At 46.9% G+C, this 144179-nt stretch overlaps 3 protein-coding genes across 4 annotated transcripts; 1 reads left to right on the top strand and 2 right to left on the bottom strand.

Annotated features, from left to right (window-relative positions):
* Nucleotides 1-29385: 29385 nt before the first annotated feature.
* On the bottom strand, nucleotides 29386-86887 carry LOC144932846 (integrin beta-1-like). 2 transcript variants are annotated; one of them, XM_078857267.1, is made up of 17 exons: nucleotides 86682-86887; nucleotides 65326-65400; nucleotides 53523-53611; nucleotides 52204-52414; nucleotides 50641-50811; nucleotides 47617-47858; nucleotides 46086-46244; nucleotides 45196-45291; nucleotides 44521-44610; nucleotides 43447-43587; nucleotides 40897-41099; nucleotides 38782-39023; nucleotides 37554-37776; nucleotides 36098-36167; nucleotides 35584-35728; nucleotides 34930-35096; nucleotides 31807-32015 (listed from the first exon to the last, which is right to left on the bottom strand). In XM_078857267.1, exons 2-17 carry the CDS (start codon nucleotides 65396-65398, stop codon nucleotides 31947-31949), a joined length of 2391 nt encoding a protein of 796 aa, XP_078713393.1. In that variant the 5' UTR covers nucleotides 65399-65400; nucleotides 86682-86887; the 3' UTR covers nucleotides 31807-31946. The 2 variants fall into 2 exon arrangements, with proteins under 2 accessions (XP_078713392.1, XP_078713393.1); XM_078857266.1 differs by lacking the exon at nucleotides 34930-35096 and having other exon boundaries at nucleotides 29386-32015.
* A 5857-nt stretch (nucleotides 86888-92744) lies between these two features.
* LOC144932830 (eIF5-mimic protein 1-like) lies at nucleotides 92745-110582 on the top strand. The gene is made up of 12 exons (XM_078857265.1): nucleotides 92745-92811; nucleotides 95785-95857; nucleotides 97288-97464; nucleotides 98642-98751; nucleotides 99798-99863; nucleotides 100627-100762; nucleotides 101335-101444; nucleotides 102997-103167; nucleotides 107582-107728; nucleotides 108362-108500; nucleotides 108990-109112; nucleotides 110296-110582. The coding sequence occupies exons 2-12, from the start codon at nucleotides 95794-95796 to the stop codon at nucleotides 110322-110324; spliced, it is 1272 nt and encodes a 423-aa protein (XP_078713391.1). The 5' UTR covers nucleotides 92745-92811; nucleotides 95785-95793; the 3' UTR covers nucleotides 110325-110582.
* A 2923-nt stretch (nucleotides 110583-113505) lies between these two features.
* On the bottom strand, nucleotides 113506-119199 carry LOC144935232 (anterior gradient protein 2 homolog). Its single transcript, XM_078861814.1, has 7 exons — nucleotides 118944-119199; nucleotides 117031-117094; nucleotides 116422-116474; nucleotides 115585-115661; nucleotides 115003-115066; nucleotides 114486-114569; nucleotides 113506-114047 (listed from the first exon to the last, which is right to left on the bottom strand). The coding sequence occupies exons 1-7, from the start codon at nucleotides 119059-119061 to the stop codon at nucleotides 113998-114000; spliced, it is 510 nt and encodes a 169-aa protein (XP_078717940.1). The 5' UTR covers nucleotides 119062-119199; the 3' UTR covers nucleotides 113506-113997.
* Nucleotides 119200-144179: the final 24980 nt, after the last annotated feature.

Genomic DNA, 144179 nt, shown 5'->3' with positions numbered 1-144179 from the left:
GTGGGCACAGGAGGAACATACAAGCTGGCAAAGCCGGGCGTCGAGAGGAGCCCCCCCCCCCGCCCGCTGTTACACGACTGCTTGTGTAGCCATCTCGAGGATTTATCCCACATCAGTCTGCGCCTTTGGTCGTGCTGGCGCGGCGTTTCATTGTCTTTACCCTCGCAGTACCTATAAGAGGTGGTCTGTCGGATTACGGAGGGGGGGGGGGTAATTAATGCTGTGTTCGGAGACACCGAGCCGGCAATTCTGTGAATCCTGGGTTCGACTCGGGGTTCTGTCAACCTGTGATTAAACCGGGTTCTCAACTATAGTGCGTTGATTATCTCAAGCAGGTCACTAATAACTACTATACGAGAGTATCACTCTGAACATTGAGGGGATTGTTTCCACTTGATTCGTTCTATGTTACCAACTCTGAGAATGAAAAATGTTCCATTTGGTTGATATGCGACGACTAAAATGTACGCTGAGTGTGGATGAAGAGGCCTGTTGAATTCTAGATTTGAAGCTTTCGTGACTGCAAGGAATCATCTTCTTAGGTTTTTTCGGTAAAGTCACGTAGAAAGTAAAATAAAATAAAAACAAAAATCACGACGTTTCGGAGGCAACACAAGTCTCCGTCATCAGGTGGGACCGTCACAGCCAGATTAGCTGTATCAAGATACAGCTAATCTGGCTGTGACGGTCCCACTTTCTACGTGACTTTACCGAAAAAACCTAAGAAGAGGCCTGTTGAAGTTGCTTCATAAGTTATTGTGAATCGTCATCTTCCGATACTCTTCTCTGGCAAGCATCGTGGTGCACTGCTAGATGGAAGATTTTCCAAATGTAAATATCATCTTCCTATTCAATAACACCGGGAGGGCAATGGTAACGTAATGGTGGGGGGTAAGTCAGAAAAAGAAAATAAAAGTAAAACATTGACAGGAATAGAAGTTTAAGTTTCCACACGCGTCGCAGGGCTGCACATACAGCCAGCATCATGTGAATGCGCGCACGTGCCCATAGCCATCGTCTTGGTGGAGGGCCACATCCACCAGGGCTCACAAATAACTGCTGTTGTAAAGAATGCCAGCTGGGGCGCGGGTTGAGAGGCTCTCAGTGCAATAGGCTATTCATTGCAAAGCGCACCCGCCCACTCCCTGTGACGATTGACGTGGCCACGTTCTCGGCGGCGACCGCCACACACCACCTGCCGTGGAGAACCGTCACAGCAGACCGGCTGACAACATCAGTGCCGCAGCACTCTGTGCCGTGCACGCGCTTCCTTCCGAGAGAGAGAGCTACCTCCCGCCCCCATTGTCACTGCGCGGAGACAAGAATGATCAATGCGGTCACTGATGCCACCCCCGTGGCTCGCGCTTCGCCCAGGGGTCACCCAGACCCTGCAGGAGGTGGCCCGTCGCCTGCAGACCCAGGCGACGTGAGCTCCATTTAGAGCAAGGGTTTCCAACCTTTTGGACCCCGAAAAACAAAGGCAGCTGGTGCTGGATTATTGTCAGTAAATAAAAAAAAACATAACACTTATTTTAAAACAACATTTGCATTACCCCTCACCCCAACCATATAAACATTACGTAATTAGGGTAAACGTTTAAATTAATGCTTGCTCTACGTATCTCCTACGGCATGCAGACTCGTCTAAAGCAGTGGTTCTTTACCTGGGGTACACGCACCCCCTGGGGGTGTGAGATGCCCTTTCTGGGGGTACGAGACATGCCAGATTTTTTTAGAAGGCAAATCATCGAAATACAAATTAAGCACGGGCACGTAAGTATAACTACTTTGTTTCATAAAAGGTATGTATTTAACAGTATACATTATATTACTATTGAGAACCAAACGTTTGCAAGGCATGCATTAAAGGTTAAGAACTACTGCTGTATAGTACTGTAAGTGTTCACAAGTCCCTTGATTGAAAAGCGTTGGTTTGGACGAGCTCCACGATGTTAATTTCTAGTTGATGAAAGGCATTGAGCTAACAACTGTGGCAATTGGACGAGAGAATGCGAGAGTTTGAGAAGCATGCATTGCTGCCTGCAAAACAGCCCTGCCAATTGTGACATGTGGACGGCCCTCGCATCTCTCATAAGCAGTTATATAATTTACACGGTAGGGGGTCGCCCCTTCACCAACACATGCAGTACTCTGTTGTGAATGTTATTAATGTATTGTCAGATATGGAATTTGGCCAAATCGCGTGCAAACCCATATTGAATGTGATGGGACTGTGTGTACGTGCGCAGTCAGTGATCAAGCTGAGACCATTCGCCCTCTGATAAATATTGTATAAAAAAAGCAACAATGCGTTGTTGTGCAGCATCGCGACCAAACGAAGTTTCCTGAATGCGTAATCCAGTCTGGAGCGATCGCTCACAACTTTCTTGGTGTAAAGGACACTTGGAAACAGCTGTCGTCTCTGGCAGTCTGGATCGCAGACGTGGTTGTGAGAGTGATACATCAGCTGCGATGATGATCACACTCGCGACGACGTCACCAGTAAGGGTTCCCGTGCTGGTCATTTTCAATGCTTCCTCTTATCCGGTCAGCAGCAGTAGAACACGACTATAAATATGAGTTATGAACCATTCGTCGTTAAATGTTACCTGCGTATATTTGTACACTTACAGCGCTTTTGTCAACCCACTGCTGGGTGAATCGTGGGAGTTATTTGACGATAAGCTCACTGCGCTGATCAATGCGGGTTATTGAAGGCAGGGAGCATATCAATGAGAGGTACAGTACAACACTATCCTCTGCTGTTGGCTCTAGCTGGATCAACATAACGAGAAACAAGCCAATATATGCGCAGGACGAAGTGAATGCTTTTGAATCACTGAATTTTATAACGAAAAACAACGTGACTATGAACCCAAAGAAGGTTTTAAAATAGTGCATATTTCCAGCAGTGGAATACGGATAACAACCCAGGGACACTGACAAAAAAACCCTGAAAAACGTAACTTTTAAAATAAATTACAAACAAGCCTGGAAATATGCACAATTGGAATTACACTATAAGTAATAGAAAGAGGAACAACCCAGTTCAGGGGAAAAATTGTAACTGGGATGGCCATGTTTGCTAACCATTGCACTACCGATTCCCCAACGTTCTCTCTCTGAATATAAATAATTTCGAAATATTACTGCCAAGACTCTAAATCGTGGATGGAGGAAGCGTGTGATTCATGTCTAAGATGCACTGAATTTCATTCAACCTATGAAGAATAATAATACTAATCATGTCAAAAGGCAAACCACTCCGCAGATGTAGGATATCGCACGCAGCTTTGGTTACTGATTTATGTGCTCGCTAAAATATGTATTGAGCTTTTCCTGAAAAATGTGGCATAAAGGAAACGAGATGTAATGCAGCGCAATTCGATACTGACAATAAAAAGCCCTCCCACGCAGGTGTGATTTGAATTCTCAGCAGGCTTGGGCGTTTTTTAAATGAAATAAGTCGTTCTATTTCAGGCAAGCAAAGTCCACTGGACTCGTGTATGAGCCGTGCCATATAAAATATTAAGTGCTGTTCCCGAGCAGCATAAATGAGGGCCGGCATGGCACAGGAGGAGGTGTGTGGGTAGCACCAGACCCATCCGCCTTTGTCTCCCGAAGTCACAGGGAGCAGCACCCAGAGCCATGCGGACCGCCGTGGTCGTGGTGGTGAGGAGTGACGCGTCGCTCATGCTCGTGTGAAGTGCACGGAGAATCTGTGGCGGAGTGCTTGAGCAGACCGAGAGAGCCACGGCAGAAGGACTACGACGCCATGGCAGAGGTGATGGTGGTGAAGGAGGGCTGGCTCTACAAGCCTGCTGCAAGCATATGACTCGGGCGATGAGAAATCAGGCGCAGAGGCCGACAAGACGGAACTGCAGACCACGCTCTGCTCTCTGTCCTCCAAGCTCGAGGATATGAGCACATGCAACAACCTGATCGGCAAGCACGGAACCACCCTCCAGCGCTCGCTCAAGGACCTGGAAACCCTTAAGCTACCGCTCGAGTGCAGCGAGAAGCTAAAGGTCGTCAATGAGCGCACCACCCTCTTCCGCTTCACCTCCAATGCTATGATCAATAGTGATCTCTTGCTCTGATGTCACATTGAGGGCGGTGCTCATCTCTAAAAACTCAAGCACACGGGCGAGAAGCCGTGCATGTGTGACAAGTGCGGCAAGACGTTTCTCGTGCTCGGCCTACAACTATTTGTTTTCGCTTGTGTGTTAAACGTGTGTGTATCCTTGATATTTTAAAGATGGCAATTCTCCTGCTGTGTATCCTACTGCTGACCCTCCCGGCCATATCTAGTGCCACACTTAACTCTACTACCAGGATCCCTCGTTACTTCTCGTCCATACTTGTTGCTCAATTTGCCACTAGACCTGCAAATGAAACAGCTTATAGACACTTCTACACTCCATCATTGTATCCTTTTAAACCTTATCTCTGTCCCATTACTCACCAGTACTCCTTCCAAACTTAATTCTGCTCTTAAAAATATCGCCATCTGCGATAATAACCTTAGTGATCACTCCATCATATTTGGGGTGAGATCATCAGCCAGACCCAAAGCCCCCCCTAAATTGGTTGAGAAGCACTCCATGAGACACTTCAGCATACAGGCATTTACTACTAATGTGCTTCACTCAGATATTGACAAGGTCTGTGATATCCCCAACCTGACTACGGCTTGGGAGACCTTCAGGTACACGTTTCTCCAAATTCTTAACAAACATGCTCCGTTGGTTAGATTTAAAATTAAAGGCAGTTCCTATGATCACTGTTACATTGTTTTTATAGCTTTATTTTCATGATTTTGAAAACTTTTGGTTTAGCCATGTTTGTTTGTTTTAGTACAGAGTTAGCCTGATAACTTTAATCTACATTGTTTTATGGTTGTTATTGTTTGACTTGCATCCCACTGGGATTTTTGCACACAGCGTTGAAATACGGTGTTTTTATGGAAGACTTTGCTGATTTTCCCTGGACTTTTCTGTTGCGTGTAGTCACTTTAAGATGTTTCTTGTTAATGTTTTTGTTTTGTTGTTGTTGCACCCGAGTCAAGAGCCGCATGGCTCACAAGGTTATACCTAATAAATGAAACTGAAAGTTTTGTGGTGAGCGGTGGCGCTAGTGGTCCTTTTACGTAAACTATCTTGTTCTATATATATAAAAGGCAAAATTTGTCTGTGGGTTTGTGTGTTTGTGTGTGGGTTTGTGTGTGTTCGCGCTCTTGCGAAGGATTTGCCTCTCCAACGGTGGAGTATACGTAAAATAAACATAGCCAGGTACCATGCCGTAAGCCCCGCCGTGAGCAAGCGCTATTCCCTTTTCACATCCGTCAACTTTAAATTAGTTTAATTAGCGATTTTGTGCGATTTGTGCGCTTTCTTATTAGTTAGTTATTTATTTATTCATGACGCGTGCATGACCATACCAACTCACGCGCCTTTGGAGGGGAGGATGGCCCATTCTAGATTTGAAGCTTTCGTGACTGCAAGGATTCATATTCTTAGGTTTTTTTCGGTAAAGTCACGTAGATAAAAAATTAAAATTAATAAAAGTAAAATTAAAATAAAATTAAAATCACGACGTTTCGGAGGCAACACAAGCTTCCATCTTCAGGTGGAGCCTTAAGGCTCATTCCTAACAGCGTGCTTCAGCCGCACCGAACCTCACAAAATTAATATTCAGGGCCTACCTTGGCTCCTCCAACCCTCAACCAGTATATATACAAGGACTGTTTTCTTGGAATTTCTCTTACTTGATACAGCTATCGTGCTGTGACGGTTCCACCTGAAGACGGAAGCTTGTGTTGCCTCCGAAACGTCGTGATTTTTATTTTATTTTTATTTTACTTTTATTAATTTTAATTTATTATCTACGTGACTTTATCGAAAAAACCTAAGAATAAGGATGGCCCATGCCAAGTCGCACGCCTTCGGTGGAAGTGAGGAGGACATATTCTTTCGCGTTAAAAATGCTATTAAAAATACACTAAACGCTCAGGTAAATTCTTCACTGTGTGATGTGCCCCCACCCGATGCATGCAGTTACTAATATACAGTCGAATAGGCCGTAGATATTACTGCAGAGCGGCCGGGGAGATCGTGGCGGGCCGTGTATTTTACACCTAGTCCTTCTCAGTGCTCTCCTCCCGCAATTAAAACGCCTTCGAATAACCTCACCATGACACTAGGGCTATAGGCTATTTTCATTCGACGTAACCACCCAATATTCACAGTGACACTAACCTTTATCAGTGGAATAAAGTGATTTAACACGAGGCTCAACACCTATGAGATTTACAATACACTAATTGCAGAGACATGAATACATGGCGACTGAAGCCAGCAAGGATGTACCACTATTACGCAGTATGACAGGATGCTGCATCACAAATAGACATCGCATTACCAAAGAAACAATAACTCACAACAATCAGTCACATTTACTCATACCACCACCAAACAAGCAAAAATGCGGTGAAACACAAATAACACAATCAGGATTCAACAGGCTTCCCCACACCAAAAATCTAAAGGTCTACATCTAAAAATCTAAACGTCACAAAAGAAAGTTTAAATAAATCTTAGATGATGCTACGTTTAACTAGCTAGTTTAACTTCAGTTAGCTAACTGGCCCTTTGATTATGCCACGCAAAAATGCTAACGTAGGCACCTAGGCTAGCTAGAAGGCCCCGGCGTGTCAAAGAATACGCCCAACATGGCAAACTGTGAATCTGATTGGTTAAAGAATATGACAATCAACAACATCGTCCCCATTTGCTTCAACAGCAGAGGGGATTCACTCGACATTCTGAAGGCCTCAGGGTAGATTTTTCACCCGGAGAGGCGGAGACAGCACAGGTGGAAAATATGATTGGATAAAAGCTCTAATTTATGAGCTGTACTGGAATCAGCTCAACTGAGGGAGAGAGTAGCAATGAAATGACGTTAATAGACTGATGGGAATGAACTTTGTAAAATACATATTGCATTAATAAAAATGTATATTAAATTATAAAAAAATATAATTATCTGATTCTGACAATCTCTAGGCTAGCAGAGAAGGTCTTGCTGGCCCTGACGGCCCACTTCTGAGCAAACCACATGCACTGGTGAATTGCGTGTATACAGCCCGTGTATTCAACCCTCCAAGACCCCGGACACACTATCATGAGAGTTGTTTGACCATACTTCACCACGCTGGTCAGCGCGGGTTTGTGAAAGCGATGAGGGAACCTGTTCGGATATCGCTCGCCACCGACGATGCTCTGTCAGCAAAAAAATGCCACGCACTCTGGCATGTGCTACATTGCACACTCATTGTGCAAGTGGCATCAACATTCAATTCGTCACACAGGTCGAAGCGGGTGCAGAGCTATGAGTCTCACATGGGTGTAGAGAATGTCAAGGTGCAGCCCTGCAATTGCTTGTTCATACCAGACTTATACTATGTATACTGGAGGAAACCGATGAGAGGAAGCTCTGGACAATCCCAAAATATATTATTTTGGCCTACCCTACCACGCTAGCTAGATGTCTTGGAAGAGTTGCGGGGAAGGGGGAGCTACCCACACTTTACCCCACCACACGCGACCTGCCGATTGCATAACTGGTGCACTAGCTCTATGTATTATTGCCGCGGGAGATTTAATAAACTTGCCCATTGTTTTCACTGCCGTGCAGGGAGATCGAATCGAACCGGCGGCCCTTCGAATCGCAAGTCCAGCGTGCTAACCATTGCACCCCAACGGCTGCATTGTATTGAGAAGGGTGTTTCCGATTCACCAATGTGGGGGACTCATGTCGGAGCGTGACATCACTAAAAGCTGGGCCAGCAACAGCAGCCCAGCAAGCTCGGCATAGCTGACCACTGCAAAAATAAATTAGCCACTGTTGGCAGTTTCTGTTGTATTTCTTCTCCAACTTCGCCGGTGAACATTATACTCAAGTGCGGGAGTGGCTTCAGCCGTACCCAGGCTCATGTAAGGTCTGGCTGCAACCCTCCACCCGCCCCATTCACTCTTATCCATTCTCCAAGCATGTCTTTGTTCCATTTATGTGTCAAATACTATTATAGCTCAATTCATTCATAGACGAACGACTTTATATATAAAAAAACGGATTTGGAGCCCATTTGTCTGGGTGAAGCAGCAGCGGAGTGGTCAGCGTACCACGCTACGAATCCCGGAAAACCTGAGTTTGATTCCCGACCACTCCTACCCAACATAAACGTCGAGTGCCGAAATGTTAACTATCTCGCCTGGTATGGAGGAGGGCGTGGGTTCCATCCCGATCCTGACGCCTGCTGTATATTTGGAGTTTGCATGTTCTTCCCGTGGTCACATGGATTTTTCTCTGGTTCCACCGGTTTTCCCCTCCACATTTAGAAACATGCATTTAAAGTATTTGTCTGCTTAATACATTTCCACACGATAAGCCATTTCGTTGCGCTATAATTTGTTATCGCCAGGTCGCTTCTGAAAAAGAGCTATATAGCTTAGTGCGCCTTACCTGGGAACATAAAACAACATAATTTAGTTTAGAGTGATATCTGAACTGCTCCAGGGCCTTGGTCAACCTTCACCAACTTGCACTGGACCAGCGCGGTAAAGTGTGGTCAAAAACCCCCCGCAGTGGCGCGCTGCGTGGAGCAGTGGATTGACAAAGGGTATGTAGGGAACCGACTCTCTCCAATGTGTTCGTACAAATTTACCGGAATGTAAACACAGGCGCCTCTGCAGACAATGGATGCAAATTAGTTAATCAGAATGGAATGTCTGAGTCAGCTCTTCGCACGCTGGTGTAACTCGAGATAGGAATCTCTGGGTACATCACAAATGCTGCATGGATAAAGACTGAGCAGATTGGTAAACATTAGGAACCGGCTAGGAGACAATGGGCAATTTAAATGGATGAAACATGTGAAGGAGACGTTTATGTTGTCAATAAAATAGTTAAATAATTGATTATTCCCTGGCCTTTACGGAATTACACTCTCTCTTGAGTATGGCTCGATGAAAAGCAACCTCTCCGTCTATGTCCAAATTAGTTTGCCAGGACATGACTTCAGTTAATGTGTGGTTGATTGATTCAGTACATCCGTTGAATTTCTAGATTTCGCAGTGGATCACTGCTTTGTGGTTGATCGTCTGGTCTGTGTTTCCACAATTGCATGCTGGGCTTTCTATTAATTTCCATTTTTTTAAGGCAGTGGGCGGCTCCTCCTTGTAAAAGTGTGCGGATTCTTCACGTTCCGCGTCGTTTTCGAGGAAGAGTAAATCCAACACGATCTCCAGCAAATTACTGATAGACAAAGGGGCACGTGGATCCGAGAGTCGGAGGGGCACGTGGATCCGAGAGAGACAGAGGTACACGTGGATCCGAGAGAGAATACATATGCACATGGATCCGAGAGACAGACAGAGGGCACGTGGATCCGAGAGACAGAGGGGCACGTGGATCCGGGAGAGAGAGAGACAGAAGTGCACGTGGATCTGAGAGGAAATGCAGGTTAGAGACATCATGTTGACTGTTAAGAAAAGTAAACACTTCGTTTGCATTGTGTTCTGAAGTAGGGCCATTGCCCGAAACGTCCCTTATGTAATTTACTTTTAAGGCAGTGTTATTGACGAACGTGTTGAGTTATTCGTAAAGAAAAGTAAGCAGCCTTAGGTAGGATATATTGTTCGCAAGAATAATGGCCAATGGACGAGACTGGTGATGGAGTGGCACCCAAAGGAGGGAGCACGCCGAAGAGCTCATTCGAGGGCATAGAATGATGTGATCAGCTCGTTTGCAGGAGCTGTATAGATTGATGCATCGCGTGGCTACTACTACAATCCGCACCGTGCGTCCCAATATGCGTGTGTCTTTCGGCTAGTTGCCTGCACTTCCCACTCGAGCGGTAAATGCAACGTTAAATAATAACAATACAGAGGCATAACGAGCAGCACACGACTGCGTTCCGTAACATATCACGACGTCCACTGACGACCGGAATCTAACGGTGAGTGCCCGCCGTGCATTCCGTGGCCTAAGCGTAATCACGCAGTCTCGAATAATTGGGTTCGGTGTGAATGTGCGTCACGATACGGGCTGGGCTCCAGAAGCAGTCACGCTTGTTTTCATTCACTCGGAAGCATGGCTGAGTGTAGACACATTTTCACGAGGATCCTCCTTACATCGGGCCGTTAGGCCGATTTCATGAATACAACGTGTGCCATTGCAAGAGGCTCTCGCGGTGTCAGAAGTTACAAAATACACTAAAATACATATATACCGTCCTCTTTCCAAGCTGAAATATATGTATTATTCTCTCGACACTAGACGAGTGCCGGTGCACATGTTTACAGTGATTATTTAGATGTCGTTTTCATGCCGTTTTGAAGTGGAAGCCCTCGCCTGGCCGCGGCTGATTGATATGTATTCGCGGGCTGTGTTTGTCCTACGGGACCTGTGTAGGTTACCCCCTCCCCCCACTCCACGGTTTATACATTTTTTTACATTCGCCACCTACCCCCAGGAAATTCCGCTGCAGAACGCACAAACAGCGCGGGCAGGAACTGCCCACTGCAGCGGCGGCGGTAAATTGCCCCTTATTTATTTGCACAGTGTCGGGTCCTTATCGCACTAATTGTCGTGTTTTTGAGCAGCTCAAACGTGCTCGGTATTGTGGTCTGGAGGAACGGAAGCACGCGGCTTATGCCCGCTGCCCCTGTCTACGGGAAGGGAAATTCTATTTATTGTTGGAGTTTTTTTGTTCATTCTTTGTCAGCGAACGTTGAGTGGTTGGTGGCAGTGTTAGTGACTTTTTTTTTAAGTCATCACATGCGGCTCACGCACGCCACTTGTTTTGCACGATATTCTTTGCGCGCTACGTAGCGAGCGTGTGACGTTGGGTTACGGCAGTGGGCCGCTAAGAACCTGCCCAGCTCAGTTCAATCCCCTGGCTCTGTGCGACAACAGTGGTAACGAGGCGACTGGACCACGTCAGGGCCTTTTTCCCCATGCACAAATACTCTTCACTCTGTCAATCTACCACGCCCTCCACCCGCCAAAATGCATCCACACATTTCTCTATTCACTCTTATTGAGCCCTCTACAACCCAACAAAAAAAACATCTCCGCCTTCTCCCTTTCCCCAGTCTCCGCGGGACCCCACAATCCATACACGCACTCTCCCCCCTCTCCGAACTTTCCTCGCCCCCCCACAAATGCATACACGAGCCCTTTTCTCCCCCCCCCCTTCAAAACCCCACAACCCACCCACACGCCCTCCTCACTCCAATCCAAAAACCCCTTTCCGCGGACTATCCCAACAACACATTCATGCACCTTCCTCACCTCCCCCCCGATTACACTCCCCTCCTTGGGCCCCCCACAATACACCAACGCCCCCTCCCCCGGCTTTTACTCCCTCCACCCCCACTAACCCCGCAGTCGCAAGTCGCCGCACTTCCCTACCTGCACAATAGGCGGAGGGCTCGTATCTGCGTGCCTAGCACACGGCAGCAGCTACTACTGCATCAGTAATATGTCTTCTTTATTCAGCGACAGCCCGGCTGGCGAATCCGAGCCAGCGTGATGTTCCCCAGTCGTCCTCCTTTCACTGTGTTGGCACGCTCAGAGAATGTGTGTGTGTGCACAACACTTTGGTTATTATGTGAAATACTTTGTCGCAATGGTTGGTGCACTTTTTCAGGACACGGATATGGCAGAGAGTATTTCTCTGACCCAGAGTTGAATGTCGCACTTTACACTCTGGGATCCAATATTAAGTTACCAAATCAAGAGTGCATAGTTGACATGATAGCATTGTTGTATGGGAGACAAATGAGAGTGGGTTCGGTGAGTTTTTTTAGCTATGCCTGCTTCACACTGCTAAAACGATCCCTTTTATTTGTGTTTTGTTCATCTAAATTCCACACAGCGCGTGCAAACATCCTCAGGGGCTGTCCATAAATGACGTCACACACCTAGGGGTGGAGGGGGGTCAGACATTTGTGACGATGTGTGACGAGCGGGGGTTTGAGAAATGTGACGTCACATAAAAATGCGCAACTTTAAATAAATATAAACAATAGAATTGTTATAACAACACAAATTTGGATTAACTTTCATTATTAACTATTTGATTATTTACATTTACTCAGGTCACCTTTTATTTATTCCACTAGCTGTACTACCCGGCTTCGCCCGGTACTTGGATCCACCACGCCCGGCCGCCTTTGTCTCCCCAGTGGCGATGTTCACACACCACAGCAGTTACTCGTTTTGAGGCTGAGTCGACCTAGGGGAGGCCCAGGACCGGTTAAAATAATCGTCACCGGTGGCTGCCGTGAGTGGGAATCGAACTCGGGTCGCCGGGTTTGTAGCGCAGTGCGCGAATCGCTACGCAGTCCCCCCCCACATACACACAGGATAAAGACAAAATCCTCCGTGTAGCCTGTAGGGGGCAAGTGCTATTAGCGAGCACCTATGAAGGCCGGCACGGCACACGAGGGGATGGGGTGGCCAGCACCACGCCCGGCCGCCTTTGTCTCCCCAGTGGCGATGTTCACACACCACACCAGTTACTCGTTTGAGGCTGAGTCGACCTAGGGGAGGCCCAGGACCGGGAAAAATTATCGTCACCGGTTGTGGCCGTGAGCGGGAATCGAAATCGGGTCGCCAGGTTCGTAGCGCAGCGCGCTAACCGCTACACTATAATGCGTTACGCTTCCACATGCGTGGGTCACGTGACAGATTTGACGTCACAGCTCACTTGCCGTGCAAAAACTATATGCATTATTGAGCTCCCCCCACCCCCAAAAAAAACAAAAGTGTATTTTCATAATTTTTGCATGGTGTACAGTCTGGAAAGTACCCACATGGCAAGTTTCCAGTTTGTTGCATGTCGGGAAGTACGCTAAACAACCGAGAAGATGGGTACAAACTGAGCAATTACTGGAAGGACGTTATTAACCAGTTTAGGTCAGAACTGGCTGTGATATTCCTATCCTACCTACCTATGTTAGCAATTATTTTCAACTCTCCGAGTTATATTCACTAACACAACCAACCTTTAGTTGTCATTAGTAAATGGCGACTTGTCACTAAGTCGTCCGGGCCCTCGCCGAGCTTACATTTACAAGCAAATTTCTCTCTCCAAACTCGCTCCTCAAATTTCTCTCTCCTACTCACTCCTACATTGGCATTAGCTGCCCTGCCCATCTCCAAATCTTTATAAACAGCCTGCCTCAGCAGATTCCCCCCTCTCTTTTTCACATGAAGACGGTTGTGTTGCGATCGAAACGTCATGATTTTGATTGTATTATTTTTTATATCTACGTGGCTTTACCGAAAGACCCAAAGAATATGAATTCCTGCAGTCACGAAAGCTCTAAGTCAGGACACATTTCTGTTTAGTTAAAGTGAGCAGAGATGCCTCGTACTTGTATAAACAAAGCAGATAACTTCTGCTATGTTTGTGGTGAAGTGACTTTTGCATCACAAAAGCGCAGTATAACCACTATGGTTAAGAAAGCTTATCACCTTTATTTTGGCTGCAACATTGGAGTTCAGGACAAGATGTGGGCCCCACACATATGCTGCAACACTTGTGCAACAAATCTTCGCCAGTGGTTGAATAGGAAAAGGAAATCTATGCATTTTGCAGTGCCAATGATTTGTAGAGAGCCAACAGATCATATCAGCAATTGTTACTTCTGCATGGCGCCTCTAGTTTGGAAAGGTCTGTCAAAGAAGAAAAAGTGGACTGTGCATTATCCTAAATCCATCAGCTATACACCCAGTAACCCACAGAGAAGGACTGCCGGTTCCTGATGCACCAGAAATATTCTCACTTGAGTCAGACGAGGAAGAGGATGAACCTTCTGGTCCTGAACCATCACGGTCACATGACCCAGATTTTATCCCATCCTCCTCTTCGGAACCACACCTCATAACACAAGGTGAACTGAAAGACCTTGTCAGGGATTTGGAACTTCCCAAGAGTAAGACAGAGCTGTTGGGCTCCAGACTGCAGCAATGGAATCTCCTGGCAGGTAATGTTAGGGTTTCCATGTTCCGTGACCGTCAAAATGATCTTGTCCCATTCTTATTCATGGAAGGTGATCTTGTAATCTGTAACACCATCGATGGTGTGATGACAGCCCTCAACATCGTTCATGATCCAGATGAGTGGAGGCTGTTCATTGATTCATCGAAGATGAGTCTTAAAGCTGTTTTTCTGCATGATGGCAATGTTTTGCCATCAATTCCAGTTGGTCATGCAGTCCATATGAAGGAAACCTATAACAACATGAAACAACTTTTGAGGTGTATAAACCATGACCAACATCAGTGGCACCTTTGTGGCGATTTGAAGGTTGTTGCTCTCTTGCTTGGTCTGCAGACAAATACTGCTGTTTTCTCTGCGAATGGGATAGTCATGCGAGAGATTCCCACTACATCAAGATAGATTGGCCACTCCGACAGTCATTGGAGCCTGTGAGGAAAAGTGTTCAGTATCTACCACTTGTTGAATCAAGGAAGATTTTGTTACCTCCCTTACACATCAAGCTGGGTCTAATGAAGATCTTTGTCAAAGCCATGGACACAACACAAGCAGCTTTCAAGTACCTCCGTGGAAAACTTCGATGGTTAAAAGTAAGTTACGAAAAAAGTGTCTTTGTTGGTCCTCAGATTCATGAACTTTTTCAAGATGATGCATTTGACAGTGCACTGCGTGGCAAGGAAAATACGGCATGGAAAGCCTTCGAGTTAGTGGCAACAAATTTTTTCGGAAACAACAAGGCAGACAACTACAAGGAGTTGGTGGAAAACCTCAAGCACACAAAAGCCTTGGTTGGAACATGTCACTAAAGATAAAAAAAATTGCACTCTCATCCAGATTTTTTTCCCACCAAACTGTGGAGCAGTGAGCGACGAGCTTGGCAAGCGATTTCACCAGGAGATTGCAACAATGGAGAAACGCTATCAGGGCAAAAGGAGCCCATCAATGCTTGCAGACTATTGCTGGACAGTGACAAGGGATGCTCTATTTAATACATATGTAGTGACATCACAGATGTCACTGTGTGGTACTGGCTCTAGAGAGGCACGGCTTGCGATGTACTTACATCGCGGACATCACGTATGTAGCGACATCGTGGATGTCACTGGATAATGCCGGCTCTAGCGAGGCACGACGTGCGATGTATTTCTATCGCGGACACCCCGTACATATGGGTGTAGTACCAGCCCTAGAGGGGTTCAGTGAGCGCTGATCGAGAATGCTGAGTGGCACCACGCTCGACGTGCAGTGATGTCCCCTATAGGAGGGAGTGTGAGGGTGCCGGCCATGAATGGGGTTAATGTAGGCCATGGCACTCTGGTTCACCCTGGAAGGCACATGACAGGTAACATCTACACGGAGGCCCCAGGTGGGGGGCTAGGGATGGTCACGTGTCGGGCGAGATCCTGCGAGGGTCGCTGGCCCCCGAGATCTCTCCCTGCTGTGTTCTGACTGCAGGGGTCCCGCCGCTTCCCGACCGCTGGGCTCATCGCTCATGGGGCAGGGACTGTCGCCTAACGGTTCCCCTCCCTGGGTTCCCCCACCTCGGGTTCGCGAGAGAGGCATGGCTCGTCGCCGGCTCCCGTACGCCTGTTAACACTGCGTTGCCTCTCCTTCAATCAAACGCGATACCTCCCCTCACACAGCCCCGCGCAGCACTCACACGCTGTGAGCGTACGTACATACAGCCCCACGCGCGTTCACACTCTCGTCGAAACCACACGAGGCTACGATTAGTTATTAATGATTTATTGCCGGCTGACTGCGATTCGCTGTTAAGTCAGTAAGGATCGACAAGGCAGGCCTACACTATCGCCCAAGAGTCTGTACCCGATTTATCTAATTCGATAGGCTCTAAGCGGATTTGGTTTTTCTATCTCTAATCCCAATACTCCTTTACCTCTTACTCACGGTTAGATGCGTACGGCGTTCCGTTGGTCTCGTCCTCGCCGCTCACCTCGACGCGTCGCACGGACGTTCGAGTGGCCGAGCTGGAAGCCGTCCCGAGCGCTGACTTTTTGGAGCAAGAGAGCGTTTTACCTCTCTGTGCCCTCTTTTTATCCTCAACCTACATCAAAGAATGCCGACCCGAGCGCCTTCTCGGCCAATCAGGTCGCCACGCCCGTTCAGCCGCATTCCCGGTTTCTCTAACAATGGGTCCCCCGCCGATTGCGGCGCTGGCGGTGATCCACGGGCGCCTTTGTTATGCCAATCAGCCGCGGTTTCCGTAACAAAGGCTCGCCGCGGCTGAGGTAGCAGTGGACAAGAATGTATAGTATGAGGTAGCAGTGGACAAGATTGTATAGTATAAGGTAGCAGTGGACAAGAGTGTATAGTATAAGGTAGCAGTGGACAAGACTGTATAGTATAAGGTAGCAGTGGACCAAGAGAATACAGTATATGGTAGCAGTGGAGAGAGAGTACGGATGGAGTAGCAAGGACGGAGCGAGTACAGCGTAGGGAAGAAGCGGAGTAACAGACCTTGGTGGAGAGAGAGAGAGCGAGCGAAGCAGCGGAGCGGAGCGAGTGAACAAAGGGACATTGAGTGGGGTTGATGGGGAGTTCTGCATTGAAGAGTATGGAGGAACATTGAGTGATGCTGTCAGAGATGTGAACTATATGCGTTAATAAATGAACGAGAAAGACAAAGAAGTTGTCGCGTCAATACGAGTCCTACAACTGGTGTAAGAAGTGATCAAAAGAACTACGCCGATATGTCAAAGAAAGTTACGAAGAAGAAGAACTTGCCGGCGGCCTCGTCGGCCGACAGCAGCGACGCGGACGTGATACCTCCGTCGGGATTGGAGGCTCCCGCTCCCCCGGGGGACGCGGCTGTTGGGGCGCCGCCGTGGGACGAGGGCGACCCGAACGACGAGGATGAGCCGAGCCCACCTCATGTATGGAGAGCTGCGATGGCGGCATGGGAGGTCAGGATGGCGGCGCTCACGAAAGAATTTGAACAGTTTATGCAAACGATACGGACGGCGCTGACGGGATCGGATCAGTTGCCGCACGAGCTCATCACATCTGCGGAGGCCGGCGGCACGGCTGTATCTCCCGATGCGGCAGGTGCAGAGCTGGACGCCGTGGAGGAGCCGGAGTCGCTGACTTCGAGCATGCGACGCCGGTTGCACGTGGAACGCTTCGAGGTTAAAGTCGGCGACTGGACGGCATTTACACGACGGTTTCGGGCAGCGTACGAGTCGCTCGAGTGGACGGAAGCTGAAGCGCTACGGGCCCTAACAATGGCCTTGGACGACGATGCGCTGGCAACGTTCTACGGCCTCCATGGGGGGGTTCGCTTGTCGTTGTCAGAGACATTCATGGCGATGCAGGACATTTACGAACCTCAATCGGTCGCCAAGCGCAAATTTCAGTTGAGACGGCGGGAGGAGACGGCTTACCCGGCGATGGATCAGGCCGCCCTTGATTCCTTGGCCCAGGAGAACCTGTTGCAGATGGCAAAGGAGCTACGAGTCGTCCTCTCACTTCCCAGCAACAGCGACGACGACGGGTCATCTTTGCAGATTGCCAGGAACATCCAGGCAAACCTGGATCTTTGCGATGAGCCATCGGCGGTGCCACCACAGCCCCTGGTGGTGTGCGCCGGTGCAGATGGGGGCCTGCCGGAGTTGGAGCGACCGCACGACCGCTGGTGGGCCCACCTCGCCGCCCCGGGACGTTCGGACGTGGCGGTCCGCTGACGTAATTACGAGTGTGGGCGTCGAGGACACTTCGCACGAGACTGCTGGAGACGGAGAGGCGTCTTCCCGCGATCATCAGGAGGCTACAACCGCGGATTCTACCCATCGCAGGATTATCAGGCGAGTCGCAACACATGCAATACACGGCCATATCCTACACCTCACCCATCCGCGACACCACACGCTGTTGATCCCCCTTCGTATGACGCACATGGGAATGCTGTATGGGGTGCGTTGGCTCATCGTGTTTTGGGAGCTGCACCGGGTTCGTCGGATGTGATGGCGCTTGTTCAAGGGGTTCAGGTTCGAGTCATCGTCGATACGGGGGCTTCTGCGACCCTCATTTCCTTGCAAACTTTCCGATTATTACCAACCTCGCCCCATGTTTTGGAACCAGTGGATGGCCCGTGTATAGCGGCAAATGGGGGCAGTTTTGGAATTTTGGGTCGAGTACTTGCAACGATACAAGTCGGGGAGGTGTGCGTAATGGGATACATTTTGGTTTCGTCTGTTCTGACCGTGCCTTGTTTGTTGGGCACGGTTTTTTTGCAAAAAAGTGCCAATTAAGATTTCGATTGAGAAGGGACGATTGGAATTTCCATCGGGGAAGTGCCTTAAATTTTTGGGAACTCCATCTAAATTTGCTCGTGTCAACGCTGTGGTTCAGGCGGTGGTTAGCCGCACGGTGTGCGTTCCGCCTGCGATGCAGATCCTTGTGCCGTTACGGCTGAAAAAAGGGCTGTCAGTGGGTAACTTGGAGGAAGGCATTCTGTTGACACCGTCGAATGCCGTGGCACGAACGCCCTCCTTGGTGGGTGCTTTTACTATGGTGCCGGCGATGGCCGAACCGTTCATCCAGATTGTAAACACGGGGCACGAGCCGGTCGTTATTCAAGAGGGGACTACGTTGGCGCACGCGTCGGTTGCGCGGGACTCGGAAGGGGATGCGTGCTTGGCAGCTGGGGAAGGAGACACGCTGCCACGGGATGAGGAGGAACCGGGCTGGTTTCGCGATTTGTATGATTGCAATGATGATTTGACACCCGAGCAGTGGTCGCGTCTAAGGGGGTTGCTTTTGGAATTCAGGGACGTTTTTAGCTCAGGAAAATTTGATGTCGGTCGCACGACCCTATTGCGGCATCACATTGATACTAGGGATTAAATCCTCACCGAGTGAACCCCTTAGAGAAGGATTGCATTCGGAAAACGGTTGACGAGATGTTGCAACAGGATATCGTCTCTCCTTCTTCCAGCCCATGGGGGGCTTCTATCATATTGGTTAAAAAACGAGATGGTTCTCTACGATTTTGTGTGGATTACCGCAAATTGAATAAGATTTCGGTGGCGGATGCTCCCGCGCATTGACGACTCATTGGACGCATTGTTTCGGTGCGAAGTTTTTCTCCACTTTGGATCTTTTGTCGGGCTTTTGGCAATTGCCTTTGGACGAGGAATCTAAACCGAAGACGGCCTTCCGCATGCCGCAAGGGTTGTTCCAATTTAACGTACTACCGATGGGGCTGCACTCCACGCCAGCCACCTTTCAAAGATTGATGGAACTTGTATTGTCAGGATTGCAGTTGGAGTCATGTTTGATATACCTCGACGACGTCATTGTGTTCAATACAGATTTTGAGGGACACTTGCAGCGGCTACGGGCTGTGTTTGGCAGGGTACGGGACGCCAATTTGAAATTTTAACCCCAGAAATGCCAATTGTTGAGAACATCTGTTAAATACTTGGGGCATGTGGTTAGTGAAGCGGGGGTCGCCACAGACCCGGAGAAAACCAGTTGTGTGCGTGGCCAGTGCCTAAGACAGTATCGGAAGTGCGGAGCTTCGTGGGGTTTGCGTCATACTACCGTCGATTTGTTAAAGATTTTGCCACAATTGCAAGGCCGCTGCACACGTTGACTGCTAAGGGTAAGAAGTTTATATGGGGTGACGAGGAACAGAATTTGTTTGAGACGCTCCAGGACGCTTTGGCTGACGCACCGCCGCTCGGATATCCAAATTTTGCGGAAATGTTTATTTTGGACACCAATGCCAGTGACACGGGCATCGGCGCTGTATTTTCGCAAACGATTGACGGAGTTGAAAGGGTCGTCGCGTATGGCAGCGGTATTCTGTCCCCGGCAGAGCAAAGATATTGTGTAACACGCAGGGAATTGTTGGCGATTGTACACTTTGTGCAGCTGTATCGACCATACTTGTACGGGAGACAATTTTTGGTCCGCACTTACCACGCAGCGCTGCAGTACTCCTTGCGGATCGATCAACCCTCGGGTCAGATGGCCCGGTGGCTTGAGATCCTGCAGGGATACTCCTTCACGGTCCAGCACAGGAAAGGGATGCGTCATGTTAACGCGGATGCTTTGTCCCGATTGCCTCAGTCATCGGGCTTGTGTAGATGCTCCGAGGGATCGCTGCGCTGCGGGCCGCCGCTGCAGGGCATTCCGGCCATGGCCGCTGCAGCCGATTCAGACCGGGTTGACGAAGCACCGGCTAAGGAGCCTGGGTTGCTGGGATTGTCACGGGAGTGTTGGGTGCGCTTGCAAGCGGACGATCCTTCACTTACCAGAATGAGGCTTCAGGCCTCCCGTTCCAAACAGTCGGATGATCGGGCCTTTCTTTGACTCGTAGACGACTTCCTGGTCAGATGGGATGTCGTCTTACAGAAGTTTTGTATTGTGGTGCCACTATCTTTGAGTGGGGAACTTATTCGCGACACGCACGAGCGATTGATGCACTTGGGTGAAAAAAAAACCACCTTGACTTTGAGAAACGATTTCTATTGGCCGGGATTGCAAAATGATGTTCATTTGTATGTTAAGGCTTGTCACGAGTGCGTACAGCGGAAGGCGCCGGCACAGCCATATCGAGTACCATTGCAGTCGATACGGGTATTGCGCGTGAACGAGATTGTAGCCCTTGACATTCTGGGACCGTTCCCCGTTACCCCACGGGGTCACAAATACTTGCTTGTGGGGGTTGAGTACCTCACTCGGTGGCCTATGGCATGGCCGCTAGCGGACCAATCAGCAGGATCAATCGTGGAGGCCTTCCTGCAGGGTTACGTTTTTGACAAAGGTGCCCCGGAGCACCCGCTTACTGACCAGGGTAAAAAAAATTCGTCCCGCCTATTTAAGGAAGTGTGTGATGCATTGGGTACGAGGAAAATTCAGACATCCCCATACCACCCGCAAACCGACGGGATGGTTGAGCGTCTTCATCGAACGTTGACGTCTATGTTGTGCCAACAGGTTAATTCGGCTCAGACAGACTGGGACCTACATGTTCCGGCGGCCTTGGCCGCTTACAGATTGGCCCCACACGCCTCGACAGGGTATTCACCCTTCTATTTGATGTATAGTCATGAACCGGAAGCCCCGGCCTTGATCAAGCTGGGGGTGAAAACTAAAGAGAAGTCGTCAGCGGTGCCTGTCCCCATGCTTGAGGCATTGGATCGTCTGAAAGAGGCTAAGGAGGCCTCGCTGGGAAATACGGAACGGAGGCAGGCGGCTAATGAGCGCCTGCACGGTACACAGCCCCCACGGGAGCCATGGCAGGTGGGGGACAAGGCCTGGTTACATTGTCCGATGGTGCCGGTAGGCACATCACCGAAATTCCATCGGCCCTGGCAGGGGCCCGTTGAGATTGTGGAAGTTCGCCGGGATCAGAGTGTGAGGATTCAATACGGTCGCCGATTGTGGCATATTCACCCATCGCGCTTGAAGAAATATGTGATACCTTAAGATCTGATGCTTCATCTCCCATCCCGGAACAGCCTGTATTGGATGTGTCCGACGAGCGTACCGTGCAACGATGGGAGAACGCACCTCAGCAGTTTACCCCCCCTTTGTCTGCAGGATCGCCATTTGTGAGTCAGGAGCCACCCCGGGACGCACGCGACTGCGTTGGGGTCTCATCGGGGAATGGCCGGTGAAACGAAGATGGGCGCACGTTTCGGGCAGGACGCTGGCCCGCGCTTACGGACAGATATACCCTGCCCCCTGCTCAGTCGAGCCGGGGCGACGGACATGCTGTGGGAACCCGCTCAAGAATATTGACTTTTTCGTAAAACTTTGGGTGACATGGACGTTGGGGGTCGTGTCTGGGGGGGGGATCGTGTACATTTTGTTGGGATATTATGTTTTGCCCCGTGACGCGTTGTGTTTAGCCGGGACGGCTAACTCTTTAAACATGGGGGGGGGGGGGGGGTGATGTAGGACTTGAGATAACACGCGTCACGCGTTTGGTTGTGATACGGACGTGCGGCGGATAGTGAGGGCGAACGGGGACACAGGGAGCGGGGCGCGCAATACAGTTGTTATTGCGCCAATTAAGGGGGTGAGGTAATTAAGGGACACTGCAAGTGTTAGGGGTAACTGAGGACGCTGGCGGGTGATTGGTCGAGAGGGTGAGTCGTTTAGACTGGCACCGGGGTGTCTACAACAACAGCATCACGTGAGGCTGGGGGCCTGGGGGCGAGTAGCGAAGCGGGGGATAACATAATTAATTGGGGCTAATTGGTTCGGGGATAAAGGCAGAGAGCGTATGGAGATACGGGAGTTGTTGTTAGTGTTGAAGTCGCAATTGGAGTTAGCATTGGAGTTGGTGCCTGGGACAAGAGTGTATAGTATGAGGTAGCAGTGGACAAGAGTGTATAGTATGAGGTAGCAGTGGACAAGATTGTATAGTATAAGGTAGCAGTGGACAAGATTGTATAGTATAAGGTAGCAGTGGACAAGAGTGTATAGTATAAGGTAGCAGTGGACAAGAGTGTATAGTATGAGATCTCTTTTACCAGTGGCAAAATATAATAGTAGGTTTTTACCCTTTTAACTGGTACAAAACTGACACCTTTATTCAAGGCATCATGTTTGCAATGACCACAACACAAGTAGTCAAAAAAGCAAACAAAAAGAAGCAACTCTGATAAGGATGATAATATGCACTGTCCTTGAAGATGATTGGCCCACACCCGAGACGGCTTTCTTTAGAGCCTAGTCCCCATTGGTGTAGGGCCAGATGACACCAGAAGGCGTACAACTCAAACACAGTGCAATATCAGAGTATTGAGAGCTCGGGGTAAGCATTTACACTATGAGATCTCTTTTACCAGTGGCAAAATATAATAGTAGGTTTTTACCCTTTTAACTGGTACAAAACTGACACCTTTATGGATGATAATATGCACTGTCATGACAGTGCATATTATCATCCTTATCAGAGTTGCTTCTTTTTGTTTGCTTTTTTGACTACTTGTGTTGTGGTCATTGCAAACATGATGCCTTGAATAAAGGTGTCAGTTTTGTACCAGTTAAAAGGGTAAAAACCTACTATTATATTTTGCCACTGGTAAAAGAGATCTCATAGTGTAAATGCTTACCCCGAGCTCTCAATACTCTGATATTGCACTGTGTTTGAGTTGTACGCCTTCTGGTGTCATCTGGCCCTACACCAATGGGGACTAGGCTCTAAAGAAAGCCGTCTCGGGTGTGGGCCAATCATCTTCAAGGACAGTGCATATTATCATCCTTATCAGAGTTGCTTCTTTTTGTTTGCTTTTTTGACTACTTGTGTTGTGGTCATTGCAAACATGATGCCTTGAATAAAGGTGTCAGTTTTGTACCAGTTAAAAGGGTAAAAACCTACTATTATAAGAGTGTATAGCATAAGGTAGCAGTGGACCAAGAGAATACAATATACGGAGTAGCAAGGATGGAGCGAGTACAGCGTAGGGAAGAAGCGGAGTAACGGACCTTGGTGGAGAGAGAGACAGCGAGCGAAGCAGCGGAGCGGAGCGAGTGAACGGAGGGACATTGAGTGGGGTTGATGGGGAGTTCTGCATTGCAGAGTATGGAGGAACATTGAGTGATGCTGTCGGAGATGTGAACTATATGCGTTAATAAAGGAACGAGAAAGACAAAGAAGTTGTCGCATCAGTACGAGTCCTACACAACTAAGCGTTTCCTGAAGCCGCATTACCATCACTTATTGGAGTGACCTCTATCCAGCAGAGTATTGACAACATACATTTTTTTAATTAGGACCTTATTTAATTTAATTGATTTTGAACTTAGAAATGGCTTAATAATTAATGTTCGGCTTGAAGGGCCAATTTCCATTAATTGCTCAACTCCAGCGACGTTTTCTTGCAAAGTTTTTTGAGGAGCGTTAAATAGGCTGATAGTGCGCCTCACTATTTTCCCAAAAGCCGACAGTGTTGAGGAAAAGTTAGTGAGCCCTTTAGCATATTCACATTTTACATATTTGAAACCTAAATTGTTATTAGATCTCAATCTAAGTCATAATAATAGCAAAAGATAACCTGATTAACAAATTACACAAAAGCATGATACTATCTTAATTTACAGTGCCGAGAAAAAGTTTGTGAACCCCAATGACACGTATGGAAATTCCATAGTTTTACAATGATAGCCTTCTTGAATCAAAACAGGTATTTTCTTAAAAATCCCAGAATGTTTATAGTAAGCAATTCCATGTCTTTTGAAACAAAATGATGAATTAATTAAACAGACAAGAGTAATTGAGGTTCAGGGTATGTGGAAAAGTAATTGAACCCCTGGTTTCCTTAGCTCAATCAAGGCAATCATTAGAATTAGGTGTTTAAATCATTATTATGATCTTCAGGGGTGAGTTTGGGAGGCCGTACCCTATGTTAAGTTCGGAAATTTTGTGAGTTTGGTCTTTGCCATACAGGTGCCTGGAAACAAGTAATTCCACAATCAAAAGAGATCTCTGAGGGCCTCAGAAAACGAGTTATTGATGCTCATCAGTCCGGAAAGGGTTACAAAACCATTTCTAATGTTATTGTGAAGAAAGTGTTGCACTCTCGAAATGGGTGCTCCAAATCGAGGGCAAACAAATGTATTGTGGTTAATCTGTAGAATGCAACATCACGTGTATCACACACAGCAATCTTCACCGAGTCGCCATTAACCACGTGACTGGTGTACACGTCCGGTTAATCATTAACCCTGCCAGCCCCCCCACAGGCCCAACTCAGTCATCACATGCTGGTGTACACACGTGCATTGATGTCCTGCACAGCACATAAGGACGTATTAAAAGAGTGGTCCATTCCTAATGTGCCACAAAGGCTATTGCCCGAAACGTTGTTGTGAGTGGATTAGACTGCACAAAAACTCGTGGACGGTGGCACGCAGTCCAATGCACACTCTGCGCTAATCGCGCTGATATATATCAGCAGCAAAAGGGAACAATAATACAATGTATGGGGTTTCTTATTATTAAAGGGCTTTCTTGAAAATGTATTTGTGGTCAATCTCGGTCAAGAACTGCACCGACAAAATATTCACAGACGTTGCATTGCTATTGGTGAACTGTGCGGTGAGTTGCATTGATATTGGAGAGTAAATTTGTACCCACGTGTGCGGACTCATGAGCGTGATACTTGGCCCCTCGCATTCGTGGTGAGTTTTCTCCAGTTACTCCGGTTTCTTATGAATCAAATATTACTGACGACGTGTCGGACAATGGTCCTATGAATGCCATCGCCCGAAACTTCACCTATCATAGTTTTTTCTTCCTTTCAAGGAAGTGTTTTGTTTGTTGTTATTCGTTTGAATCTGTAACACAGTTGGGTAGGTGGTTTTGTTGCGTGGCATGGACGCACGTTTCCCACGCGCGAACGGGCCATGGCAATCCACGAATCTGGTGCACAACAAGCACCGACGATTAGAACACACATCGTCTCCTGCTATACTTTACTGTAGTGACCGTTTGCATCCTGTGTATGTGTTTCTTTCTGTAGTGGCATCTAAAGTAGACATGTGCTTCCGGACGCTTCATTTTTCCGTTACAAAATAAAAAAATCAGAACGGAAATGCCAGCAGTTTTGGCGAGGCTGCGTGGCACTGACTTTCCGTGTGTGTGTGTTCATTCGCGCGTGTGTGTGGCAGGGGCGAAGCGGTTTGTGTGTTGTTCCCCGAACCCGGCGACCTGAGTTCGATTCCCGAATATCTGAACCGTTCCTGGGCCTTCCCTGAGGTCGACTCAGTCTCAAATGACTACTTGGTGCGGTGTGTAAGCATCACCACTCGGGAGACAAAGGCGGCCGTGCGTGGTGTTGGCAAACCACGAACCTCGTGTACTGTTCTGGCCTTCATAGGTGCTCACTAACAGCAATTTCCCCAACAGTCTGTTAAGGATATACGGGGGATCTTTGTCTTTGAGGCGGACGGGCGTGGTGCTGGCCACACCATCCTCCCACGTGCGCCTTAATAGATGCTCGCAAAACAGCACTTTCCCTACAACAGTCTAAATGGCAATATGGGAGACACACGTTGATCTTTGCGTGGTTGTCTGCATGTATCTGCGTGCGTATATCTGTCTCTGTCGGGTGTGTTTGTATGTACTCTATGCGTTTGGGTTGAGTGTTGGCATGTATGTGAACCCACGTGTGCGTTCTGTCTCGTGATGTGTTTGTATGTGTAGTGACATAGCGCTAACTGTTGTACAGCAGCTGCAACTGCAGGTAGACAGTGCACACACCGCTGAGCATGTACACGGTGGGTGTGCCGGCAGGGCGGAGGAACTGGGGCAAGGATCACGGTAAACCTCGTGGGGAGACCCCTGGAACCCTCTGGTGGGTTCGAGAAGTGAGAGAAGCGCGGCTCGGGCAGAGCCAAGCCACGCCGATTGGAATAGAAGCAGTTGAGAGCTCCGGGCTGCCGGTTCTGGGAGTGGACTCGTCTCGTCGTCGCTGTCGTCGCTGCCGTCTTCGCTCGATCATTGCACGGCCGGACAGTAAGTTGGCTGTCCTGGTCGATGCCGTCGGTGCAACGCGGACGGGGTCGTGTCTAGGCCGGGTCGTACGGCAGCGTGGTCGTGAGAGAGAGGGGGCCGGAGTTGGTGGCGTGAACATAATAAAGGAAAGACGGTGCCTCCTGCGACTACCTAGTCTCCGACTGAGCGTGTGTGTGCGACACACGCCACCCGCACACACAAGACTCGAGAGGAAGGAACAAGAGACCTACGACACTACATATATATGCGAGTCAGGGACGTGTGGTCAGGGGAGGCAGGGGAGGCACAGCCTCACCTGTTATACTCCAATGAAAATAGCTGTTACGAAAAGTAAAAAATAATAAAAGAAATGAAGATTTTCCACTGAGGGGCCGTCCATAAATGACGTCACGTGATTTTGGCCGATTTTTTACCCCTCCCCTCTCGTCACACGGCGTCACAAACAGTCAGACCCCCCTCAAATATGACGTCACAAAGCTCCATATTTCCATTTTGAAAATAAAACAATGCATCAAATCACTTTAAACTATTGTCATTGTAGAGTGTATTTAATGTGGCGCTGCATTCTGATGTTGTAGGAGAAAACATGTTTTTAAAAGGAGGCGTTGGAAAGCTGAAATTTAGCATAAAATTCACTTGAAAATATTCAACGTCTAACTAAAACTGCAGATTTTCAGAATATTATATTGAAATTCTCTTATAATTATAAAATATTAAAAGTAATTATAACTATTAAAAAATACTTGAAACTTCTTAGTAGAAAGAAGCTAAATGGAGAGTACAATTATAACAATCACATATTTATTCCACAGAATGAAAAGCCCTGGTAGAATCATTATAATAAAAATGTTTAATAACAATAATTCAAAAAAATGTACAAAATGTATGCTTCTCCATTCTCCAATGGAGAAGCAAAATGCTCCTTCATGGAATAAATAAAATAATCAAATAGTTAATAATGAAAATTAACCTAAATTTGTGTTGTTATAACAATTATATTTAATTGATATGTATTTAAAGTTGCGCATTTTGATGTGACGTCACATTTCTCAAACCTCCCCCCCCTCGTCATACATCGTCACAAATGTCTGACCCCCCTCCCCCCCCCCCTCGGTGCGTGACGTCATTTATGGACGGCCCCTGATCTGTGTTATAAATGTAATGTCTGTACGATTACAATCATTTTTATTGTCAAAATCGCCAAATTTGCGGAGCTCCGCTGCAAATACAGGAAGAGATGAGAGGTGAGGCAGCGACGAGCTCAGCCTCCCCTCTGATTGTGCAACCCCTCAGTAACTGGATGGAGCGGGGGCAATAAGCACGTGCCTGTTACTATCTCAGTATGTTACCAATGTAATGTTTGTAGACCCCTTCATTTCATGTCCTCGCCTTCCATACTCCAGGTAACTTATTTCACGAATGTGTATAAAGATATTTAGGCTCGCTGGTCTCGTCATGAAACTGCAATGAAAAAGCACCAGGGGAGGCAGCTATCACATCTGCCTCACTGAGGGGGGCGTGTCAGACACGCACACGCCCCCCTCAGTGTGTAAATCTGGCTCTGATACCAGCCAGTGCCTCCCCAGCCATTGACCTCACCGCACGTCACTAGAACACATCCAGTACATGTGTGTACTATATGTGTTCTAGTTTGGGTCAGTGTAGTTGTATACACGCGTTCACATGTCGGTCATCTCAAGTCAACCCTGCCAGCGAGCCTTCCGACACTTCACGTGGTTTCGATGTGCACAAGCGCTATTGTGTTTTTGTATTTATATGTCTGTGCTTTGTATGCATGTCTGTACATTTGTATTTGTATCCGTGTATAGGAACCTCTCCTGTGCCTCCCCTAGGTCGACTCGGCCACAAATGAGCACCTGGTGCGGTGTGCAAACATCAGCATTGGGGAGACAAAGGCGACCGGGCGTGATGCTTGCCACCAATCGCACTCGTGTGCCGTTGGCCTCCGTCAGGTGCTCGTTAACAACACTTGCCCCAACAGTCCGTCACGGCTGTATGGGGGAATCTTTTTCTTTTCTCAACACCGAAGAGAGATACCGGCCGAACATCCAACACGAGAGTGATGAGAACTCGGCGAAGCTCTCCTGGGTGTATGAATGACCTTGCAGTTGTGTGCGGGGCGGCTGCGGGTTTACGTTCGGTCGGGAGACCCGCATGGGTGGCCAGCGCCCTCTGTTGGGTTCAAAGCGCGGAGCTGGTACAATGTGTGACGTCACACGCGAGTTTGGCAGCAAGTCAAGCGATTTAGCTTTTCAGCGTTTCTTGTACGTATGTTGATATGCGTATCTTGATACACAGAGGGCGAGTTGAGAGCTCCAGCAGAATTACTCAAAAAACAAAAGCAGATCACACCCTTCCTCATCCTGTTGAGCGTTTAAACTCTGATTAGACTTCAACATAGACTCCATCTTCCCCCTTTAAACAATGCCATGCTACAAGGCTGCATTGCAGCGCCTCTGTGCACTGTCACTTCGCAACGTGCACTTAATTCCCTTCCTGGAGGATGGTGGTAGATGTCTCACCGATGCATCGATTCATCGTTTAGCACCAATTATCTTACAACTCATGAAACATGCACCAAATCACGCACTTCGAAATCAATCCTATTATATTATTGCCCTGTATTTCATGGGTTTGTGACCCTTGCAGCCACTTGAGGCATATCAACCACTGATCAAAAATCTAAATTTTTTACATTAATTGTGACAATCCCATACGAATCGCGCAGTAGACAAATGACTACACATGCCTATCAAGACTGCTGCTTCATGAAAACACTTAGAGTCTAACAAATAAGCAGAGTAATTAAAAAAAACATTTATTTATGGTTTTGAATGTACAGAACAGTTTTGCAATACGTGAAAATAACTGAAGAGGGTGGATGCTTCAATGGCACTGGGTTTTGCGATTGACAACGCACGAGACCGATTAAGAATCTCGATTACATATCGGCTCATACATTTTTACTCAACATTTCATCAAGATATTTATATTCTTCATCAAGGGTCCTCACATGTTCCAGTTGTCACCTGTGCTTTTTCAGAGGCCTCTTACAAACCATTTTCTGACATTTTGGCTACACTGACGTGGTTACTTATGGCTGTCACCTTCCAATCATTTACAGCTTCACAAATGTTCGTTGTTCACATCAAGTATCGTGCTCAGCAGCTATCTTTATGTAGATATCACAATGACTCCCACTGCCTGGGCTTCATTTCTCACCCGACATTTCCCGGATCGCTGCCATAAACTGGCTTTGATATAGGGATTATTGGCGTAAGGCACTACCACGAGGGGTACAAGGTACACCTATCCATAATAATTCTATGTTACTGTTGTACCCTGTACTCCTATAAACAGGCTTATTACAACAAAAAAACGGAGGACAAAATAAGGCAAGATGGATGAGGCACGCCAAGATAATTCCTGGAACAGCGTTGGGGACTGTTCCAGCTGAAATTGAGCAGGGCCTTACCACCAGCACACTCATCGAATGCAATTGAACCAAAGACGACAATCGGTAGCGACTTATGGCTTATCTTCAGAGTTATTACTTTTATCCCCAATGTAAAGCCTAGGTTGCAAGTTCTCAATCTGCACGCCGATTACTACGGGATGGCTCAGCAAGACTTGTTTCAGGTTTGGGCACTCGCGACAATCGGAGCAAACGCGTTGTCACATGTCTTTCGCCGATACAATCCAAAGAGTGGTACGTGGATACAAATTTGTAGCGGCTGCCAACATGGGAATGTGTCTTGCTTTAAGCATACTTATATTTATACAGACTGTGTGCATGTGTGCATAGATATATACAGTACATATGTGTGCATAATTTGTATATACAGAATTTTTTTACACAAAGCGCGATTTAGGGGTGCGATACGTGTGATATAAAGGTACGTGCAGACCACGTACCCCACCAGTGCAAACTACAGAAACTATCGAACGAGGTGCAGGTTTTTTTCTAATGAATGGAATAGCATTTATATCGCGCTCTATAGTGTAAGGAGAGGTTTCAGCTAAACGCATTTTCAGTGATATATCGCTCTGTGATGATGACTGAAAGCTGCTAAGCACTGAAATTAAACGGCCTTACATATAAAATACAGATGAAAGGTATACTATGCTGCTGGAGCAAATAAAAGAGAACGATACGATTATGAAAATGGAATACAGTATCAAAGAAACAAACACAAAACGACATAACGTAGAACATTTACACAAAATCTTTGGATGGTGGAGATGGGCGCGTTGTGCCCTTCAACCTGCGAGCGGTAAGCGTGCTATACTACGTACACCTCTTGAATGTGCAGGAACCATGACTGCACCAGGCCCTGAGGCTGTACCTAGAAGCACCCTGGGTCTGAATGTATGAATGTATGTATGTGCACCTCCCACGTGTAACTCTTGTGCATGATCAGGAACTTGACATTAAATGTCATAGTAATTGTGATAATCACGATCATCATAAAATTAAGTCGTAATTGCGATGATCATAATCGTCAATCATCACATCATTGCTGTTTTATAATACTTTTAAAATCGCACCTCTTTAAGATGGTGGCATCAACACGCATTGTTTCAATTAATCACTCGAGCGTTCACAAATAATGCATGAACCAACAAGTAAGAGACAATGGCACTGGTGACTGCTGGCGGATGCAGTAAAAAGTGCTGAAAAAGCATGTCGTGAATGTGTGAATTTGTCAATAAATTGAGCATTTCTAGAATTTCTCTACATGAGTTGCGATTAAGTTTCACAATACGGAGAGCCCAGTGCGTTTGGACATAGACATCTGTGAAAATAACTTCATAGTTCATCGGATTCCTCCAGTCTAAAGATTCTGGTTCTGAATGTCAGCATGGCACAAGGCGTTGCTCGCACAAGCTGCTTTCATTACTCGAAATCATCTCACATTGCTTGGTCTCACCGGTGGGCCATTCCTCAGCCTTGATTAGGACCCAATTAAAGAACCGAGAATGCCAGATGCCTCCAAAAGGGACTCGTGATACTGGGGTGTAGCATATATTTTCAGGAAGATGAGATTTTATTTTTACATCTAACTTAACACTTGTGAAACAACGTACGTTCACTAATACTGCGTTGGTAGCCGTGAATTGAAATATCCTATACGGTGCAGGGCCAGAAACAATCGTCTCAACATGTGGGAGGCTTGTGTCAAGCAGTGAGCATAGGCAGAATTGCTGCTGCTGCAGGCATAGTGGCTGTGTATGACATGAGGTGTGGGTGCCCCTGCAAGGAGGGAGGGAGAGGAGATGAGAGAGAGAGAGGGAGCAAGGACGAGAGAAGGTCGTAGCAGAGTCCATCTCCTGCCTTCCCACCCATGCAGACTGCATTCACTGGATTCCGCCGTACTTGGGGTTCACCACTGTGGTGACCGCACTCTTGTAGATTGGGTTCTCTCCCTGCAGAGGGCACACGCGCGTGCACACACACACGCGCACAGGCATTTGTATCAGGCGTATGTGTGGGATCACAAGGCATGTAACAATTCATCGATTAAGATCGACTCTTTTACTCATACGCACATAAAATTGTGCATGTAACAATGCGTTGGTGATTTATGCAGATGTTGCTTTTAGGATAATGTAATGAATGAGACAAAGCATAAACAATCATCCCATTGAATCACTACCATGATTCGTAACCAATGAACAAGTCCCAATGCCATCAACATCTCTATCGAGATCACACTGGCACTTTTTCTTCCACATGATTTTTTTTTACTGTTTCACACAGCATCTTGAGACGTGGTCACATTTGGACGCTATGTAAACCCGAATCGTGATTTTAAGGCTATGAAACAGAATGAGAGCTGCTGCTGCTGCTTTAACAAGAACGGCATCGCGCATCATCATTCCAGACCAGAGGCGTAGCTAGGATATTTTGCGCCCGGGGACGAACTATAAAATTGGCGCCCCCCCCGTTTAATCACATTTTCCTATTACATCGAATAAGGAATAACAATTTAAATTTTAATGAAACATTGTATTTAAAGAAGCAAATTTATAGAAATTATATTACATGGCTCACTCAGTCACTGTCGTAGACTGGTTGATATAGTCTACAAAAGATTATTTTTTCTTGATTTCACTGTCGCAAACTGGTCAATCACGTAATCAAAATCTGTTTTTTCCAATGTTTCTCTTTCAACGCTAAGAAGAGCAAGATCGCTGAGACGATCTTGTCCCTTTGAAGCATGCAAATACGACAAAATAAGTTTCAATTTGCTGAACGACCGCTCACAGCTTGCAATTGAAACTGCTATTGTTATAAAATTTGCAGTGAAATTCGCAAATTCGGAAATATGTCGTCTCCATAAAACACAATAAACCAAGAAGATCCAAAGGAGTTTCTGGTAGAACTTCGTTCCGGTTACTGAGCAGCATTTTGCAATCTCCAATTTCTGTGAAAAGTTCGTGGCCATTGATGTCGGTGTCATAGAAATTTCCAAAATCTGTGCAATTTCCAGCAGAAATCCAAAATTTGTGTTCAGGTCTTTTAGTCGTAAAAACCGTGTTGACATCTCCCGTTGAAGTCGATAAAATACGCTCTTCATAACGCGCACAATTTCTTCTTCTGCTGAAAGTCCTGCATCTCTTGCCAGTTCTCCTGGCATCTTCCGACGTCGCCTAATTCTTCTGTCCACATCGATCCCCCAGGCTGTGTATCTTGTTTTGGCGTTTTCTACAGCAACTTGGCTCAAATCATCACGAAGCTTGACAAATGCATGCTCCAAAGATTCAAGATCAGTTGCTGCTTCCTTGAAATTCATAGTAGGATCCTGTAAGCGCTTCTGAACACGATCAATTTTTCCAAGAATGACATTCCAGAAATGTAATAAAACTATGAAGTTAAAATTTAATACGCATGCCTGTAACTGTTCTGCATCACTTCTGGTTTCAGGCGTCATAGTTACGTCCTCCGATAATTTGTCTAGCAGCCCTACTAGTTCATCCAGTCCTTCATAGATAGCTGTAACAGCTTCTGATCGTGCACTCCAGCGTGTTTCAGACTCCCGCTTTACTGTGATGGGCACAGCTTTTTTTAACTCTTCCCAACGAATTGTTGAACGAGAGAAAAACAAATATATACTTTCAACTGTTCCAAAAAATGTGACGATAAGTGGATCCTGTTTAGCTGAGTGTACTCCTGCTAAGTTTAAGCTGTGGTTGTCACAGTTGACAAACAATGCTCTGTGATTGTTGTCACATATTCGTTGTTGAAGGCCGGATATATGCCCAGTCATCACAGCAGCATTGTCATAGCATTGTGCCCGACAGTCGGCTAGAGGTATGTTGTCAGATTTCAGTCTCTCGACGATGACTCTTTCTAGACTTGATGCATCTTTTGCATGTATCTCGATATAACCTAAACATGATTCTTTGATAGTTACTTTTTTAGTTTGAAAAACCACATCCACAAATCTTATGACCTGAGAAAGCTGTTCCCGATGTCCTATATCAGGAGTTGAGTCAAGTAAGATACCGTAGTACTTGTTTTTCCTGATATCACTCAACAATTGGTTCTTTACAGTCGACGCAAGTATGTGGATCAATTCATTCTGGATTTCCGGTGACAAATAAGAAACTGATCCCGGATTTTCTCCTGCGTGCTGTACGTGTTTTGCTAACAATGGGTCATACTGAGTAACGAGTTTGATCAGCGCGAGAAAGTTTCCAACATTTTTATCCTCATCCACATTCAAATTTTCCTCATGGCCACGTAGTGCCAAATTTTGTGAAACCAGAAACTTAATACAGGTGAGTATTCAAATATAAGGTACGAGCGACGTACACGTATAAGTGAGCCTTGTAGTAAATGCTGCTAAATGAAGGCCACGCTAGTGACTAAGGCTGAAAGACTGCGCCTGTCTGTTGTTTGGGACGTTCTTCCATGTAAGTTCTTAATAGGCGCGCGTACCAAAATGTAATTACATGACATGTACGCTGTGTGTGGCGGGATATATAAACTTTTAGGTTGAGGTGTAGATTTGTGCAGTAGTTTCAGGCTGCCGTGCCCGCCGCAATAAGTTATAATGTAACGTTGTAAGCCTCATTTTGGCGCCCCTTTACCTTTGCGCCCGGGGACATATGTACCCCCCTGCCCCCCCTAGCTACGCCTCTGTTCCAGACACTTCCCCCAGATGTCATCGCCAGGATGTTGGGTGGCGACCTCTTGCTATCCACTTTGGCTACTCGTCCCGTGCAACCACTCCAATCTATCGACGGCCCGGGCAGTATTGAGTGAGAAATGAAGGGCCAACTCGAATCTATCGACGGCCCGGGCAGTACTAAGTGAGGAATGAAGCGCTGGTACCGTGTCCCACTTGGCAGTGAGCTTCTCCTTCTCGAACTTGGCGAACTCGCGCCGGTCATGGATGGATGTCAGCAGCTTCCAGATGAGCAGCAGCGCGAGGCCAATGAGAACTATGCCGGCCACAACGCCCGCGATGATCGCCAGCACGTTGGGCTCCGCGGGGCACTCTGAACAGAGGCAGAGCATGGGTAGAGGTCAAATAATGAAACACTTTGACGTCATCCGTGCTCTGTTGACTTTCACTTCTGAAAGTGACTCCTGAAAGTTCGTTCTTCACTATAAAAGCTTAAAACGTATGTGGGACAAAGCCATGGCCGTCTGGGCACGGAACGCATAAAGAGGGGTTTGATGTGGGTACTATAATGTTATGCCACTCTTTAAAGAGCTGTAGGCAACACAGCCCTCCCGAGAGAATCATCCTGCGAGAAGGCCGAGGTGATTTACATGATTGCTCTCTGCTCTGGAATGAAACGAAAATGTTTGAACACATACGGGAGAATTCCTTTAACTCCTAAAATCACATTAAAACCATGCATGAGATGGTGGTAATCTGCGTTAAATTTATATCATTGTCCCTTCTCGCTGGTGCCCATCCCAGCGGCGAGGTGCGTGCAAAAGTCACGACCCCCTGCCCACCCCCCCTCCCCAGCTCACCTCTCTTCTCCTGCACCTCGACAGACGCGTTGCTGCCAGAGCCAGTGAACGTGAAGAAGAACCAACAGTCGTCATCGTCCTTCTGCTTGCAGTGCACGATCTGCTGCACGGCGCCCGGCTGCGTCAGCTCGGGCACAACGCGCACCTGCAAACGTACGCACACACGCACGCACACATACAAGGGCATGCACGTGCACACACGCACAAGCGCAAGAGACAAATATTCACCATGTAGCCATAGACACTTCGGGCAAGTGCTGCGCTAGCGAGCACCGTGATGATGCTTACACACCACAGGGACCAGTTGTGTTATTATTCGTTACTGATGTTAGACGTGGCTGGGTATAAAATCCCAGGTCAAATTGTGTATTTCTCCTTAACCCAGAGCAAATGTTTTTGCCTCTGTCTAAATAATAGGAATCTTTTGAGAGCAAAAATATGGATTCAAGTGGATCACGTGAAGGTATGGATCCTATGTTTGGTGTTGTTTAGGAAGTGCTTTTCCAAGCGTCACCTTCAGGCCACACTCTTCGCACGTTTCCTTGCGAGGCCCGTTAGCGAATGCGGCGCACTGCACGCAGTCTCTGCACACGCAGGGTTGCACAGAGGTAGAGGTGGGGGCGGTACAATGGGGGGGGGGGGCAGCTGTCATTTGCCGGCGGTAGTGGTGCTCGCCTACTGAGGGGCACTCAGCAAAAGTTATTTTTGGGGACCCCAGTTTAAATTCATATAATCCTCATGATATGACAGAAGAGATGAAGACAATAGATATACATTAAGTTAGATGGGTGAATAGATATGTTGACAAGATAGATATATTCATATATATTTGTGTTTGTATATATTCGAAACTTCACGTGGCCTAAAAGTGCACATAGCCTGGCACAGCACCGTGGTGATGTCACCGCAACTTAGTGGCGAATGGTGGCTGCTGTTGTATAAATTAAAAGGCGAACTGGAACCTACCAATTGTGATTTGAAGCTTTCGTGACATAACTGCAGGAATACTCTTTGGTTCTTTCGGTAATTTCACGTAATATTAAAAAATACTTTTTTTAAAACACGCTTTAATTAAATGTACTGTACTCGTAACGGCAATACTCCACAACTTCAAAAAGTGGCCCCGAAGCTTGCCATAACGTAAGGGACCGTGGTGATTTACAGCCAACGTCAGTTGAGCGTGGACAATTAGACCCAAGCCGAAACATAACATATAAAATAGATGGTTTAATTTTTTTTTATTTTAATGATAGAATATAGTATTGTCATTAGTATATGACATAAGTATACTAAGTTTGCAGTCGATAGCACATTGGGAAGTGGGTTAAAATTGAGTTACAAGATTTGAGGATACGACAACAACAGAGTGAGTTAATAAAAAGCGTGTAAAAAGATTGTTTAAATTTTTTTTAATGATAGAATATAGTATTGTCATCAGTAAGACCTAAGTATATGAAGTTTGCAGTCGATACCACATTGGGAAGTGGGTTAAAATTGAGTTACAATATTTGAGGATACGACAACAGACACAGTGAGTTAAATAAAAGCGTGTAAAAATAATAGGGCACGACGTTTCGATCGCAACGCAAGCAATCGACAATCGACGATTGCTTGCGTTGCGATCGAAACGTTGTGATCTATTGTTTATTATTTTTTCTACCTACATGACTTTACCGAAAGAACCAAAGAGTATGGAACCTAACAATGATACATCGACAAACCGTGATATATCAACTTCACACGAAATCTGAATCTTGCTCGGGGCCAAGTGGGGCCAGGTGTGGGATTAATGACGTGCTCGCCGCGTGTGTGACACGTCGGTCGGTACACAATTCAAACGGTATGACCGCGTCACGTGCACGCGGCTCGACCCGTTCATCAAATGCAACATCAGCGGCCCTGCCCAACAACAACCAAGCACCACCTGAGTCTTGGTTGTGCCAGTAGGGGAAAAAACAAGGTATCCTCACTTGTGCTCCTCGCACGCCTCTGGGCAGGTGGGGCACAGCTCACAGGTTGCGCCCTGGTAGCGTGGCTCTGAGCACCGGCACTTGCCGCACTCGCACACACCACGCCCGTTGCAGATCTGACCTCCACGGCCCTCGCAGCCGTGTGTGCCGAGCGCGCAGTCGCACGCGTTCCCCGTGAAGTTGGGGAAGCACACGCAGTGGCCGCAGTCACAGATACCATTACCTGCCGCCCCACAACCACACACAACCGCCACACAACAATATTAAGTGTGTCACGCAATGGATTGGGGTTTATATAAAAAACTAAAAAATTTAAATACTTTTTTTTAAACACGCTTTAATGAAATGTACTGTCCGAGCTGCCCCTGCCCCTTTCCCCCATCGCCCCTCCCCTCCTTCCACATCCCCCGCCCCTCGGCGTGGCTCCCGAGGCTTGCCATAACGTAAGGGACCGTGGTGATTTACATCCAACGTGAGTTGAGCGTGGACAATTAGGGCCGTAAAAAAGATCGTTTAAAAATACATATTTTTATTTTTAATGATAGAATATAGTATTGTCATGAGTATGACATACCTATACCAAGTTTGCAGTCGAAACGACATTGGGAAGACGTTTGAAATTGAGTTACAAGATTTGAGGATACGACAACAGACGGAGTGAGTTGAATAAAAGCGTGTAATAATAAAAAAATATTGTGGCCATCCCAACATTCACTCTGCCTCTCGTGGGGAGGCCTTTTTCTGGCAATCGTTTGACAAAATGGGTGGGATTTATTTGATTTATTGTTAAATCGATAAAGCAAGTGACCATCTGCTTCATCCCAAAAATATTTAAAATATTTATATTTTAATCCCAACAGTTTGAGAATCTTCTTTACCAATGTTTTCCAGCAACATTTGCCTAAGTAAGCAAACATTGCTCCAGTTTAAAATATTCGACCTGTCCCCAGACTCAGGCTTACTACCTTCCTTTATTCCACTGCCTATGACCGACCGCCTCTCAATACAAAATACATTTGCTCAATTTCCCTACAGCCTTGAAATTACGTCGCATTTGCACGAATTGTAACATCACAACGAGACCAAATGCCGAGGCTCCAAATTCGCATCCTACATACCGCTTCCTCCTATTCCACGGAGCACGACAAAACGGGTCACGGATGGCCACACGCGCCGATACAAACGCACACGTTGTAAGCAAAACACGCCCTCGTCGCACAGGCCTCACCGCCGCAGATCTTCCCGGCGGCCCGGTCGCAAGAGAAGTCGTCGCACTCGCACAGGTTGCCGAAGACGTGCTCGTTGGCGTTGTCGCGCTTGTGGCACACACACTCGCCGCACACACAGTCACCGCGCCCGCTGCACACCACCGACGAAGAGTTGTCACGCTTGCATGTCGCCTGAATGTCCTCCGAGTTCACCTCGTCTTTGCTGCACTCGCACAGCCGTCCGATGCGACCCTCGTTGCACCTGCAGACCACAAGGGGTGGACGAGTTGTGAACTTGTTTCACGTCGAGTAGGCCATCGTGGTCAATGTCATTAATGCCACCACAGCTGATCGCCATTGCTTCCTTCCTTTGGCTCGAATGGTTGTCGTAAGGTTACCACCCGACTTTCAAGGATTGCTCTAACGTTCTCATCACCACCTCCATCTGGAACGAAGTCTTCGCCTCAATGTGTAGTTGATACCTTCCTCAAGAAATGCTCAAAAATATTAACGTCACAACCATCTAGATTTACTTATACCCCTTGGTCATCACTCCAATGCCTGTCTTGGTAGTCTTCCCCCCTCCATCCTGAATACTTGCATGCCATCCACAACCTCATCTTCCTCATGACATCTACTACACTGTGATAACGTGTCTTGTATTATCAATCTGAAAGATTCCATAAGGTTCAGAACACTGTCCACATATACCTGTATTGAAAGATCCAATGCTTATTTTCTAGTGGCTTTGTTAAAGTCCAACTCTCTGTCTCTTATTTTAAGTCATTACTCCTGCAGTAAATATACATCTCTTCACCTGACAGTTGAGCTCTGCTTTTCCAAAATGGCATAAGTACTAAATTCCCATTGGGCAATAATAATTGGACACTAATCACAATCACAATATTTAGACAATGCAATACAACGAAATTTGTCGTTATACATTGTATAAAGGCTAAGAGGATAATTAGTCGTCCCGCCCTTTAACTATGTAATCACTGCTGGTGGAAATCTCATCCACTAGAGGGAGCACTAGAGAGTTCTAGGGCAGTGTTTCTCAAAACGTGGTCCCCGGAACCACCGGTGGTGCGCGACGGTCCTCCAGGTGGTCCGCCGGGCTGTGATGCAAATACAGGTTGATCCGAAAATAATGACAATGTTAACGTTCATACATTTTGTTTTGGACATTAATGAATATTTTATTTATGGTATTAAATTTTTATTAAAGTTCGGTAAACTACCCTGATTAAATTACCCTCTGATCTCTAAATACCCCCCCTCCCCCCCACCTTAAAACCTTTTTAGCTGCATTTAAAAATAACGTTTTTTTATGTTCCGGTAATATGAATAATTTTGTATGACTGGTATTGAGAGAGAGAGAAGTGAATGTGTTTTGTCAGTGGCAGTTGGGGGGCTGTGTGGTCCTTGGAAATGTTTGCATCAACTGAGTGGTCTGCATGCCTACCAAATTTTAGAAACACTGCTCGAGGGAACATTTCTAGGGCAGTGCTCCAGTCTTTGTGGACATGCGGCCTCACTTTCGATCCTCAACAAATTTTGCGGGACTGAGTCGTCAAAAAAAACATTTCGTGAACAATACTGGACATCTGAAACAGTGCCGCGGGCCACTTCCCACGGTGGACATGCAGTGTTCCATGGACGACAGGTTAGATAGATTCAATAGATTTTTTATATTTGCAGGAAGGGCCCAGTGAGCTGCTAGGCTCTATTTCGTGAGTGTCCTGCTACAGTACAGATGTTATACAGTACAGATGCTCGTGACACAAGTGTAGTAACGTAGACTGCGATACACAACACCGAGGATTGGTACGTGCGCTGCACACGTTACAGGAATAAGGAATTGGTGTAAAATGCAAAAAGAACATGACATCATTGTTTTACGAACAAAAACGAAGAAACCAAAAGCATTTCATGTAAATCACTGCTCTAGAGAGGGTGTTTTGGCCTCCCCTTCCACGCGAGCCAGAAGTCTTAGAAAAGAGGTGGGGGTGTGAGGCACACATTACCCCACCACCACGACCCCACCCATCGACTAAAGAGAGGTGTAATCATTTACACCGCTGGCCATCTAAACGCTTGCGCAAACCTGCGCACTCGCGCACGCACAGCCTCACCGGCAAGCGCCGCACTCAAGTCGTCCGTTGCCCTGGCTGCACTCGGGGCTGTCGGCTGTTCCGAGCGAGTGGCACGCGCACTCGCACACGAATTGCAGCGTCACCTCCACCTTCTCGTTAAAGCCGAGCGGGCGGATGGTGAGGCGCGCGTCCTCGCCCTCGTTCGGGCACCGCGTCGCCGTCACGCTGATGCTGAACGTCACCTGGTGGTCGGAGGGAGGGACACGGGGTTGGGAAGAAGGGCAAGGGATGGAGAGAGGTATGGAATCAGCAGGGGAGGGGTGGGAGGGAGGTGAAGGGAAGGTAGAGACATTATAAACAAGGCATGGAATGATGCGTCGATTCACCCATGGCAAATTATTATTACGCTTATGATACAAGCATCAAACGATGCTAATTAAAAACAATCATTTAGAATGCTGTTGGGCTCATGGGGCTAGGAGCACTGAACATAACCAGGAAGTAAACATGAGACGAAAATAATCTTGATATACTTGGGTCTTTCGGTAAAGTCACGTAGATAGATATTCTTAGGTTTTTTCGGTAAAGTCACATAGGTAAAAACATTAAAAAGTTAAATCAAATAAAAATAAAAATCACGACGTTTCGGAGGCAACACAAGCTTCCGTCTTCAGGTGGTACCGTCACAGCCACGACAGCTGTATCAAGTAAATGAGAGATTGCAGGAGTTACCACTGCGTTTATATAATGGTTGGAGAAGGTGGTGGGGCAAGGGCCGCATACTTATTATTAAAATGGTAAGGTGAGGCTTGAGACTAAGAATAGACTGCATAACAAAGGCTGAGCCTTTGTTATGCTGAGCCTTTGTTATGGAGAGGTGCGGTTTGTGACTCAACCTGTAACAAGAAGACCACCACTAAACATGGTAAAACAGTAATGGTTGTCTGTCAAATAAGATTGGCAAATAAGTGTAGTTAAATCTTTTTTGCATGGTTAATCACATCTTTCCAATGATTACTCAGTTTGTAACCGTCATCACGGTTGAAATTATGTCTGTGTTTGTATATTTGTATGGCTTCGTGTACAAACCTTTGATGGTAGCCAGGAGGTTTGCAGAGAACCTTGGTCTCGGAAAATACAATTTCATGAGAGCCCACCGAGTTGTAGCAATGATCGGCAACGGCCGAAGAATCAGTTCTGCCGTATTTCAGATCTGACTTGTGCTCGCGGACACGATCAGAAACATGACGTTTCGTTTCTCCAATGTAGCAATCACCACAAATGCAACTCAATTTGTAGACTCCAGGATACTGTAAGTCAGGAACGACATCCTTCACAGATGGAATCAAATCACGGATTTTATGCACTGTACTGAATCGGACTTGGATCTTATGTTTGTTTAGAATTTTGGAGATCTTTTTGGTCACGCCTGCTATGTATGGCAACGTGATAGTTTTGGTGTTGCCTCCGAAACGTCGTGATTTTTATTTTTATTTTATTTTATTTAACTTTTTTATGTTTTTACCTACGTGACTTTACCGAAAAAACCTAAGAATATGAATCATTGCAGTCACGAAAGCTTCAAATCTAGAATCACGTAGATAGGTTCAAAGAAAATAACAAAAAATAACAAATTAACTACGACGTTTCGATCGCAACACAAGCGTTCGTCATCCGGAAGAAAAAAGAGGGGGACAGCTGCTGAGGCAGACTGTTTTAAAGGTTTAAAATGGGTGTAGCCCATAAACGAAGTGGGCGGGGCTAGTGATGTTAATGTGAGAAATTAGCATGTAAATGTAACATCGGAGGGCGACCTCCAAGTCGAGGGCACAGAAGTGGCTGTGTTAATGTGAGAGATTATCATGTTCATGGACAACCGCAGAGCAGCAACGTCGAGCTCGGTGACCGAGGTGGCTTTTTTAGTGTGGGAAATTTAACCTGTTAATGTAAAATCAGAGAGCCGAAAATATGAATTCCTGCAGTCACAAAAGCTTTAAATCAAGATTTAATCTTTTCTTTAATCAACTAAAATAATACTCAAATTGTGCAATTGGTGCCGTGTAATGAAATGAAGAAATTATCTTTCGGAATCCTTGCAGAGCAGTGCATCACCTCATGTTAGGGAACGGCCTCTTGAAGATGATGTCACAGCAACTTGAGGTCCCTGCAATTGAGTCTGACTCACACTAGGTGGTGCTGCACCTCTTGGTAGAGGCGCTCATATCACGTGGCAATCAGATTGCAACGAGTTTAGCTGTTAGAGCTGGAATAGGTCAAATTGGGACTGCGACCAGCAAACTCGCTGGTGAGCAAGGTCACTCTAAAGAATGTGCCACTATCCTGGTCTTTTGAGTTCTCACCTGATTTCACAAATAATCTTGGCACTTGAACCCAGTTCAATCACAGGTTGCCGAAACCCAAGATTCAACGCTCTAACATTGCCAACTTTAACGGGCTCTCTCCAGCAGCACTCGCCTCCCCCCCTGCCTCGACCGTTAGAATGAAGCGGTGAGCTGACTCTCGTTTCGTTCCGAGAATGAAAATGGAGCGACTCTGCAGCGAGACGCTCGCTCACTTGCCCGCCCTGACCTCGTCGCCGATCTGGATGTTGGAGCAGGCGCGGCCACCGTCGCCCGTGCGCGTCTCGCCGTGCTTGCAGTGCGCCGTGTAGGCCACGTGCACTCCCTCCGGCACCTTCGTGTTCTCCAGGATCACCTCCGACGACAGCGCCTGTTCTCGCGCACGCGTCACCGCATGCACTGCTGTGAGCCTGTGCAGGTCTTTTTTTCGATTGTTCTCATCATAGCCTTGGTCTCGTAGACGACAACCTATGGAACTGTAGTCGAGTCTGAGTCGGTGAGATTCATTTAGTAATTCGCTTAGTCTAGCCGACTCAAGCATTAAAAAGATGTAGTCTACTTTCAGTTATTAAATGTTGGTGTGAGGTGCGTCCAATATTTGCCCAAGATATTGGGTATTGACTTGCCCCTTCATTCCTCTGGGGTTGATAAAATCACTAGTATTTTGTGGGGAAGTAGTCAACAGTGGTTTTCCTATGAAGAGACTCGCCCCCACCACAGGTATGTGGAATTAAAATTTCCACCACTGGCTCATGACTGTAAGCACAAGAACAGCATGGCCCCAATGTTCATTTGAGCAGGAAATTCATTAGGCTATTTTAAATATTATAAGGTCAGCCAATCAGCGCATTCAGTCATTGTTTTCAGTGTGCAGCTGTCACTATCAATGTTACCAAATGTTCTTGGTCTTTATCTTCATTCACATTTTTTATTTTCATCTCAATACAGTCAGTCATGCTTGGGTATTTGGTGGATAGTCATCATCATCGTCAAACTTTTAAATTTTGGTGCATACATTGTCGTTGACTAATATCAAAATATTAATTAAACATTGCTATTTTTACAACCAATTTCGCACACGCGCACACACATACAAGAGTGCATGTCCACTGACACGTATACATACATGCAAAGATGCGCACATGTACACGCACACACACTCGCACATGCATGCACACATGCGTACACGCCAATACACATGTATTTCCCACAGCTTAGCAAACAAAGTGTTGGTTCTTACATTTACACGAACGTGTGTGTGTTTGAGTGAGTGACCACACACGGATGGTGCGGCAGTTCCTACATTGTAGGCGTCGATGATGAGCTGGATCACATTGGACGAGTTGGAAGAGAGCACGCCTACTGCTGACTTGGGGATCAACTCACTCAGGCTCTGCTCAGTGACACAAACAGAAGATCACATGACTCATGGAGCCAGACGTCGCGTGACTCAGCGCAAATGTCACAGACTCACAGTCTCCACTTACCCGAACACTGCCTTAAAAGTATACATGGTACCAGTGATGTGTTGCATAATAACAAAAACCTGAAGTGTAGGGTAAGGGAAAAAATATATTCTATACTTTGTTCAAACAAAATTGTGGGTTTCTCTAAATTGTATTTTAATCTTTCCTCCAAATGTTTCCTAATTCTTTTTTTTTGCTCCTGGAATAATGAGATGAAGAAGGCATTCGTATCTCTCACAGAGCAGTGCAACCCTCTTTGTAAAACAACATTCCATAGCTGGAATGTATCCAAATTAAGCGTAATACCCAATATATTGTAACCGGGCTGTGGGCACCAACTCATGAGACTTGGTCTAATAGCAGGTGGCTATATGGATAAAACCCAGAATATTTGGAGTGCCAGTTGAACCCTTTGACCTCTGAGCTACCTGGCCGCCTAAGCATGTGGATTTCTGAGCATAATCTAGGTTGTTGTGGAGGAGTAAGCTGTGTGTGTGTGTGCGATCGCTTGCCCTGTAGACGTCGTGGAACTCATTGTTGACAGCAAAGATCGGTTGGATGTTTTTGTCCCCCAGCTTCTGCACCAGCTGCGCAACGGACGGGTAATCCTAAAGGGAAACGGAGGGAATGCAGACAGGGGTAGCCGAGGAGGCAAGGAGAACAATGATTCGATTCACCGATCAAAATCGATTATTGTGTTAAAAATACACGAGTCAAATCGTGCTCGTGAGATTCGATTGATATTCCTATCATTGTCCTTGTTGCGAATCTTGTTAATGATTTTGTAAAGCACATTGAGATGCTCGAAAGCAACAAGTGGTCAATATCCTATCATATTTTATTTATTGATCCATCTCTACCAGACCTGGGGTCAATTATAATTCCCAAACAGAGCAGCATGTGAGCTCAAATTACAATAACGTTGTGGTTGTAATTAATTATAATTGATACGATTATATTTGTATTTGACCGTAGGTGAGGTTAGCCCACCATGATCGGGTATTAGTATTAGAGATTGTGGGGCTGATGAAAGCAAGCGACTTGCATTCATATTATGAACAATGCTTGGTCTACAGAGCGCATAACTATGGGGAGTCATGTGACCTCTGCATATGGTAACCTGTTTAGAAGTTGACATAAAGTTACTCGCTAGGGGGTGCAGTGATCAAATCCAGATTGAGAATCTTCTCCTTGTTAAAACAGGAAACGGTGCAGAAATGTATCTTAGTCTTAAATGGTTTCAGGCAGTGGGAAGCATAATGGCAGGGCTTAGTTTCTCAATTATATTTTCCGGGTCTCTGGTAGAATGCAGTAGGCACATAACTAGTAGCCATACTAGATGCGGTGTGCCAGGTGCTGGAATCAAACCGTGGATAACGGTGTCTGAGTGCAAACGACTTACGTAGACATCGCTCTTCGTGTAGCCGCCCTCCCTGTCCAGGTGGCAGTGCCCGTCATTGGGTATGACAATGCCACCCAGTTTCCCGTCGCCCGCAAAGTGGAACCCGGCATCCGTGGAGAACACGAGCAGGCGCGTCACGTTGCGCCAGCGGATGTTGTCCTGCCAGGTGCACAGAGAAGTAACGTGGCAAAACGATAAAAGGTGCAAAGCGAGTCACAGATTGCGACGCAATGTGTAGATTCGCGCAACGCACAATGCAAGATGTCGTGCACAACGCAGAATGGGACCCCATAGTGTGGAACTCTCTGCCCCTCTTCAACTTCTTTTACCTTGCTGATCTCGTCAAGGAGCATAACCAATCATGCAAACTCTGAACATCTTCGCGGCGAACAAAGATGGTCACTGCAACGCGCTTACAGATGTACTTCTGCAACCACCTGGAATGCTCTTCCTTTAAATATTAGGAAGCCACTGGAGCTATGCACTTTCCAATCAAGATTAAAAACTAATTTCTTTAGAACTGCTTTTTGTGTTTAGTTTGTCATCCTTTCTCCCGCACCTCCGATTAGCACGGTTGGCTACGTACGATGCAAAATGTGTTTACATACGTACAAGTGAAGACTCAAGGCCCTTCTTTTTTCTCCTGCCCATGACCGACTGCTGCCCCCCCCCCCCCCGTGTATCTATCTATATATCTATCTTCTATCTATCTATCTTCTATCTATCTTTTTTATTTTTTTTTATATATAAAAGTTAAAAATTGTGGGTTTGTGGGTTTGCGTGTGGGTTTGTGTGTGGTCGCTCGCTTGGCTAGTTGCCACGCCGTAAGCCCCGCGGTCAGCAAGCGCTATTCCTTTTTCACATCCGTCAACTTTAGTTTAATTAGCGATTTAGTGCGATTTTTGTGCGCTTCACTATTATTTACTTATTTATGACGCGTGCACGACCATACCAACTCACGCGCCTTTGGTGGGGGGAACGGCCCTTGCCAAGTCACACGCCTTCGGTGGGAGTGAGGGGGACATTTTCTTTCGCGTTAAAAATGCTATAAAAATACACTAAACGCTCACGTTAATTCTTCACTGTGTCACGTCCCCCCCCACCTCGATGCGTGCAGTTACTAATATATACAGTCGCTAGATGCTAGCACTATAGGTAGTAGGTCTTTTATTTATTTATCACGCGCGCACGGCCATACCAACTCAAGCGCCTTTGGTAGGGGGGGGGGACATTTTCTTTCGCGTTAAAAATGCTATTAAAATCTTCACTGTGTGATGTCTCCCCCACCCCGATGCGTGCAGTTATTACTACTATACAGTCGCTAGATGTAGCAGGTACCACCACAGTCAGTATGCACTGCTATAATCATAGCAGGTACCACCACAGTATGCACTGCTGTAATCATAGCAGGTACCACCACAGTCAGTACGCACCGCTGTTACATTTTCAGAGTAGTTTTGAAATATTTTTAAGACCGGGGCAACGCCGGGTACTTCCTGCTAGTATCTTCTAAATAACCGTGGAAACGCACCTCGCACGCGGCGACCTGCATCATGGCGTCCAGACCACCCTCGGGAGAGTCGAGGTTCCCCGAGATCTTCTGGAGACTCACGAGCTCGTTGAACAGGCTGCCATTGCTCGTGAGCGGAAGCACATTGCGGTAGCTGAAGGGGCTGGTGCACACCTCCTCGCGGGTGCCGCACGGGTTGCGCAGCTTGGCGGGCGTTGTGCTGATGAAGGGCATCACCGTCTTGTCCACAAAGGAACCGAACCCTGGTACGACAGTGACAAGCGCCAGCGGTGATTGGCCGTGCGTGCAGATGCTCGGATGATTGTGAATGGTACCGGGCGCGAGGCGGCCGTGTGGCTCAGGGGGTCTGACCACTTGAGCTCACACGACTGACAAACCCTGGTGATCGAATCTGGGGTGTCAGGTGCCTGTCATTAAACGGGGGTTCAAATGTGTGACAGGTTGATGGTCTAAGCAGAAAATAACCATTGAATTAAACTGTGCCTTTTCACTTATTCCAGTTTTGAGAATTAAATGTTGCTTTAACTTACAAACAGCAATCATCCATAATAGAGGGTTTTGGGTTAGATTAATAGAGGGTTTTGGGTTTCGGTTAAGATCGCGATCTTACCCAAACCATCTATTATGGATAATATTGGTCGCGAAAGCCTACATGTGAAAGAGCAATCAATTATTGCCAGAAATATAAAAAAATGTGTAAAAGCCCAGTTTAAAGAGGAATATTGAAGTGATTAAAAATATTGTTGTGACATCGTTATCCAGGGCCACCGTTTGAAACAGGGTGGTGCACTGCTTGTTGCAAAAGACATATCGTAATCGTGAAGATTTAAATGTTGATGAGTGTTGTAGCAAATTGATTTCCGTTTTACATTAATGACGGTCGTATATTGAAGTGCTTGTCATTGTGTCTTAGTGACACTTTGGAGCCTCTAATGTGAAATGAATCTTATATCCCGACGATTATTTAAATAAATAATTTGCATTACACAATTTAAAAAAATTACTGCAACAGCACGAATCACAACAAGCGGTATTCAACAGGGGTCGAACAATTCACCACCGTGATTTGATAAATTGTCACAATTCAGGATCACTATTCAACTCAAGGCTTGATACATTTTCATACACATTGCAGGGAACGGTTGTGCCTGTACAGGAGTGATGTGAACGCAAAACATAAAATATATACATCTGGGAAAGAAATACAAACATTGATTCCTTGTCATGCGATTCAATGCAAGTTTTGCGAGCATTAATATTTCATTCATTAATATTTCATATTAGTCGATGCATTGGTCCATCCCTAATATGCAAAGGCTACTTGCTTGGTGTGGCATGCACGTTCATGATACATTGTTGGTAGCGTTTCAGGAATTTATTTAATTTATTACACCATTTAATAAAAAAAAATGTATCTCTAAATTGTTGCGTAATTGTGTGTCTTTCTGTTTTGATTGAAACAAATGACAGGCTTCATCTCACAGTTATTTTAGCTTTAGGCATTTCATTAATTAAATAACCTGCAGCTGTGCGATCGGAAGCGGAAAAGAGAAACCTGACACCTCTTGTTTAAAAATACACAACAATTACCGCTGCTGACAGACGATTAGGGGAGGAGGAACGTGAGATTCTGGCAACTGCTCAATCGTGTACTTTATGGCTTTTGGAAGACGCCCTTTGCTCCTGATCCCGTGCATGTCTGACGAGTTTGCAACTCACTTCTTGTTATTGGAGCAGTGGGAGGTGATAAAATGAGATTATTTTTGTAATTATTGCAGTTGCTGACCACAGGTCCAAAAAAGCCACAATTCAATGGGGCAAGCAGCTACATTAAAAAAAAGTATTTTTCAACAACAACAAAGTCAATGGCCCCAGCGTATTCAATGTCCCCTACAGAGAACTCATGCTCCGAACGGCCAGATCTTGAGCAGATATCGCTGGTCAGAGTATTTTCTGACAACCTCAACTGGCCCTCCAGATAGGGAGTGGTCCCTTCGGGACGTCTATAGCAGAAGACAGTGGTACGTCTAGTTGTAGACAACAGCAGTTAGGTAAAGTGCAGAGAACGCTGGCTCAAGCACTCTCTGGGAACATCAAGCAGACATCCACACACGGCTTAGCCCCTCCAGGACGTCTGTTATACCAGAAGGGCGATCGCGCTCTCCCTGGCTGGTATCAAAGACAAGACACATTGTGCTTCACACCTCCCCTTCTATACGTGGTTGTGTCAAACATCCTACTCGTGCGATTGTGCTGCAGAGATTTAAAAAGCGCATGGCATGAACGTGGACGCAAGGACCGGTAGTTACATTCGCCCCGTCCTGCCTGGGCTCCTCGCTAATTACAGGACGCCATCATAATTTGATTTATTTATGGCTCGTTTTGTACAAAGAGGCATTGCTGTTGTGTGAGATGCGACATGACCGTTGTTGCGGGGGGGGGGGCTTGATTTCACATCACTTCAGTGGGAAACCGTAACCTGCTGCAGACTAACGGTCTTGAAACTAAAACATCGTTCGTGTTGTTCCAAGCGCGCTTATTAATCGTGGCGCGGCTGCGTGCGCAACAGGCACTGTTTACAGTCCCTCCCCTCTAGGATATCGCCTGCGGGGAGATGGGGGGGTGATGCATTTTAGCTCTTAATACATCAAATTCAGATTCATTCAGGAATAGTAATGTGCAAGTGTGGCACTGCTCAATGTTTCATATATATATTTTCCGTGCTACAAATCCGGCAACCCGAGTTCGATTTCCCCCTCATGACCAATACGAGTGCCGAAGAACTGAACTGGTCCTGCGCCTCCCCTAGGTCGACTCAGCCTTAAACGTTGAGTACCCGCTGCTGTGTGTAAACATCAGCAACGGGGAGACAAAGGCGGCCAGATGGGATTCTGGCCACCCACTGCCTCGTAGGCTGTACCATCTTTAAGAAGGTGCTCACTAACCGCTTATTAATGGCACAAGTCTATAAGGGGGAGTGGGGAATCTTTGTAAGTGAGGTCGGGGGGTGGGCTCCGTGCTCACCGATGCGGAAGTCGCTGGTCACGTCCTTCATCCTGCGCTGCAGCTCCGTGCCGAGCTTCTTCACGTTCTCTAGGTCGTCCTTCATGGAGTAAGACAGGTCCATCAGGTAGTAGAGATCGATGGGGTAGTCCTCTGCACGGCGGAACGTCACGTTGAACACCTGCGGCTCACCTGCACGCGGTTAGGCGATGTCATTCGTCAAGAGAAAGTCGACGCATGTTCGCGCGCGTCTTAGACCACTTACCACACTTGAGAATGTTTTGGAACAGCAGCTATGAAGAAGGTTACAATGCGATATACTGTAATGTTTATATTTTATAAAGCAATAGAGCTGTGTTTGGTTCACTGCACTATGATCCCTGCGGAAAGCGGACCTTAGATCGATTCCCATCTACGGCTAACATTAGTGGCAAGTCCTGTACCTGAACCTGTAGTGCCTCCCAACCCACCTAAAAAACCAGCACCATCTGAATTGTTGATTATGCTGCCTCGCCCACCCCCTCTTCGCACAGCTTCACAAGGCTGCATTGATAAGGGTGGTGAAGTATGGTCAAACAACCTCCAATCCAGTATTGGATTGTCAAATTTGTGTTATCATTAGTCATAGCTATTAAAGCATCTCAATACAATGTGAGAACATAAACACACCATTGGAACCTCATTTGCCAGTAAAAAATATGATAATTGTTTTTTTACCCTTCTATCTGGCAACAAAACTGACACCTTTTTTACAAGGAGTCATGTTTGCATAGACCACACTATCTGCAGTCATCGGTTTTGTCGTGTGACCTCGAGCTGTGCAGCGGTGTTGATGCACTAATTCATTGCCATTGCAGCACGTTTACATGCATAATGACAATAGCGCCTGCATGCGGCATGAGGGGACTAGTGGCCACAGGAGTTAATGTCAGGGAGGTCAACCGACAGTACGAATGCACTAATCCCCTCACACCGCATGCAGGCTCTATTTTCATTACACATGTTTTGGCACGCAGCGTCATTTATGTGCTGTGAAGACGAGCCGTCGCCCGAAACTTCGCCTATCATATAAGTGTATTTTTCCTTTCATGGAAGTGCAATTGACGAATTCGTTTGTGTTAAATGTGCTTGTGAGCCACTGTAACGCTTCCTCACTAAATTATCTGCACCTAGGCTGGCCGCATTTTCAACAGACCAAGCCCTGACAAGCTTCTCAGTCAGCCTAGGTCATGGGTCGGCAATCTGCGGCTCCAGAGCCGCATGGGTCTCTTTAAGGGCTGCTTTGTGACATTATTTATTAAGGACCGTCTCGTATTTACACGCATTAATGGCCCTTGAAACGTTTTTTTATTACCGAATTCGAAAAAATGTCTCTTCTTGTTAGTTTGGTTTTGCCGACCCCTGGCCTAGGTCTACCAAAACTGTGCAGTGCATAGAGCGATGAGGAGGACGAGTAGTGTGGGTAGGTGGGTGTGTGTGGGAGTGTATGGTGTGTGGGGGGGGAGGTCAGACGTCTCACCCACACCGAGAGCGCGTGCGAGGGCGTGGGTGGCAAGTGTGGCTGCAGTGCGCAGGGCTACGCACCCGACCGCAGGCGCAGCGTGAGTCTCTGCGGGGCGACCTGCGTGATGTGGTCGGGCGATAGCTTTTGCCCACGCTCGCTGAGCGGGCGGTCGAGCAGCAGCGCCTGGCTGCCCCGGGGATTCTCCGTGTGCTCCGCGCCACAGCCCCGCTCGCGCAGGTTCTCCACGTAGTCGCAGCGTGCCGAGTTGGGCTCCCCGACCTCAGTGAAGTTCTGAGCGGTGGGTGGTGGGGTGGGCATGACGTGTGAGGATATGGCTTGTGAGTTCGTGGGGTTGGTCGGTCAGCAGGGTTTGGGGTCGAGATGTTAACTACCTCGCCTGGTCTGCAGGAGGTCATGGGTTCGATCGCAACCCTCATGATGCTTATATATCTGAAGTTTGCATGTTGTCTCCTTGGATTTCTTGCCAGGTCCTCCGGTGTATCCCTCCACATTGAGAATCAACATGCGTTTAAGAGTATTTGGCTGCTTTAAATTTCCACGTAATAAGCCATTTGTTTGAGCGATCATTTATGGCCATGTCACTTCTGAAAAAGAGCTATATAGCTCAGTGGGCCTTATGTGGTAATATAAAAAATTGCTTAGTTTTGTGGTTTAGCTAAAGCCAGTGGGGTAGCGTGGTTACTGGACCCGAGTGCAAGGAATGAAATTGGGAGGCCCCCTGCCCAAGTGCCCTCCTTTGTAGCCTGGTGCCTGGGCCCCTTTGACCCATGGACCCCTGGTACAGTTGCACCGCCTGTACACTGGATGCCTACGCCACTACTTAAGGTGCGGGAGGAACAAATGTAGGTGGATCGGCATGTGTATTTCGAGTATTTCTATGTGTATCTGTGCATGTAGGTATATATGTCTGTGTATGTACGTCTGCGTGTGTTTATATGCGTCTTATGTGTATTTCTACGTGTGTATGTTCGTGCGTGTGCATGTGTGCAAGTAGGTGTGTGTGGTAGTGCAGTCGTAAGCGCTCTCTAAGACCAATCTGGTGACCCGAGTTCGATTCCTGCTCACGGCCAACATCAGTGACAATTATCTGAACCAGTCCTGGGCCTCCCCAAGGTCGACTCAGCCTCAAATGAGTACCTGGTGCAGTTGTGTAAACATCAGCAAATGGGGAGACAAAGGCGGCCAGACAGGATTTTGGCCACCCACTCCATCGTGTGCTGTGCCGGCGTTCATAGGTGTTCGTGAACAGCACTTTCCCCAAAAGTACGTTAAGGCTATACGGGGAATCTTTGTCCTTGTCTGTAAGTCTTCTATGTCTAGACGAGAATGTATTTACATGTCTGTGTGCGTGTGTGTGCGTTATGAGCCTCTACTTAACAGATTTTGTGCACCAGCTGCAGCGGCTCCCTGTCTGGATGCATTCACCGCATGACTTCGCGTTGGCCAAAAGGCACTCATTTCGCAATTCTGCAACAACATATACATACATACATGAACGCGCACACACACATACACACAGGACACAGAGCGACATTCTTCAATTACCCTTAGAATCTATCATGGAATGTGCTGTTTCGAGCACCTATTTCATGTGCGACACTGCACATGAGGGGTGATGGGGCCCAACGTAACACCTGGCCACCTTCGTCTCCCCAGTGCTATGTGTTATCCACAACCAGCACACAGGGTACTAATTTTGGGCTGAGTACACCGAGCGTGATGGCCAGTTGGGGAGAAGTTTGGTAAAAAAAACACTGAAGGCAGACATGGCGTGGCCTTCATCCAGCAGTGTATTGACAAAGGGCTATGAGTTTAACATTGCTTTAATAGTCTGAGCCTAGACTAGATATTTCACTTGTCGGCACCACCTGGGGTGGTATAAATGTCGTGGTTCCGATTTCTTTATGCGATCAATAACAGTCATTAATGTGATAACATATGCATTGTGTGGGCTATCAAGTAATTAACTTTTATTAACCATGTAAATACGCCTTGCTACCTTAGGTGGTACCAATCTTTGATTTGGCCCAGAGACTATAACCCCAAGTGAGCCCCACCAAGCTTCAGGTAACAATTTCCAACATTGTGCATAGCCCAAAACTTAGGTGGTGTGTTTAGTTTGCGATGTAGACGTTTGAACACTACAACCAGTGTGTGCCTGTATTGCAACACACGCACACACACATAGCACAAGCAGCACACGTGTGCCCATGTGCACAGGCTATAGAGTAGCTGCTCTGTGCGCTATAATGGTGCGAGTCATTGCACGGCAGTCCGATGTCAATCCACTGCTGATTGAATGCCACCTCACGCTTGTTGGTCATGGGGTTCGTTTGACCATACTTCACCACGCCGGTCAGTGCAGATTGGTGAAATGGGGCAAGAGGCCAGGTCCGGTTCAGATATCACTCACAACTTGTGGTAGAGAACCGTGTGAGATGAGCTTGTCTACGCTCATGCTAACTAGATGGCATAATCCTCATATACACTGATGGGAGAGAAAAACAATGCAGACACGAAGGTAGGAACTCAATCGTGTGTTAATAATCGCACTGCCTAATCGAATCTCTACTCCCTCATCTTCACAATTCATTAAATCGCCAGGACAAGGTTTCATACAAACCTTACCCACTTCTCACTTGAAGGCCAGGTGGCTGATACGATGTTTAATAATAAGACAAAAGGTGTATTATATTTCATGTAGAGGTACAGATATGTATTAGGATGCGATGTCCGATCCAGAAATACTGAAGGAGACATCACAGCGACGACACTCCGCTGCTCCTCACGCGGTTACCTCACTTGTACCACCTGAACGTGACATTGTAGGCGTCACTCTGGCATCTACATGAGCTGTGCGACAAGATTCAGAGAGGTGTGAAGGATGCGTAATACGGCTCATTTATTTGGTCACTTCTTCCGCACTGGGCGCCTTAACTCAATCTTCAGGGGCCGTTTGGGATTCTGTTTGAATGGCAGCGCACGCCTTGCAAAACGAACGTTGGATGGGGGCTCGCAAGTCACAGGCTTCGTGACCTCTCTCTCACTCAAGCCGCCCCAGCGAACTCCCTCTGGGAAAGGGGGGGGGGTGAGGGCGAACCAGCCCAGAAGCTTGTAACGCACTCCTCGTGAAAGACGCTCGTGAAACGCAGGAAGTCATCGGCTCTCTTCAAATCTCCTGTCTCCCTATGCCCCCCCCCCCACCACCGCTTAACCCAACAACAGCGCACCATTCGTTACGACTCCCCCCCCAAAACTCCCTCGGGTTATATCGTAGTCCATGGGCCCAGAGCACAAATTGGTACCACCTAAGGTAGCACAATACTCCAATATTAACGATGTATATGGCTGATAATAGAGATAAATATTTACAGATGTTATATACGACGTACACGCCGAGCTACGATTCGGGTTGTAACTTGTAATTAAACCTCAGCCCGTGATCGATCCACTGGCTCCCCAAGTCACCTTCCCCTCTCCCATTCTCCTGACGGTTACATGACCACATTGCGCATCAGAAGCACCGCTGCTCGATGAATCGATCATTGAGTTCGGCACACTTGCATTGACTCACATATGCGTGTGCCGGTGCTGCATCAGCGTTTTTCGATTCATAAACTGTTGATAAGTAACTTAATGCCGATTATCAATCCACTGCTGGATAAAGGCTTTCTCATGCTGCTTTGGGAAGGAGGATGGGGGGGGGCGTATTGGTGGTGGGCCATACTTCACCACGTTGGTCAAAGCGTGTTGGTGAAAGCCGGAAATCAATGATTGTCCGACATCACGGTGACATGTTCTTTATTGCAAGGCCCGCGGGCCACTTGCAGCCCCTGATGGCCTTTAATGCGGCCCCTAACAATGCAGAAATGTGATTAACACCCCCCAATCGTGCTGTCACAAACCCAATGGTTTCAAATGTGTGGGGGCCCTCAACACTGATGTCTTATCGGGGAAAGTGGCTTCCCTCTGAAAACGAGTGAAGAACACTGGTGCATTGCGTGAACTGCTGCGTCAATCCCGTTTGTTAAATCATTAATGTGATATTCTTTGGGTCTTTCGGTAAAGTCACGTAGATAGGTTCAAAGAAAATAACAAAAAAACTACGACGTTTCGATCGCAATTCCTGCAGTCATGAAAGCTTTAAGTCAAGATTTAATGAATGTCATGTAATTGACGTCGTGTATTTGCGTGTGCCCCTTCCTGCCACTAGAGGCCGCTACATTCACCACTGTTAAAACATATCAATGCTTGAATCGAAACGAAGCCCTTAATCGCAAAGGACGGGGCTTTGTGGGGTTCTTTTCTATTTCCAAGACGTGCAACTTTCCGAGTTTCTTTTTCAACAGATGACCACAAGCCTGGCACATGACGGCCAAGTCTTGCGAAAGTGTCATAGGATCGGTTATATTCGCAGCATTTACATTTTTTGCCACACAGAACTTACAAGGGAGGTTAGATTGTATTCAGTCTGGTGAATCCACCATTTGCGGTGGCAAATACATGGCAACATAGCAATGGTTTCTTGAATATGTCTGTGCTAGGCTTTGGATACTGTCCTCTTGTATGCGTGAGTTTTCTCCACGTACCCTGGTTTCCTCCCAACACACAAAGTACAGCGCGTATGTCATTGGCCAAACATTGCAACGTAAGACTTTCCTCTAAAAACAGTCTTGAGTTTCAGAATTTTCTCCAAAAAATAAATGAAGTACATCATCATCAAAATCTATGACGAGCTGACGGGTGGAGGGTGGCACAGCGATCTGCACACTGCTATATTAACCCGGCCACGTCAATTTGATTATTGGCCACAAGTAGCAAAATATAATCTTAATTTTAGAACGTTCGTGACTGCAGGAATTATTATTTGGTTCTTTCGGTTAAGTCACGTCTAAAGATAAAATAATAAATTAAATTAAATAATAGAATACGACGTTTCGATTGCAACACAAGCAATCATCATCAGGTATAATGAAATAGCGACATAAAATCTAACCAGAAAACTATAGACAGACATATTAGCAGACAGATATCACCAAGATACATAGAGAGAGCAACACAGGTAACAGAGAGAGGTGGTCGTCTCTGTGGGGTGGCCTTAAATAGACAGAGGAGGGCGGATGCAGAGAGAGGGAGGGGGGTTAGAGAAAAAATTAGCATATCAATGAGTGGACAACAGAACGTGGTGCTGCAAGTGCGATGACACGGCAAGCAAGCCTGAAAATCAGGAGAAGGACACACTAAAATTAAATAACCTAGTAAAATATCGAAATGTAATGTAATACAACACAGAGGGTCGGTCAACACACAATTAACGCATAGCCTGGTTGATTACGTATTTCAAAGATTGCTAAGTTAGAATTTAAGTGTGAACATTCCAAAGAGAGGACACAGGCAGAGAGAACAAGTAGTCAGAGAGAGAGAAAAAAGAAGATAAGTTTAAAACTTCCCCGTAGAAGTGGTTCAATCTTAATTTTAGAACTTTCGTGACTGCAGGAATTATTATTTGGTTCTTTCGGTTAAGTCATGTCTAAAGATAAAATAATAAATTAAATTAAATAATAGAATACGTCAGAGAGAGAGAAAAAAAAAGAAGATAAGTTTAAAACTTCCCCGTAGAAGTGGTTCAATCTTAATTTTAGAACTTTCGTGACTGCAGGAATTATTATTTGGTTCTTTCGGTTAAGTCACGTCTAAAGATAAAATAATAAATTAAATTAAATAATAGAATACGACGTTTCGATTGCAACACAAGCAATCATCATCAGGTATAATGAAATAGCGACATAAAATCTAACCAGAAAACTATAGACAGACATATTAGCAGACAGATATCACCAAGATACATAGAGAGAGCAACACAGGTAACAGAGAGAGGTGGTCGTCTCTGTGGGGTGGCCTTAAATAGACAGAGGAGGGCGGATGCAGAGAGAGGGAGGGGGGTTAGAGAAAAAATTAGCATATCAATGAGTGGACAACAAAACGTGGTGCTGCAAGTGCGATGACACGGCAAGCAAGCCTGAAAATCAGGAGAAGGACACACTAAAATTAAATAACCTAGTAAAATATCGAAATGTAATGTAATACAACACAGAGGGTCGGTCAACACACAATTAACGCATAGCCTGGTTGATTACGTATTTCAAAGATTGCTAAGTTAGAATTTAAGTGTGAACATTCCAAAGAGAGGACACAGGCAGAGAGAACAAGTAGTCAGAGAGAGAGAAAAAAGAAGATAAGTTTAAAACTTCCCCGTAGAAGTGGTTCAATCTTAATTTTAGAACTTTCGTGACTGCAGGAATTATTATTTGGTTCTTTCGGTTAAGTCATGTCTAAAGATAAAATAATAAATTAAATTAAATAATAGAATACGTCAGAGAGAGAGAAAAAAAAGAAGATAAGTTTAAAACTTCCCCGTAGAAGTGGTTCAATCTTAATTTTAGAACTTTCGTGACTGCAGGAATTATTATTTGGTTCTTTCGGTTAAGTCACGTCTAAAGATAAAATAATAAATTAAATTAAATAATAGAATACGACGTTTCGATTGCAACACAAGCAATCATCATCAGGTATAATGAAATAGCGACATAAAATCTAACCAGAAAACTATAGACAGACATATTAGCAGACAGATATCACCAAGATACATAGAGAGAGCAACACAGGTAACAGAGAGAGGTGGTCGTCTCTGTGGGGTGGCCTTAAATAGACAGAGGAGGGCGGATGCAGAGAGAGGGAGGGGGGTTAGAGAAAAAATTAGCATATCAATGAGTGGACAACAAAACGTGACTTAACCGAAAGAACCAAATAATAATTCCTGCAGTCACGAAAGTTCTAAAATTAAGATTGAACCACTTCTACGGGGAAGTTTTAAACTTATCTTCTTTTTTTTTCTCTCTCTCTGACGTATTCTATTATTTAATTTAATTTATTATTTTATCTTTAGACATGACTTAACCGAAAGAACCAAATAATAATTCCTGCAGTCACGAAAGTTCTAAAATGAAGATTGAACCACTTCTACGGGGAAGTTTTAAACTTATCTTCTTTTTTCTCTCTGTCTGCTAATATGTCTGTCTATAGTTTTCTGGTTAGATTTTATGTCGCTATTTCATTATACCTGATGATGATTGCTTGTGTTGCAATCGAAACGTCGTATTCTATTATTTAATTTAATTTATTATTTTATCTTTAGACGTGACTTAACCGAAAGAACCAAATAATAATTCCTGCAGTCACGAAAGTTCTAAAATTAAGATTGAACCACTTCTACGGGGAAGTTTTAAACTTATCTTCTTTTTTTTTCTCTCTCTCTGACGTATTCTATTATTTAATTTAATTTATTATTTTATCTTTAGACATGACTTAACCGAAAGAACCAAATAATAATTCCTGCAGTCACGAAAGTTCTAAAATTAAGATTGAACCACTTCTACGGGGAAGTTTTAAACTTATCTTCTTTTTTCTCTCTCTCTGACTACTTGTTCTCTCTGCCTGTGTCCTCTCTTTGGAATGTTCACACTTAAATTCTAACTTAGCAATCTTTGAAATACGTAATCAACCAGGCTATGCGTTAATTGTGTGTTGACCGACCCTCTGTGTTGTATTACATTACATTTCGATATTTTACTAGGTTATTTAATTTTAGTGTGTCCTTCTCCTGATTTTCAGGCTTGCTTGCCGTGTCATCGCACTTGCAGCACCACGTTTTGTTGTCCACTCATTGATATGCTAATTTTTTCTCTAACCCCCCTCCCTCTCTCTGCATCCGCCCTCCTCTGTCTATTTAAGGCCACCCCACAGAGACGACCACCTCTCTCTGTTACCTGTGTTGCTCTCTCTATGTATCTTGGTGATATCTGTCTGCTAATATGTCTGTCTATAGTTTTCTGGTTAGATTTTATGTCGTATTTCATTATACCTGATGATGATTGCTTGTGTTGCAATCGAAACGTCGTATTCTATTATTTAATTTAATTTATTATTTTATCTTTAGACGTGACTTAACCGAAAGAACCTAATAATAATTCCTGCAGTCACGAAAGTTCTAAAATTAAGATTGAACCACTTCTACGGGGAAGTTTTAAACTTATCTTCTTTTTTTTTTCTCTCTCTCTGACGTATTCTATTATTTAATTTAATTTATTATTTTATCTTTAGACATGACTTAACCGAAAGAACCAAATAATAATTCCTGCAGTCACGAAAGTTCTAAAATTAAGATTGAACCACTTCTACGGGGAAGTTTTAAACTTATCTTCTTTTTTCTCTCTCTCTGACTACTTGTTCTCTCTGCCTGTGTCCTCTCTTTGGAATGTTCACACTTAAATTCTAACTTAGCAATCTTTGAAATACGTAATCAACCAGGCTATGCGTTAATTGTGTGTTGACCGACCCTCTGTGTTGTATTACATTACATTTCGATATTTTACTAGGTTATTTAATTTTAGTGTGTCCTTCTCCTGATTTTCAGGCTTGCTTGCCGTGTCATCGCACTTGCAGCACCACGTTTTGTTGTCCACTCATTGATATGCAAATTTTTTCTCTAACCCCCCTCCCTCTCTCTGCATCCGCCCTCCTCTGTCTATTTAAGGCCACCCCACAGAGACGACCACCTCTCTCTGTTACCTGTGTTGCTCTCTCTATGTATCTTGGTGATATCTGTCTGCTAATATGTCTGTCTATAGTTTTCTGGTTAGATTTTATGTCGCTATTTCATTATACCTGATGATGATTGCTTGTGTTGCAATCGAAACGTCGTATTCTATTATTTAATTTAATTTATTATTTTATCTTTAGACGTGACTTAACCGAAAGAACCAAATAATAATTCCTGCAGTCACGAAAGTTCTAAAATTAAGATTGAACCACTTCTACGGGGAAGTTTTAAACTTATCTTCTTTTTTTTTCTCTCTCTCTGACGTATTCTATTATTTAATTTAATTTATTATTTTATCTTTAGACATGACTTAACCGAAAGAACCAAATAATAATTCCTGCAGTCACGAAAGTTCTAAAATTAAGATTGAACCACTTCTACGGGGAAGTTTTAAACTTATCTTCTTTTTTCTCTCTCTCTGACTACTTGTTCTCTCTGCCTGTGTCCTCTCTTTGGAATGTTCACACTTAAATTCTAACTTAGCAATCTTTGAAATACGTAATCAACCAGGCTATGCGTTAATTGTGTGTTGACCGACCCTCTGTGTTGTATTACATTACATTTCGATATTTTACTAGGTTATTTAATTTTAGTGTGTCCTTCTGATTTTCAGGCTTGCTTGCCGTGTCATCGCACTTGCAGCACCACGTTTTGTTGTCCACTCATTGATATGCTAATTTTTTCTCTAACCCCCCTCCCTCTCTCTGCATCCGCCCTCCTCTGTCTATTTAAGGCCACCCCACAGAGACGACCACCTCTCTCTGTTACCTGTGTTGCTCTCTCTATGTATCTTGGTGATATCTGTCTGCTAATATGTCTGTCTATAGTTTTCTGGTTAGATTTTATGTCGCTATTTCATTATACCTGATGATGATTGCTTGTGTTGCAATCGAAACGTCGTATTCTATTATTTAATTTAATTTATTATTTTATCTTTAGACGTGACTTAACCGAAAGAACCAAATAATAATTCCTGCAGTCACGAAAGTTCTAAAATTAAGATTGAACCACTTCTACGGGGAAGTTTTAAACTTATCTTCTTCTTTTTTCTCTCTCTCTGACGTATTCTATTATTTAATTTAATTTATTATTTTATCTTTAGACATGACTTAACCGAAAGAACCAAATAATAATTCCTGCAGTCACGAAAGTTCTAAAATTAAGATTGAACCACTTCTACGGGGAAGTTTTAAACTTATCTTCTTTTTTCTCTCTCTCTGACTACTTGTTCTCTCTGCCTGTGTCCTCTCTTTGGAATGTTCACACTTAAATTCTAACTTAGCAATCTTTGAAATACGTAATCAACCAGGCTATGCGTTAATTGTGTGTTGACCGACCCTCTGTGTTGTATTACATTACATTTCGATATTTTACTAGGTTATTTAATTTTAGTGTGTCCTTCTCCTGATTTTCAGGCTTGCTTGCCGTGTCATCGCACTTGCAGCACCACGTTTTGTTGTCCACTCATTGATATGCTAATTTTTTCTCTAACCCCCCTCCCTCTCTCTGCATCCGCCCTCCTCTGTCTATTTAAGGCCACCCCACAGAGACGACCACCTCTCTCTGTTACCTGTGTTGCTCTCTCTATGTATCTTGGTGATATCTGTCTGCTAATATGTCTGTCTATAGTTTTCTGGTTAGATTTTATGTCGCTATTTCATTATACCTGATGATGATTGCTTGTGTTGCAATCGAAACGTCGTATTCTATTATTTAATTTAATTTATTATTTTATCTTTAGACGTGACTTAACCGAAAGAACCAAATAATAATTCCTGCAGTCACGAAAGTTCTAAAATTAAGATTGAACCACTTCTACGGGGAAGTTTTAAACTTATCTTCTTTTTTTTCTCTCTCTCTGACGTATTCTATTATTTAATTTAATTTATTATTTTATCTTTAGACATGACTTAACCGAAAGAACCAAATAATAATTCCTGCAGTCACGAAAGTTCTAAAATTAAGATTGAACCACTTCTACGGGGAAGTTTTAAACTTATCTTCTTTTTTCTCTCTCTCTGACTACTTGTTCTCTCTGCCTGTGTCCTCTCTTTGGAATGTTCACACTTAAATTCTAACTTAGCAATCTTTGAAATACGTAATCAACCAGGCTATGCGTTAATTGTGTGTTGACCGACCCTCTGTGTTGTATTACATTACATTTCGATATTTTACTAGGTTATTTAATTTTAGTGTGTCCTTCTCCTGATTTTCAGGCTTGCTTGCCGTGTCATCGCACTTGCAGCACCACGTTTTGTTGTCCACTCATTGATATGCTAATTTTTTCTCTAACCCCCCTCCCTCTCTCTGCATCCGCCCTCCTCTGTCTATTTAAGGCCACCCCACAGAGACGACCACCTCTCTCTGTTACCTGTGTTGCTCTCTCTATGTATCTTGGTGATATCTGTCTGCTAATATGTCTGTCTATAGTTTTCTGGTTAGATTTTATGTCGCTATTTCATTATACCTGATGATGATTGCTTGTGTTGCAATCGAAACGTCGTATTCTATTATTTAATTTAATTTATTATTTTATCTTTAGACGTGACTTAACCGAAAGAACCAAATAATAGCAAAATATACTTCGCTAGGCTTATCTGGGCAGATAATGGGCCTTGTTATCATTACTGTTCAATCGGACACCCAATAAAAAATATACACATTGTCATGCTGATGAATTCTGAGAGGGCACAGGATGGTTGCACGCGGAAGCCTTGTGAAATTCCTGTGAAACGTCTGCCCACGCTCATGAACGAGATATCTCAAACACCACCACCGCTCGTTTGTAAACACAGCGCCAATGGCCAGAGACCATTTATAGTCAGCACATCAGCATGGCTTTAATCTGGTAATGAAATCAGTATATCTACTTATTCTTTCTGTGAGTTCATCTACAGGGCGGTAAGTCCCTATACTCCTATCACGCACCGATTTAATTGTAATGGCATCGGTCTTACTACTATAATGAGAAGAGAATGTCTGTGTGTAACGCGCGTGACGTCACTCCACATGCCGCACCCCCCATCATTAATATTCATGAGCAGGTGGGTTTTTACACTCACGCAGAAGAAGGTTGAGCGGTGTCTTGCCTCACGGCAGATGTGGAGCGTACGTTCACAGGAAGTTACTGTTTTTTTATGCTAATTTTGGTCACGTGACCAGGAAGTGACGATGTTAGATTTTCAGTGAACCACGCGGGCTTCTGCCATCTTACTGATAATTCAAGATGGCGGCACGCATCGCATCTCAGTGAGACCACAGCCGCACTTGTCCATTGTGGGAGCTTAAGAAGCATTGTCTGGAAGTTGTTTATATTCCTATAATATTGGCAATGCTGTTGTAATGTTGGAATGACCGTTATAGTGATGTAAATTCCTTTATGGTGCCGTTAAGTTGTTGTAGTAAATACGAGGCCTAGTTAGTAACGAAGCCTGCGACTTTCCTTATTGTGGATGTTACTTGTGATTTAGTAGGTCGAGTCAGACTTGTGCCTATGTTGCGATCCTGAGAGTAAAGATGACGAAGCATCTCATCCACAGTTTAGTGTTATGTGTAATGCTGTACATTTGAGGTGCAGTGGGATGAATACACGATGTGCCTGTATGCAACGCACCGGCTTGTGCTCTTGTCTAGCTGTTCAGTGGTAATGTAGGGGCCTGGTCCGTCCAGGATCTGTTGTTATCTAAGACAATGTTCTGATGCTGTGGTGTTCATTGTGTTGGTGTTTCCGGATTATAACAGATGCTGTATCTGTGTTTTCTCACCAGTTTTACCTTGTTACAATCAATAAATGACGATTGGAGTTGGACGTTCATCCTGGCTCCGAAGGTTTATTGAACGCAAGGTTATCTACTCGACTAGCGGTGCAACGCAGCGCACAGCGAGGCCGAGATAAGCAGAAATATTTTTTTTCACAAATTCGCTTTAAGTTTTACATTTATTTATTGAAAGTGAATCTAATAAATAATTCTACGATTTGGTGTCTTTATTTATTTCTTCAGCACTTTAGACAAAAGGTAAGTCTAATTTATGCTTCTACATTATGGTAAAATAGACATTTCTTGGTGATTTTCCAGATATTGTATCGAATTCCAATTTATTTCAACCCCAGCGACCGAAAGCAGAAGAGAATAAAGTATCAGAGCAGTGAATTTGAACAAATTGAAGGTCAGTTATATACAGTGCTACAGTGACATGAAGTGAGGTGTTTTATGACATAGTTTTGTGCAAGATTCACTGCCATTAATACAATGTTACAGTGAACTGCAGTGAAGTGTTTGATGACTTCGTTTTGTGCCAGATTCACTGCCATTAATACAGTGCTACAGTGAAGTGCACTTAAGTGTTTGATAACATACTTTCGTGCAAGATTCACTGACATTAAATTGACACAAGATACAATTATACTCTGCTCAATCTTTTCGTTAATATTACAGCTTCCGTCCTAGGACAGGCAAACAAGCTAGTGTAGGTATAAGGACTTCCAGCCCACCATATACGTGTGTGTGTGTGGAACTCGTACCTGGCTGACCCAGAGACAGCGTCAGAGTCAAGGTCACCAGCAGCGCCGCGCAGACACACCGACTCCACGCCATGCCTGCCACAAACACAAAGATTCCCTGTGTCACCTTGAACACACTGTTGGGGCCATTGCTGTTAACGAGCACCTACTGCGGCCGCCACGTCCAACCAAGGTGGTCAAAGCGGCTGGACCCACGCCTGGCTGACACACCGTCTCCCCAGTGCTGATGTTTACGCATCCACCGCTCCAGGTACTCATTTTAGGCTGAGTCAGCCTAGAGGTATCTCAGAACAGGTTTTGTTGGCCATGACCTGGAATCGAACGCTGACATCACGTATACAAACACACGCAGAATAGACACAGCACAGCGATGATGGATGGGCTCGTACACCTCATTTATTTGTACTGTGCATCCAGGCCAATGGCTGACGCAAACAATAATTTTGCAAATAAGCATCGTCTGCAAGCACCGCACGTCCCAGACTCTGAGGAATCAGTGACTGTGCATCAAATTAATTTGCAGCTGGCATTGGGTCAAGGGTAGACAGAGGCAGATAACATTCCATTATAAACATTTGTGCTGCATGCCTGTCTCGGCCTCATCTCTGGTTCTGTTCTTTCGAACTGTTTGCATCACCCTCATCCACTTCCATTCTCTCCGTTGCTCTATACATCATCCATGTCCTTTATGATGGCGTTGTGCATACCATATTATAAAACATATTGCTTCTCACCCTAAGTATGTGTCAGTAGTGGTACAGTCCACAATCTGTGTTTGGTACAGCCCAGGATGATGGTTGCTTCCTGGAGCAGTCCCCCACCCCGAACCATTGCCCCCCCCCACACACCCCCAAGGCCCCCTGGAGATGCATTCCACGGGGTTGCTGCTGCTGTTGCAGCTGGAAAGTTGACTGGACTCATCACCAAATACAAAGGGTGGTAAGAAGCACAATGATAGTTATTTTTTGTATAAAGTCATTCCTGTCAGCCAGGAAAAGCCAATGAAGTGGAACTCGCATTAGGGTCACCCTATTGCAGATTTGAAGAATTAACATCAACCAGAAGGGAGTGCTCCTACCAATAACATTTGGTAAACCAGTAGTAGCTGTTTATTAGCACGTCTTACTCTGTGGATGAGTCCCAGAAGGGCAAAACTGGTCCTGGATTTGCGCGTGTAAACAAAGAGTGCTGGTTAATACAAATCTAGAACACCAAGAGGCTCGAATAACTAAATATACATTTTATGTTTATATGGAGGTATGGAATAAAAGGTTATTAATTTACTATAAATACTAAATACAATTTTTTTTATGGATGTTGTAGGCTTGGGTTGTAAGGTGGCCAGGAGATTACAGGGCAGCAATGGAATGTTGAATTCAGTGCAGCCATGAGTGTCACTCCGTCGTGCAAGTGGGTTTTCTCCAAGTACTGCAGCTACACCAACTTGTACACAATCTGTACTGTATTTATATTTTGTGGCGTGCAATACTATTGCTGTAAAGAGAGAATGCATGGGAAATATAACGGCAATTCCATATGTACAAGAAAACCTCAATGACTCTCTCGACTCTCTTCATCAGGGTCCTGTATTGGGATGTTTGGCCAATGCCATTAATTTGTGTTGGCATCATGTGATAGGAAACCAGTAAAGCTAGAAAAACCCCTCGCATATGAGGGGATGATACTCTAAGCTCCTGACGGATGGATTAGACAATCCATTGCTATGCTGCCATCTCGTGGTCTCCTCGCAGCCAAAGCCCTATAACAGCAAGTGACATTGTCACCCACCATAATTTTAATTTGACCATTTAAGCTGTGTTTATTTTCATGTCCGTCACCTGATGTGTTGAAAGCAAACTGTGGGTCTTGTCTAATGAATCTGCCTCTATTTTGTCAATAGACTTATTTGGTTAGGTTACAGTTATATTTCAGCCAACTAAATTTACTCACAAAATTCACTACACATCGCAACTGCCTAGAAACAAACGTCTATCCAATGGGTCCATGGAAGTTAAGCAGATTTAAGTCTGGTTAGTGCTTGGATGGCAGTTCAGTAGAGGGTGTGATCCACAGATGGATTTAGTCCACTCACTGGATTAAGTCTGCGGATTGAATCTATCTGTGTGAAGTTATGAGTGTCATCTTTTGGTATGCATGGGTTTCCTCTGGGCCTTCCGATTTCCTCCCACATTAAGCCAAACACTCGATCCACGGTAATGGACAACCATCCCAGTGCAGAACCTTCCAGATAAAGGGTCTTAAGAGTCAGGGAAGCTTTCCTGAGTAAGTCATTGCCATTCTTATTATTAGGATTGACGAGGTCACAGAGGAGTGAAACACACTAATGCAAGACAGGAAAAGTCCTTTACACCAATAAATATCTTACATACATTTTCTGAACTATAAAAAAAATGTTGGCTGTTCTGTTGCATCTAGAGCGGGGCAGTGGAATATGCCATCTCACAAAGGTCATTCACGAGGCATGCCATGCTTCACACCTTCAACAATTGATCAAAATCAGACGACACTTTTTGCAATATCACTCTGCCTTAAACAAGAAAAAAGTATATTATAGGCAATAATAGGCACTGTTTTGAACAATGGCCCTTCTTCACAGCACATAGGCCAGAGAGGTGGAGTGATTTGATGAGTTGTCACAATTCGTGATCGTGGTTCATTTTAGGAATATTTTATTTTTATCCCTCATTTGCATTTCATATTCATGTCTTCTTTGTCTAAAGTGGCTGTTCTTCCCTTTAGTCTACATCTAACATTTACATATCAACAACACATAATTTGTATGCATTTTCTCATTTTATACATTAATCGTGAGCATAAGAATATATTTAACCGCATAATTGATGTATCGTTACGTGTCTGGTATCAATCATATCTTGCTCTCGAATATCACAAATCATAGCAAGCAAATGTAATTATCTCCGACCATCCATAAGTCCGGTGGTGTAGCTATCGAGTGTGCAGGTGGTTCAACTGCATCAGGGCCTATAAGTCAGAGGGGCCCAGGACCTGGCCTAATAGGAGGGAAGGAAATTTGACATTTAATTCCTAGCACCAGGACCCATGCCAACAATGCCACGCCACTGCATGCAAATACGGTCTTAGGAAAGGCCTTGAAATTCTGCAAAGGCGCTCCTTCTCCACATAGGTACACAAACGCAAGAACATAAACAATGTGTTCATAATGTAGCTGCAGTTATTTATCAGTTGTATGATGTTGGCTATATATGGGCACCCACTGTTATTCTTGTAAATAGTTAATGTTACCTGAATTTTAGTATCCACTTCATAGCAGAATCCCTACTTTCAACGCTGTCATCCTGAGTTCAAATTCAGGTCTCAGCCACTTGGAATAACTTCGGATTTTCAAGTGTGGTAATGGTCTCAGCCCGGGGTTCAAATGACTGTAGAAAACAGTATTATGTCAAATTGGGATTTTCACTAAAGGTGGCTGAATTCCAACTCTAAGACTGCGACATTTCAAGTGATGAGGCAATGCCACTAAATGAGCCATCAATTCCAAACAGATGAGCAAGAGATCACTTCTGTCAGGGGTCAAGATGTGATATGACCCTAACCGTGCACAACTTGGATTGTGAGTCAATTTAGCAGCCCCCATGAGCAGGAATGTTTATGGACCACTCATCTGCAATAGGGGCTGTTCTCTCGCTTGCCTGCATGCACCACCGCCATCCCCACTACCGTCCACTCTGCAGAAATTACTAACGGGGCATGGGACGCTTTGGCTGGGAGCTTTGACGCATGACTGTAATGTCTCGATATCATCACACGACATTCACAAACTAATTTATCCCTTTATCGAGGTACTTGTACAATTGCCCGTTTCTGTGTGGATGCTTGGGGGAACTAGAGTTTTCAGTCATGTTCCTTGAGTACTAAAAAAATGGTTCAGATTTTTTCTTCACGTGTTTACCAGGGGTGAAAACATCTCGTGTGCTATTGAGAGGTAAACTATTACATCACTGTACCTTGAGAGACAGTGATGGCTTTGGGAGGCTTTTATTCAGCAGTGGACTGATCACAGCTCGTGACAATAACACCTCAAACGTGCCAATATCCACAAAAGAAAGTGTGTTGAATGCACTTGCAGTGTAGAAGTCAGTCTACCCACCCGTGCTATTTATACAAAAATAACCTGTGTTCGAAGGAGCTGCACCTTACAAAGATAATCTTTATCCTTTGAGCCGGGAGATGAAATTCGAGAAGGTATAATCTTCTCAAAATTAACGCGGTGCGGTCAAAACCCTCTGCATTTTAACGGGTAGTAATTGCACACAGAGGTCCATCCAGACAAAGGAATGTTTGTTTTGAGTTATAACTGCACGACACACGGTCACATGACGCGCACATGGTATTGCGTATTCCTTCAACATGTGTTTTTCCATCATGGATTAATGGAGGCGGACCAGAGTGAGGAGGCTTTGGCTCATTCGGTGGTGGGGATGGAGAGTGAGAAGATGGGAGGGAAGGTTTGGCAACCGTTTGAGAAAGGGCAGTCAGCTCAAAGCAGCAGCAAGCAGATGGGGCCTGTTTCTTCCAATAATAGTAATAAAATATATATTGAAAGAGGCAGCATGTGACCTGCGGGAGCATAATGCTCCTTCACTGTCGCTTAAAGCAACTTGAGCTATTTCCAGTAGAATTCCAGGAAATTTAACATATTTATCTCACGTACCGTATGTATCTGTGATGTTCAACATAAACTTTGTTGTGGCCTGACAAAGGGCGGATTTACAAAACACCCTAACTGTTGGGGTGATTCATTCTGAGAAAATTGTAGTAACTGTTGAGCTTGAGCTGCAGAAACGGTGCAGTGGTTCGCATACTGCGCTGTGATCCCAGCGCCACGAGGTTGGATCCTGGCCACGGCGAGCATCAGTGGCGAGTAATATCTGAACCGGTCCTGGGCTCGCACTTCACTTTACCAAACCACACTGACCAGCGTGGTGAAATATGGTAAAACAACGGACACGATCAACGTGCCATCGGGAGGTCTTTATCTAGCAAATAATGAATTGACAAAGGGCTGTAAATTATAGCCATACAAGAAACTAGCTTACGTTGTGTTCCTCGCCCCAGATAAAAGATTCAACATTTTAGCCCATTAGCTGATTGGACATCCGGACTTCGACGTTCACTGCAAGGGCGTAATAATCAAGAGATTATCATGGCTGATGCCGTTCATGCCACCACACCTCACCTTCCTTCCTCTCTTCCAATATTAGTACATCTATTTAAAACATCCTTCGTGCAGTGATGAGGGCAGTGCTGGCACAGTGGTTAGCATAGAGTTTGAGTCCTAGCACGGTTAACATCAGTGGTGAGTGAGATGTGAACAGGTCCTGGACTCCCCAGTTTACCAACTGCAGCAGCCAGTGTGGTAAAGTATGGTCAAGGAATCTTCATGACTGGCACTTGTGTTATCTAGCAGCCGATTAACAAAGGGCTTTAGTCTTCTTGGTTCTTTCGGTAAAGTCACGTATTATTTCCCTTCTACGTGACTTTAACGAAAGAACCAAGAAGATGAATCCCTGCAGTCACGAAAGCTTTAAATCGAAAAATAAAAGGGCTTTAGATTGCTATTATTTAATCAGGCAATTTACCACTGACATTCAAATATATTTTTGAGAACGAGAGACGAAATAATTTATGAACTTCATGACTCAGATATTGTCATAGCCCTTATAACTCTGAGTGTTCATGCAAATAGTATATGGGTTTGGCTTCCTGATGACTATTCTTAGGGTTGCAATATGTCTTGTGTCCTCCATGTGGCTGACTAGCTATTGAAATAATTAAATAAATAGCAACTCTCCTAATTGTGCTATCGATGCCACGTCATGAGACAAAGAATGCAATTAGAATTCTCGCAAAGCTGCACAACCTTGATTGTTAGAGAATGGCTCAGAGAAGCGGGTATCACAGTGCTACCTCTGAGTTTATTTCAAGTGACCTCTGGTATACACAGTAGGGGGCAGCACCTTCCCACCCACTCTGCCACAGAGAGTAATCGTCACATGACAGTCACACTGATACTTTTCATGCTTAGAGCTGACATGTATCCTAATACTGGTAGGAACCACCTGGTTCCACCAGCCCACAGGGGATTATTGTATCCGTCCGTCGTGCATCCAAAAATGGGAGGGGTGGGGCTGGGTGGAGAGGGGAGGGTGGGGAGGGGCTGGGTGGGGAGGGTGGGGAGGGGCTGGGTGGGGAGGGTGGGGAGGGGCTGGGTGGAGAGGGTGGGGCTGGGTGGGGGGTGGGAGGGGTGGGGCTGGGTGGGGAGGGGCTGGTCACCCCGTGGTGCCCTTTTAAAACTCAACGTTTAACCTACTCACGCCGGCTTGTGTCCGCCCTCACAGTCGGCCATATTTGCGGAATACACCACGCCGCCGTTGACCCTGGCCATTGACTGAGCAACCCAACGTTCCTACCAGCTCCCTCCGCAGGAATGTGTTTAAAGACAAAAGCAGATTTACTCGAATTATTTTTGTGCAGTGATTGGTGACCGGGCTGAGACCATCAACTCACGACACTTGCGAACCCAGTTTAATCACAGGCGTCTGCTTGGATTTGTACCCAGCATCTCAGTGGCACGAACTCAGGTCCTTTGAGCCATCCAGCCACCTCTTACTTAATGACTTTCTTGAAGGCATATTGGCCAAAAAGAAATTAACCTTACATACGAATACAGTATGACAATTGTAAACCCTATAGAAACAGCATTAATATAATCAGTCATAGTATTTTTTTAAACAAATCGGTCATGGGTAATTTAGGAAATTGGCCATCTGGTCTATCATACTGACACCACGATGGACCACAGTTGGTCTACTCTAGTGAACGATGATTTCACAGGCTGACTTGGGGATTGCGTAGCTGCTTTCGTTTCCAAGGGGTAAATCGACTGAATGACTCCATCTCAGCTGAGCGTGTAGACACGTAAATAGTATATGGAGTATAGTCTAGTCAGTGGCATATAAAGCGTGCCTGGCATGGTCTCCAGCGCAAGGAATGAATTAGGACCCTCAGTCTAATTTTCCCCTCCTCTCGTTTGCCCGGAATCTGGGCCTTTCTGGCCCGTGTGCCCCAGTGCAATTGCACTGCCTGCATACTCCACAGCTGGCCAACAACACAGCTGTACAACCCAAACACAGATTGGTCAAGCATTGCCATGGTTTTGATTCCAGTAAAGTCCCGGTGGGGATGGTGAACAAAGGGATGGCTAACTAAATAAAGCAGGAATAGACAATGCTCACACAAAGACAAAGATCCTCCGCATAACCTTTAACATACTGTTGGCACAAGTACTGTTAACGACCACCTATGAAGGCTGGAAGAGCACAGATAGGGGTGGGTGACCAACATCGCCCGATCACCTTTGTCTCTCCCAGTGCTGATGTTTACACACCGCTACAGGTACTCACTTTTAAGTCGACCTAGGGGAGGTCCAGATATTCGGAAATTATGTTGGCTGTGAGCGGGAATTGAACTCAAGACACCGGGTTCGTAGCGCAGTGCGCTAACCACTGCACCACGGATCCTACAACAACAACCGCCATTCGCCACTAAGTGGCGGTGACATCACCACGACGCTTGTGCCAGGCTATGTGCACCTTGAGGCCACGTGAAGTGTCGAACGCCCGCTGGCAGGAGGTCACGGGGCAGACCCAGGTGCCACGGATCGACTGACTGAGATGAGTGGCTGATGCACCACCTGTGCCCCCTACTGTGCCAACTTGCTGTGCTTTAGCCACCCGGCACTCCGCTCGTGAGCGTCGCTCCTCCGCCCTCCGTTGTTGTTGGAGGGCGACTGCCTCCAACTGCCCAGTAGCGTCCTTCACGAGCCTCCTCCTCAGAGGCCGATCTTGACACCGCTGGTACCAGTCATCGGCAAGTTCACTCAGCTCTACATCCTCCTGTACCACATCACTCTATCTTTTCTCTAGCCCGTGCAGCGCCCGTTTAGCCCGCTCGGTCCGGCCGAACAAAAGCTGTTTAGGCATGCGGTTACTGGGCATGCGGGCTACATGGCCCAGCCAACGCAGCCTTGCCTGCCGGAGGAGCTCACCGATGGGACTTTGTCCAGATCATTCAAGGATTTGTGAGCTCCTCACATAATCCAGCCTGTTTAAACCCAGGATGGATAGTAGGCAGGCCAGCCTAAATGTTTCTAACCGGCGAAGATGTTCCATTAGGGGGGTCCACGTTTAGCAAGCGTAGAGAAGGGAGGGAATCACTGTGGCCGAGAAGACCTGAAGCTTTGTGCGGAGCGACAGACCAGGTAGCTTCCACACAGCGTTACACAATCGATGAAAAGATAATGCCGCTCGACTGATTCGGAGTGAGACCTTTGCTGTTAAACCGGAGCCGGTCAATAGCACACTGCCCAGATATGGGAAACTCTCCACTCTCTCCACAACTGCCCCATCATCAATTGGGAGTTGTGGGGTGGAGTGTCCGATGGTACAAAATACCCTGGCAGGTGCTTAGTTTTGGTGGGGCTGATGGTAAGGCCCCACAGACACATGCTCACACGCACAATAGCTTACACAACTACACAAAACAATCATAACATAGGCACGAATGTGAATAATACCATAAAAATGTATGAGTCGTAGTCCAGGATTGTTCAAACTGACGAAATGTAAAAAAACACTTTTGTTAAATAGGTTCCACAAATTTTTCATGTTGATCCTTCGCATTAACACATTCTGCTGATGACAGTCCAGAACGATGGAAATTGACTACAGTACAAAGTGAAACATGTTATCAACAATGAGACGATGGGGTGGAGGGGTACCACTATTGGTGGATGATTTTCATATTTGTAAATAACTCTTAACACTGTGCGTAGTTATCTGTGAGTGGACGCGAATAGGATGACTTTAGCACTTCTGATAAATTGCTTTTGGGTGACTCATGAACAGATCAGGAAATAATAACAGGAAGTGGCATCGTAGGAAGGGTTTGCAGCCACTTCTCAGTCACTCCTCTTATCCGCGACGGGCTTTGGATAAAAGGGAGCATTTATTAGCAGGGGTTTCTCGACAAGACGATCGCAAGAGGAGCGGATGAGAGGAGTTTCACTGTAAAGTAGAAACTATTTCATACCCGACCGTCACACATTCACCATGACCAATAAGCCACCCGCCGGGCAATACATGGTGTAAGCGTGATTTTCTATTGAAGTTAACCGATCGGACTCTTTCTCTTACAGGAAAATATCGCTCATACATTCATTTAAACTGCTTCTAAAGTACATGCAGAGCACCCCATCCCCCACTCGCCCGTCTGTGTGTGTTTTTTTGTCCAGGGACCTATTTTGTAGTCGTCTATAGATGTTCACATATTCGACCTTTTCCAAACTTCTCGCATAGCCCTGTGGCTCAGTCCCCGACGAGTCGGTATACTGGAGATCGGTGAAAAAGAGCTGCATAGCTCATCGAGTTCATCCAGTCTAAATAGAGATTATGATATATACAGTATATATACATACACACACGTGATCGTGTACTGTGCACAACGTCGTGCTAACATGAAGTGTACTAACTAAAAGCCTCATTCTCAGCGCGTCAGAGGCGCGTGCGTGCGCGTGAGTTTCGGCGTTTGGTACGGAGGGGCGCCACCGCGAACCGGACCAGATGGCTTGCATCAGCGAGGAATGCCAACGGGGGGGGGGCGCTGGGGTAAGGATGGGGGCGTGAGTGTTGTATGTTGATTCTAACAGACCCCCCCCTCACCGCCCCTCCTTGTACCCCCACACTCCCACACTCATCCCCACCCCCATGCTGTGGCACCAGTCTCGCATCCATTGCTCCCCCCCCACCAAAATCCCTCCAGGGCTAAACTCGTCAGCTTGCTCAAAACCCTCACACCACAAAGGCCCCGAGATTCTTTTAACCTCTGCACATGTGTTATTTAGGACTGCCTTATAACAGATAAAAACGGCATCTTATATGGCCGGCTGATGATTTGGACAATGGTCTTTCTTCACAGCAGAGGGACTGACTGACTTTATGAGTTTGAAATCACACTTCATGCCGTGGGGCTCTGAGAAAACTCGAATGCGGGTCTTTGGTCTTCTGCTCCCACCAATACGAGCTTATTTTGAGAAAAGGGTCAACGATCTGGGCAGCGCATACGGGGCATGCAGAGGCATTTTCCCACAGGAAAGTATCAAAGCTCAGCTCCCCAATGCCAATGGGACTAATCGTCTTCGTGGGTTCTCACTCGGTGGAATAAAAAGTCTGTCATTACGGTTGGTATTAAAAGTAACATGCATTATGGTATTTAATAGGCATGCAGAGATTCACTCCCATTTTCTATCAATTGTTTATTAATATTCGGCTTCATTATTTCATTTACGAAACTATAATTTTTCGCCTTGTTTGAAGTGTCTAGTTTTTACTGCCTTTCGTTAACTTTTGAAGATTCAAGCTTATAGTTGTGTCCATTCTATTATCACATGAGATATACTCATGCTTATTGCAGAGCTAATCGATGCATAGTTACGTTCCAATTCTCAGACTCATGCAAAAACCATAATCAACGTTTTTGGGTTTAGATCGCGTTATTTATAAATGTGTCGTAACCCTCCACCACCCGACACGGCCAATCAGTAAAAATGTGTCACGTTGACAAAAGACAAATAGTTCACTGCTTTAGCCCACCGGTGTGTTGAAGCCACAACATTTACAATTGCAAAAACCCATTCTTTCCGAGCTTTTTCCGATCTTACGTTTACATGCAGTCCTTGATGTGACGGCGCGCTACGAGCTTACATTGACATGCCAATCACATTTACACAGTACATTAACATGTAATTTCTCCGATCTTACATTTACATACAGTCCTCGATGTGACGGCGCACTGAAAGCCGATCTTACGTTTACATGCAGTCCTCGATGTGACGGCGAGCTGCGAGCTTACATTGATATGCTAATCACATTTACACAGTACATTTACATGCACATTTCTCACTTTAACATCACAAGCCCCCCCCCCACTTCGTTTATGACTCTGGGGCTACGCCCATTTCTAACCTTTAAAAGCAGCCTGCATCAGCAGCTTCCCTCTTTCTTCCGCCTGATGACGATTGCTTGCGTTGCGATCAAAACGTCGTGATCTATTATTTTTTCTACCTACGTGACTTTACCGAAAGAACCAAAGAGTATGGATTCCTGCAGTCACGAAAGCTTCAAATCAAGATTAAAGACCCATTCACTGCCTTAAGTATATAAATAATTGGCGACATTTCGGTCGATGGAACTTCTTCATAGCACATACATGGGGAATAGTGCAACGTGGTCGAAATGTTAAACCTTTCTTTGTAACTGGAGGGGAAAAACTCACTGTTGCTACTTTTAATAAAGGTGGCATTCATTGTATAAATGTACTTAGGCAACAACACAAAACAACTATAACGAGGATTATACTTTTATATGGAACTGAGGTATGGCACAAACCACCATAATCAGCAAATACACGTTATTCACTGTCAGTTTGAAGAAGGAAGAAATGCCATATTCGTAAGTGTTTATGCATCAAAAGTTGAGAGGTAATTTAAGGCACTAATGGAGCGACAATTAAACGGGAGTGTAGGCCTACTGCGTAAACAGTCTAGGCAAAACAAACACGCGGTGAAGTCGTGCATCTGTGAATATTTGCAGTGAACACCGAAAACCGTTGGGAATAAAACACATTCCTGCGGAGGGAGCTGGTAGGAACGTTGGGTTGCTCGGTAAATGGCCATGGTCAACGGTGGCGTGGTGTATTCCGCAAATATGCCCGACTGCGAGGGCGGGCACAAGCCGGCGTGAGTAGGTTAAACGTTGAGTTTTATAAGGGGACCACAGGGTGACCAGCCCCTCCCCACCCAGGCCCACCCCTCCCACTCCCCACCCAGCCCCACCCTCCCCACCCAGCCCCTCCTCACCCTCCCCACCCAGCCCCTCCCCTCCCCACCCACCCCCTCCCTCCCCACCCAGCCCCTCCCTGCACAACGGACGGACAGAATAATCCCCTGTGGGCTGGTGTACCCAGGAGGTTCCTACCAGTAAAAATATATTTAACATAATTAAATACCATAAATAGATCGCCTTGATACTCACCAGCTTATTAATATCGAGCTTTTCACAAATGCTATATATAAGCTCTATATGGAAGATTAGGTGGAGCGGCGGCGCATTGGTTAGCATGCTGCGCTATAAACCCGGCTATCCAAGTTCGATTCCTGGTAACGGCTAACATGAGCGGTGAGTGATTTCTATATCGGTCCTGGTCCCTTCCTTTGCCAACCTGAAATGACGAGGGTGGTGCAGTATGGCCAACAACCTTATGATTGACATGAGGCTTTCATCCAGCAGTAGATTCATAAAGGGCTGAATATAATGTATTAGTTAAATAAAGTGATATATAGTACGCTGTAATATTGGAACAGTATTAGAGCTTTTGTCATATATTTTTTTTATCAATTCCATTCCATTTGTCTTTTAGGTGTCATGCCATGACAAAAATAAATGGTCATTCAGAATTTTCATCTAGAAGTCCCGTGTCAAAGAACAGTCCGTGAAGTGGTCATCTTCTACTGAAGTGACATCAACAAACATCTATACCTATGTAGTGACTGTACTTGTCACTGTATGGTGCCGGGCTTGCGAAGTCACAACCGGTAACGTTGTGATTACGGGCAGCCCGGGTTATGGGCTGCAGTACCAACTCTAGCGGTGGTTTGGTGAGCGCTGGTTAGCGCGGAGGCACCGTGAGCAGTGTGCGGTGCCGGCTCCCAGTGAAGGAGCGAGAGGGAGCGTCAGCCAGAGTTACTCTGGGGCATGACACTGGCTGACCTGTTGTCACGTGACTGGACGATACTGGAGGGGGGGCACCGGTGGACAGGGGCCGATGGGTGGTCACGTGGTTCCGAGGGGCTCTCGGGAACATTCGAGAAGGAGCTCGAGAAGCCGGGAAGGTGGTCGTGGCTAAGGGCGGAGCCAGAACCAGCCCGGGAGCATATAATGAGAGCTTTGTGAGGAGCTCGGGGTTCTTCAAGTGTTGGTGTATGAAGATCCACGTCGGGGAGAAGAAGCCTCTAGCCACACGGTCCGGGACCCAGCATGTGGTCCGGACGGGATAGCGAACCGTGTCTAGTTCTGCCGTAGCGTGGTTAGATGGGCATTCGAGACCCGAATGTAGGTTGTGTTATGTTACGTACTGTTACGTGAATAAATAGTGTTGCTCCCAAGATAATGTCTGCGACTCAGTTGGGCTCACTACACCTACAATAAGGCCCCCATTTTAATCCCTGCACACATTGTCACTTGTCAAAGGAAATGTTTTAACTCTCGGAGCTGTAATTTGCCGAATTAGGCGATTCACCCGTTATTGGTGGTCTGGCTGAGACCATCATCTTGCTACACTTGAGAAACCGATTAGATCACGGAGGTCTGCCCAGATTTGAATTCAGAATCTCAACGGTGCTGGATCAGTGCTCTGACCCCTCAGCCACCTGACAACCTCTCAATGTATGTACGTTGAACTTCTTTCGCACCGACCGTAGCTAACCGTACTAATCGGAGGTGGGGGAAGGGCAACAGACTGAACACAAAAGAGCAGTTGAATCAATGAAACAACGCGTTGTTAGATACTCTAGACCAGGGGGCCCAGCCACACGTTGGAATTTGGGGATATCCGACGAGTGAAGGTTCCCGGTGGTTATTGGTTATTTTATAAGATACAGGGTTCCGCATAGATATCCCCTAATTTCGTCACGGATAACAGAGTTCTAATGCACTCTACAATCGTTATATTACATCCACGCAACTCCTGGCTGAGGACTATGTACGCGATCATCCACACATACTAATATATAAACACCCTGCTCTGTGACTCTGTCACTGTGTGACTAACGTGGCACGGATTGGTTGAAGTGCGTCACGTGACCGCGAGCAAGCAGCCGGGTGAGTGAGACGGAGGAGATGGCTGAGTGAGAGTGAGGCAGAGCCGGTGTCTGTCCATTGCTGCCGTGAGGGAGCCAGACACGCTCTCTCCACTGCTGTCCTGAGGGAGAGCCATGCTCTGTCCACTGCTGCCGTGAGGGAGAGCCGTGCTCTGTCCACTGCTGCCGTGAGGGAGAGCCGTGCTCTGTCCACTGCTGTCCTGAGGGAGAGCCGCACTATCTCCACTGCTGCCATGAGGGAGCCATGATGCGCTCTCTCCGCTGCTGCCCTGAGGGAGATGGGTGAGTGACAGTGAGGCAGAGCCGTGCTCCATCCACTGCTGCCCTGAGGGACCCCCGTGCTCTCCACTGCTGCCGTGAGGCAGAGCCGTGCTCCGTTCACTGCTGCCGTGAGAGAGCCAGACGCGCTCTCTCCGCTGCTGTCCTGAGGGAGAGCCGTGCTCTGTCCACTGCTGCCCTGAGGGAGAGCCGCGCTATCTCCACTGCTGCCGTGAGGGAGCCAGATGCACTCTCTCCACTGCTGGCCTGAGGGAGAGCCGTGCTCTGTCCATTACATTAGTATTACATTAGTATTGGAGTTTTTTTGTGCTTAAATTTACTGCTGGATAAAGGCCCACCGCACAATCCTAAGGATTTACTTGACCAGTCTGTTGGGGGCCGCCGCACGCTGTGGTTGTTGGGGGGTGCCGCAGGCTGTGGTTGTTTGGGGCCCCCACACGCTGTGGTTGTTGGGGGGCGCCGCAGGCTGTGGTTGTTCGGGGGCGCCTCAGTTTGTCAATAACACTGCCTTAATGGGAAACATATAATTGGCGACGCTTCAGACAATGACCTTTCTTCATCACACATATACACTACTGAACATACTGTTTGTGCACGACTGCGTATTTAAAGGTTGCATTATCAGCATAATCAGCATTGTATGTCATCTTTGGCGAAAAGAGAAAAACGCGGGCTAAAAAAAATACCACGGTTTTTGTCCAAGATTCTGTTGTGGATGTCTCTCAGCCATATCCAGACACCCACAACACCCACGGAACCCTCCACGGCTGTGATCCTGCTTTGGACGCTAACGGCGTTCGCCTCGTTGTGCGGAGCTTAGCGAGGGGTACTTTTAGGCTTTTGTGTCACTCTAACCGCCGCGACGTTCAAGCCCGGCGTTCTAATGTCGTGGCTTGGATGGTGCTCTGCCTATTCATAGGCTCGTTGTGTTCCATGTTTGTTCGTGCGGGCTGCGCTCGTTTCAACTCCCTTTAGGCGTCGATCATTGCCAAACAACATTATTAGCAATGTTCCTTGCCAGTGCAACACAAACACATTTTTTTAACTGACCATTTGTCAATTATGGTCCATGGTCCAATCACCTTCAGACCTCACAAGAAAACTAAGCAGGTTTGAGCGTCGACAGAGATTGGATGGGTGACTGTCACACATCATAACAAGTTGTTTGACTATGTCGAGGGAAGCAGAGGGCAGTGCAGCAAAATAAAATTTAGCATTGTACTTCTACGTTCACCACATTCACCAAACGTGCAATGACCAGTGTGAAGTATGGCCAATTGACGCACACACAGCCTGCATGGTAAGGAGAGGCCTTCATCCATAAAAGGGGTGTATATGTGTATATAAATTATAATGTATAAACACTCAACAATGGGCCGAAAATGTCTTAATATATCGAAGACTGCAGAATCTGGACAATTGTTAGTGTTAACTCACCGTCTGGCTACCTTCCAGTTTGTCTCGTCGTTCTTCAGCAATTGTGAGATGCAATTTGCATGAACAACACGATATAAAACTATTCATATTTTTATTATTATTATTATTGAAATGTATACATAACGTACAAATATTTTGGGCCCTGGTCCATTATCCTGACAATAATCCTAACTACAGCCGAGAACTGACACAAGAAAGGGCACGGCCCCAAATATCAGCCTATTACACAACGTATTTTCCATTGTTAGAGATTTACGATTAGACAGCAGTTTGGTCAGTGTGATTGATTCTTGGGGTTTATGTGAAATATAAAACCTTTGGTTAAAACCACCCTAAAATATTGAATGATCCTCATCACCACATTATATAAGCGTTTTAAACAATCACAGTGCCATGGCGGAGATGTGAAGATTTAGATAAAATCTCCATACTAGAAAATGTGCGTGTTTGTGTCTAGTTTTGTGGGGAGCGGTAGTGTAGCGATTAGCACACTGGCTAGGAACCCAGCTACCAGAGTTCGAGTCCCGCTCACGGCTAACACCAGTGACGATTATCTGAACAGGTCCTGGGCCTTCCCTAGGTCGACTCAGTCTCAAATGAGTACCTGGTGCGGTGTGTAAAAACATCGGCATCAGGGAGACAAAGATGGTCGGGCGTGGTGTTGGCCAACCACCCCCTCATTATACCATGCCGGCCTTCATAGGTGCTCGCTACCAGCACTTGCCCCAACGGTCTGTCAAGGCTATAGGGGGATCTTTATATTTGTCTCTTTTTATTGATTTAGCACAAACTGCAGTCAAAAAAATGAAGCATAATGGATGTCACCTTCATGCAGTCCCTCTATATTATTTTGTTAGTAGGTGCAGCCCTGTAATTACTTGCTCACACCACTGCTGGTGGAAGGGCCACCACTGGAGGGTGCTCTAGAGAGCCCCTCTCATGGGTATTTTAGCTTACATGTCTAGGTTTCTGTTGGAGGAGGTGGGACTTCCCACACTTCACCCTTCCACGCGCCATGCATACTGCTAGATGGACAGGGACGGGGGGTTAATAAACTTGCCGACCATTTCAACTGCCACGCTGGGAGATTGAATCTAACCGGTGAGCTATGATACCATTACACCGTGGCAGCTTACTATCCTGTTAGAAGGCAGGGTAAACGATGAAATCGGTGAGTTTTTTTGATCTAAAATAAAGTGAGGCTTTAATTTCTCGTCTACAGTCATGCCTGACACTCACGCAATTTCTGGCATCTCTACAAGGCTCTTTATGACGGCCCTAGCCATAACCGCAACATCAATAAACCACTAATCCCAAACACGACCCTAATATGAAGATAATCTTTAGCGCTTGTTTTACCCGAACCCAATTATAACACTAATCCTAACAATGATCCGAACCACAGACCTATCACTTGAATTAAATCTATGAATACATTCTGAATATCAGAAAGTAAGAGAGGTCAAAAACTGAAAAAGCCACACGTTGCAATGGGGATGAGGGGCAAACAGTGTTTGGCTATGTACCTTTTGAAATAAGTTCAACATAGAGTACATACATATGAAGCACACTCGCCACTAACCTTCATCCAAACCTAAACATCACCTTAATCAACCAGCCCTTCGTACGAGCCCTCCCACTGACCCTAACGCTAACAACCATCCACTCGTACGAGTCCTCCGACTGACCCTAACGCTAACCAACCATCCATTTGTACGAGCGCTCCCATGGACCCTAACGCTAACCAATCATCCACTCGTACAATCCCTCCCACTGACCCTAACACTAACCAACCATCCACTTGTACGATCCCTCTCACTGACCCTAATGCTTACCAACCATCCACTCGTACGAGCACTCACATTGTTTCTAGAACAGTTCGCTCAGCCTCATTTTCACTTGTTTTTTTTTAAGTTTTCATCCATGTAGATGTGTACAACATCTGACACTTCCAAATGTCACCGGCTCATCCTGCTCCTAACTGGTGATGATAATGATAATGATGGTGAAGATGATGATGTCGCAAATCTCCATTTTAGCATGGTAAAGGAAGAAAATACAATCCAAAGTAAATCTAATATATAAGCTTATTGTTGAGGGTGTCTGTCAGTGTTTCATGTTTCACTGGGGCAACAGATGGTAATTCATGTTTCATAAATAATCATTTGTTTCTAATGCCTCGTGGAAAACACACACGGAGAAGAAAACACGGAGATAACAGCAGATCGGTAACCCCAAGAAATGCTGTGTTTGGTGGCTGCGAGGCTTATGTAAGGTCGTGTGATCAGAGCTCATGCTGTGGTTGAAAGGACAAAGCGTGGAAGGGGGGGTATGGAGGATGGTGAGCCTGGTGTTGTTTGTAAGGGGTATAAGGGGGGTGGGGGGAGAGGCCAGGTGTGTCTGCACCTGTCATACAAAGTGGACATGCCGACTCGCGTAGATGTGCTGCCTTTTATCTGCATGTGCGACGCACGTGTATGCCCGTGTGAACGTGTATGAACTCATCATTATCTTCATCGGTCGTCTGTTTTGAATTCATTCTTGGTTGCGTAAGTATTTATCCATCTCCTGCTCACGGCCCTGTACAAAGACTACGACTATACTGAGTCTCACAATTACCGCTGCTTGACATGTGTGTGCCCCAGTTTAATATCTACAGTCAAGGAAGTGATTGCAGCCACGTTAGACTGCAGTGACACGACCCACTACAGTGGCTCTAAACACAGCACCAACCTTGTGGCCAAATCTGGGGAATTTCCACAGTTGTTCTAAGTGCAAAAGAGACGCTATTCCCATGTCACTGATCATAACTGGAGACCTATTAATGTTGCAACTCGATCCTGTTGCGATGAAAAAAAGTCTGGTCAAGGTTTTTCACAGTTGTGCTTTCTTTAGCAGTGACAATTACAATATATACTTAGCTCGCCATTTTATATAACTTGCCAATTGTAGATACCACATCTTGTAGAGGATGATCTCTTTTCTCACTTTGCTAATTTTACACATTCCTCATATCATGTCGTCCATACAATTCTAAGAGTAATTTTATACCGTCCAGGCAAACAACTGCAGCATTAATAATTTACATATTTGTGTCAATCCGCTGCTGGATAAAGGCCTTGCTCCATGTTCATATTTATGTTGAACTTCATTCGCACCGTACGTAGCCAACTGTGCTCATCGGAGGTGCGACGTTGCTCATCTGGGTTGCTTGACCACACTGCGCCACGCTGGTTCATTCGCATTGGTGATACAAGGGGGGCAGGGACGGTTCAGATATCACTCGCCACTGACGTTCGCTATGGCCTGAAACCAAACTCAGGCGGCCAGACTCGTAGCTCAGAATGCAAACTAATGCGCCACCATTCCACCGCTGGCAACTTTAGCAGGCTAAGTGCATCCATTGAGATTGGCGTGTGGCAGCAAACACTTTTATTTCTTTTGTTGGGTTCCTGTGCCTTATTGTTAGTCGATCTGGGTGGTGTCGGTTTCGAAAGGATCCGGGGACACTTGTGCCAAGGCACATACGGTGAGGTAATTTGGTGCGTCGAGCACCAAAACTGAAAAGCAGACAGAGAGTGGAGGCTTGGCGAAGCAACAGAATTCGGGTTACGTTGTTAGTGTCTGAGTCAGTACTAGTGGCTAGTTAGCTAGATTTATGGTCAATGGGAGGGCGAGTACTCATCTACGGTTGGTTACTGAGATAGGGTCAATGGGAGGACCAGAACTAGTCGTGATTTGGCAAGTTGGTTAAGGATGAGGGTAGAGCTAGAATATGACCGGTGTGCTATGCCGACCGAATATTTACCTCTCCTCTTCATTGAAAGATATGGATTTGTCAGTTGTTCGGCTGTTTTTTGTTTGCTATTTACATCGAGTTCATTGCTGTCTGCTTCACAATGATCTGATCAATCATTTATAATCCCTGATCATAAACTGGCTCATGCACAGATCCGACCCTGCCTGTAGTTGACATAATGGAATATAACAGCCGTCAAGAACGACCATCATAAAAACAAATTCCGTTACACAGCACAACTCCCAGCTGTTGGATATATTTACGCGCCCTTCAATACGCCAAAATCACAATAATTCCACTTTCGTTGTATTTTAGTTTAACAACGTTGTAATAATGTTCAGGAAATTGTCTTCATACTGCTGGATGAAGGACTCCGTAAACTGTGTCGATGTTTTTTTTCACCATACTTCACCAGGCTGGTCAGTGCCGGATAGTAAAGCAAGCGGTTTGAATATCACTCGCCATCAACGTCAAGTCGTAGCCGGGACTCACGTCGAAGCTGCGTTCATCGCGCAGTGCGAGAGCAATTGCTCCACCGCTCTCCCCCGCTCTTCCCAAACATTATTTAATTATTTGCTGAGAAGGATAATTACCGTGGTGCTCATGGCTGATGATAAGCATTGTTACACCACTAGTCCTCACAACCTGCTCATTGTCGTTATCATCATCGTCGCTTCCAAGCGTATTAAATAAATTAGTATCTTTTCTTTGCACGTTTAGGAAGAGACGAGTTTGAGCTTAGACATCTGGATTTTGGTTATGGCATAGCGGTGAGCGGTGGGGTATTGCTCACACATTGCGTTATATAGCCAGTTGGCCTGGATTCGTGCAGTTTCTGGCCCTGGCCAATAACAGTGGAGCGTGATATATTGAATCGGTCCTGGTGCTCCACTACCCAATCAAACCTGAACCATCTCCCATTGACCAGCGCGGTGAAGTATGGTCAGACAACCCCTAAGACCGGCACGGATAAGGTAGGCCTTCATCCACCAGTGGATTGACAAGGGGCTCTAAATTGAGTGAATTATGAGTCTTCAACAACTGTTTTTTATATTTGACAGCTGACAGTTGCCGCTCGGAAATTACCTAACGGATGAAGATGTCAAGCCTCTGACTAACTCCGTGACAGTGGAGGGAACTTTGCTTCCTGCCATGCTGTACTCCGAAGCCTTTATCATTAAAAAAAGCCTTGAACAATCCACTGCTGGCTTAAAACCTCTCCACGCCGTGTCGGTCACAAAGGTTGTCTGACCATACTTCACCGCGTTGGTGAAGATGGAACCCACGACGGTCTCATATTTCACTCGCATCTGATGCGAGCCAGACTCGAGTCGTCAGGTACGTGAATCACTGCGTCACCGCTTCGCCTATCACCCGAGCAGATAGTAGATGATAACGATGATCGCGCCAATTATATATGTATTAATGAAAGTCGCATTGGTGTATTTAATCAAATACCCTTTTAACGAGAGTTCAGCGTGTAAGAGGAAACTGGAGTACCCGGAGAATACCCACCAGAAAGTGGGTTCGTGAACACACTTGCTGTACTGCAATGCAGAGGGCTTGGAAGACTCACAAATATCTACGTGATCCACCAACACTCGCCTCAAAAGCGCTGGCTAATACGTGCGTATCAAATTCAATGGTCATCCGCGTCGCCTTTCAGGCTATTGGGTCAAGTACTATGATGTATCGACACCACGCTCACAGGCATCGCGCTCACGCCAGGCTGAATAATGCGCAAGACACGCAAATTCATCCGACAACCTTTCGACTCGCACACAAACAACCTCAGCGGCTCGTCGAGCACATTGGGCTGACTGACCGACCCGTCGACTCACTCACCGGTCGGCTCGCGAATCTCTCCTCCGCCGCTGCGCGCGGTCGCTTCTCTCTCCTTCTATCTCCACGGCTCGGTCGCAGCACCCGCAAAGTTATCCCTTCATTTCTTCTCGGCTTCGCGCAAAAAAAAAAACCCGCTAGCTCGCTCTCTCGATCTGAGCGCCGATCTCGCTGCGAAAAGGGAGGGGGTAGGGGGGGGGTCTGCGGTGTGACGTCACGGCGGGTGTGAATCTGTGTGGTGTGGTGGGGTTTTCAGGGTTGTGTGTGTTTTTGTTTTGAATGGGGAGCGGTACTGCTGTGGTTAGCGCACCGCGCTCACGACCAGTAACAGTGTCAGTTAATATTTGCTAAGTTCTGGGCACCCCCTAGGTCGGCTCGGCCTCGTGTAAACAGCACTGGGGAGATAAAGACGGTCGCTAACAGCTGCTGCACCAACAGTCTTGTGAAAGGCTATGAGGGGGACCTTTTTAGTTTCTGTTTGTGTGGCGTGGGTTTCATGGGGGTTTTATGGGCAGTAGTAGTTTAGTGGTTAGTGAACCCGGCGGCGGGTCGATCTTGATTTTCACTCACGGTTAACATCAGTGGTTAATAACGGAACCGGTTCCAGGTCTCCCCGAGGTCGACTCTGCCTTAAATGAGTATCCGGTGCGGTGTGTAAGCACCAGTTCTGGGAAGACAAAAGTGGCTAGGCATTGTGCTGGCCACGTCACCCCCTCGTGCAACGCAACGGTCTTCATAATTCGTCGCAATCAGCACTTTCCCCAAAAGCCTGTATTTCTATATTGAGGATCTTTGGTTTTGTCTTTAGATGGGGGTTGGGAGGGAGGTGGGCGGGTAGGGAGAATGTGCCCCCCTCCATCCGCATCCCTCTCATCCCTGGAGAGTCGATGGATTGGCACGATTTGAAGACGCGGTTCGAGTCAAGAGTGAACTGGACCAAATCACACTGCAAGCGTCCGGGCTCGCCTGATCTTGGAATGATCTAAGCAGGGGTGGGGTTGGTTGGTGCTTGGATTGGTGATCACCAGGGAGTGCCAGGGTGTTGTCGGCGTGCGACTGCGAGGTGTGGCCAGGTGATGGCAGCACAGCGACCCGCTCATTCCACGCGCTCCGATGTATACATTAATTTATTTGTGCTTTGTATTAAATCTATCTGTGCAAAGCTGTGAGCTTTGCCCTCTCGTATGCGTGATGGGGGTTTTTTTCCCGAGCACTGTATGTACTCCGGTTTCCTTCCACACGAAACCAAAAGCGCATTAACTCAACCGGCTAAACATCCCCATGTAGCAGGACCCTCCTAAAATAATATTAAAACTCAGTGAGGCTTTCCTCGGTAAAAAATAATTATTTACTGCACTAGGTATATTATTATTGATTTCGTCTCGTTTGTATCGCCTGTCTCGTCTATTGCGTCTTACTCCGTTACATCAGAATATTGGAAAGTTCGCATTATATTTTCGTCAATTGTTAATGTCGGCATCTCCGATTAGCACAGTTGGCTACGTATGGTGCGAAAGAAGTTCAACATAATACAATATCTGATATCTTATAGACGCACAATTCGATGTATCCATCGTGAAGTGATGAATCGATTAATCACTGCATGCCTCGTACACACATTTTGCGGAGTGTCTTCATCCTCGGGCATGTTCAATCCACTGCTGGATAAATGACTCTTCACAACATCACTATCCCTCACAGTCCTGCAATGACACAATCCATTTCTCCTGCACGTGAACTGGTCTCAGAGGTTGTGTTCTCGGGCGTTTCCCCTCCTTTGACTGTCATTCCGTAGCCAGTCTCGTTCCGCCATTACCATCCCATCCAGCGATGTTCTATCCAAGGTCACTTGCTTTCCTTGAGTTAATATGATGTACAGTATCTGATTCGCATTCATGAATTGATACATTTATTCCTCATCTCTCTGTGCTTCTTTGCATACTTTGGATATGATAAATATTGGCAATCGGGACTAAATGGAAACGTACAAAATGATAATTATCTTCTAGAACGGTTAAAACGCTTAAATGTTGTACATTTAAATGTACGTAATCGAACCTATGCATATACTGTATCTGTAAAATAACATTTTCAAACCAACATTTTTCTAATTTGGGCCTCAAAAATATAACGGTCCCGAGGTTGATTGGTTTCACTCACTGGGCAGGCTCAGCGTAACGCTCTCCACTGCTTCATGTCTCATGCTAAACACATCCACGCATGCAGGCCCCATCACCGATTAACAAAGCAAGTCGTCGTCCGCAGAGTGTGACGCTAAAGCCGAGAGAAGGCTGGCAAAGCCCTCTCCCAGTTATTCGTACACACTGTATATAAAGCGCGTGTTGTGATGGAAGAGGAGGGGTGTGTAGGAATGCGCTGGATCTTGACAGGGGGTGAGATGTATGTGGGTGTGGGGGGAGAATTGGGTCGGTAGGGGGGATTTTGTTTAGCGGAGGGAATCAATGGGGTAGGTGTGGGGAGGGGGATGGATGGGGTTGCTTGAGTGGGGGTGGGTGGTTACGATGAATGCCTTGAGGATGGAGAGGGAAAGGGTGCACGTGGCACATGGAAGCAATCACCCCGGCGCTAGCCAGGGAGAATAATCACCCTCCCCCCTGCACCCTCCGCTGGCTATGCGCAATAAACCTGCGCTGTGTTCGCCACAGCCTCTTAGCTTAATGAAGTGAGTGAGGTCACTCGCCCTGCGACCTGCGCTGACATCAACGATGTTTAATCAAATGGTGGAACAGACCGACTCCAAATAGCGGGCATTGCCAGAGGAATAGCAGCATTTGTTACAGTGCTATGTTTTGCTTGTGTTATGGTTATATATACAGTGCTTGAATTCAGCCGGAACAGTTCGGAACTCTGTTCTGGGATTTATATTGGCACCTAGCCACATCCTTCTCCACTTATGTTGTCATAATAGTATTATTGCCATACGAGGTATTACGCATCCGTATATCTTGCAATTTAGTGGCAGTGCCTCATGCCGATAATTAATCCATGCTTCCAAGCCAGCCCTAGCAGTGTTCTGGAAATTATCGAGTAAGAAATTAAGCCCTTGTTGTATGCAACATATAGTTAACGCTTTCCAATGCCGTGCGGATCCATGTGTAGGGGTGTTAAGGGGTGTTAAGGGGGAGCTCACAAACACACACGGGTGTCAGCTCCCACACGCTACACGGGTGTCTACACCCACGTCCGCAAACGGTTTACGCTGGGATCCCCCACAGCCCCACCCCTCGGGGGGGATTGCTATAAAAGGCGGGGAGCTGGAGGGATCGAGGTCTTAGTGTGTAAGCTTTAACCAGTGAAGAAAGAAGACCAGCAGATAGGCCCTGGAACTCCCCTGGCTCGCCGTCCTTGTCAGGGCCGAGCAGGGAAAGCCAGCGGCGCGGCCCTAAGAGCCTCAGAGCCGACGCTCTTGTAAGAGCCGGTCTGATGGTTAGAGGTGCCGGGATCTGTGCTGAACCAGGACCAGATCGGTTAGCCTCCCCTAGGACCCAGTGGAGGAACTGGGCCGAGGATAGCTGGGGATATGGCTAGTGGGAGATGCCTGTAGCACGGGTGAAGGGGCCACTACCCCTTCCAGTATTGTATTCTTGCCCGGGTGTTAAATAAATAAGTGTGCCTCCGACTACGTCGTCTCCGTCTGATTTGAACCCGCTACACATGTGCAGAGTTGAATGTGGTTCGGTACTGGGATGGAAGACGACCATGACTTGCCATGCTTTGTACGTTTGGAGCTGCGAGGTGTGGCCAGGAGATGGTAGTGTTGAGTTTCCTTCCCTCGTGTTGTGTGGTGGGTGTTCTCCAGATACTCCAGTTTCCTCCCACACGCATTGGCCAAATATGCCATTGCATGACCATCTTGAGACTCAGACTAGCCTGAATAATTGTCATAATTATTTTATATTACCCAATACGTGAATTTAATTATCCAATTCAGGACTCTCCTAAAAGTGGGTCTTGAGGCTCAATGAGACTTTCTTGGGTAAATCATTGGGATTATTCTGAAAGCATAACGGTTCGGATTATGGGTTAAGAAAGGAAACGCGTCTGAGAGAACAACTAGCGAGGAGATGGACTGACGAGATCAATTCATGCGTTGGAGATGAACTCGTTAGGGTGAATGAGGCGGCAAGGTGTTGCAGTGATAAGACTTGTACCGTACCTCAGATGCACCTCCAAATAGCACGGTTGGCTGCGTACCGTGCGAAAGAAGTTCAACAAACATACAACATACAAGAAGCACCTGGCTTCGATTCCGGATTCGGGTGCCTTTCTGTGTAATTAGTTCTATATCATTGCAAAAAAAACACATACAATTGCCAAACATTCCAATGCTGAAAATGTACCTGGAAATTATTTAATTGGGGTTACACATCAAGTGTATTTTATTTGTTGCACGGATGATCCCGTATATCCGGTTTCCTGCCTATTTTACAAGCGAGATCCGTGGTGCGCGAGCACAGCGACAACAAAACAAAGACAACGTAAATATTGCAGAGAAGGAATATTGCACAACTAACAAACTTGGGTTGATCCTCATGAAAGGAGAATGAGAGCGCTAAGTTACTCACTGCTTTTCGTTTACGGAGGTTCACAGTGCCCCCTTGCCGCGGGCCTTGGGAACGCAACAGCGACAGGACATTGAACAATTACATAAAAACATTTTTTTATTAAAATCTGGCTTTGCAATTGCTGACACTAAGCGAGTATAATATGCATATAGTTACTTATTCGAATATCTATCGTTACCCAGTGGAGGCATGTTCTTCTGACCAGCCAGGTGGCGCATTGGCAGAGTGATCGCTTCGTAATCTGAAGGTTGCGAGTTCTAAATGATCAGAATGAGAACCATAATATGTATTCATCCTGGAAGAAACGGATGAGCTGGTTGGGGGTTGACTCATAAGGAATCATCCCTCCGGAGTCAATAAAATGGGTAACAATTTGTGAAGTAAACGTCAATTGTCCTATGGATGAACCCCCTTTCATAGAAATGTATAATTGCAACCCCGTGCTCAGGGCTGTAAATAAATAGGTTGTTGAGCCTCGCATGATTATTCGAGCGAAACATTATTTTGACTTATGCAGAAAAAACTGATTTTTGAGGGAGAGCCTTTGCGTTCATGGGAGGGTGGTGTATGGAATTCTGCATATAATAAACAATACGTCATTATTCAAGTGGAATCCCATTTACACGTCATCAATTATATTCAAGACAGATAATAACAACATGATAAGTGTCACGAACGTACATTTTTGAACGGTGCCAGATTCAGGAGTGGTTTTGCAGGCAGCGCAGCGCCAAATAATATTTTCGCGTCAATGTGCGAGACCTGAGGTCGGTGCCGGATTAGGGTTTTTTGCCTCCAGATTCGGTAGGGGAGCGGGGCAATGCCAGATGAGGGTTTTAGTCCCGTGTTGCCTGAGCGAGCGGTACTGGCGGTTTTCCTGTGACTCACCTTCGAGTCCTCTTTGGTTTGCTTCATGTAGAATAGTAATGATAATTCATGTAATGTGGTTGTCATCGTCATCACACCATCACCTCCACTCCCATCATCAATACGGTACCGTCACCATAATAATCACCATCGTTATTACCACACCACCGTTACAACCAGCATCGTAATGATCATCAGTGGTTGTCGGGAACGTGTTGATTTGTATTATTTGCGATTGCTTACCGCTGCCGATGCAGTTTCAATAGATTAGTTATGTTTTGAAATGCATGGGCATCATTATGACAGCTAAGATCCCCCCCAACGCCCCCACTTCCCACATGGACACCATCACCCCCCCCCCGCACCCCCATCGAAATGGACATCCATCCCAACTGGGCATCACCCCACCGCCCCAACATGGACATCACCCCCCGAACCCCCCCCCCCCCCACATGGGCATTACTCTCCGAACCCCCCCCCCCTACATGGGCATGACCCCCCCCCCCTACATGGGCATCACCCCCCGACCCCCCCCCTCCACATGGGCATCACCCCCCAGACCCCCCCCCCCCACATGGGCATCACCCCCCGAACCCCCCCCCCCAACGCCTATTTCTGGTGACGTAGCTTCCCATGATGCTACGCGCGGCTTTGTGTCTCTGAGAGCCGAGGTCCTCACCGTGAGTCTCGCGTCCGCGGCCTACGCTCCCCCCCCCCTTCTCGGTCAATCCAGGGGCTCCCCAACGCCAGGTGTCTCAGCAGAGCGCGGAGGGCGATAGGTCTCGGAGAGAAGGAGCAAGGCGATCGAGGCGGGGAGGCGAAGGGAATGATCGCGGGTTCGGCCGCCACTTGCGGCCCGGCCGAGGCGAGGCCTAGTCGCGCAGGCTTCTGCGATGGGTCGTGGTTTGGAAACTGTCGAATTTGCGTTTTTTTTTTGCCGCGGTAATTGTTTACGGTTTTGCTCTAATTTTACCGCCGACTTCGCCTCACGAGTGGTGGTTATTGCCTCCGTACTATTTGTCGAGATCTCGGGGGTTGTTGGGAGGATTTGTCGGCGCGTGAGATGTTGCGTCTATGCGACGTGAGGTTGGCGTGGCGTGAAACTCGGGATGGGAAATACGTGGTGGGGGGGGGGGAGACGATCTGACAGAGCTTGTGGTCCATCATTATTGCAGTTATAGCAGGCAATACCGTTGTCTGAGATTCCAATTACATTGGTATCTCAATTCAACCGTACGGTTACAGTTGCAATTATATATTGAAACTGCGTCGTATAAATTGTGCTGATTAAATGTTTTTTTAAGGTTGAATTCGGGAAAGTTGTCAGTGGCATTCGGCGGACATTTTCCACAGATGGATGTCGCAAATGCGTGATATTTTTGTCGGCTTAAGCGTGAGATGGCGTGACATTGGTCTCATATTGTATAACGCGTGTGTGGTGGTGGTTGGTAGTGGCGCTGCGCTGGTGCCACGCCTTGCGTAGAAAGCCGCGTTCACGTGGTTGGCTATTAATGCCTTCCTGGAGTAACTTTATACATAAACGTTTCTGTTATATAAATGTATATTACACATCCTTAAAAAGAATACACAAAGAACACTAACTGACATTATTTTGGTAGTACTGCGTTCGTAGTGGTGCCATAAGCACAAACTCAACTTTTTCAATAACACTGCCCTAAAGTAACAATTGGCGACATTTCTGGCAATGGCTCTTCATCGCACCGCCGTAGGAATGTGGAATTTTCACCATCCGATTGTAAACAGGAAATTAGCAACTACAATTAACAATGGTATTGCATAACGGTTTTATGTGTTAGATCGCGTTATTTATAAATGTGTCGTAACCCTCCACCACCTGACACGGCCAAACAGTAAAAAATGTGTCACGTTTACACAGGACGAATCATTCACTACTTTAGCCCACCGGTGTGTTGAAGAGTGAATCAACATCATTTAAAATGTGAGTACGACGTTTCGCTGGTAATTACATCCAGCTTCATCGGGCAATTTGCAGAATGGTGAGACTCTCTTGCTCCCGATCTTTAATAGAGCAGCAGCAGGGTGACGTCATCATTTAATTAATTTAGGTGCAGTGATTTGAGGCGGGAAGGGTATTGTAATTATATAATTGGTAATCAATGATATTGCAGTTTTATTTCCGAATACACGTATGATTCCACTGACCAAATCAACCGGATTACGTCCTATTTCAGAACCTAGTAGAATTCGTTAGATAGTGCTTACAGGCTGCTGTTGACAACAAAGGGCAGTGTTCTGTGATTCAGTAAACCGATGCTGATGTTTAACTGCCTTCAACCCACTTCCAGCGTGGTGGTAAAATGACCCCTAATCAACGATTTTTGGGTTTAGATCGCGTTATTTATAAATGTGTCGTAACCCTCCACCACCCGACACGGCCAATCAGTAAAAATGTGTCACGTTGACAAAAGACAAATAGTTCACTGCTTTAGCCCACCGGTGTGTTGAAGCCGCAACATTTACAATTTGAGTACGACGTTTCGCTGTAAGTGTTGCGGCTTCAACACACCGGTGGGCTAAAGCAGTGAACTATTTGTCTTTTGTCAACGTGACACATTTTTACTGATTGGCCGTGTCGGGTGGTGGAGGGTTACGACACATTTATAAATAACGCGATCTAAACCCAAAAATCGTTGATAATGAATAACATTGGTCGCGAAAGCCTACGTGTTAAAATGACCCCTCATGACTAACTGCATGTGCAGGCCCTCTACCAGCAGTGAACTGAGAAAAAAGGCTGCATATGGAAACATAGAGTAATTACACGAATGTATTCCCAAATCTGTGTTAATATGCAATATGCATGAACAAATTCAAATTTCTTGGAATTGGCTGAGCAGAATATCTATTCCCAGTGTGGAGTCAACATTACAATGCAGTATTGTTAAGCTACTATAGTGTGATTAGTATATGCAGCTTTGCAGACTGTGTTCAGTAATTGCATGACAAATGTTACGCAACATTTAATAACGTGCCTCTGCTGGTGGTAACATGCACATGTATACCCTGTTTGTCAATCTGCCGCTGCATGATGGTATTCCCAAGCCATAGTAGTGGGGGTTATTTAACCATATTTCACCCTGCCATCACTATCCCTCGGTGCATGGATGTAAATTACAACATTGGGATTTGCTGCACTGACCTGCAGCGCACAATGTATCGTAAGCTCAGCATCCTATTAAATCTCATGATATCGAGCAAATTTTTTCGCGATTGGGTCATAGGCTAAGGCAACGCACACGTTATATTATGAAATGCCACTTTCTTCTGTGGGACAAGGTACTGCTTTGCATTTGGTATGCTATTTTCTCCATGTTGAACCGCAGCTGAATGCTATTATGACCTCACTATGTCCTGCAATTGTGTACACGTGAGCGGCTGGGAATATGAATACCCATGAAAAGTTGGTTTGAGCACACCAGATTTTAATTTAACAAGTGATGTATAACTGTCTAATGCATACCCTCTCACCTCTGGGTTCTGTGCCTAGATACATGGATCACGAAGCTGGGGACAATTTAAGACCAGCTACCATTTCCTTGATGTGGATATTTCTTGTAAAATATTTTGTGTGCTACAGGTTGTCTCATGAGTGCTGTGTTTGTCTCTTGCAGAAAAGTTTTATGAATAATTCAAAGCAGCAGAAGCCGACGCTTACAGGCCAGCGGTTTAAGACCCGCAAGCGGGGTATGCACATTTGCTTATTTTTATTTGAAAAGCTCCACATCCATCGCATCTCACCAGTGGCAACGTGTAACAACTTTTAAGTGTTAGAACCTGTATTCAGAAAAATACAGTAATCTATGATGCACTTATAATGCTATGCAATGAACATGCAGCATCCAATCTTAAGAACACATTTACAAGTTAATTTAAAATGGTAAAGTCAAATTTTTTTTGAAGATTCTGGTATCCCCTCCACACACATCCATACACCTACATAATCACACTTAGACAGCAGACTCGTTTATGCACACGCACATACAAAACATACCCCTATCCACACGCACACACAATACACACCAATATACAAATCGATAAAAAAATATTGTATTACACAAGCTAGTTGCTTGGATTAAAATTAAAGCACTTGGCCATTGCTGCTTAAGTTTTAGGTTCAAATTTGGATAGCCACCCAAGAATAAACCAGTTTGTCAAGCGTAGTGATTTGGTGGTCTCAACCTTGTTACCAATAACTGCACACAAAAAAATATTTTTCCGTAAATTTTGCTACATTTTAGCTTTGAGAATGAACTGATCTGACGAATGTCTTTGTTGCAGGGTTTTTGGGAAAGTGTAAACCCCTATTTTGTATGAATAATACATCACTTAAAACAATCCCGGAAGTTCTGTGAAAACTGATTTTTAGGACTATTTCTCCAAAATGAGTTATGCACTACTCTCATTTGATTTCTGAACGGACACTTAGTTTCATGACATGATGCCGATAGCACAGTTGGAATACAAGTGTAAGAAAATTATGGGCTTGGGCAGTACACATCGCTAGAACAGAAGGGATGGTGACTGGTGGTCAAGAATTCAGTTAAATAAGGGAACACTCCACAGAGGATGGAAATTGCAGAGATGGAGAAATAAAATACTGTTATGCCGGTGTCACGTGGATTGTGATATTACAGGACTGTATGATAGTAGCTTAGACATACCTTCTTCCAGCGTTGCATTGATTATAATGGCTTGATGAATTGTATTAATAGTTATTAGACATCCTTCAACATTAGAAAGGCTTCTCCTATTTCGTTATGTTATAGTAATTTAAAGCCCTTTGCCAATCCACTCTGGATGAAGGCTACCCCTTGTCGTGTTGGTCATTGGGGTTGTTTGACTATACTTCATGATGGATAATGCAGATTTATAAACATTGACTCAAGACTGGTTTCGATTTCGCTTTCCATTAATATTCGGAGTTGTTTGACCATACTCCACCACGTTGCTTTGTGCGGGTTGAAGGGAGAGCACCCAGGAAATCACTTGCCACTGATGTTATTCTTGACTGCGAATCAAAATTTAAATTGCTGGATTCATAGCACAGTTCTGTGGCTTGTGTGCCATTGCTCTACAAAAGGGCCCCCCTGCATGATGTTGCATTTTGGCCGCAGATGAAAAGGAGAAGTTTGAGCCATCTGTATTCCGTGATGCCATCGTGGTTGGTCTGGAGGAGACCGCGGGTGACCTGGAGGCCGTGTCCCGCTTCCTTGACGTGCAGGGCTCTAAGCTCGACTACCGTCGCTATGCCGACACCCTGTTTGACGTGATGGTGGCCGGTGGCATGCTGGGTGAGACATTCCACCACACACACACATCTTGAAAAATACTGTATTTAAGGGCCTCTCTCGAACTTGGCTATAAAAAAATAACAATTGCTTGAGTGGTTTATCTCTTTTATAAAAGCCCGGTATTCCGTTTGTCCGTCAACTAAAGTATAAGAGCCTTTCAGAAGGCCTGAATCAAAAAGCTAGAGAAAGTGGACCCCCTACCCCCCAAATGTGGGGGTAAAAATTCGATCCAACAAGTTTCCAAAAAAATTTGTCCCCCCCCCCCCCAAAATAATTTTATTTTATAGACATACATGCCTACACACCCTACATAAAGTGGAAGTCAGTAGTATCTGCACACATTTGGGGGGAGGGAATGAGAGGACATCAGTGGGGGCGACGCACGAAGTGCCGAGAAGCCCTCCGCAGGAGTGAGAATAAGGCAGCCATAGGCCGCTGAAAATCTCGTGCATTAAATACAATTTGTCCTCAAATTCAGTGGATGTAACGGTGGCTTTTGGGGATCCCAAAACATTGGGGGAAATAGAAAATGTTTAAAAATGTATTTTCAAAAGCTCAATGACCTAACAGCATAAAAAATTATGAATTGTGGTCAGTTGTCTCCACACTGCAAAACGTCAGTTGTCAGCCAGTCCCAGCTTACTACTGTACAATAACTACTGAGGCATTGGATTGAGCATTTCAGAAATGGGTTGCAATATTGTAATATATCTACCTTTTTAACATTTTTCCAAAATAAAGTAGCTGTCTAAAATATATCAACTGTTGATGGTCTAAATTGGTCTTTAGGAAAATAAAGGGATTTTGTTAAGAAAACATATACCAGGCCACCTGACCCATCAATTAGCCCGGTATGTTAACACAGTGCAGGACTTTCCAACCCACTCTGCCATATGAGAGTAATATTGTACGACAATAAAACCGATATTTTTCTTTTTAAAGCAAGTACTCAGCTAACCAAATTTAACTGAATGCTTTTATTTGTGCACTTATTAATTGGTGATTGGACTAATACCATCACCTTGCTAAATATGACAACTCGGTTTAGCACAGGTAGTAGAACAACTAAAATTCAAATCCAGGCTCTCAGCTCGGTACTGATTTGAGCCACCGCAGTCTTGATAGACGTCCTTTAACGTCATAACGTAGCGTGGTGTGATATCTCCACCATGTGCAGCACCGGGAGGAACTTTGGTGGACGATGGCGACAAGACCAAGGTGACCCGGACGACCGTTTGTGTGTTTGGTGCCAAGGAGGACATGGAGGCCATGCGCAACTTTGCTCAGGTGCCGGTCTCATCATCGCCGCTAGCGCCATATGGGACGGGTCTGCGACACAAAGATGGGGTCTTAAACGTCTTAGGTTCCAGTCGCATTTAGACATAATGTACACCTTTGGTCTTTTGCCAATTTTCTGCTACTGGATGAGGACCTGCCCACTCCATGGGTTATTTTACAACAAGGTGTGCACTGTATTGATTTACAATTAGAGAATGCATATATTTACATTTAATTTGGTGGTGCTATTTGACCAATACATTCAGTGACTGTGTATTTTATTTTCAGTACAATCGTTATCAGCCATAATCTACTGCTGAATGAGGCCCTGACTAATCCTTAATCTCCATCTAACAATGCAACAGTCTGTATAGCTTCTGCAAACGAGCTGATTTCATCTCCAAGATGGATGACCTCGGCCATGTTTCCTTATCTGGCTGCCACTCCATCTTTCGGCTTCACCTACCACCAGTCATCACTTCTTGTGACGTGCCCTGCCCAAGCCCATGTTACTTTTCTCAGCAGTCAATGTGAACAATTTGGAGGGATAGGTCGTCTAAAATATAACCACATCTCAAGATGCTAAAGAACATTGGGGGGCGTCAAATGCTACAAAACGTGTTGAGTGCCTTAAATAATTTCCATAAATATTCCCCATATAGCTGTAACAGACTGTTGGGGCAAGTGATTTTAGTGAGCACCTGTGAAGACCCTGAATAACACGCGAGTGCAGAAGTAGCCAGCACCACAGCGGGTCGCCATTGAAAAAGAGCTGCTTGGTTCACTCACTGCCTTTGTTTTCCCAGTGCTAATGTTTACACACCACACCGGGTACTAATTTATGGCTCAGTCGACCTGGGGAAAGTCTAGGACGACGGGGTCCAATATAACTTGCCACCGATGTTAGCTGTGGCTAGGAATCAAACCGAAGAATCATTCAGCTCGGTTTGTGTAAGCTTGAATTGTATCATGCGATTGGTGTGTGACTTCATACTTGGAACTATATAACTTCTGAGAATGTGTTGATAAATAGTTTATTTTTTACAATTTTGCAGGTCTTTGGGAAGCTCGTGAGAAGATACAAATACTTGGAGAAGTATTTGGAGGAGGAGTTTAAGAAGGTATTCTCTTCCTGTTCTACATAATGAACTATACAGTATCTTGCATAACTTTGTTCAACATATGTATAGTTTGAATAATGTGTTTTTTTTTACCTTTTATGTTCCAACCCAGCTTTTATAAACATTGTTGTAGGAATTTGAAGTGTTGTGCATTGTATGTGTAGCATACAATTAATTGTGCTACACTCTCCCCCCCACTGAATTAATTACATTGTAAAATGACAACACTTAATACTTATTCTTGGTTCTTTCGGTAAAGTCACGTAAATAGAAAAATAAATCGCAAATAAAAGCAAAAATCCCACGACGTTTCTATCGCAACACAAGCGGTCTTCATCTCTCAGCCTGATGAAGACCACTTGTGTTGCGATGGAAACGTCGTGGGTTTTTTGCTTTGATTTTAGATTTTTTGTTTTCTATTTACGTGACTTTACCGAAAGAACCAAGAATATGATTTCCTGCAGTCATGAAAGTTTTAAGTCTAAAGCTTCTGTACTTATTTCTGGTAAACAAACAAATGTCCACAAATATACTATGATCATTAATTACTAGCACGAACTGCTTCGCCAATAGGACATTTTGGCATAAAAGCACAAGCTGCTATTTCCACTAACATGTTTTCGCACACCCTGCTAACACAAACACTTAAGTCCACCAATTGACAACAGCTAGGGGTGACATAACCTCACTGCGTCAGCCTTGAGCCGAAATATTAATGCCGCATGCGTCACCAATCTGGATGCTTGTGATCTGCCTTGCACAGCTGCTGATGTTCCTGAAAGGCTACTCTGAATCGGAGCAGAACAAGCTTGCCATGTTCACAGGCATCTTGCTGGGCAGCAGCATGCTGCCTGCCACCGTACTCTCCAGCCTCTTTAATGACACCATCGTCAAGGAAGGTACGATCGCTCGCTCAAAACGTTCACACGTGAATGCCGGTCATTGTCGCAAACCAAAGTGTCGTCATGCCCATTCTCTTCTTCATACTTCCACAGGGATGATTTTTTTTATTTTGTTGTTAAAATAATCTGCCATTCTCAGGACTCATGCCTGTCATGTTTTTGATCCAAGGGTCATAGCCATTGCTTCATCTCCATGGTGGTCGTCCTCCAATATTTGTATTCCTTTGGGTTCCATTGCATAATTAGAAATAAAATACTGAATGCATTTGCACACATACATCCCTGTTGTCAGTCTACTGCTGGATAAGAGCATCTCCACACCGTGTGATGCATGAGGGTTATTGACATGCAATGTAACTCCACAGCAACTTATAACACCTGTTTTTATGCATTGTGGTCATCCATTCAAGCACACGAGGCACAACCCTGTTTTATTCCTAATATCCATTGAGATTAAGCTTGTTCCAAGTGATGATTTTCATAGGCTTTACCTGTCACTCATCTAGAAATGGGCAGCCAGGGCTGGTGTCTCACGGAGTAATGGTGTGCAATGCCTTGGTGTCTCGCAGGCCTCTCGGCCGCATTTGCTGTGAAGCTCTTCAAGGCATGGCTGTCGGAGAAGGACATCAGCTTCGTGACATTTGCACTCAAGAAAGCCAGTATGGACAAGAGGCTGCTGGTAAGGGCTGAGCAGAGTCGGGGTCGCCTCAAACATAATACTACACATTGTAAAGAACACAACCACTCTGCAGTGCAGTGTTTCACAGCCTTGGTTATATTACATTGTTTCATGCATTTATGGTGTCTGCTAAACTCAGCATCCACATATACACTACATTTAGAGCCCTTTTGTCATGCTTCCACTGGGTGAGGGTCGCAGTGGTTATTTGACTATACCTCCCATACTGGTCATTGCGTGTTGGTGAAGGTGGGGAGTGTAAAGATACAACTGGGGTTTTCTGCACTGCCTTCTGCTGGCCCACCACGTTGCCCTGCAGCCTATACCAACCTGTCGTGCGTTGTGGTCACCCATTGAGCATGATTCAGGCTCAACTTTGCTTAGCTTCTGAGATCTGAGGAGATTGGGTGTACTTAAATTATTTGTAAAGCATACAACCTTGATTATGTTTTGTTAAAAAAAACTCTGCATTGTTTTGTCAGTAACTCAAAGGGTGCTCTCATGCATTGTCTGAGGATTACAAGTAGCTTCCATCCAAACCTCAAGGCAATGTTTGCCTTTTGTAACTTTTTTAATGTATGTTTAATGTAATTGTGATTTAATGGTGATGGCTGCTCAACATGTCCCTGTGAGGACAGGCACACATACCAGGCTGATAGTTCCCCCCCCTCTACTGCCCTTGACGATTTGCTGAAATATCACAATTTGAAGTCATGACTTGATATACAAATTTATGTTTTGTCTTGTTTTTATCTTCTTGTTTGTATTGTTTCTTGTTTTTCTTTATCTCGTTTGTATGGTTGTATTTGCTCCTTGAGCCTGAGTTTACCTTTAGTTTTTTTTATGTGATTTACATAACTGGTAACTAATTCATTGGTGGGGTGTATCTTGAGCATGGGAATTTAGTTGATCCTTAATTGATGCGTTGTTACTTAGTCAACGGATTTGGTTGCCAACCTCTTGGCATTGTGTTTTTGTCACCATTTCTCCAACCCTACTCTAGCAGCTTCCCTATTAAAATTACACCCCACCCCCAAAAGAAATGAATTTAACTAAAGATCAATCGGTTGTGGGAGAATATTTCGGGCACCTCCTCGCAGAGCCACATGATATGTCTGAATCTGGTCTGGTGTGTAAATGTTTATTCCCCTCCCAACGTAAGTGTCCCCCAAAGGCTACCGAGTGCTCACTCGTGAAACTCCATTGTTTATACCCCTTCACTTTAACAGTTGTGCAGAGTTGGTATCGGGGCCACTTCTTCCTTCACTTCATGTTTCCTTTTCCCCTTTCATGTATTTTTTTTCTTCATTTGGTAATATTTTTTTAATTAAATACACTGTCGGAATTAAGACAGTGTAAGTCTGTTCTCTACAGCTATGCAGCAAAATCATTGTTGTATGGAAGTCGTTTGTTGGAAAATGCTTCCAGTGCACTGTATTCTTTACTCTAAATAACCGTGTTTGTATTTGATATCAAATGCCATTTTCAAAATAAATCTCCCTCGTTTTGCGCTTACCTTGGCCGGCTTCGCCCATCTCTCTCACACAAACAGGAGCTCTTCCCGCCAAACAAGCAGAGCGTGGAGCACTTTTCGTCGTATTTCACTGCCAACGACCTCAAGGTGGTGGCCGGCTTTCTTCGAGCGCAGCAGTCGCTGGGCACGCGCAAGGAGCTGCAGAAGGAGCTGCAGGAAAAACTGGAGCTCGGGGAGCCCGTTAAGGAGGTGAGACCGAAATGAAGCAGCAGAAGTTTGGGAGCAAATTCTTCCATAACGTACAACACCTTCATAAAGTCTCGATAAACGCAAGGTTACCACACCTCCAATTAGCACGCTGGCTACTTGCAGTGCGAAATAAGTTAAACATACAGGTACAATAAATTAAATAACTTTACAAATGTAATGCGAGCGTAAATGGGGTTGTTGCTGGGCTCGGGTCCAATCACACGGCCCGGGGTATTGGGGGGCGGAGCCTGGTCTGCGGGGCATGTGGGAGGGGCCACCGTTCACCTCGGCTCCAATGGGAGGCGAGGTGAATGGGGGCGGAGCCAGCGGGGTAGTATGGGAAGGCCGGATCTGAGGATCTGGAAGGGGAGGAGTCAGAGTCACGTGGGGGGAATATATATAAGTGGGAGCCCGGAAGAGATCGGGGCAGTCGGGGAAGTTAAGAGGCTGAGCCACGTTGGGTGGTGAGGAAAGATCCGCGCCATCGGCCACGTGGCTGAAGGACCTCAGCACGCCGTCGGCCAGCGGTGTGCGGAGTGCGGGAATAGAGGAGCTCACGGAGGAGCGTGCGGAGCACGCGAGAGAGAGAGCGTGCGTGGCACGCGAGAGGGAGCTTGCGCGGGGCACGCGCGAGACGACACTGGTCCGAGATGAGGCCAGTGGGGGGTGCGGAGAAGAACCTAAATAAAAGACAAGCGGAGACCAGCAGTACCTGACGGAGTCTTTTATTACACAAATTTGCTGCTCTGTCATTCGATACTCCCCACTCTGTGAGGGTCAGTTCTGCAGTGCCCACTTTAAGAAGGAATGACAACAGATGACACATTCAAGTCTGTTTAGCCTCAGTTATATATAACTGAGATATTTTATGTGTTTTGTTTTATCCGGGCTAGAACCCCTCATGCCACTCCTCACTGTATCCTGTAAAATAAAATAAAAAAAGTTGCATGTAGTTCAGTCTAGGCGCATAACCAACAGTAATAGATACCAACTTATACTGGTAGGAACGAAGTGGACCAGCCACCAATAGATTATATCGTCCGTTTGTCCGTCCGTCCGTCCGTGCAGCAACATCGCCCCCTACTGCAAACACTTGGCATGACCCTACAAAAACCGAGACCTCGGCCTGAAACTCTCCCTTCGTATCGTACCCCCGCGTGTGTGAAAGGGAGTTAATGTTTAACAATGTTACATTCCCTGATGTTTTTAAATAGAAACATTTACATTTAAAGCTTTTACATAAATAATTAAAACATTTATATTAACAATTAACTCACGGCGGCCTAAGGCCTACAGCTAGGCCTAAAGCCTAGACCTAGGCCTCAAACTCTCCCTTCGTATAGTTCCCCCGTGTGTGAAAGGGAGTTAATGTTTAACAATGTTACATTCCCTGATGTTTTTTAATAAATAATTAAAACATTTATATTAACAATTAACTCACGACGGCCTAAGGCCTACAGCTAGGCCTAAAGCCTAGACCTAGGCCTCAAGCTCTCCCTTCGTATAGTTCCCCCGTGTGTGTGAAAGGGAGTTAATGTTTAACAATGTTACATTCCCTGATGTTTTTTAATAGAAACATTTAAATTTAAAGCTTTTACATTAAAAACAACTCCCTACCCCCCCCCTCGTCGGCGGCTCTCCAGCCGAGCCAGTCCTGGGAATCTCTCCCCCGCTCGGGGTGTATTGGGCGGGGCTACAGCGGCAGGGGGCGGGGCTACGCGGGGCTGGGCGGGGCAACGGCGGCAGGGGGCGTGGGCACTAGGTGGAGGGCGGGGCTACGCGGGGTTGGGGCGGGGTTACGGCGGTAAGGGGCAGGGCAACGAGCTGGGGGCGGGGACACTGAGATGGGGCGGGGCCACGGGTGGCCGGGGCGGGGTTACGCGGGTGGGGGGCGGGGTTACGCGGGTGGAGGGCGGGGCCACGGGGCATCCACTTATTGGCGCCCATTTTTTGCCATTTCATTTTATTATAGCCATTCAATTGTTCGTTCCTACCAGCCCACCCCGCAGGGTCCTGTTTTTGTATGACTGGGGGTCCTGGTTTTTGTAGTTTGTGAATTAGCATTACCTGCGTTGCAGAGTGAGGGTCCCTGGCTCTTTTAACATCTGTTTCCATTTTAGAATTTGAACAGCTAAACATGACTAAATTATTTTTACTTATTCCAGGGCAGCTCAGAGCCACATGCATTGGTGCAGAGACTTTTTGGCAGTTCTCAAAGCTAGCCGTACTTTGATCTTCAGTCGGGGTGGTTATGAACATCATTTGCAGCTGCCTTTTACCAAATATACCTTAACTTCTTTCTATGTCACCACATCACGGAATATAAGCAGGGCTGTGGGTGGGTGGGTGACTGCCATGCGTAAAACACGTTATTATAGGCTGCAGGGTTTCATTGTGGCCAGCAATATTCAGTGTGTAGTGAGTCCAACTGAGTCGCAGACGTTGTCTTGGGAACAACACGTTTTATTGAACTCTTAGCACAACATACTCCAGGCTGATTTACTTGTTTTCATTTATTTTATTAATTGTTTTACCTACGTGACCTTACCGAAAAAACCAAAGAGTATGAATCCTTGCAGTCACGAAAGCTTCAAATCCAGGCTATTAACACAACACACTCTCGGGTGGTGACCACCCAACTAACCACGCTACGGCGGAACTAGACATGGTTCCACTATCCTGGTCCGGACCACAAGCTGGGTCCCGGACCGCGTGGCTGGAGGCTTCTTGAAGCTTGACGTGGATCTCCTGCCTCTCCAACAGTAAGAACCCCGAACCCCTCACAGGGGGGGGGGCCCCCCTTATATCGGGCCGGGCTGGGGCTGGCTCCGCCTCTCGCCCCACCCACCTTCTCGATCTCTCTCGCCCTTGCCCGAAGTCTCTTGAGAGTTCTTCTCGGACCATGTGACCACCCATTGGCCCCCTCCACTGGTGGCCCTCCTCCAGTATCACCCGGTCACATTTCCCCAGGTCAGCCAGAGTATCATGCCCCCAATGTAACCCCAGCTGGCTTACACTCTCTCGCTCTTCAACGGGAACCCGCACTGCATGCTGTGCGTGGCCACCGCGCTTAACCAGTGCTCGCCCAAGCCCCCACTAGGACTGGTACTACACCCCGTGTCCGGGGTGTACACACAACAGTATACATCCCGCGTGGCCTCACAAGCCCGGCACCACACAGTGACATTCCCATCACTACAAGTGCAGTAAAATAAGTTATACTGTATATCTATCTATCTGTACGCTTGCGTTTATACACCCCGCGTTTTCCAATCCACACTGACCAGCGTGGTGAGGTGTAATATGGTCAAAATACTCTCGACTTGAACGGCATAGATGGGCCTTCATCCAGCAGTGGATTTTAAAGGGCTACACTTGTGTAGTGAGTTCAACTGAGTCACAAACGTACTCCTTGGAGGCAACACATTTATTAATACCAACACAAAGGGGTAACTGCCCCTTTACCAGATAACATATATGATGGTGGACCACCAGGCTAACTACACTAGTTACACCGTAGCTAGCTGCAATGGACCAGACCCCTGTTTGGGCCCCAGTCCATGTGTTGGTGACTTCTCGGACGTAGAACGTAGATCTTCAGGATAACATAGCAACGCTGAACCCCGGTCCCTCTGGGGACCCGGTTTATATGCTCCCTGGTGGCTGCCTCCGCCCTTGGCCACGACCACCTTCTCGAATCCTCTAACAGGATCTCGCTCTGACACGTGATCACCCCTAGCCCCCACTTGGGGCCCCTGTGTAGAGCGTCACGTGCCTTCTTGGGTCAACCAGAGTGTCATGGCCTACATTAACCCCATTCATGGCCGGCACTCTAACACCCCCTCCTATAGGGGACAGCACTGCATGCTGAGCATGGTGCCACTCAGCGCTCTCTAACAGCGATCACCGAGCCCCTCTAGGGCTGGTACTACACCCACATACGGGGTGTCCGCGATGTAATTACATCGCACGCCGTGCCTCGCTAGAGCCGGCATTACCCAGTGACATCCACGATGTCGCTACACACGTGATGTCCGCAATGTAAGTACATCGCACGCCGTGCCTCTCTAGGGCCGGCACCACACAGTGACGTCCGTGATGTCACTACACTTGTACAGTTAAACCACGTTGCGTGTGTTTTAATAAGTAATGACATGCAAAGTACGATATAAAATATTCAATGAAGATCTATACATGTTAAACTTCCTTCACACCGTACATAGCCAACCGCGCTGATCGGATGATGGTGTTGCTTGTCGAGGATGAGATCGGTTCGTCTGCACGTGCTGTGAATGGTGCATTGTTGCATTGCGTGAGGGTGAGGAGGGATGGATGATGGCTTGAAGTTCTGCATGGCTCGTGATGATGATTCTGGTGGTGCTCATGTGCGATGTTGGCGTGCGCATCTCCGCAGATTGCCTTGTACGTCAAGGAGGAGATGCGCAAGAATGATATCCCGGAGCAAACGGCCATCAGCCTGGTGTGGACGTGCGTGATGAACTCTGTGGAGTGGAACAAGAAGGAGGAGCTGGTGGCTGAGCAGGCTGTGAAACACCTGAAGGTAGAACCGCATCCTCATAGTACCATAATAGTAATAATAATAATTTGGTGCATTCAATATTTGCGCCATTATTAAACCGCAAGGATATCACGAAGGCGCTATGTTTGACAGACAAGTATAGGCTGCCAGTAGGGGGGGCAATGTTGCTTTGTGGTTTAAACCTATCAAATATTTGTAAATCATTTTATAATTCTGACCATGATGCCTACACATGTCGAGCTAATGCTTTTCAAATAACGTGACGTGATTTGTTTCATCCACTGTCGTGCAGATGGCACGTATGTATGGTTAATTCACCTGTAATATATATTAACCAGATTGGCTACTGGGTTCTCACCGCGAACCTCTGCAACAAACGACAAGGTACTACCGCCCAGCCATGTTAAGTGAAAATGGATTTCTCTTTGCTGCAGTCACAAGTAGGGGAGACTCCTTAATTCAGCATCTGTGGAGGAGATGGGTGCACCTCCCATGCGTTGTTGTTCTTATGGTCTTAAGTGCAGTCTCCTGTCATCCAGATAAGAAGCCAGGTAATTCCTTTGTTGGATAATACTCTCAGGTCTCGGACCCACAATGCCAAGTCCTTCACTCTCGGACCCATGCTTTTGTATTTTTTTCTGGTCCCGCTTGCAGCAATTCACACCGCTGTTTGCAGCCTTCACCAGCCAGGGCCAGTCCGAGATCACTCTGCTCCTGAAGGTGCAAGAGTACTGCTACGACAACATCCACTTCATGAAGACTTTCCAGAAGATCGTCATCCTTTTTTACAAATGTGAATGGCGATGACGGTTGCTGCCACACATGCACATGTACAGCCCTTTTGGCAATCCACTGCTAGATGAGGGGCACCCCCATGTCAAGTGCTTCGTGGGAGTTTTGGTCATACTTCACCATGCTGCTCATTGGGGGTTGGTGAAGCCGTAGCGCATAGATATAGGCGCATAGTAAAATGCAACAATGAATGTACTGCCCTCTGCTACCCACTTTTCTGCTGCCAATATCTTTTGACGTGCTTTTCATTTGATTTGAATGAACAGGGCATAATTTAAATGCTTTCACAGTTTCCTTTTTCACGACTCATTACATTGTATTTTATACCTTTATGATATGAGGGACAGGTTGGAAATTAATGTTCTTTGGTAACAAATGGGATCTGCATCATTTTCCTAACTATTTTTTTTTTATTATCCATTGTACTACATGGTCTTTCTTTTCCGCTGATGCTTGAACTCACTGCTGCCACGACCCTCCTCTACCGCAGCGGACGTGCTGAGTGAGGATGCTGTGCTCAAGTGGTATCGGGATGCACATCTGGCCAAGGGGAAGAGCGTCTTCCTGGACCAGATGAAGAAGTTCGTGGAGTGGCTGCAGCATGCCGAGGAAGGTGAGGCAGGAGAAAATAAAAACAAGTCTTTATTTAACCAGGAATTAAAGCCTCCCGAGGGTACATATTTGTTGTTCATGGTAAACATGGGTGGGAATATAGAAAAAAACAGGTTTCCCTCGCTTTATACGGTAGATTCGTCTCAAAAAAACAGCACACAAAACAAATGTGCACAAGACGGCTGCCTGCCGAGTAGCGGATACAGGACAATGTCCCACATCCGACCACATAGCTGCATATGGAGGAATTAAAACCCCACATTGCGAATTTTGGATAGAAATTGTTTATCCCCCATATACATGAAATCGCAAAACCGAACCCACTTAAAGTGAGAGAAACCTGTACAAGCAGCAAGACAAAAAGTTAATTGAACAAATTCTGCACCTGTACAGCCCTTGGTCAATTTGCTGCTGGTTGAGGGCCTCCCTAAGCCACGGAGGTTGAAGACAGAGCATAGACGTAACGTAGATTTACAGTTGAACAATGAATTTTGCTGTCTGCTGCCAGATGTGTATCCCCGACAGCCTGTTGTACATGGTGGACACCCATCCAAGAGTTATGCAGCCTCAACTCTGTGTAACTTCCGAGATCTGATGAGATTGGATGCATTGCGGATTATTCTGTAGTAGGAGTCTGAAATTCCTTGTGACGATAAAAATGAAAAAATTATCCAAAAACTACCAAAGATGTAAATCAACACAAATTAACGGACTTCACTTCAACACAAACAGGCAAACGTTATTATTTTACTACATTGCAAAATACAATGTGGTTTCTATGAATGTCACAACATATTAGCGTGTCGGACGTGCCGAGACTCATGCAACCGAATCGACAGTGATATATCATGGTTACCATTGGGCCCTGGTGTAAGAAATGAAAGGGGGGGGGGGGACCCCTGTTCATTTCCCTACGTAACCTAGCCCCTGTGTCCCTCTGATCTGCGGGCCCCGGTACAGTTGTACCGCATGCGCACGAGACGGCTACATCAAACCCACATCCCAAGCCATGTACTACGCTTAACCTTCGCCGCTTCTTATGAACGTGTCCTGTTTATGCAATCGATCATCTCCACAGTGCATATGCAGAATTCTATCGCAAACATTTTCTCCCCCTTGCCTTTGGATTTGTGTTTACTGTGTGTAATCTTGCTGTACATTTTTGTATATTTTTTTATTCCCAGAATCTGACTCTGGGGAGGAGGAGGACTGATGTCAAAAGGCTATGGCTTGCCAGCCTAACTGCTCATGCCGTATGGATGTTTTGTGCGCATGTTTGTCTTAATGTTTGCGTGTCCTCTGCGCCTGTGTCTGCGTGTACAAACGTGCGCCGCCCCACTGGTGACCGGTTCTCATTGCTGTGCACTCGCATCAGGTTGTAGCCGGGTGCAAAATGAAAGTGAAGTGGGTGGGGGGTGAGGGCACGACAAAACAGAGTGGCGACACCTGCAACCCCCCCCCACCCCTCCCCATGAACCGCAAAGCGCAGCGTGTCGCTAGCTCGCGCTCGCAGTCACCTCTCGACCCCGCACACACGACACAGCTTCCCACCTACGTCTCGAGCTGACATCTATCCACAGCTGAGCACGTGAAACGAGTTGCACACCTGTTCAAAATGTACTGTAGTGCCGTTTATATGTTTAACAAAATGAGGCAGGTGTTTTTAAAGTTTGCAAATAAAGATGCCTGAAAAAAATCCTGTGTTAGGGTCTGTTTGTCGAATCTTGCCAAATAGAATGATTTTACAAATAAGTTGTGTAGCTTGGTGCTGCAATGCACTTTGTGCCTCAAGCTACCACTCACGGTGGGAGGGGTATAGTAACTTTCATTGAACTGCTGCAGGGCATTGGAATGGTTGATAAAAGATGTTATTCAAGGTACGGAGGCAATTTAGCAAGCACCGAAATGCAAATCCTTATACTCTACATTTGTTAACTGCACAATGGCGTAAACTTCTGAAGGAATTGGAACGAACAAATGTGTAGTGGGTCCAACTGAATCACAGACGTTCCTTTTAGAGGCAACTCTTTTATTTGTAACACAATGGGGTAGCTGCCCCTTTACCAGACTACAGCGAGTTACTGCTACCAAGGGTCAATCCCTCACTCAGGTCTCTGACCACGTGGTTGCCTCGTAGGATGGAGAGCTTCAGCTTGAGATGCAGTGCTTCCAGCTTGTAGAATGAAGAGACGCCAGTCCCTCTCAGGGACTCTCCTTATATCCCCCTACGGTCGGGGCTGCTCCGCCCTTGGCCCTGCCCGCCTTCTCGAGCATTCTCGTTCTCAAGAGCTCTCCCCGGACACGTGATCACCCACTAGCCCCCCACCCCACCTGGGGCGCCCTATGTGGACACTTCGGATCACGTGTCTACGGGGTCAACCAGTGTGCCACGGCCCGGGGCAACCCTGCCCCTGGGCTGATACCCCCCCCCCCTCGGGGGAGCCCCCACCACACGCTGTGCGTGGTGCCCACACTATCCCAGTGCTCGCCAAGCCCCGCTAGGGCTGGTGTTACACACAGCCACCCACACGGTGCTGTCCACGATGTAACAACATCAAACGGCACGACCCTTCCGAGCCGGCACCATAGTGACATCCGCGATGTCACTACAAATCTATTGCAACTTGTAGACTGGAGAAGTTGAAAACTAAAGTTAGGTAATTCGGGCAAGCAATCATAATGGTGTTTACTGGTGTTACATCTCATTATGTGATGGCATCAAATTACAACTTTCTATGAAGATGGCGTATGATCTTGTAACTTCTTGACATAAAATAACTGCCGTCGAGCCGATTTAAGGGAAATATTAATCTGAAAGTGCAGTGCACAACTTTAGACTTTGATCAAAGAAATGTCCTGAACTTGTTAGCTGTCGGCTTCTCACATAGACCCTGTATAGGACTGGCAGTTATACAGTATGTGGCCTGTGGTTTTTGTTATCTGTGTATCTGGTTGAGCCAGTGGTTGGCTAAACCATGCATGAGAAGTCTAGTATCTAGGTTATGGACGTGTTGACTACAAATCTCCCAAATGTAATTTTCAGTGCTGTGTCAATTGACTGCTGTTCCCTGATCGGCCTTGGGGATTATTTAATCATACTGCACCCACCACCCTGGTAAATTTTGGTTGGTGAATGCAGATTGAGGTCGGGTTCGTTTGAGATATTCCTCCCCACGTATTAGGCATGGTCTGGAATTTGATTATATTTGACTGGTACGCATTGCAGCCACGTTAATACTGTATAAATGCGCGCTGGTTGCAGAGAATTACGTGATGAACGCCCGTAACAGCATATAGTGCCTTTACCAAGGCCGCGATATAAATATACCAAGGTGCTTGACAGGAATTGTACAATTGTACTTGGCATTGTAATTTGAAATGAAGAATTGGGTTATTGCAAGTGGTGGTGATGATGCAGTAAAACAAGAGGAGCTGGTGAGGGGTTGGGATAGACCTGGTCGTAGCTGGGGGGAGACGAAGCTGGGGGGCTGAAAAGTAATCAGTTATTGTATTGGGACAACAAAGGGAGACGGCGAGGGGCTGGAGCCAGGAGGGAGACTGTGTCACCGCGATCGTAGTACCCCGCACCGCCCACGACGTCCGCAACATCTGTGCAGTGCAGGAGTGGAGTCCCGGTTGGGTCCGCAATGAGGAAGAATGTGCAAGCCTCAAACCGGTTTGCTTGCCACGGACGCGAAACTTCCCTCCGAGTGAATGGGACGGCAAAACCCGTGATGTTCATTAATGGGAGTGTTAACGAGATTCGTTCATATGAAGGCCCACGATGCATGATTTGCATCGTTTTGTCAATTGATGTTTTCATTCATGCAAGTGACATGGTCATGTCACATTTTGACTATTGGTGCACGCAAAGCTTAACGACCAAATTTTTGAAAGAAAGCGAGGTTATTAAAATGCTGCTAATAATGGAATTGTAAATAAAGCCTGAATGCAGACATTGCTTGGGTCTTTAATTCAGAACACGCCTCCCCATTCCTGGCATCAGTAAACAAATTATGTCCTTGTGCTCCAAAGCTTTCTGCATTTTAATGAAATCACATGTCAGACTGAATTTCTCTGGTGGAGAAAGTGAGTGGATCTGCCATGAGACACAAGTGGTTAGAGCTTTCACCCGGTTCACATTTTCAGTTATCCGATGTGGTTTTGGGTTACACCGCTTGTTTGACATTATATCCGACGTTTGTTCTGGAACGCATCGGAGAGCGGTCCAGCACAACCGTGAAAACATCCACCGTGTTTTATACACCAATACGAACTGATGTCATTGTATTGGCCGAATAGCAATGGCTGTTGAATAATGCAAAAATGAGTCGACGTTTGAGCAAGGTTTATTGTGTGTGTAAACGCAAACACCAATATGGCATGAACGTGCTTATGGCGGCACTTATACAGCGAATGGAGTCCACGGCTTCATGAGCGATGGGCAGAACTGAGCAAACAACAGCAGTTTGATCATTAATAAAACCGAGGGAATGTGCGTCCACGTGAGGGCCGTGTTGGGAGTCGAGCAGGGGTGTTGAACCCGTTTCTTACGGAGGGTTGAACAGCACTTTCAAATACCTTTGTCAATCCACACATTTAATACACAACGCGGCCACGTCTGAATTGACTTAAGTGATACAATTATATACGCAGTGTCGTCGGTTGGAAAATGGGTTTTTCTCTGATTAATGATCGGTTTACTAGGCAGTGTGAAGTGGTAGGCCTCGTGTGGCCACGTGCCCTATAAAATGTTGCAGGTCGTATCCGGCCCAACTCCTGGAAGAGTGTGGGGCTCGATTCTGAAGATGCCATTTCCTGATGCCATGGCAGGCACAGTGGATGGATGCGTGCGCAGTAGATGGATGCGTGCACAACTGCTGTCTTCAAAACTCCGTGTGCAGCAAAATCTTTGCCTTCTTCATGTTGGCCACCACTGCCGCGAACACAATAATTAAAGGCGTTAGTTGTGTCGCGCGGTGTGACAAGGATGAACAGGCTGGTCTGGATATGTATGCTGAATGGAGATGCATCTCTATAAACAAACAGCTGTCGCGTGTAGAAAACCCACCCAGGCTCAGCTTAATTTCAGCCAACCTATTCGGTGATATTGTGTCCAGTTTTTTTGTTAATATTAGCCAGGTGTCTCCAGGTCTGTGACCCAGAACATTTCCACCCCTGGCACACTACATATAATATACTTTTTGCTATGACTCTGGCAATTATTCACGTGTCTATTTCAGTCTACCAGTAACCACGGATATATTCGGTGAGAAATGCAACTGTGGGAGACTGACACAGTTGCACCAACCAGCACACTCCATTGCTATGCCACTGACCCAACCTTAACACGAGCCCTAACCCAGGCACTCACGCAAGTTCAGGTCTTCTGGCTGGTACGTGTACAGCTTGTCCGAGTACTTTCCGGCGATGTCAGCTCTCACAGTCAGGGAAGGATCTGTAAAGTTAATTTTTAAAATAAGCAACGACAATAATTACAAGACAAAAAAAAACCCTCCCAGTATAGCCTAAGACCCGATGTAGGCTGTTGAGGGCAGATGCTGTTAAAGAGCACATATTTAAGTCGTGAAGAAACCGGTCTCTACTCACAGAAAACCCACGCATGCAAGGAGGAGGGGTGATGAGGATAACACTCAATCCTCGTACAGATGGAAAATAATCCACTTGCTGTACTGCCTTATATATACCCTGGCAAGCCAGGAGTTGACGACCTCGACGCTATATTGCAGGCATACATCGCCACCAGCACCCCACAGCTGACAGCACGAGACTCCGCATCTTAAAACAAGAGTGAAACGAGAGTGTAAATGGCGTGGTGTTTACTAACTCCGTGTACGCTCCCGTTATGTCTGTGACGGTGGTCCACTTACCCACGAACATGATCCTTGGGACGTAGTAGCCATCAGGAGCCAGATGTTGGTCGTGGGTCTCGAACTGAGAGACGATTGTGGGAACAAACATCATTAGGTACACAGCTATTCACAGTCATGCAACGTGTGCTATGCATTTCTACATACTATTATTTAACCATAATTATAGGCTTTACCCTTTCTATGCGTTCTCTGAGTCAAAAGGCATTTTGGCGTTCTCTGGTCTAACACTGGTGAGACAAGGCGATAAAGAAGGCTGTCTCTTGTGTAGTCCAATCATTTTCAAAGACTGCATATATTATCAGAGCATGTTTGTTTGCATGTTTTGTCACAAGTATGTGTGGTTAATGCATACTTCATGCGTTGATGAGACCCAAAAGGTAGACATGAATCCAAATACTGAAACTGACATTACTCGCCACTGATGCTAGCTGTGACTCAGAATCGAACTCAATCACAATATGTGATTAGAACAACGTTCGTAATGCAGTGTGCTTACCACTGTACCACCGCTCCTTCAAACACATACAGTACACACGTGCACATGCATGTATACACATACGTGCAGATATATTTACGTACCACGAGGTTAAGAATGATGAAATCTTTATCTGCCATCTTCTGAGCCTCAGCATTCTCAGCAAAAGCTTTCTTGAGTCCTTTCGTGACAAGCATAAAATAGTACAAATATCATCTATATATAATACATATATCACCTATATATAATGCAAATGTCATCTATATATCATACATATATCATCTGTCGCAAGATAAATTACACTCTTCGTGGGATATGTGAGCTAGGACGCAATATAATGATTTAGCGTCGACTTACGACCCATAGCTTAAAGAGAGTTTCCATGCCTGTTACACCTGCCAGTTCACCACCATTGATTCAGACAAACCTGACTCTCCTGATGAGAAACTGTGTCAAAACCGGCGCAAATTTGTATTGTACTTGAATCAGTGCCCGCTGAAATGATTCACTCCCAAAGGGCCGTGGGGCCTATTCTTTGTGTATTTTTTTAGAGATATATTAAGAAGACGACATTTGCCTGCTGGTTTATTTTGTTATTTTAGCAATGGAGGGCTGGTTTCATTACGCCAATGAAGCCAACGTCAATAGAGCTAAACAAAACAAGCACGTAGAGTGCAACTGGTACTGGCCAAACATCCCAATGCTGGAAAAAAAGATGACCTGCAAATAACTTAGTTGGGATTACACACAGTAGCAACATAGTTTGCTCCTGCGAAAACTCGGCAGGGTCTTCCTGAAAAAAAAATTATTGAGACTCGGTGAGGATTTCATGAGTAAATAAGCACCATACTATTATGAACTTAATTCCCAAGCCTCTGTTGTGTTTGTGAGATTGCCCGAAGGATGGAGAACACGTGGAGGGTTGTGCCTCGCCTCCTCACCTTGGCTGTAGGGACACTCTTCCAGGTGGTGAATGACCATCAGTGGCTTCCCCCTGCACAAACACACGCGTTATAGACACACTGTGTCCGCTACCGCACACACACAATGACACACACCACCAGCAATGGGGAGACAGAGGCGGCCCGGTATTTCCCTTTTTACACGGACTTGTGCCTGTGGCACACTTAATAGGTGCTCGCTGACAGCACGTGTCCCAACAGCCTATGTAGGCTATTAACGAGATCCTTAGTCTTGTGTGTATATGCGGTTTGGGGAAGCGGTGGCGCAATGCAACTCAGTCAGCTGAGTTCGAGCCCGGCAACGGGGATTATCTGAAGTCGTGCCGGACCCACTCTCGGTTGACTCAGCTTTAAATTAGTACCTGGTGCGATGTGTAAACAGCAGGACTGATGAGAGAGATGATGGGTCACACCACTCCCAGGTGCACAATGCTAGCTTTAGTAATAGGTGCACGCTAACAGCACTTGTCCGAAAAGTCTACGCGGATATACGGACATATTTGTCTCTGAATACATCAAAGTGTATGTGTGTGTATGCGGGTGGAAGGAGTGCAGGATCTCAGTTCTGTGTGACCCATTGCTTCTTACTCTTTCTTGGCTCTGTAGAGCCCTTCGCTGTAGGTCTGCACCCATTCCGCCTCATCCGCCCAGCCTGCACACAGCACGCGCAGAGCACAGCGTGAGAACACGGCGAGATCAGCTCCAGGCTCCGCGTTGAGGGTACAAACTCCACCCCGTGTCTTCCATTCTCGGGTGATAACGCGTGCAGGTGGATTCGTCGAGTCACTGGAATGCACTCGGCAGTGGTTTCATTACCAGCGCTTTCTCACCTCGAGACCTCGAGACCCACACAGTGATGCATAGACTCACAAAGAGCCCGATAGACGCACATTGAGAGACGTGTAGATTCACACAGAGACCGATAGACTTGCATAGAGACCCAATGAACATGATAATTACGTGCAAGGGTGAACCACTTGCAAGGACTTGCCATGTGTCGAAGGAGGAACGTTGCTAGGTGTGGCCAGAAGATGGCAGTGCTGATGGTCACTCCGTCGTAGTAATGGATAATAGATGTGGCATGATATAATTGAGGCACTTTCACGGTGGCTTGGAAAGATGCCTCATGTGACGCAATGTATTCACCCTGAAGGGTCAGGGTGAGTTGGTAATTAAAATGTAATCGATGTGTGCCACGCCAGGACTTAATTATTCTCTATTGATTCGTACCCGGCACGCCCATGCAGCTGCAAATTCACGGTCAGGGAAAAGTCTCGTGTAACAATAAACGATTAAAATTCGGGGCTTACTCCTTTAATAATGAAATCATGATTAAGTATATGTGGGATTTCATGACATTCAGATCACTTCGCTGCATATGTGTGACATCTGAAGAGCAAAGCCAGTAAATGGGATGGCAGTCAAGGGAGGGTTGCATACGGAGGGACGACCCAAGCGTACGTGGATTGGTTTTGTGTGGGACACGCGTGAGATGGACTGCTTACATTCATGTGCGCTTTGAAATAGCAACACGAGGAGATCGTAAGGATGATGATGTTGATGATGACGGCTATGGTTGTTGGTGGTGTTCGTAATTGTTGTGATGGTGGTAATCATAATGATGGTTATTATGGTGATGAAATAGTTATCATAGTGATCACCGTGATGCTGGCAATGGTGGTAATAGAGGTGGTGGTGCATAATAATTTAGGCAATAGAATTTCGATTGGCATCATCACGACCATCATCAACAGTAAAAGGAATTGCAGCAGGCATTGGTGTAGCTATAGAGTGTGCAGGCAGTGCAACTGCACCGGGGCACATGGGACGGATGGTCATTTCATTCCCCGTACCAGGGCTCACGTCGGCCACGCTATACGCCACTGCCAGTAGATGATGTTCACAGTGGGCTTTGCATAATAAAACTCGCGATCAATTAAAACTCACAGCTTGCTTGGGGAACAAGCAAGAACACACGCGAGCTGGGGCGAACGAGACCAAGAACAACACGAGAAGCAATAAAGGCGAGGCGAAACAACGCGGGGAATATTACAAATGAGGCACTATTTCGCGACAATGCATCGAATCTCACGGGATTTTGTAATCGTTACAACGCCCGCGAGCGACGCGCATAGGAATCAACTCTCCCGCAACGCGCCTCGTGTCGTCATATCTCAGAAGCTAAGCAGATTGAGCCTGGCAAGTCCCTAGATATGCGACTTGCCATACATAGCACACTTCATATCCTGCGAGAGTACGTAGTGTGCAGTCGAGGGCAGTGCAACTAAACCCATCGCCGTTTCGGACTTATACGTGTCCACGTTAATGGTGAAGTACAGTCAAATAAACAACACGCCCCACGTGGCGTGGCCTTCATCCAGCAGTGGATTGACAAAACGACTGTACAAGTATCCGTAACTGCGTCATGTGGCCCCCGTCTGCCCGTCCGTCAGGTGTTTATCCCGAACCCCGACCACCCCCCCCCCCTCCTCCCCATTTACCTCTGGACAGGGTCTGGGGCATCTTCTTGGGCTTCCTGCGTGACTGAGTTGTCGCGTCCTTGTTGGCCACGACGGCAGCCACGCAGACGCAGACGATGATGAGAACCGAGAGCTTCATCACGACGGAGGATGGACGAGGTCTCGCCAGAGGCAGACGGTGTTGTTGGGATCCGGAGATGTGCAGTGCTCACACCGTCGCCCCGCTTTTAAGGACGTCTTGGCTCGGGCACGCCCGGCTGTCGCACCCTTTTTTGTGCGTGAGTGTTGCCGCCCATAAGCCCAAGGTGTTTGGCGAAATGTTGCTGGCAAACCGCGCAGCGTTGAGAGCGTGAGAGCCCGTGGGGAATGTTCTCAGCGACAGTCGACCAACGTGTATAGTCGCCGTCATCACTACTACCAGTCATCCACCCACCCATCATGATGATGATCACGATCGCCATCATCACCAGCACCACTACCACCACGCTCATTACAATCTACATCAATTCATCTACCCATCTTCATGATCATCCCTGATCGATCGTCACGATCACCATCATCGCCAACACCGACGCTATCACTATCTCCATCCATATGATCATGTTCAGGATAATAATTTAACATTCATCATACATTCGTCATCATCACGCCATTAACGTGCAGTGCATAATTTAATGTAGAAGCAGCGGCACCGGGGTACACGGGCTGGGCGATGAAGAGGGAGGAAGGCAAACAGGGGGGGTCCCATTTCATTGCTGGCACCAGGTCCCGTGCCAACCACGCTGCGCCACTATTGGCGATTGTGATTGAATCAGCGATGCGTGTTAGAAGTGAAACTCGCATTGCATTTAAACTCAATAATAGCAATGACTGTACAACAGAGACAGAGAGATCATGTGCCCCATCATCATCACCACCACCACGGGCGGTGGTGGCACACGCTTGTAATCCAGCACCGTGGAGGCGAGGGCTGGTGGATCAGACAATATTACGTGAAACTCCCCCTTCCCATAGGCGTCGCGGAGGTGCCATACACTGGCTCGCCAGGAGGAGGCAGTACAGCTAAATGTGGACTCCGACCTGTTCCGTTTATGTGAGATCGAGTGTTTTCCTCTCGCACGCGTGTGTTTTCCGAGTGCTCCGGTTTTCTCCCGCATGTAAATATGCATTAATTGGCCGATAACACCTTGATATATAGAGCACTTCAGAGCGTGGGCAATTGCTGGTGCCAGCTCACCGCGTGGCTGCCTGCTTTCTTATATGTGGTTTCACGTATCTCTTTAATAGTGCATACTGTGCGCGTTATAAATAAAGGAGTTGAAATTATTATATATAATGTAACCAATAAAGTAAGGTCCACGCGTGAAAACCATCATCATCATGCAGTCCGTGACCAAGGATGCCGTTCTTGCATTGGGAGTCGGTAATCCTTCGCCATTTTATAAAGGTGGTGGAGAGATATAACACACACCATGTTACGTGCAAGGGATTGATTCAAGGGGTTGGGGGCTTGCGCAGAGTCCTCACCACACACTCTCTTGGCTCGCTCACCAGAGTCCAGCGACATGGAATGAACCCAGGACGGCTGGCGGGTGGGCTCACTGCAGGTGATTTTGTCTTCTCCTGGAAGGGTTGCTTTCCGTGGCTAGTTAAACAAACAAACAGCGCTTGTACTCTCTCATCACCGTGAAAACCACAATGGTTTTAGATTCATAAGAAAATCGTAGTTTGTTCTCAAAGAATTTGACCACAACACACAATTGTGTTGTTCCAGCTTAGTCAATTCGTGACTCACACAGTCACCCTGACTTCAATTACCGCTCTGATGTTGTCCTTTTCCACAACTGTATCCCGATTGTAATATATATCCGTGTCACGTTATTGGATGAAACCGCATTCAGAACTCTCGCAGAGCAGTGTTAAAGATCCGCCCGCGTGAGCGGATATCACGGAGGCCCCACCTCAAGTGACATCTGGACAACCACATAGTGAGGGCATCACCTTCGCAACTCAACCATGCTAAAGAGAGCAATGTTGTGCAGTAATTAATGACCGTCCTGATACCACCAACTGAATTCTTCTACACGCAAAAATACGCTTGAGAAACCACTGTCCAGACTCAACCCCTGCATAGTTTGCGAAATCTGATGAGATCGGACGTGTTCTGGGGTCATTTGGCCATCGGCTTTGATGTGAAGCTGTTTGACTGACGACGTGAGTGCGAAATCGCAAACAAGGAATGCGAGCGCGGCCGTCAGACCGCGCGCTCGTCACGGAGCGCTAAGGAGACTCGTCGCTCTGCGATTGGAAGAGGCAGCTTCTGAAACCGGTTCTCACGAGCCCTCGGGGACAGGAGATCGCTAACTGGTGAGCCCACGTGGAGCTTGCTAACTGGTTCATGCTCCATGGCCGCTCGCATCACGAATCGCCTGCGGTGATTGGGGCTTTTTAATTAAATATTTCTATTGTTATTTGTCGTATTTTTCTTGACGTGTACAATGCGTGTACTTGTGTGTAATTTCTGGGTGAGCAGTATAGTGGAGTGGTTTACACACTTGCACAACGAACCCGGCGATCCGAGTTCAATAGTACAATTCCCGCTCACGACCAATTACAGTGGCGAATATTTGGACCGGTCGACTCAGATTTTAAATGAGAACCTGGTGTGGTGTATAAACATCAGCACTTTCGAGACAAAGGCGGCCGTGCCGGCCTTCGACAGGTGCTCGCTAACAGCACTTGCCCCAACAGTCTGTTAAATGCTATCCGGGAGATATTTGTATTTTTCTTTACATGTCCGCATGTGTGTACATTATTTTTGCAATACATGTGCGCGTACATATATGTAGACTGTAGAGTATGTGTGTGCGCAATGCATGTGAGCACGAATGCGTGCATGTGTCTGCCCACACGTGTGAGTAGCGTGTTTAATGTAGCATGCGTGTTACTATAATAAAAAAAAAATACATTTAGATATCAATAATTCAAATATCTTTGCTAATCTGCCGTGTGATGAAGGCCTCCTCGTGCCTTATCTTGTCATGGCGCGTGCTTGACCGTACTTCACCACGCTGGTCAGTGCGGGCTGGTGAAGACGGTGCCCGCAACCGATTCAGACATAACTCGCGAGTGGGGGGGGAACTGCTTCGGAAGGCGTCTCCCTCCACAGCAGGGGCGCGCCTTCCACATTCCTAGCTAGAAGCGTTCACCGCGTGTCAATCGAGCCGCGGTTTAGATCAACATCGGGATATTTATTTACACTGGAGTAATCCGATGAGCTATAAAGCTCTTTTTTTACAGATGTCCAGTAGGGGCAAGTGAGAATGTTACAACTACAAACAGTACAACACACGATAAGAGTGCAACGTCGGAAAGCTAAGCAAATAATCACTTCAAAAATAGACTTTGTCTTACCAGGTAAAGCACACTCAGCTATTAGCTTCTATTTCAGAAGCGACCTGGCCATAAATGATAGCTCAACGAAGTGGCTTACGTGGAAATTTATAGGAGCAAAATAATCCAAGCGCATGGATAAATCGACACACTGAATTTCCCAGATGTATGGAGTTCTTCCCTTTCCTGCTCATCTCACTGATTCCAACTACGTTGCGTTCAAAGGAACGCCTTTCAATTCCATCGACATTGGCGACGTAATTTTAAGTATGTGCTTACCCGGCAGATATCACACAATCGCCACATGTGAAAACCCAGTTTAATCAGAGCCGCCTGAAACCTGGCCTCAAACCCACGGCCAGAACGTCTCCGTCACACCATCAGCCGTTGACGTATAGCACGTAGCATGGTCAGCATGTGCCCTGGTGTAAGGAATTAAATGGGGGCCCTCCATCCCCCGCCCTCCAACCTCTTCGTAGCCTGACGCCTGGGCTTCTCCGGCCCATGGTGCAGTTGCACCGCCTGCACACTCGATAGACACGTCATTGGTGTTGGCGCGCCTTGCGCCACTCGACAACATCAGCCCTTTTTAAATCCTTTATATTAAGTTCGCTTGCTTGCGTGCTTGCTTGCTTGCGTGCTTGCTTGCTTGCTTACGACCGTGCAAATCTTTCGGTCGTTTTTTAACCCACTTCCCGTGATCCAATCGAGCTGACATTTTCCACACAGACTCGTTGTGCGAGACAATTAATGTTCGTGAAAAAAAATTCCCAAAATTTAACACTTTTTAGGAAAAAAAAAATATTTTACATATGTTCAAATATAACTCATTCATGGCTTTGGCTGAACGTCACAGTGTAAGAGCCCAGAGCGTAACCCCTCCACAGGCCGTGGCGGAGTAGTGCAGTTGGTAGCGCCCTCGCTTCCCATGCCAAAGGTCGCGGGATCGATCCCCGCGTCCTCCACAGGCGAATATATTTTTAAATTCTTTATATTAAGTTCGCTTGCTTGCTTAGGACCGTGCAAATCTTTCGCTCGTTTTTTATCCCACTTCCCGTGATCCAATCAAGCTGACATTTTCCACACAGACTCGTTGTGTGTGACAATTAATTTTCGTGAAAAAAAAATTCCAAAATGTTACACTGTTTAGGGAAAACAAATTAAATATATAATTACCAATTGCTTAATGGTGGCAGACAATCATCTGACCCATAGGTGGCAGCCATCTCAAGCCAGAGGACGAGAGGACTCTAGCCGCCACGCATATAAAGGATTTATAGTGAAAAACTTTGTTTTTACGGGTTTACTTGTTTTCCTTCCTTTTTTGCAACTTTGCAACTCTCACCGCAACGAGGTGTGGTCCAGCACCACAATGCGCTGTACAAAACAACGCATCAAAGTGTTACGTGGCACACTGCGGTGAGGTCTTAGCAATTACCTTTGCCACACCTGCAGGCGACGTCTCTTTGCTCTGTGTGGGAAAGGACAACATCCATTGCATTACTGAGCCTTCCATTGTAGTACCAGCACCGTATGTCAACATTTGGCTAAAAAATGCAATACCTGGGGGTTGGGCGGTGGCGCAGAGGCGAGCGCCCTGTACTATCAAATCGGACAACTGAGTTCGATTCCCGGCTACAGTCTAACATCAGTGGGCGAGTGATATCGAAACCTGGTACAGGATACCCAAGCAACCCCCGGTGGCCAACAAAGAAGTGGGGGAGGTACTCATTTAGCAGTGGATTGACAAAGGTCTGCGAATTATTATATTTATTACTTACAAATTGTTGTCATTGTGTGAGTAGCTAATATACATGATCGTGATGTTTTGGAAGGGGCTACCAAGTTTCCGTTTGGCACAGTGACTCTTGAGTCCGTACTAATGCAGGTGGATTAATTCAGAGACTGGGATGCGCTGACAGTTGCTTCTCACAGTCCCAGGGACTCACGAAGAGGCCATAGACTCACACAGAGACGTACAATGCGTACAGAGGCTTACAGACTCACACAGAGACCCACACGCTCAAATACAGACTCATAGACTGACATCGAGTTCCAGTGGGAAACTCGAACGCTCTAGGAGTGGCTTCATCATCAGCGCTTTCTCTGGCAGTCGGGCGCACGCATCCAGACGCAGTCGCCTAGGAGAACCGGTCTGGAGGGAGCCCAGCACTGGCGCAGCAGCAGCAACATCATCACCACGCCATGATCGCTTTGTGTTCAAATGATCAGTGAGTCCACCTGCGCGCGCGATCACCTGCTGATGAGGCGCGCAGGTGGACTGGCTATTGTTATCGGCAAGTTCCAGCTCTGAACACCGTGGCGCTTTGGTCACTTCTTCAACGTTTTGTCCGTTAATGGCACATACATAATGCCGCTAGATGGCAGCACTGCAATATCCACACCAGCAGCGCAGGACTCCGGCGGGGCCCTCTCTCCCTGTGTGGATGAGCACGGACTCTGCCATATCGTCATCACCAGCACGAGGTTGGCTATGACAGGAAATAGAGACGTGGGAGCATAATACAGTTCAACAATGTGTTTTGTTTCATGCGATGTTTCTCACAGCGTAGCTCCGCATCCGCCGTTAATAACAACGCCAGTTTTATCCATGGTGGTCAACCATGTAAGCACTATCCCGTCTAAGCTCTGCTTCGCTTCTGAGATCTGATGAGATGGGGCGAATTCCGGGTGATGTGGCCAAATGCTGTACAGTATAGGTAACAGCGCAGCCCTGCAATGACTTGCCCACGCCATTTCCAGTTGGAGGGGCCTACTCTAGAAGGAGATCTAGAAATAACATTTTACTGGTAGGAACCACCTGGTACCACCAGCCCACAGGAGATTATTGTGTCCGTCCGTCGTGCATGGAAAATGGGAGGGGTGGGGCTGGGTGGAGAGGGGAGGGTGGGGAGGGGCTGGGTGGGGAGGGAGTGGCTGGGTGGGGAGGGTGGGGAGGGGCTGGGTGGGGAGGGTGGGGCTGGGTGGGGAGGAGGGGGGGGAGGGGCTGGGTGGGGAGGGTGGGGCTGGGTGGGGGGTGGGAGGGGTGGGGCTAGGTGGGGAGGGGCTGGTCACTCCGTGGTGCCCTTATAAAACTCAACGTTTAACCTACTCACGCCGGCTTGTGTCCGCCCTCACAGTCGGGCATATTTGCGGAATACACCACGCCGCCGTTGACCCTGGCCATTGACCGAGCAACCCAACGTTCCTACCAGCTCCCTCCGCAGGAATGTGTTACCTACTCTCCCACGCTGACCAGACGTATTGCCACGCTTTTACCCCACCACCACGAGACCTGCCGATGGACTAACTGTGGCGTATTACCTACTATAATCACCCAAAAATGTCTATCCGTCCCGCGCGTGACGTCACTCCACATGAGGCCCACCCTCCCGCGTGACGCCACTTCAGATGAGGCCCACCCCCCTCATTAATATTCATGAGCGGGTAGATTTTTACACGAACGCAGAGGAAGGTCGAGCTGAATTAAGTAATTTATTCCGCAAATTCGTTTTAAATATGACGTTTCTTTACAGAAAGTGACGGTAAAAAATAAATATACGCAGCACAGTGCTACATCTGTGCGTGACGTCATTGTAAAAGAGCCCCCCCCCCTTCATTAATATTCATGCACGCGTGGAAATTAACACGAACGCACAAGAAGGTCGCGCACTCCACATGCCGCACTCCTCCCCTCATTAATAATCATGAGCGGGTGACGTCACTCCACATGCCGCACCCCTCCCCAATAACCATTGGCGGGTGACGTCACTCCACATGGGGCAACTCCCCCCTCATTAATAACACTGGTCAACAAAAAAAAAATTCTGGCCTGGACTGTTGCAGCTGTTTAAGACTCATTTCAGGGTGCTGATTCCAAATATGATCTCAGATTTGCTCTATCACATCTCATTTTTATGCTATCGACATACCCCATTTTCATTGATTTTACCCGAAATGAACTCTGTCACTTATGATTGCAAGTTGTTGCGAGTCAGTGACTGATTTAGTGTTAAAATATGGTGCTCTATTTTTAGGATAGTGTTTTTATAATAGAATTTTATGTAGATATCCACATTTATTTAATATTTTTCTTCTGCAGTTTTTATTGAAAATGCAATATTTGATATCTCAAAAACCTGATGTGATAGACAAAAACTGATGCCAGATTTGGAATCAGCACCCCAAAATTACCTTAAAACCGTTGGAATACCTTATGATAGAAAAAGCGTGTTGACCAGTGTAATCATGAGCTGAACAATTTTCGATTGAATATTTCATATTTACTGCAATATACACCCGTCCTTTAAGGGGCAAAAAAGCCCGTCCCTGAATACTACTGAATAGTCTCTGTAGTCATTAGCATGAACCATGACCAATCCACTGGTGGATGAAGGCCTCCACAAGCTGCCGCTGCCGCCTCTTCAGCAATGCAATAATTCATCCAGCACCTGCACACGAGCTGATGTCATCGCTTCATCTTCCTCGTGGCTGTCCTCCCGGACGGGTTCCATTGCTTGGCTGCCACTGTGTTGTTATTTTTGACCATCGGCCATCACCCCCTTCGAGAGTCGCGTCCTGCTCAAGCTCACTTCGCTTGGATGATGTCATTAACCTGCGTGTGTTCTCTGATCCATGTGTTTATACTGGTAGGAACCTCCTGGTTACACCAGCCCACAGGGGATTATTGTATCCGTCCGTCGTGCAGGGAGGGGCTGGGTGGGGAGGGAGGGGCTGGGTGGGGAGGGGAGGGTGGAGAGGGGCTGGGTGGGGAGGGGATGGTGGGGAGGGGCTGGGTGGGGAGGGAGGGGCTGGGTGGGGAGGGGAGGGTGGAGAGGGGCTGGGTGGGGAGGGGATGGTGGGGAGGGGCTGGGTGGGGAGGGTGGGGAGGGGCTGGGTGGAGCTGGGTGGGGGGTGGGAGGGGTGGAGCTGGGTGGGGAGGGGCTGGTCACCCCGTGGTGCCCTTATAAAACTCAACGTTTAACCTATTCACGCCGGCTTGTGCCCGCGCTAACAGTCGGGCATATTTGCGGAATACACCACGCCGCCATTAACCCTGGCCATTGACCGATTAACCCAACGTTCCTACCAGCTCCCTCCGCAGGAATGAGTTATACCGTATACATGTACCACATCTGAGCTGTACAAAGCAATTGTGCCGTCAGATTGTTGTTTTTGTATTACCCTGAGGAGCCTCCCACAAGGCCGGGTCCATCATTGGCTCCTGGCAGCAACGCGCCTTGGCTGACGGGATTCGGATGGGATTTGACATATTTTAGGACAGAGAGCAAGGCAGTGGAAAATTCGGTGATATCGTTTGTTAATAATAATAAAAAATAATAATCATGCAGCAGGAAGTGTTACAGAGAGAAAAAATTCCTCCGTCTTAAAATGTAAAAGTCTAAAACGTATGAGGGCTCTCAGCTGGACCCCTGCAGCTCTGTGACAGGGTGTGAAGATGAAACAAATGGTGATGCTTTATCTCCGGGCACCCATGAGGCAAATGGAGCGATCACCTCCAGGAATTAAGATAGTAATGCATTAATCTTCCTATTGTTGTCGCGAAGCTGTTAAAATAAAACATAAATTTGACTTGTATGTACATTCACCATATGCTGTTGGAGAGCATTAGAGTCAATAAATAAATATAAATGAGGATTATTTCATTAAAACTGAAGCATTTTACTACATCAGCACATGCGCTTTCCGTGGCCTATGTTATCCAGCAAGCAACATTTTTGCATCAAACACCGGACCGGCTTCGACAATGCTGGGATTCATCAGCACAGTCCATCACTGTGCTGATTGACACAGAGCTGCAGCAAACAATACGTGTCTTACATTGATCTTATATTTTATCTAATGGAGCAAATACATCTATACAAACGATACAGACAAAGAAAAAAAATCAGACAGGAACACAGCAGTGTGGACGAGACCAAACAGTCTGGTCAAGTTCCAGGGAAGAGTAACCACGGTAGTAGGGAACGATATAAGAGTGATGAGGAGGCGACTGACCGCCGATGAGTACGTGACTGGACAGTGAATCAGCGAATGGGTGCCTTAAAAAAAAACCTCCTCGAGCGGCACTCGTCTGAGGGGTCAATTGGGTTGGTGGACTTACACCCGTTGTTGTTTATACGTGAAGACACGTAGCGGAAGCCTGCTTATATTTTATTGATTGATTGACGCCTCTATGGAGATAAGGACAAATTGGCCTCGAAGAACGGGGCAAGTGGAGGTCTGACTCCCCCCCCCCCCTTAGTTTGAGGCCCAGACTTAGGGGGAGAATCAGGGGAGAGGGAGAGGAAGGTGGGAGGTGAGTTGGGGGTTGCGAGCGAAGGAGCAGGGTTGAGGAGGGTGACGGCAGGAGTGCCTGAGTATATCTCTGCCTCGTCGTTCCTGCCAGCCCTGCCAGGGTAAACACTGGGCTTCGGTCGCTCCTCGTCTCACATGGCTGCCAAAGGCAATAGAAGCTGTCAGACAGCGAGAAGGGGGGGGGGGTCTCTCTCGCACACGCGTCTGCTCGCTCTGCCACTCGGCGCTTTGAAGGCGGCACTTCACGTTGTTGGTTGATGAAGGGCGGCAGGAAGTTTTGGACATTTCTTACGTCGGCTAAAAAGCTTTCGCGCGTGGCTTATCGTTTCCTTAAAAACAAATCTGTTCCCGATAGTCTGTGGTACTCTATTAAACTCTATTAATAAAGGCCGTTTTGAGATATATAGGCGAGACTCAATGGAACGGAACGCACTGTTTACTTGCGAGGGATAACATCTGCAACGATTCGTACAGAGTGACGGCGGTGGCCTCGAGTGTTTGCACGTGGTGGGGCGCTCTGCGTAACAACAAAGGTGCAGCCCTGCAATGTTCTGTTCGCGACACTGCTGGCGAAGAGAGCTCCACGAGATGAATCTTCGCGAGAAGCCCACCGGTGGGTATGTTGGCCTGCTCTTCCAGCGTGCCAAAACGTCTTGGACGAAAGAGGTGGTAAAACCCCACACGTTATGCCATCCCCACGTGACCGACCGACCGGATAACTGTGGCGATCCCGATTATGCTGTTGCCGAACGACTACCATAGTCGCGTGGTGGAGTTAATTAAGCAGTGGATTGCTCAGAACCCGAGGGGGTCGGGGGTACATTGGATGTTTACGCCAGGGCTGGGTTGTAAATTTAGGGCCCTTTACAAACCCACTGCTGGATGCATATCTGCCCACCGAGAGCTAGGCGAGCTAGGACCGGTTCAACTTTCACTCGCGACTGAAGATTATCCTTGGCCGGGAAGCGAACTCAGGTCGCCGGTTTCTTACACGAGCTACTATAATTTAGAACAATACACGAATGGTCCGTAAATTTAGTTAGTGGAACGTTAAAAAAAAGCAAACAATGCATGTATGTTGAACTTTTTTCGCACCGTATGTAGCCAACCGTGCTAATCGGAGGTGTGGGCGAAGGACAGAAGAGCGCAACATTCTACACAAAAGACAAAAACCCAACACACATTAAACAAAGCACAGACATTCCAAATTCTTAACAGCACACTAACATGTATACATGCACGCAGTTTGAGCCGGATTGTGGCATGAAATAGCATTTACCCCAAAACGTTAAATAAATAATTGCGTTGTTAAAGATAAACAATGCAGCTCCGCAATGTCTCGCTCACGCCACAGCTGGCAGAAGGAACTCGAGGGAGCTCCCGAAGGGCCCTCGAGAGAGCGGCATTACAACGCGGGGCAGCAGAACGCGACAATGAACACACAACACGACACGCGACTTATAACCCCCCACCCCACTCCCGTGTACACAGCCCCCCCACCACCACCACGCGCATTAAAGCCACAATACATGGCAATAAATACATTTTGACTTGAAGCTTTCGTGACTGCAGGAATTCATATTCTTTGGGTCTTTCGGTAAATGCGACGTAGATAGAAAAAACAATATTACGACGTTTCGATCGCAACACAAGCAATCGTCATCAAGTGAAAAATATAGCGGGGGAGCTGCTGAGGCAGGAAAAAAAATATTTGTAAATTTAGTATGATATTTTAAAATGTTCTTCTATTTACGTGGCTTTACCGAAAGACCCAAAGAAAATTACCCTCAACTGTAGAAGAAGCAAGCAGCTCACAATCGGGGAGGTGTGAGTTCAATGCTGGTTGGGGGTTTACTCGGTGACATCATTCCTCTTGGGGTCGATACAATTTAGGACCACTTCCTGAGGAATTCAAGAGTGGTTGTCCTATGACTAGACTCCCCCCCCCCTTCCAGCCATCGGAATATGCAATTCCACCACCGGCTCATGGCCGTAATCGGAACAAAAGCAGGGCCCCCGATGCTCAATGAGCAGGAAGTCACACTGACTCTTGCCTGTGTTATGTTGAACTTCTTTCGGACCGTACGTAGCCAACCGTGCAAATCCCACGAGAACGTGAAGTAACCCGCCTTCTAGCGGCAGAAAGTGACAAAAAAACAACTCCCTTAAACGGGCAATTCACAAAAAATAACGCCCCCCCCCACGCCCCGATGAATGTATAAACACGAACTTTTAAACATTCATGAATTGCAATGGCATCGAATTGCATTACCACTCGAACGTTAAATAATCGCTTTATTACGCAATTTGTCTGAACGCGCACTAGTGTAAACAGCGCGGTTCTGCTGTGGCCGAGTGCCAACAGAATGCGCCGATAAGAGGCATTCCGAGGATAAGTATGGGCGATGATGGTTTCCTGTGTGCGCGCATGGCGCGCGTGTACGACTGTGTGTGAGAGTGTGAGCGAGTGAGCCAGCGGTGGCTCAGTGGTTAGCGGATTGTGCTTACGAACCAGGCTTCTCGAGTTCGATTACCGGCCTAGATGCTACCATGTGTGATGATTATCTTGATCGGGTTTCGTGAGCTTCCCCTTAGGTGTACTTCGCTTTAAATGAGTAACCTGTCGCGGTGGTTGCCACATCACCCCCCTCCTGATGCACCGTTCCAGGCCTTCATGGGTGCTCGCGAACAGCACTTGCCCTAACATCCCCGTGTAGGCTACACAGGTAATGCGTGTACGAGGGCTCAGCTCTCTAAAGCTGTATCGGACTCTTCACCAGGATGGTGAGGACGACGAGAATGGTGAGGTTTGTGAGATGCGGTTCATGAGGGCGACGTAGATACTAAAATAAAAAAAAAGTTTAACCAGGTAATGCCCACTGAGCTATATAGTTACTTTTCAGAAGCGACCTGGCCACCACAAACGATCCCTCAATGAAGTGGCTTATCGCGTGAAAATGTACAGTAGCCAAATAATCTCAGCGCGTGTTTCTAAATGTGGAGGGGAAACCCGAAAGAACCGGAGAAAACAATCCGCGCGACCACGGGGAGAGAGACCTGCAAATTTCAAATATACAGGCGTGCAGGGTCGGGATCGAACCCACGACCTATATACTAGGCGAGGTAGTTAACACCTCGTCACCGCGGCGTCCAAGGTAATACGGGTGACGAGGCCGATGAGAATGGTGAGAATGCCCAGCCGCGGTAGCAGCAGCCTTCACAACACCTGTCACACACGGCACGGCGAAAAGGAACGGCAGCCGACGGTCAATAATAGTTATGGAGTGGCAGCCAAGGAATGGAACGTGTAAGATAGGACGTGCACCGGGGAGATGGAGCGATGAGATCAGCTCGTGTGCAGGTGCTAGGTGGATTACTGCCTCGCTGTGAACGTGAGAGACGCTGGAAACGTTGTGAAGGCCGTCATCCAGCAGTGGATTAATCATGTCCGATGATGAAGATGATATTGGTGATGAAAACAATGTATGCATTATATAAGCCAGCTCAAGCAAAGTTCACTTTCGGCATTCACTCTCTCTGCGCGATGATGAACGTGTAGGTAAATGTCAGCCTTACGCGGACACTTGAGTCACACCAGCGTTTGCTGTATAATATTATGTATCGCCTTTTTCTGCAAAAAACGGCTATTTGTCTTCATAATGTCACTTTTGGCCAAACCTCACTGCAATAAATCATTAAAATCAATGGCAGCTGCTGTTTGGAGTTTTCCTGTGTGATTTTGTACGTGTGTTAAGTCTGACATGGGTCCAAACTATTGCCAGTCGCGTGGTCTGCGAATCATGAACACCACCACAAAGAGATAACAAACACGTGGCTACTCGCACGGTTCCAGCTGCGCGGGCCGACCAGGGTGGCATTGTGGAACGATTAATCGATACATTTATACAATACGATTACCATATGAAATTACGTCGCGTCGAAACTAAACACGCATCTCAATACTCTGCACTGAAATTTGCCGTTTGCTTTTATTAACGTTGAGACAATCAGTCACAGGCAGAGGAACATAGGAACAGGGGCAGGCGGTTGATCGTACGAATAACTGGGGAAAGGAAATCCCGGGCCATGTCATCAACAGAAGAGAATGAGCGCCTTCACACTGAATGACTTCACTGCGGAGCTTCGAGCGAAAGCGCTGCTGGCGGATGAAGTGGAAAGCGCGTGGAGGGGAGTGGATGCGAGACAAGAGGATGATGGAGGTAGGAGAGCAGGTGGCGTCAGTTGAGAGGGGAGAGGTAGGAGAGTGCGTGGAGGAGGGTAGAGTGAGGGGAGAGGTAGGAGAGTGCGTGGAGGGGGGTAGAGTGAGGGGAGAGGTAGGAGAGTGCGTGGAGGGGGGTAGAGTGAGGAGAGAGGTAGGAGAGTGCGTGGAGGAGGGTAGAGTGAGGGGAGAGGTAGGAGAGTGCGTGGAGGGGGGTAGAGTGAGGGGAGAGGTAGGAGAGTGCGTGGAGGGGGGTAGAGTGAGGGGAGAGGTAGGAGAGTGCGTGGAGGGGGGGTAGAGTGAGGGGAGAGGTAGGAGAGTGCGTGGAGGGGGGTAGAGTGAGGGGAGAGGTAGGAGAGTGCGTGGAGGGGGGTAGAGTGAGGGGAGAGGTAGGAGAGTGCGTGGAGGGGGGGTAGAGTGAGGGGAGAGGTAGGAGAGTGCGTGGAGGGGGGGTAGAGTGAGGGGAGAGGTAGGAGAGTGTGTGGAGGGGGGTAGAGTGAGGAGAGATGTAGGAGAGTGCGTGGAGGGGGGTAGAGTGAGGAGAGATGTAGGAGAGTGCGTGGAGGCGGGGGTAGAGTGAGGAGAGAGGTAGGAGAGTGCGTGGAGGGGGGTAGAGTGAGGGGAGAGGTAGGAGAGTGCGTGGAGGGGGGGGGTAGAGTGAGGGGAGAGGTAGGAGAGTGCGTGGAGGGGGGGTAGAGTGAGGAGAGAGGTAGGAGAGTGCGTGGAGGGGGGTAGAGTGAGGAGAGATGCAGGAGAGTGCGTGGAGGGGGGTAGAGTGAGGAGAGATGTAGGAGAGTGCGTGGAGGGGGGGGATAGAGTGAGGGGAGAGGTAGGAGAGTGCGTGGAGGGGGGGGTAGAGTGAGGGGAGATGTAGGAGAGTGCGTGGAGGGGGGTAGAGTGAGGGGAGAGGTAGGATAGTGCGTGGAGCGGAGTCGAGTGAGATGAGAGGATGGGGAGAGGCAGTCAGCTGCAAGTCAGCCGAGCATGTTCACGATGGTGAGTTCCATCGTCAAAGTTGATCCGGGATAGGGTCTGGAGCCAGTGTAGGAATTAAAGCAGTGGGGCGACGTGGTCTCACTTACGGATGTGGGTGAGGAGGACTGGCAGAATATAAATCGATTATTTCGCTGACCTCACGTGAATATAATCGTGCGCCCGTAAGACGTGAGTAGAGTGCTCCGGAGAATAAACGTGAGAGTAGACGATGTTCATGAAAAGCACAGTATATGCACAATAGTACATTAAGGCTAATGGGACGTAGACAAGTGAACAAACGCGACAGTTTAAACCTGGAGCTAATACAAGCCAACAGACTAAGACGTCACAAAAATATTGAATTGCGGCCCAGAATAATGGCAATGGATCGAATCGCTTGGAGTTTTTTGAATGATCGTATGCGTAGTTAATAGCTACGTAACAATTCATCGATCTATCTTTAAATGAACTGATTTAAATCGTTGATTTTGCTCGTCGTGCCTACATACAGGAAGGGAGTTGTGCATCAAATGATCAATTAATTTATTTCTTTACGCAGATTAACATTTTGACGGACATATGAATAAATAACGTGCCAAAACACTTTTAGGTAATTAAATTGTCCTTTAAGAAGTTTAATTTCAATGTTCACGATTATGTTGTACTCGCCTTTTGCCCGTCCAAGGACGGGTGCATTGCAGTAAATTTGAAACTGGCAAGCGAAAATCAGACCGCGACGTGATATTAATTGCATCAATTCGTGTGCAATTTGTAAGTGAGCGGTGACACAGACCGATTTCATTTAAAGGTTACAATCCCTTGTTCAGCAGGACGTCCTTTTTACTTCGATGTCTCTTGTCTTTCCCCGCACCTCCGATTCGCACGGTTGGCTACGTACAAGGCGAAATAAGTTCAACATACAAACATAAGTTTCATGGTTTCTTAATTCGCATCTTAGCGTTCCCTATCTCGAGATCCTCTCGTATCAAATAAGGGCACGATCTCACCTCGTTAGAAATAACGTTCATTTGGACATCAATGAAACGTTACAGCCGCTCAGCAAAAAGGGGTAATTGATAAAATTAAAGGGGCATAAAGTCAACGTGAATGCATTCCGTTCAGTCAGAAAAAAAAACATTCTCTAACGTCGCCTTTTATAGGTGTGCACGTTTTACGAAACATAAACTCAAGGCTGGGTAAGGGCCACTGGTGATGGCTTTTTGGCCGCATAAAAACGCGTTGAAAGGGCTGACTGTGCGGGCACACGAGGCATACAAATAGAAAACACTCATTGCCGTGAAACTGTCCGAGCATGCGGTGGGGCACGGCACGACAATCGGTGTTCTGGCGCGTGCCCGCGGGCATTACATAGTCTGCCTGACCATGCCATGCCCTTTTCCCGTGTGCCGCAAAACAATGAAGGCATAACGCCATGGTATGCTCGCCAGGCCTATGGAAAGCCTGATTTCTACACTGACCAAGCGCTCAGGGTCACCGGCACCAGCACATACTGAGCCCTCTACCCATTTCACAGCACTGTGATGTAATGTCAGAGCCGGCGGCACTTTGACATTCCACGCAGCGTGCGTGTGTTTGCAGTTTGCTCAACAATTTTAAGTAAAGGGGCCCACCTGCTGTGCAGGCACGATGTGTGTGTGTGAGAGAGACTGGAGTAAATAATGTGCACGTGTCGTGTGTGTGTGGGTGTGTTTTTAAGTTGGTACAGGGCTCCGGATGATTGAGTTGAGAACAACTCGTTCTACCAGATGATGCTTCTCAGATGGACGGATTGATGGAGCGATTAGACGTCATTTACTCAAAGCAGATGAGAACACATCGTGAACAAATTTTAGGATTTCAATTGAGCACCTACGTCACACGACGTAGCATCTACGTCATACAAAATCAATGACACAAAACAGCGTCTAAAAAAACAGTATATAAGCGAATGTAGGAACAGAAGAAATTAGATGGAACAACAACAGGCAAAAAAATTACATTTAAAATGCGTATATAAATATAATGGTTGTACGGCAATGTACACATTTGTGAACTGGGGCTCACGCCTCGACCTGAGGTCGTCGGATTAGGAGCGCAGCGCGCTCGCCACTGCGTCACATGCAGATCGAACGAAGCACCCGCAGTGCTGCCCCATGGCTAACGGTGCCGCCTGTAGAAGTGGAATAATAAACACTGCCCTGGCCATCGTGAACTCATCCACACATCCTACATCTAGAACTGAGAGATAGGAGTGTCAGTAATATCCGTGTTACTCGATGCGTCACAGTCTGACCTTAAGAGAGAGACTCGATGAGAAGCATCTGGCCTTTTGTAATAAGGGACTCGATCCTGGTTCTGTCTCCGTCGTCCTTTATTCGGGTTCTTACACTTTTCCCGCACGGCCCTCGCTCAGAGCTCTCCCCTTGGCAGCTCGGTATATGCCCTCGCTCCCGTAGCCTCCACACCTCTGCAGCTCCGCTGCAGACCCCCTGTGCAGTCCTCCGGCTGCCCTCACTGCAGCTCCATCGCTGCCCTCACTGCAGCTCCACCGCTGCCCGTCGTTCCTCCGTGCTTGGTCACCGCTGGCCGACGGTGCCAAGTCTTACCCTCCGTGTATGTGGCGATCTCGCCACTCCTCGACCTCCGCCCTGCGTGGCCTCACTCTAACTCTGTCTCCCACACTCCCCGTCTCTTCCGGTATCTCTCCCTTAAGACCTCACCCCTCTCTCCCACGTGACCTAACTCCTCCCCCCATGACGTCATATCCGGGAAGCCGTTTACGCCCGCATTACACCACCCTCCCCCGTAGAGAAAATCCAGCCGACCTCGGCTGAACAATAACGAGACAAGTAATGCGAGCGAACACAACCATCACACATTCAAGGACAACGAAGCATACAATACATATAACAACAACAACAACACAACAGTAAAATTTCACGAAATGTAAGGGACTTTGAGCGCGTTCGGGTCGCCGGTCCGTCCCGGACGGGCGGCGGCCCTCCTGCAGACCGGGAACGTGACGGGGTTTTAGGAGCGACAGGATGAAGTCCTCCTGTCGCTATTGGAGGCCAGTCAACGTCCCGGTCCCGTGTCCCTGAAGGCCCAGCGTCGGGGGTGCGTTGCGATCGTGTCTGCGACGGGGTCAGAAGGGCGGCGGGGCTCGGAGTCCCCGCAGCCGTGGTAGGCAAACCCCGAGCAGAGTCTCCTGTCTCCAGCAATGTCACGGCCGGCTTGTCTGTAAAAGGTACGACAGGCGCTCTTGCAAGGTCAACAGGCACAGGCAAGGATGAGTCGGCAGCCACAGACCCCGGCAAGGCAACATCGGGAGATGACGCATCGTCTCGAGGGGCCACATATGGTTTCAAGCGCGACGTGTGAACGAACCAACGCCGAGATCCAAGCCGAACACGCGCAGACTGTGGGTTGGGAACCTCGATGAGGCGGACCGGCCCTTGCCAAGGTTTGTGTAATTTAGGAGAGGTACCTGGCCGCACCTGCGGGCAATGGAGCCAGGCCATGTCCCCCACCTTCCAGGGGCACTCCCCCTTCGAGCGTCGAGCACACTGCTCGTTCCGGGCCTGGGCTTTGGCAGTAGCCATGCGGGCCCCCTCCCGTGCCTCAGTAACCCGGCGAACAGTATCCCGAATGTAATCAGGAAGAGGCTTAGCAGGTCCCCTCACTCCAGTTCCCAACTGCACATCCATTGGCGGCACGTTCTCGCGACCATACATAAGGAAAAACGGCGAATATCCTGTAGCCGCATGCGGCGTCATTCGGTATGCCGAAAGTACCCCAGGGATATGCAAATCCCAATCCGATTGTTTTTCACTCACGGTGTGACACAACATGGCGGACAATGTCCGATTTAGCCTTTCAACCATACCATCCGTTTGCGGATGGTAGGGAGATGTCCGTATCTTTTTAGTTCCAAGAGCCGCGCACACCTCCCCCAACAATTTAGAAGAAAAATTACGGCCTTGGTCTGTGAGGAGCCTCTCCGGCGCCCCCTTGTCTATAACGTACCCGAATAGAAAGGCGTCTGTGATAGACGCCGCTGACTGGTCAGGCAAAGGCCAGGCCATCGGCCAGCGGGAGAGGTACTCTACACCAACTAACAAGTATTTATTTCCCTTAGCGGATGGCGGGAAGGGTCCCAAAATGTCCAACGCCACCAATTCGTTAACTCTAGGCACCTGAATAGATTGTATGGGCGGCATATATGGTTGTTTAGGTGGTTTCCGCCGGGCACAATTGGGACACGCGCGAACGTGACCGACGACATCCGTTGTCATGCCGTGCCAAAAATAGTCTCGCTGCAGCGTCAATAGGGTCTTCTGCACCCCCAGATGTAAAAGCGTGTCCCCATGCAGAGTCCTAATCAACTCGTACCGCAAGGATGCCGGTACAACCAGACGCCAGCGTTCCTGTAACCCTTCCCTCCACATCAGCAGACCATCGCGGAGAGCGGTTTCCGGCATACCACCCGTACCCAGTCCCCCACTCTTCTTCGCAGTCCGATTCCGTAACGAGACCAATGAACCATCCAACATTTGCTCCCGAATCCACACAGCCCTTGGAAGATTCAGAATCCCATCAGCCGGTCCCGGCTCCTTTGGAGCTTCAGGCACGTCGACCACCAACGCAACAGGCTGAGGGGGTTGCTGAATCGGCGCACATCTATGCGTCCCCGACGCGCACGCGCAAGGGGATGGCTGCGGCAACCTAGAAAGCGCGTCCGCATTCGCGTGACGCACCCCCTTCCGATGGTGAATTTGGAAGGAAAATTCTTGCAGCGTGTCCAGCCACCGCGCCAACTGGCTGGATGGTTGGTCCATCTTAAGAGCATACTGCAAGGCCGCATGATCCGTGCGAACAATAAACGAACGACCGTAGAGATACGGTCGAAATTGGCGGAGAAAGAAAACAATAGCCAAAAGTTCCCTGCGTGTGACGCAGTAGCGAGTTTCTGCGGGAGACAAAACCCGGCTACCATACGCCACCACGCGTTCCACACCACCTTTTGATTGAGACAACACGGCCCCAATGCCCGTGTAACTCGCATCCGTATCCAGAATGAAGGGGTGATCGAAATCAGGATAATCTAACGTCGGTGCCGTAGCCAGTCGATCGCGTAGGCTCTTCCGGCGGTCCCCAAGCAAATTTCCTTCCTTTACCCGTAAGGAGGTGCAAGGGTCTCGCGATCGTCGCGAAATCTGGAACAAACCTCCGATAGTATGAGGCAAAGCCCAAAAAGCGATGTACATCCCCCACCGTGGCCGGGGTCGGCCAGTCACGGACGCATGCTGTCTTGTCCGGATCCGTGGCCACCCCGTCCGCACTTACGATATGCCCCAAATAGCGCACGGACCGTTGCAGTAGGTGACATTTCTTAGGCTTAAATTTCAAATTTGCGGAACGCATCCTGGCGAACACCGCCTCCAACCGCAGTAAATGCTCATCAAATGTGCGGCTGAAGACGATAATATCATCTAAATATATCAGACACGTCTCCCACTGCAACCCCGTTAACACCAACTCCATCAACCTTTGAAATGTGGCAGGGTCAGCATTCAGCCCCATCGGAAGGCAATTAAATTGGAATAACCCCTGCGGCGTACGGAAAGCAGTCTTCTCCCGCGAGGGTTCGTCAAGGGGAAGCTGCCAGAATCCCGAAGAGAGATCTAGTGTTGAAAAGAACTTCGCCCCCGACAAGGCATCGAGGGAGTCGTCCATACGCGGCAGGGGGTACGCATCTGCCACAGACACTTTATTCAACTTACGAAAGTCGACACAAAAACGCAATTTGCCATCCTTCTTTTTAACCAAAACAACAGGCGCACCCCATGGGCTGTTAGATGGAGATATTATGTCCGCAGCCAACATGTCATCCACTGCCCCTCGAACCTGATCTCGCTCCGCCAGACTCATCCGATGCGAGTTCAACCGAATAGGGGCAGCGTCCCCTGTGTCAATGTGATGGTAAAGCAACGAGGTGCGTCCCAAGTCCAAATCGTCGGAGCTAAACACATCAGAATAACTCAATAATAATTTACGAAGCGCACAACGTTGTTCACCGGAAAGGGAAGAATTTTCCCCACACAATTCGGCGATCCAGCGATTATCAGCGGCACCAGGACCTGAAACACCACCAACCACGATCTGGCTGCCCAGATGATCTTGTGCCGTAAATGCCGTAGTGGCATGTGCCACAACCGTACCAGCCGGCACACACACATTCTCGGAACTTGCATTAAGCACCTGCAGAAACGGCTGCTGGTCATGCCGGACAATAGTTTGCGCCCCAACGAGCGCCGCTCTGCCCGTTATAGTGGCGGATGGCGACAACAAAATCCCAATTGCACCCTGACGACCAGGTACAGGCTTCCGATATCGCAAGGGGATAAGCATCTGTGAGCCAGGTGGAATATCAACAGATACCTCGGACAGCGCCTGCACCTGAGCGACCGGAGCAGGTCGCCCTCAGGGCGACGGTAGAAATGTAATTTTCCGGCCACCCGGTAATTCAATGCAGTTTTGATTAATTCGAATTAGAATGGGCATCTTGGCCAGGAAGTCAGTTCCCAATAAGCAAGGAACCGCGAGGGACCTCGAAATTAACACAATTCCCGAGGCCGACACTCCCCCGATAGATATTGTAGCGTCCACCTGGCCCACAATGCCCATGCTACCCCCATTGGCAGCGACGCAAGAATCGTAAACCGGACGCACGGCCTCAGGTGGGATGTTCAACAGATGGAAAATGACATCCTATATAATGGTCGCGGACACCCCGGAATCCACTAACACACGTACGTCCACCCCTTGTATAGAACCAGGTACGGTGGACGAGCCAGTAGCGGCCGCGACGACCCGCCGTGCCAATTTACGCCACTGCGTTACCGAGCGACGTGGCCCAGTCGATGGCTTCCCCCCGTTATTAACAACACCCGGATCGCACGACAACGGTGATGAGTGAGGTGTCAAGCCTTGCCGGGTGTCTGGTGCACACCGACTTGCCTGTCGTGGAGGATCCTTTCGTGGCACGTCCGCTGACGAGGCCTCCTGCTGGGGCGGACCTGGGACGCGGGCCCAGCAGTCCCTGGCGTAATGGCCTTTAAGGCCGCAGCGGAAGCAGTCGATGTTGTTACGCCGCGCCGCAGGCACCCTGTTCCGACGCTCCCGTGGCGGTGGCGCAGATCGCGGCCCCGGCGTACTGCGGGCCGACCACTGAGCAGAGGCGGCTGTCAGCTCCTGCAGGCCCCCCCCGTCAGGAACGTACACCGCCTTCTTGGGATCCCAACCCGCGGCACCTCCCTCGACGATGGGCCCCCCGTCCACGCCGTGACTTGCTTCCAACGGCGCAGGTTGAACTGGGCATCAAGACATTTAGCGGCCGCCCGGGATGTAAGCTTTTCGTGGCCACACACCGGCATAGGAATCCCCAAATCCCGGGACAGCTCGAGCATCTTACCCAAGATGAGAGGTTCGAGCAGGTCAGGCTCTGTCTCCGGGTATGCAGCCATGGCCAACTCCAATACCGCACCCCTGTATGCCACCAGCGACTCCTCGGGTGCTCGCTGACGTTGAACAAACCGGCGATGAGCATCATCCGGTGGCTCATATGCATCTGCCATCTCGTCGAAAACTCCTCTCAATGTTTTCTTCTTCTCCGCCTTGATGGAGCGGAAGAATCTCACCGACTCGTCATCGAGAAGAGTCGGTAAAACCTCCAATGCCTCAGCGTCCATCCACCTTGCTGAGCGTACCGCCGCCAGAAATCTGCAGGCAAAAGCACTCCAATCGCCCCCGATGGAGAATTCTTTGACGGTCGTGAGATGACGATTGCGACTCCTTGTTGCACCGTCCTCATCGGATGACTCACCAGGCGGCATATTCAAAATGGCGTCGCATCGCCGCGTGTTCAAGATGGCGGCCTCTCGCCGCGGAGAGCGCAAGATGGCGGCTTCCCGCCGTTCTTCTCCTGCCACGCCCAAGATGGCGTCTTCTTGCCGCGTGGTCAATGGCGCCGACAGCGGAGGCAAGGCAGCGACCTGTGGACCTCCATCAGCTCCCCCCAACGCCGTCCTCGGCGTGACGAGCTCGCACAATTGCGCGAGCATGATTTTCAGCGTCTCCAGCTGCGCCGCCATCTGCCTCCATCGCCAATCCGCGTCCATAGGTGCAGACGGGTCCACCGACGCGGCGACCTCTTGGACTCCCGGACCCGCACTTGTTCCCGCACGGATCTCCTCCTCCATCGCAGGTAGGTCGACCGCCCGAGGAAGGTCGTCGTCGTCGGATGTTGTAGCAGACGATGGCGCAGGAATATTCTTTCTTCTGAGCTGTTTTGACATGCCGTTTCACTTCTGACACCAGTGTAATAAGGGACTCGATCCTGGTTCTGTCTCCCTCGTCCTTTATTCGGGTTCTTACACTTTTCCCGCACGGCCCTCGCTCAGAGCTCTCCCCTTGGCAGCTCCGTATATGCCCTCGCTCCCGTAGCCTCCACACCTCTGCAGCTCCGCTGCAAACCCCCTGTGCAGTCCTCCGGCTGCCCTCACTGCAGCTCCATCGCTGCCCTCACTGCAGCTCCACCGCTGCCCGTCGTTCCTCCGTGCTTGGTCACCGCTGGCCGACGGTGCCAAGTCTTACCCTCCGTGTATGTGGCGATCTCGCCACTCCTCGACCTCCGCCCTGCGTGGCCTCACTCTAACTCTGTCTCCCACACTCCCCGTCTCTTCCGGTATCTCTCCCTTAAGACCTCACCCCTCTCTCCCATGTGACCTAACTCCTCCCCCCATGACGTCATATCCGCGAAGCCGTTTACGCCCGCATTACACTTTGAATGCAGCTGCATGAACTCGTCTTGTTCAGAACACATGGGTCTGAAAATGTCAGTTCTGTAACGCGTGATGCCACGCGTGTACCGTGAACTTAAGTGTTGAGTGCCATCCCCTCGTGTTGCGTGGTAGGTTTTCTCCAAATACTTCCATGCTGTGATGAGATCGGGTGCGTTCCTTGTAATTTGGACATAGGCCCAAAAAGCTATCACGCCCTCTAAAATAGGGGCGTGCATTTACATTTTATCGATATATCATTCTCAGCCATGGTTCACCCACAGCTGGATGAAGGCCCCCCCAACTCGTCGCCATATCTCACGATCCTACGATGTAACAATTCACCTCACACCTGCAAACGAGCCGATTTAATTTGCCCCCTTTCGTCGCTAGACGGCCTCTGTGAGGCGTTTCCTTCCTCGACTGTCACTCTCATTATTCTCGACCTTTGCGCTTCTTAACAGTCAGGATGATGTTTTTGACCTAAACTTTCTTTCTCATCCACGCGTTCCTCTTTCTCGATCAAAGCAAATCCAAGTACCCATCTCTCCGTGCTTCTTTGCGCATATTCTTGGTTCTTTCGGCAAAGTCACGTATATAGAAATAAAAAAGTATTTTTAATTTATTTAAACATTTTATTTATAAAATAATAAAATAAAAACATTTTTATTTATTTGGTTTTTTTTCTATCTACGTGACTTTACCGAAAGAACTATGAATATGAATTCTGCAGTCACGAAAGTTTTAAGTACAAATTTAACTTCTTTGTGCACTTTCTGATTTTTTTTAAACAAATATTTGTCATTGTCCACATTTTCCATTCATGTGCCATAGCAGGTAGCCACGCATTCCTCTCTCGTGTGTCTTCAGCTACACGTTGCTGAGGTGTTGCTCTTGATGAACCATGTAATCTTTACTAAAAGCTTGCCAATCTGCTCACGCTCACCTCTTTATTTCATCCGATAGATCCAGGTTCGTTTTCAAAAGCGGCTCTCGGTATTCATATCCTGCTGCGCTTTCCCGCTGTATCTCCCCAGCCAGATAGCTACAATGGTTTAACGAACTTGTTGTACCTGACCTCTGTTTCGCTTATACTTATCCTGATCCGGACTTTGCGGTCTTCCTTAATTACGTTTTTTTTTTGCAGTGAAGTCCATAAACGCATGTTTTTCGATAGGGTTAGGCTTTGATCATGAAAATATTAATTTTGTTGGATGATCATGTAAGGTCCTTTTAGAGGAGACCACGTATGTGATAACATTTCTAAGTCTATAGCTCATGAACATTACTTGTGATTTGTATTTTTATATTTTGCCAAGAACACAACTCAGTTTTGCTCTCCCTGGTGCTACCAGTGAGTGACGATTTATCGATTCATCGAGTAATATCGATTCTCAACCTCGCAATGCAAGCGTAGCATGACGCGTTTCAGAACTGAGTTTTTTGGCCTTGTATGCGCTGAACAAGACTCGTCCATGCAGCTGCAATTCAAAGGCCGGATGCTTATCATCG

Source organism: Lampetra fluviatilis, chromosome 1 (assembly GCF_964198595.1).
Source record: "Lampetra fluviatilis chromosome 1, kcLamFluv1.1, whole genome shotgun sequence".
In the NCBI taxonomy this organism is placed as follows: domain Eukaryota; kingdom Metazoa; phylum Chordata; class Hyperoartia; order Petromyzontiformes; family Petromyzontidae; genus Lampetra; species Lampetra fluviatilis.
The sequence above is the reverse complement of the archived record's forward strand: the minus strand, read 5'-3'. Positions and strand labels throughout refer to the sequence as shown.

What these genes read in the sequence shown, in the direction of transcription:
- LOC144932846 (XM_078857266.1), bottom strand. Translation starts at nt 65,398, where the DNA reads ATGGCGTGGAGTCGGTGTGTCTGCGCGGCGCTGCTGGTGACCTTGACT. An exon ending in TCATCATCGACGCCTACAAT is followed by an intron (nt 43,588 to 44,520) that starts GTAGGAACTGCC and finishes GCGCGAGAACAG; the next exon opens with GCGCTGTCGTCGGAGGTGAT. An exon ending in GAGGCGTGCGAGGAGCACAA is followed by an intron (nt 36,168 to 37,553) that starts GTGAGGATACCT and finishes CTGCGTGTGCAG; the next exon opens with AGACTGCGTGCAGTGCGCCG.
- LOC144932830 (XM_078857265.1), top strand. Translation starts at nt 95,794, where the DNA reads ATGAATAATTCAAAGCAGCAGAAGCCGACGCTTACAGGCCAGCGGTTT. An exon ending in TGGAGGAGGAGTTTAAGAAG is followed by an intron (nt 99,864 to 100,626) that starts GTATTCTCTTCC and finishes TGCCTTGCACAG; the next exon opens with CTGCTGATGTTCCTGAAAGG. An exon ending in TGACACCATCGTCAAGGAAG is followed by an intron (nt 100,763 to 101,334) that starts GTACGATCGCTC and finishes GGTGTCTCGCAG; the next exon opens with GCCTCTCGGCCGCATTTGCT.
- LOC144935232 (XM_078861814.1), bottom strand. Translation starts at nt 119,061, where the DNA reads ATGAAGCTCTCGGTTCTCATCATCGTCTGCGTCTGCGTGGCTGCCGTC. An exon ending in CCCAAGGATCATGTTCGTGG is followed by an intron (nt 114,570 to 115,002) that starts GTAAGTGGACCA and finishes TTAACTTTACAG; the next exon opens with ATCCTTCCCTGACTGTGAGA. An exon ending in GCCAGAAGACCTGAACTTGC is followed by an intron (nt 114,048 to 114,485) that starts GTGAGTGCCTGG and finishes TGTTCGCGGCAG; the next exon opens with TGGTGGCCAACATGAAGAAG.